The 144,179-nt window shown below is 35.2% G+C and overlaps 2 long non-coding RNA genes across 2 annotated transcripts; one reads left to right on the top strand and one right to left on the bottom strand.

Moving 5' to 3' along the window:
- Nucleotides 1-25,405: 25,405 nt before the first annotated feature.
- Nucleotides 25,406-87,368, top strand: LOC105489196 (uncharacterized). The gene is made up of 4 exons (XR_011609123.1): nucleotides 25,406-25,599; nucleotides 26,447-26,518; nucleotides 30,974-31,107; nucleotides 87,131-87,368. It is a non-coding gene; the product is annotated as an uncharacterized lncRNA (long non-coding RNA).
- Nucleotides 87,369-130,546: 43,178 nt separating this feature from the next.
- Nucleotides 130,547-132,801, bottom strand: LOC139356747 (uncharacterized). The gene is made up of 3 exons (XR_011609128.1): nucleotides 132,652-132,801; nucleotides 131,640-131,805; nucleotides 130,547-130,723 (listed from the first exon to the last, which is right to left on the bottom strand). It is a non-coding gene; the product is annotated as an uncharacterized lncRNA (long non-coding RNA).
- Between the last annotated feature and the right edge of the window lie 11,378 nt (nucleotides 132,802-144,179).

Here is a 144,179-nt window from a genome sequence, read left to right on the forward strand (position 1 = left end):
AACTTTGGAGAGACACACATTTTCAGACCACAGCATGAGTACTGACCTGGTCATTTTCTAGGTGCTCAGCAAGAAACCAAAGGTTCAGAAGAGACCCCAAGCTGTTGACCTGTGCTTATTTTACTCCACCTATCTTTCTAATCTCAACAGAGTCCAACTCATTGTTGAATTGCCCTTAATATTTGGTTTCAGGATTCAGTAAGCTTCACCAATGTTTGTTTGTCCATTTTTAATGACTTTATAACATATCATTAGCAAGAGAATGTATTGAGTGTCTTTTTTACATGAGACATAATGATTTTGAAATATAATTTAGGAAAGATTAAGGCTATAATGACTCAAATTCAAGGAAGGATGTGAACTGTGATATAGATGCAAAAGTATAGGGAGAACAAGGAAAAACTGAACAGAATTTGAAGTGCGCCCAGATTGTCTTTCAGTTTGAAACTGGACAACTTGTTATTCTTGTTTCTGTGTCCTATGTCTACTATTTAGTTATCCCTAAATTCTCTTCTCCTTTCCAGAAGACTTTGAAAGAAAGAAAGAAGAAAATCAATAAAAGAAAATAAAAAGGGAGGGGGAGAGAGAGAGAAAGAAAGAAAGAAAGAAAGAAAGAAAGAAAGAAAGAAAGAAAGAAAGAAAGAAAGAAAGAAAGAAAGAAAGAAAGAGAGAGAGAGAGAAAGAAAGAAAGAGAGAAAGAAAGAGATAGAAAGAAGGAAAGAGGAAGAGAAAGGAAGAAAGAGAGAGAGAAAGAGAGAAAGAAAAGAAAGGAAGAATGAACAAGAGAGAGAAAGAAAGAGAGAGAGAAAGAAAAAAGAGAAAGAAAAGAAAGAAAGAAAGAAAGAAGAAAGAAAGAAAGAAAGAAAGAAAGAAAGAAAGAAAGAAAGAAAGAAAGAAAGAAAGAAAGAAAGAAAGAAAGAAAAGAAAGGAAGGAAGAAAGGAAAAGAGAGAGAAAGAATTCTTTTTCATTTTACTTTCCCTGAATCCTTCCCCAGGTAGTAGTTATTTACGGTAACTACCTAAACATTACCAAAGTTTATTTTTATATTTCTCTTTTGGTATATTTTTTTCTACCGTGACTTATACTACTATGTGCTTTCATAGCATTTCTCACTTGACTGAAAGAGCAGTAGGATGTATCTGGATTTCACAATGCTTTTATATTGCAGGAATTCAATAAATAATACAAATGACTGTACACAGGCCAGAATGTTTGGATTCTGTTTAAAGTGATGAATAAAATTGAACTTTTGATAATAGAATATTTAATATTTATATATAGAATGGCTTTTAGGATGATTAGTAGGTTAACTATTTTGATTAAAATGATTTGTAATATTGTGGTAAATAGACACTTAAGTTAAAAAAGAATATTCATTAATTTACTCATGGATTCAATTATTCATAAATAGCTTAGTATGTACCCATCACTTTTATTATGTCTCCATCACTTTTTAGCTTACTATGTACCCAACACTTTTTAGGTTTCAGCTACCATGGTAAACCAGAGCAAGCCTTACGCTCATTCTAGTTGGAGACAATAATGTGAATTCTAACAAAACAAACTGTATATGAGTGCTAAGCTTCCAACTGAAGGATGTATTAAAAGCAAGGAAAAATAATAGTGACTGAACTGGAAGAAACATGGTTTCTAGATATCTCAGAAAGAAAAAAAAAAGAATATCAAAATAAGTGAAGTTAATTAACTGTATTCTAAGTGGAGAAGGTAGGAGGAATTGGGGAAAAAAGTCCCAGAACACTTTCTTGAAAGAAGAGTTAGTAAAGAAGATACTCGGGTGTTTGAAGAGATGTGGGAATTATTGTCTGCTGTGGGAAGATGAAAGTAAGGAGATGGAAATAAATCACTTTTTGGTTCAGTGGTAAGACACAGACAAAACCGAGTCACAGGATTCCTATGGTTAAGCCACATGAGTGTCTACTTAGAGTCTTCAGCTCCCTGTGAAGAGCTTCCCACTGGGTAAAGGGAAGGAAGACATCTAGGAAGTCTGTTCTAGGATTAAAGAAGTGGTCTTAAGCAAGACAATTAAGATCTGTCTTCTCAAAATGTAAGAAGAGTAGAAAAATGGAAGAGAAAGAAGTAATTTTCAGACAGCAAAGTGTATGTGAAATCTGGTGTGGGATTTGGGAGAGTCTGAGAAATACTGCTCAAAGAGTAGTGGCAGCTTTGTGTCATCTGAAAAGCTAGGAATAGTTAGCTTGCTATTCTCCTGAACACTTATTTTGTCCCCAGTATAATAAATATGCCATGGAGAAGTAATTTTTAAAAGAATTATTTCAAGAAAAATGAAGAACTATAAGAATCTGTGTGGTTAGATGTTGAGTGTTCTGTGGGATGGAGGGCTTCGATATATAGATGAAAGAACACATGAGAGATTTAAGCCTAACTTCAACAATGGCTAATTTAAGGATCATTGAAAACATTATTGGGTATTTGATATCATAATTGTATGAATGCTAATATTTGTTGCTTACCATGTGTCAAATCCTGCACTTTACATTAATAACTCAATCCATTTCTTTAAAGTTTTCATGTGATTTTTTTTTCCTTTTAGCAGTTGCTATACTAATGATCTAGAATGTTTACTCCATAAATTATGAATGGCTCTATTTCAACAATGGGGATATTCATTCATGGTAAGATTGGGAACTTTGATTTTGATTTTCTACTCTTTAATAGTTCTACCATTTACCTAGATAAAAGCATAAGGAACACAATCACAAGATTTTTAATTGATGTAGATCTGGGTGAAAGAGGTAATTCAGTGATTAAAGAGTAATCTTTAAGATAATCTACCCAGTCTATAATGGTGAATTTAAATTGATAAGTACAAAATTAAATACAATTTTATTATAATTTATCATTCTTTTTTACTTGGAGTTACAATGCCTAATTGTTTCCCCAGTTTTGTCACTTTCCACATTAAAGATGTTAATTTGGCATTTGTAACTGAGGAATCAAGAGACCACAGAAATTATATTTATGAAACTCCAAATTGAAGTGTCATACTAAGATGAATATTTTTAAAAGAAAAATTTGATTACATAATTATTAATTCTCATCTAAATCCAGGTTGTTAATAAATTAGGTTTTTAATAAATTATGTTGTTGGTAATTCAGAGAGATTGGAAAGATATATTTTAGAGAGAACTTTTGGTGAACTCTGAGTCCAAACATTCCCAAGAGCAAAAAGATATAGGTTCCTGACCCTTATCTCAAACTTAGCAGGACTGGCTTCATCAGGACTGTGTAGAGAGTTTGATATGCTGTGAATTTGGGGTAATAAAATGGACCTGTCTTTGTCCTGCTGGTAAATTCAAATAGGGAGAGGTGGGGTAGCTAGTTCTTCCACATCTGGGAGTAAATAGGTGACTTAATTAGGCTGAGACTGTGTTTCACAGAGTTTGACTGGACAAAGGATACAGATGTTTATAGAGACCAGCTCTCAGTCATGTGACTAAGACAGGTCGCCATAATGTATCTTGGATCATGTCCAAGAGGGCTTCCCATAGTCTGCAAACCTCAGCAAAGAGAAACCAAGGATAACAGTGGACCCTTTAAGATAGAAGAAATAGGCCATCTGCATCAAGACAAGCAAACATGACGGATAAGGGACAGTGTCTCTGAAGAGATCATAGGTGGTGCAATGTCTCAGTGAAATCTTGGAATCTCTTCCACATTCCTACATCCACACCCTGGTAACTCCTTCTCATGCTAACTCATAGTTGGTCATGTGATCTGTTTTTCCAGTGAGATAAAAGCAAACGGCATAAGCAGCAATTTGAAAAGCACTTTTGCATGGAGGGTAACCTCTCTTTTACTTTTAGCTTTTTGTACTTTTTCATGGGAAGAAGCTACAGTATTGAAAGATGAGACACATCGCCCAATCAAACCTGTTGTCTCTGATGACAGTCAACCCACCTCCAAACATGTACGGCTTTCTGAGGCTATTCAGCCCCAGTGGAGCCACCATCTGTCTTTTGACAGAACCCAGCCAAGATAAGTCTGGTCCAATCAGTAGAATTACACAGCTGACCTGTTGACTCATGGGATATAATAAAGAGCTGCTGTTTTAAGGTAGTAAGTGTTGAGATGGTTTGCTACACAGAACATATTACTGCTGCACCATAAAAGTCCCCTATAAGAGAAAGGTGGCTTTAAAGTCAGGTCTACAAAGCTTAGTCAGTTGCTGACAGTAGCAGTTAAGTAAGAACTTTGCTGCCCCTTCTCTTATCTCTTTACTCTCTTCAATATTCACTTCACTCCCAGAGTGTTCAGAAATACCAAATATGAGCTGAAAAAGGAGTAGAAAGACAAGGATTCATTCCTTCCACAAACTACAAGCCCGGGTGATAGAGGAAATATTTCATTTGAGATCAAATGGTAAGAACTTTGACGATTATATAGGAGTGAACAAAATAGCTTGACATTATGCTTGAAACTTATAGTGATCTTTGGATTAACATTATTTGTATTTAATCTAAGAATTATCTGAAAAGGCATGAAACTGCCTGTTTTTATCTAGTACCCAAGGAAGAACACCTCCAATGCAGTTTAGGAAATAATGTTGCTTTATGATTATATCCAATGACAGTTATTTTCTCAACATTCTGATTACTCATAGCATAAATTAGACATCTAGCAATTGTTTAATAGTTTTACTCTATGCATATAATGGGTAGAAACACAGTTTTAGAACTCTACGTCCCATGATTGTTAATTATTGGCAAAAGTTTTGAAAAATCTATCCTTTGAAATATAGCTTGTGAGCATAGATTCTTTTGTGTTCTGTTTTGAAATATACCCTTACCTTCACCTGCTCTGGAATGAGTGGTTCTCAGAATGCTTTCTTCTTTTGCAGATTCACTGTCATCTTCGTCTGATGTTACAACATAGTGACCACTCAACTACCCTCAATGGTATTTGACTACATGGATTCTGTAAATAGGTGAAGCTTAAGAACACTATTTTTTTTTTTTTTGGAGTGCAATATACTGTAGTGATAAAATGGATGGGCTCTTGTCCATATATCAATGTGAAATTTAGATAAAACAAGCAATGTGAAGAATACATAATCTCACATTTTGTATGTCACATTATGAATTCTACATCAGGATGTATGCCATTTTTGCCCTATTATTCTCTACCAAAGGGAAACAAATTAGGAGAGCTCACCACATTTGTTTATTTATTTAACATTTGAAAATCATAATCACAGAACTGAACTTCCTATTCCTTGGTGTGCTTCATGTAGCACACCCAAGTTATAGGTGAGTAGTGGCTTTTTTATTGGAAAAATTACAAAGTTTATTTTTCCTACATCTGAAATTTAAAAATGTGTACCTCTCTAAAAGATACAATTGCTTTGTCCTCACCTGTGTGATGAGGTTAGCTGTTGCCATTCTGTTAAAAGCAAAACTTCATTCCAGATGTATTTTGAATGAATTCTTGATTCACAATGGAAGTTGCTCCCAGCTAAAATGAAATATGTGTTGCCTTCTCTTCAGTTTGTTTTCTCGGATTTCTAAACACAAAGACAAAAAAGGACAGAAAACACTTTGTGTTTGCTATAACCTTGAGAATCAATCCTAAGAGTTGAATGTCAAATTGTTGAATTACTTGCTCTTATTATCCTCTAACTGTTCCATATTCTTTTAATTGACTCAGTCTTGTAAAGATAAACGCCTTGGGTTACGCGTAACACAACACAGCACAACATAATGCAATTTCATAAAGGATCTTCTGTAATTGCTTATCACACATGGCTGTGCATGACAGATAGAAACAATAAAGAAACAAACGGAAAATATTAGGCCAAACCTTATTACTGAGATAATATTTGAAATAATCTTGAAATACTTTTTGATACACATTGTCCATATGTAAGCCTTGAGAATGATTGGAGTTTCTCAAATCTATCTGGTTGTATATTGGAAATGGTGGGGAGTAACTAGTAAAGGGGCTAACTTTGGAAATAACTAAGAAGAATTCTGAGTGTTAACAAGAAGAAAAGCAACCGATTTAAAGTAAAAGTTGGTATCCAAGGAGTAAGAGCTCATGATATTGTCAGTAGCCCCATCATTGATGAAAAACAGCAAAGTATCAACGTTGACTCTGTGTTTAATATGAAGTATGACAAAATTTTGTGCATGAAGAGGATGCTGACCTTTCAAATCCAATCAAGTACACAGATAACTTAATATCATTTTGCTGCAGGAAAAGTTTCAGAAGAGAAGTGATAAAATATTCATTTAGTTTGATTTGAGAACCTGAAGTTTTCAGTTTTTCACTTATCAATTAAGTGTTTTCTCTAAAATAATCCCATAAAAAACCTGGGAATATTTTACTAATGTTTATTATTTCTCTCATTACATGTCAACTTCTGAGGATTTCCTGTCTTCAGAAATCATGTGAGGCATCTTAGTGATGACATAATTGATGTCTCTGAATTGACAAATGATGAAGGTGGGGACAGGATAGTAAAATGACTTATATGAAACTGATATAAGATGAATTCATGACAGCATCTGTATAGAACCAAGGGTATTGTCCTCTCCCGAGGTTTTCAAACGTTTCATAAAGATAAAAAGTTCTGAGGGCGTGCCTCCAGGGAATAGAGGGACATGATTTGAATAACATTTCTATGAGTTTAAAATTTCCTCCATATTTCTATTTGAAAACATACAAAATTATGAACACTTTATGTTCTAATTTATAGCAATGTTCATTTCTAAATAAAATTTTATTTAAATTCCCTTGAAGGATGCTCACACATACACAGTATTTTCTGTTTTATTACCTAGGTGGTCTGGTAATTAAATTATTTATGTCAGAACACTGAGTTAAACTGAAAAGAGGTGATACTGAATTTCAATTTCATATTTGGGGGAATCCATCTCCTCCTGCTCATAACGTTGCAAAATTAAAACATAAATAAGCATATAACATAGCACAATTCTTTTTCACTGCTTTATATATTATGTCAGTGTAATTTCTAATTAAAAATGAGCAGAATACTACCACCACACAAATTGTTGTTAAGCTATACTGTTGGTGGAAATTCAATAAATATATTTGATAAGAAAATAAACAATTTGTATCATATGGACATTCAAAATGGTAAGTGATTCTTTTTTCAATTTATTTTCTTGTTTCAGAAGAACATGCAACAAAGGATTATTCAACCAAAAAAACTATGTTCTTTATGTCATTGTAATTTAAACATGTGGATATACTCAGTTACAAAAACTTATTGATTAAATACTGTATTCTTAAAGACTGTTTTTTATAGCAGCTTTATGTTCACAGTAAAATTGAGGGGAAGGTACAAAAATTTCTTATTATACCTCCTTGCTCCCCCACACACATAGACTCTCCTGTTACCAACATCCTTCACCAGCCTGGCACATTCGTTACAAACAATGAAAGTACAATGACAGATCACTGTGCATCTCAAGGTGCATCATTTACATTAGGGCTCACTCTTTGTTGGTTGTCTTTTGTTGTTGTTGTTGTTTTTATTTCTGTTTTTGAGATGGAATCTCACTCTGTCACCTAGGCTGGAGTGCAGTGGCACTATCTCAGCTCACTGCAACCTCTGCCTCCCAGGTTCAAGTGACTCTCCTGCCTCAACCTCCCAAGTAGCTGGGATTACAGGCAGGTCCTACCTCACCCAGCTAATTTTTGTATTTTTAGTAGAGATGGGGTTTCACCATGTTGGCCAGGCTGGTCTCAAACTCCTGACCTCAAGTGATCTGCCTGCCTCAGTCTCCCATGGTGCTGCGATTACAGGTATGAGTCACAACGCCCAGCCAGGGCTCACTCTTGGTGTTCTATATTGTATGGATTTTGACAAATATATAGTAACACTTATCCACCATTATAATATCACATAGAGGTGTTTCACTCCCCTAAAAATTCTCTATTCTCTATTTAACCCTCCCTTTCCTCCAACCTCTGTCAACCACTGTTCATTTTGCTATCTCCATAGTTTTGCTTTTCCCAGAATGTCATATAATTGGAATCACAGTAAATATGTGGCCTTTCAAATTGGCTTCCATCACTCAGTAATATGAATTTATTAATAAGAGTATTCTATGTTTTTCATGGCTTATTAGCTCATTTCTATTAAATATTTGATAATATTTTACTTTCCAGAGGTACTACACTTTATTTATCCATTCAGCTACTGAAGGACATCTTGTTTGCTTCCAAGTTTTGGCAATTACTAATAAAATTACTATAAATATTTGTGTGCAGTTTTTTTTTTTTTTTTTTTTTTTTTTTTTTTTTTTTCACGAACATGCTTCAAACCCTTTGGGTAAATACTAAGAAGTGTGATGGTTGGACTGTACAGTATGAGTATGTTAATTTTGTAATAAAACTGCCAAACTGTCTTCCAAAGAGCCTGTACCATTTTCCATTTCCATAGCAATGAATGAGAATTCCTTTTTCTCTCCACATCCTTACCAACATTTGTGTTTTCAATGTTCTGGATATGGGCCATTCTGATAGATATGTAGCAGTAATGTAGTTTTTCATTATTTATGTCTAAGACATTTTCCTTGTATCTGTCCCTTTCTATTTGTAATATCACCACCTATTTTCAACACTTATATTCCTTGTGTGGCTATTACATTTAACATTTTATGTATCATTCACCAACATCACTGACTCTTTTTATAGAACACTATTATATGAGTATTCTCATCATAGCATTCCTATCCCTGCAAAGTAAATTTCAATTTCCTTGCACTGACATTCAGATGTTGCTCCCATGTGATTTGGTGTCCCAATATTTCTTGCATGGTATTCTTTACCAATATGTACGCTAAATTTTAAAACACCAATATCCTGGGAAAGCAAGTCTATTCTCTTCCCTTTTGTGATCTGCTATACCATTGTTCTTTGCCCTTTTACACATTATTACAATAAGCCCAGTTTCCACTTGTTTTCCAGAGATTTCCTTGGTTATTTCATTCATGAAACTCTTTTCCCCCGGAGAGACTTTATATATTCATCATGTACTAAAGGCCAAGTTCTGCCTTAGTCTTGGCAGCCCCTTCCTTCAGGATATATTTGGTTGAATGTGGGAAGCGCAATTAAATATATTATGGGAATACAGGCAATGGTAGAAATCTAAACTAGTTTTAGAGTATAATGGAGGAGCTGCTAACCTAACAATGTGAGAGAAGGAGTATCCTGGAGATAGGGACCTATTTTGACTCTTGAAAGACTGAGAGTTTGTCATGTATAAATAAGAAAGGTTTGCAGTGCTAAGGGAACATCACTGCCAAGGTTTGGAAGTACAGTCATGTACTGTGCATATTGTTTATTAGGCACTAAATATAGACACTTTTTATTTATTCAAGAAATATTTGTTGAGTACTTACAAATATCTGTTAGAAAACTTCTAGATATGGAAACAGGGAGTTCTCAGTGAACTTGAAGATCTTTTGTCACATAAAGTTTTTAAGGTCATGTACCTTTAAAATGGACTGATTTGGCAGGGTGCGGTGGCTCAAGCCTGTAATCCCAGCACTTTTGGAGGCCGAGACAGGCGTATCATGAGGTCAGGAGATCGAGACCATCCTGGCTAACACGGTGAAACCCCGTCTCTACTAAAAAATACAAAAAACTAGCCGGGCGAGGTGGCGGGCGCCTGTAGTCCCAGCTACTCGGGAGTCTGAGGCAGGAGAATGGCCTAAACCCAGGAGGCGGAGCTTGCAGTGAGCTGAGATCCGGCCACTGCACTCCAGCCTGGGCAACAGAGCGAGACTCCGTCTCAAAAAAAAAAAAAAAAGAAAAAAGAAATGGACTAATTTGGTAGCTTAATAATGTTAATCGACACCTGAATTTTTTACATCTTCTGGCCATGTGATCTCTACTTAGCTCCCCTAATGAACTCAGGAAGGATTCAGAAGCAGTACTGTTTCTTTTTATGCATCACATTTTAAGAGCAAGGAAAGCTTTCCTAGAAATTTCCAAGTAGACTTCCAAGTCTCATCAGACAGAACGTTTTGCATACCTGGCCTAAACCAATCATTTACAAAAGGAATTGGCTCATAACAATCAGCTTAAATCAGGCAAAAATCACTTCAGGAGTTGAAATGAGAAACAGAGTCACTGAGTCATACATGGGTATCATGCACACCTGAACCAAACGGGATCTGTCAATCAGAAAATGTGAGAAATGGGTGCCAGATAGGTGATTGTTCGTATCTGTAACAACTAATTGTTTACTAGTCACTGTGCTTGATGTTAGGAAGGCCATGGAGAGCAAAATACATAATTTCTGACCTCAGGGAGCTGAGGAAATGTTGAGTAAGGTATTAAATAATCACACAGGTAGTGAATAAACAACAATATCTTTAAAAAGAAACATGTGCAGGGAGAGAAGAAAGCATTTAATATGGTGAACTTTATTTACTATGGGGTGTCAAGGAAGATTTCTATGAGGAAATACATTTGAGCCATAGTCGGAAGTTAAGTCAGAATAAAGCAAGTAAAGGGTAGATAATTTAAGGGAAAGTATAATCTTGGTAAAGGGAACAGCATGTGCATAAGATATGACACTAGTTGTACCTTGAGAAATGAAAACAATTCTGTGATCAAAGAATAGAGAGAATGCAAAAATGGCATAGGAGAAAAAATTGGACAAGATAGAAGAGACTATCCTGTTTGCAATGTCCAGCTTATTCTTAAGAGAAAAGAGAAGACACAGAGAAATTGAAAGCAAGAGAATATCGTGATGTGGGATAAATGAGCCTTCTAGAATGCTGTAAAGCTGGCATAAAGATAATATTCAGGAAAACCCTGGAACTAGAAGTCAGTTGTTAACCCTAGAACTAGGAATCAGTTGTTAACTATGGGTAGGTTTCAAGAACCAGGAAGCTTGATATTTACAAATGAAATCTCAAAAATTATTAGTGAAAACATCCTAGAATGGTAATATAATTCTAAAATATGAAAAAACAAGGATAAGGAAGATAACAAACTTGCAGGATCTCCCAGAAGCTTATTTTGTCTGGGTAAACTGGATTATTAGTCTAATCTTTCAGTAGAGGAAAAAGCAGAGTATATGTGATCTCTTGAAGTTAAAACACAAAACTTTTGTCATGTTGCAGCCTTGATTTCTTCTCTTTGTTATACTTTTTTATTCCCATCAATTATTAAGTAATGTTAAACAACCATCCAAATGTTTCTTGAATTCACCCACATTTCTGTGGCTCAACTCACACTATGGTTATCTAAAAATATCCTTATCTAAAAATTGGACAATTGTATTGAATCTCTTTGCTGGTATTTGTTCCTGAATTCTTAGCTGTAAAAGAAAAGAAAGATCCTCCACTTATACCCCAAAGTGCAATGGCTCAAGCACAACAAAAGCATTGTATTATATTTATAAAAATCCAAGTTGAGTGTTCTTGGTTTGCAGGCAGTTATTTTTCATGCAGCAATTTGGGGGCCCAGCCTCCTTCCATATTGTGGCTCCACAATGGTATTTACCTCCAGCCAGCAAGAAGAGAAATAAATTAGATGCTTCTTAAATGTCTTGTCCCAGTAGCAGCTCATATAGTTTCCATTCACATTCCATTTGCAAAAAAAAGAAAATTGGTCACTTCCCTGAATCAAGTGAAGAAAGCCTGGAAAATATGATGTAGCACTGTTCTTAGAAGAAGGCTCTTCTGTTGTGTGTTATCAACTGATAAACTCTGCCACATTTGTTTCTAATCTTGCTGTAATCCAAATTGTTCTCCAAACTATAAATATGATAATTAAAGCAGTTTAATATTCTTTGTTTAAAGACTTAAAGGTATACACTGATTTTAGAACAAAGTTCACTCCTTTTCATGGATGCTTTTGTGTAATATTTATCTCAGCCCATTCTAAATTTACAACCCCATTTGTTGCTAGTTGTCTCTTAAGATTATATTGCAAAATTACTAAACTTCTATCTGTTGTCTAGAACATGCTGCATTATTTTGCCTTTAAATTCTGAAACTTCATCTTCTCTCTGCCAGTAACTCTATCTTTTTCATTCACTTCCCCAACTCATGCATACACTTAAAGTTGCTGTGTAAATTCCATAGGCCCAGAGTGCCCACCTCTGTCCCAGACCAAATGAGGCACCCCTACATTTATTAGTGTAATGTTTTGTAATTCCCTTTCATAAAATCTCATCATAATTAAATCAATGATTTATTTAATGTCTATTTCCTCAATAAATTTTTTATCTTTTAGGCAAAATTTGTCACTCTTGCACACTGCACATAGTGGTTGCTGAAGACTCATTTTTAATTATAGTAAGTTTTGTTATAATGCTAGTTTTAAAAATGAAAATTGGTTCTAGAACCAATCTTCCTTCCTTCCCTCCCTCCCTCCCTCCCTCTTTCTTTCTTTCTTTCTTTCTTTCTTTCTTTCTTTCTTTCTTTCTTTCTTTCTTTCTTTCTTTCTTTCTTTCTTTCTTTCTTTTTCTTTCTTTCTTTTCCTCCCTCCCTTCCTCCCTCTCCCTCCCTCCCTTCTTCCCTTCCTTCATTCCTTTCTCTTTTTCTCTTTCTTTCTTTCTTTTTTTTTTTTTTTTTGAGACAGAGTCTCCTACCTCTTGTTACCTAGGCTGAAGTGCAGTGGCATGACCTCAGCTCACTGTTGCCTCCGCCTCCTGGGTTCAAACGATTCTCCCCTTTCGGCCTCTTCAGTAGCTGGGAACGCATGCACGTACCACCATGTCTGACTAATTTTTGCGCTTTTAGTAGAGAGGGAGTTCCACCATGTTGGCCAGGTTGGTCTCAAACTCCTGACCTCAGGTGATCCACCCACCTTGGCCTCCCAAAGTACGGAGATTACAGGCATGAGCCACCATGCCCCAATTATTGCTACCATTTCTATTGGTTTGTTATCTTCTATTTATTTCTTACACTAGTTTGACTATTGTGTTCTGTTATAAACCAAATGTTTGTGCCACTCCCCCCATTTGTATGTCAAAATCTAGTACCTAACCTGATGTTATTTGGAGGTTGGGCCTCTGAGAGGTAATTACGTTGTGAGCTTTCATGAAGGGAATTAGAGTCTTTGGAAGAGGAGGTCAGAGAGTTAACTTACTCTCTTTCTACCCTCTGTGGACACAGCAAGAAGAAAACTATCTGTAAACCAGGAAAAGACCCCTGGTCAAGAAGCCAACACTTCTGGCACCCAGATCTCAGACTTTTAACCTCTAGAACCATAAGAAAGAAATATGTGTTGTTTAAGCCACCAGTCTATGATAATTCCTTATGTTGGCCCAAACTGACTAAGGCAAGCTCTTGATTCCATCTTTCCCCATATACCCTATTGTTTTTATTGTGTGATTTTGCATAACACAGTGATTTTTAGGGACTCATATGAAATGCTAAAGATAACTGACGATAAATGAAAGAGCGATTGTGTGAAGCTAATTAGGGATTTGTTTATGTTGGTCAAAGCATGAAATGACAGCAGTCTCCCATTCCAGATAGTACCTGAGCTCATAGGACTGCCAGATTATGCTACCCTCAGACATTCATAAGGCTGTTCTCTGAATTTTAGTGAAGAATCCAATCCTTTCTCATTATGTTCCAGTGTCAGGTCAAAGGGGGAAAGAAGCTATGGACCTGTGTGAGTGGAAAGCTCTTTCAAGATCACCAGTGTCATTGAAGGGAAAGGGAGTGAGTCTTTGTAAGTCTGTAACTAGGCACACTTCACATGAGTTCTGCTTCACGCAGTCTTTCAAATAACCGTCCTGAGAATATCCAGGCTCCTTGTAGCTTTTCTTTTCCATTTGAGATTTTTAGCCGTCATTTATTTCTTTTAAGATTTTATCCATCACTTCACTTCCATTAGCCTCAGTTTTCTTATCTACCAAAAGATATGATTGAAGCAGTTCATCAATAAGCTTTCCTTTTCTTAGAAAAGACTTTCATTTACATTATTACCCTCATTTTACCTGCACCATACCCAAGCATCAAAGTAAAAAGGAAATGGAAGTGTGAATTGAAAAGTTTCTGCTGGCAGCATATCAGACTCCTAACCATAAAGGTAATTATGCCTTATGCTGCTTGTCAGCCTTTCACTTACCCATAAGTACCTATAGATCTGTCTTTGGGGTAATCAATCCTTCTCAGAACATAAAATAGCACAAGATGTCTTTTAATCTCAGGAATGTAAGGAGTCAGATTCTAAAGCCCCCAAAACAAGTGGGAATAGGCCACATCTCTCAAAGTATTAGCTGGAGTGGTGAAGTAGTCAGAGCATTTCCTAGTGTTGGACAGTGGAATTGCTGTTTCCCACTGTGGATGTCATCAAATGTGAGTAAAAATAAAGGCATCACTGTGCTTTTGATCTAAAAGAAAGGAAGATAAAATGATCTCACAACTTACTGTCAAAACATTTAGTATAGATCACAGGGGTTACATTTTAAGGAAAAACAAGCCCTATTTGTAAAGAGAAAAACATATCTAATTTGAAAATGATGTAAAACTACTTGTATCACAAAACAGACATCTTACTGCAAACTTAATGAGGCCAAGGTCACATTGATATCTTTAAATGTAATATTATAAATATTGTAAAAATGTAATAAAATGTAATATTGTAAATATTGTAAAAATGTAATATCTTTAAATGTAATATTCCTGGTAGAAAGAAATCTGTGCAGATATTTTTAAAAATTGAATTATTTCTAGTGGTTTTGTTTTGTTTTCTGTTCGCTTAAATTTTGTCAGATTATGCATGAAGGCATTGAGTTCAAATGATGGTACAAATTTTTGTGTCAAGGTGTAAAATTTCAAATAATTTAAAAAAGAAATAGAAAGAAGCAAATGAACTCTTCCCTAGTGTTATTAAAAGTATACAGTAAAAGGAGAAAGAAAAGTAGAGAGATAAAGAATTAAAAAAATAAAATTCACAGATACAGCCACATAGTTGTCAAGCTTACTCCTGAAATGAGATCTGACATGTCAATATCAGTTGGGAAAGATAAAGGTAATTTCAGTGTCTCTAAACGCTTACAGGAACTACCAGAACAAAATCAGTGAGATCTATATCAACAATGTGGTTACAGCACTGGGAATGCATTGTGGGACTTTTTTTTTCAATAAGTTGATCTAAACGAGCCTGGCCAAGCTATTCACACTCTCTGTTACCTGAGTGTCACTTTGCAAAGTAGAACAGACACTTGGAAGTGTTAGTCTCCAAATACATATTACATGGGGATTATGATTTAAAATTTTGTTTCCTATGATCTAAAAAAAAGTGAATCATAATAGACTGTCAAAGAAAAAAATGAAGATGGAAATACACTATCATTCAGAAAGTAGTTACAGTCAAAATTTAGCCAGTTCCACTGTGAAAATTTGGTTTTTAAACTTTTCCTCCTTTTTTCATTATTAGTTTTAAATATAGGCTATGATCAGCTAACTCTGATTTCATTTTTTCCTCTTACTTTTTCTCAAGGGGCAGGAATACCTTCCAAGCAGGTCTATAGTTATCTTGGTCATTTTTAAACTTTCAGCATGTTTAAATGAATGTTTCACAAATCAAATTTCTGAAGCTCAAGGCTGCAACTTTCACTGTCTTTCTATGTAGCATTTGTAACAGTCATGGCACAAAGAAAAGAAGAAACAAGATGAAGGGTATAGAATAATTGATTTACAAAGGTTAGACATTAAGCAAGCATGGGAGTTGCTGGGACTGTTTTGGCTGACTAATGTTCCTGTGTCTAGTGTTGAATCTAAAGTCATTATAGCTTGGCCACACAGTAATTAAAATTAAGATCTGGATATGAAAAAGATTAGTAGCAAATTGGAACCCAAAAGGATGAAATATCTGTCTTGTCCCACCTCTTACTCTGAAGCTGTTGGAGACTTGTTCAGAAAGCTGCTGCTTTTCACCACAGAGCTATATGTGCACTTGGCTTAGGACTCAGAGACTTTGAAGAAGATTTGCAGGAGCTAAAGGTCCAGATGCTACAAGCAGCAAGGTGAGCTCTAGATCAGTGACAACAGCATTCTAAAGCTATTGTGGTACCATGCACAGGTTTCAGAGTATAAAAGTGTACAGCTGGTGATTCTCTTATGCCTTTTGAAAAGCATATAAATGTGTCTTGTAACAATACTAACAGAAAACTACACAATGAAGACAACTGGCGAAAACGTAGTCCTAGCTTAGCTAACCTGATAAAATATAAATTCACTAAAATCTACTCTTTGGCAAAATTTCACCCACACAGTTTTCTTTAAGCAAACGACTTCTAAATAAAGATAAGAACAAACCATGCTTTCGCCTAATATGCTGAAATGACTCCTCGAACAACTGAAAATGTGCCAACCATGCTCCCCAAAAGAGGTTGCTGCTTTTCAAAAATAAGTTATTCTTTTAAATTAGTCATATTGTTTGTATATTAAAACTTAAGCAATGAAATTATAAGAAAACCTACTATTAACACATACAATGTTATATGGCGGGGGAATAGGAGAGGAAAACACGTCGATGCATGTATACACAAACAATATCAAAGTGAAAAAGAAATGTTTATATTTATTGCAGTGCATATTTCTATAACTGATCATGGCCAAAGTTCTTCCACTAGTCATTCCATATTCCTTTGGATAGTCATGATTTCCTGTATGGTGTGTTTGGGACACAAAACTTCACTTCTAAATGGTCTGGGTCATTAGCAGTCTGTCTGATCAGATTAGCTGTCTGTTGACGCTAATCAGCAAGCATAAGAGCTCTAAGAGGCATTTCATGAGATCTCCTTCATTTCAGACTTGACTATTCTCACCCATGTTGTGCAGCAGCACCCCAATACCTCCTGAGAGTCACAATAAATTACCTGGCCCTAAGGTTCTTGTTTCCCCTGATGGTTCACTAGCATTAGGGCACAAAACATCTACATGAAATTTCAACTGTACGCTTAGTGAAACTGTTGGTTTATCTTCTGGAAGAATCCTTTTCCTTTAGAAACAGGAATAACAAGACCATCAGAATCCACAGTTGCAGGGATGTGAAGCAAACCTTTGCTAGTGGATCACAAGGGTGAGAAAGAAAGGACACTTCATTGTTCACTTTTTAATTTTTGGACTTGTGAATTCTGGCCATGGTAAAAACATTACCACAGAGTACTCAGTGATTTAAAGTTTACAGTTTAGCCTGAACAACATTACCACAGTGTCCCCACATAGACTTCAGTAGGACATTTTACTGTTCTGTCAGCAAAGCTATTTCAAGGTGATGAACAAAATGATAAGATAAGTGAATTCCATGAATATAAGCAAATTTCTTCCTTTCACTTGCTTTGAAGCGCTGTTTGATTATCGTGAATGAGGAACTGTGAACGTTCATAGATTTTGGCAAAAGCATCATGGACAAGAAAGGCAGATCCAGATACTAAGTGTCTGTCTCAGTGAGAAAAAAAGGTGTTGCTCCTTCCATGATAGAAATGGTCCAAGGCAATCAACATGACATATGGTGCCTTACTATTCTCTTTTAGGGAATGGAGCTGTAATGAGATCGCAATGTCGGTTTCTACTTTTGGCAAGTTGGCCACTTGGCAACAGTTATAGTGAGACAAGCTTTAGAAAATAGAAGACCATGGTGTTGAGCCATACTTAAGCTCCGTCTCAACTGGCATGAGCACTTTATTCAGTCATTCATTGGGAAATGACTGGGTTGGCTGGAGTAAGAAGCTAGCCTGGCAGCATCCACACACTGGGTTTCCTTGTTCACATACTTGTTAAAATTATCTTCTGGTAAGAGATTACTGTTTGATGATCATTCATGTGGGGCACAAACATCTTCATACTCTGTAACCATTCAGAGAGCTCTATTTACATATGTATATATATATATTCTCTAGTCATCCTTGTCATCAATTGTCAATTACCCTTCATTCAATCTTTGAACATTTAGCAAAGACGTTAGCCACTGCTTGCAAGTATATCTGGGGATCCATAACTCTCACAAAGATACATTCAAGACAAAATAATCAACCAAGCACATTTCTTGGAGTTCTGCCTATGGGAGGGATTCGCCATCATCACTACCCTTCAGAGCTATCATGCAGTTGTACCACAAGGCTGCCAACATCTATTTTTGCATAGCGTACATTTTTATCTATAAACTGGGGCTGAACATTTTTTTCCTCAGTCAAATGAAAATAGGAAAGTACATGCGAACCCACAGTGCAGGCTGAAAGGTAGAAGGCAATGTAGCAGTTCTGTAGACTCATTTCATATAGATTTATGCCCAAACTCCCCTGATGATTGACCTCCATAAGTTCTTACTATGACTGGTAAACCACAGTGAAATTTTTGATCTTTAGGAATTAATATCAGGGCAGATCCTGTGTTTGGTAATTATCCTAAATTGTGACAATTTCCCTACTCCAATGCAAAGACTCTGAGAAATGTCTTCAGAGGTCACATCAGGGAAAGTCAGGAGGAAGGATAAAGTATTTTGGCTTTGTAGCATTATCCATCCTCTAAGGGAACAAACCACCCTTTCATTCAAAGTGCTCTGGGCCAATGAAATGGCATAATCAGGGAACTGATTGAAGAACCAAACCTATCATGATAATTCAAGTCAGACTTCTGTTCACCAGGCCTAGAGCTATTCAACTAACACACATCAGAAATATCTTTAATAGGCCATCCATGTAGGGCAACATGACCCAATAGTCAATGCCGAATATGTCTTCAGATAAGACTTTTCAGATTACTGCAACTATGTGTCCATTAACAGCACCTATGTGTCTTTGATAATTTGAAGTCCTCACTTGGCTGTAGCCACCTTGAGATCTCATTATCTCTATTGCATAAAGGGACCTTTCCCACAATGGTGGCATTTCTCATTTTCATTTCTAGGTCACAGGGAACAAATATAACAATGTTCTTCAAGAATAAAGAGCTTTAACACAAATCTTCAAACCTCCCCTCATGAATGTTCTGATGACTTTTATGAAGGAGTATCTTCTCTAATAGACTCTTCAAGAGAATATATTGAGAGGACAGCAGGCAACTTTTACATAATAAATCCAGTCTTTCATTTAAACTTCCCTAAATCTTTGGACAACTTCCTCTATTGTGCACCCAGAAAGTTCTGGCATTTCAGTTTCCCTATGCAGACTTCATTTGGGCCCATACGCCAGTCAACAGTAAACTTTGGAACCTCTCCTTGCTATTTGAGCTAATAGATGCAAATGAGATTCTCATGTCAATAAATTCAACCTAATCAAATATTATTTTTTTTCCAACTGAAACCAATACCCTTAGGACCCATTTCCACATATTGTTCCCCAGGCTTCTGTCTATAGAAATTGGAAAAATAATGCAATTACTCTGGTGTGTATTAAAGTACCAATTGTTCATACTTTGTAATTCATCCTCTGGGGCCAATTGGTACATAAGTCTAGCTATAGGTTTAGAGGCTATGATCCTCCTGAGGAGGATAAACAGTCCCTTACAAATAGACATTTCAAGTTCTTCAAGCAAGGGAAGCCTAACTTCTAGGGAGAGGGAAAAAGGCTACTCCCACTATCAAATATGGTGCAATGGAATGTTTCAATTTAAGGTCCCCAGCTTCATGGAAATATGCCTCTATGTTCTCATCCCAATTCTCAGAAATTAAGTCCTTCCCTATCAATGCCCTATATCTAACTTAAGGAATCCTATGAACAGGAGAATTTGATTTGCATTAAAATTTAGCTATTTGCAGGAATAGACTTTGGGTTTATGAAATCTCAACCACGAAGCCATAAGAAATGAGAGTTTCTTATAGAAAATTCATAGAGGTTTTCTAATCCCTTGCACTTGAGTAGGTATGGATTTATCACCTGAGCATAACATTTTTCCCCATGATTTTTTTCACTGCACTTTATAAGCAATGAACCAACTCATTTTTAATGCTTATTTTTACAAAACTGTTTCATGGTAGCAACCACTTGTCGCGTCGTTTTTCTCTTTCTAGGTGCTTGAATACAAGTAGCTACAGGAAATAATTTTAAATGACTATGTCGTTCTGCTTGCCTGGAGTGCCAGCACAAACTTTACAAATAGAAAGAATACAAGATGAAAACTGAGGCAGGCATCGAGAATAATATATATTTGAAAAAAATAATATTTAACTGTTTTTATTCCTTTTAATAAGTGGACTACAAGGAGAAAAGGAGCTTTCTAAAGAGCAGAATACAACTGTTAAGTAAGATTACTTATCCCAATGAGCAATAGATTTATTTCTCATGAAAACAGGACACTCAGATAGACTATTGATTTGCTTCACGTGTTCTATCAACTATAGAAATCAATCTTCCAACACTAATTTTTGTACCAAAATTCTGTTTCATGTCTGAATTGTTTATGTTCTCTTGGTTTAAATGCATCAAGAAAAGGAGACTTCGTCTTATTCTCCAATTGATAATCAAAGGTGCTATCGAGTCCTAGCTGAATCTAACTAGAAAAAAGGTAATCAGGAAATTTCTAGGGCACATAATGTTAAGTAAAAATGTGGATTTCTATTTTTTTTAGTCACATAATAAGGACTTCTTTTTTTAAATATAGCATTTAGAGGGGCCACATGTTTTCAAAATTGGGGATAGTCACAAGCTAAGAGAGGGGAAAAGCAGTAACAACATTGACACCAGTCAAGAAAAGTCTTAAAAACAAACTGCTCTTTTGGCAGAAGTGTCTGTTTCATTGCTCTGAAATAAATTTGTGTCTATTTCTGGGATGCAAAGGAAACACTTCATTACCCCCACCATGAGCCCGGATTGAGTAACTAGGTGTGTGCACATGAATTGATGGGTGTAGTACATTGAGTATTGCTCTATTTACTGTTAAATTTCTAGGGAACATGTGAGACTTCAGTTAGGGAATCTCTGATGCAGTAAGCAGAGTAAGTGAGGATGGTTTAGGACACAGAGAAATTCTACTGCCTGTCATTATTCTCCACTGGTTCAGAACAGAGGAAATCTGTTAGAAGCCACAGAGAAAAACTGAAGTACTAAATTTCATTTGGTTTTAAAGTTGGAAGTAAAAATAATGTGTTAGTCATACAGAGAGGAAGATTATATAGAATCCAGAGTGGTCACACACACACACACACACACACACACACACACACACACAGACACACAATACTTGGGAGACTACCAAGGCTAATGGAGATGAAAACCACTAGGCACTGATAAAATAACATTTTTTTTCAAATTTTTAGAGATACACAATTCCAAGGGTTCTAAGACTGAAAAAAATTGTTTTATTCATATGTAGTCAAATTAAACGACTGGCTCAAAAAAGTTTATTTGATACAATATATTCCTCAAATATGTGGATAACAGAAATAACTGAAAAATATATATACATATATAAATTAGCATATTTATGTTATGTTATTACATATTATGTATTATTATATATTATATATTATATAAATTTTATATATAATATATAATATAAATTATATATGTTATATAATAAAATATCTTATATATGTTATATAATATAATATCTTATATATGTTATATATAATATAATATCTTATATATGTTATATATAATATAATATCTTATATATGTTATATATAATATAATATCTTATATATGTTATATATAATATAATATCTTATATATGTTATATATAATATAATATCTTATATATGTTATATATAATATAATATCTTATATATGTTATATATAATATAATATCTTATATATGTTATATATAATATAATATCTTATATATGTTATTATATATATGTTGCACAGGTACTCTGTCCAATATAGCAGCCACACATACTATGCGGCTATTGAGCACTTTTGATTGTGGTTAGTCCAACTGAGAAATAGCTAAGTGTAAAATATACATTCGATTTTAAAGACATTCCAAAAGAAATAATATTTTAAAAACTCAATAATTTTAAATATCTGTTACATGTTGAAATAATATTTTGATTATGTTGGGTTAAACAAAATGTTAAAATTAGCTACATCTTTTTAACTTTACTTTTTATGCAAATACTACTAAAGTTAAAATTAACTATATGGCTCTCATTATATTTCCACTGGACAACCCAGCCCTGGAGGATAAAAGGTATATTCTGATACCAATTATAATTTCCTTTTCACTTGGGATGTTTTTTCTTTTTTTTTTTTTTTTTTTTTGATATGGAGTCTGGCTCTGTCACCCAGGCTGGAGTGCATTGGCGCAATCTCAGCTCACTGCAAGCTCTGCCTCCTGGGTTCACGCCATTCTCCTGCCTCAGCCTCCTGAGTATCTGGGACTACAGGCGCCCACCACCACGTCCGGCTAATTTAATTTTTTTGTATTTTTAGTAGAGACAGGGTTTCACCATGTTAGCCAAGATGGTCGCGATGTCCTGACCTCGTGATCCACCCACCTCCGCCTCCCAAAGTGCTGAGATTACAGGCGTGAGCCACCGCGCCCGGCCTCACTTGGGACTTTAAAGTAACATAAACATTATACCTAAGAAGATAGATTTGATGTGTGATTCTTCAATTCTGTCTTTCTAACCTGAAAAATGTTTTCTTCAATCTTTCCTGCATTTTCATTAAATTTAAAACTTCAGTATGTTCTCTGTGAAATAGATAAAAAGGATTTTCTTTCTTTACATGAGTTCTTTCAAAGTCTAATTGACGATATAGGTCAGTTTCTACTGGAAGTAGAAGCTGAAATCCTACTCCTGAATTTCCCCCATTGGGAATACTCTGAAATGTTTAGACAATAATAGTGAAATTCCCCTTGGTAGATGAAACTTAGAAAGTCTTCCATATACTCTTCCCACAATCATTGTTACCACCAACACTAGCAATACTATCATTATTAATGTTTACTGTGTACAAAATAGTTTTCTGTTGTTGTTGTTATTGCTGTTGTTGTTTTTGAGATGGGGTCTCACTGGGTTGCCCAGGCTGGAATGCAGTGGCGTGATCACGGCTCACTGCAGCCTCAACCTCTCTGGTTTATGTGATTCTCCTGCCTCAGTCTCCCAAGTAGCGTGTGCTACCACATCTGGTTAATTTTTGTATTTTTTGTAGCGACAGGATTTCATCATGTTGCCCAGGCTGATTTTGAACTCCTGGACTCAAGCAATCTGTCTGCTTCAGCCTCTCAAAGTGTTGGGATTTGGACATGAGCCACAAGGCCTGGCCTCCATTAAATATTAAGATTTTATTGTGCCAAATACTTTAGGTCCATCATCTCCAAAGAATACTCTAGAATATGAGTTCTGTTTTAAGGAAAAATAAAAAGACAGCTTGAAGAATGTAAGTAATTTGTTCAAGGTTACTAACCGGTACGTAATATGGACAAGACCTTTCCATAAAACCTGTGTCTTTAGTGTCTTAAACAACTAATATCATTGTGGCAACAAAAATATCTGTGATACCAAACTCTATCTTTTGAGAATAAATAACCCAATTATCAATTATAATTCTATTTCTATTATTAATATATTATCTCACATCATATAAAACAATGTTATATTTTATTTCTGCTGTTCTATGGAATATTATTCTACTTGTTTACAATATATTTATGTAACTCTCCTACTTAATTCACTTATGCATACCAGCAGTTTGTTTTGAAGGAAGTGTTAGTAGCATCATGTTGGATACACAGAATTCATATACCAGGAACTGGATATTTGCCATTACAGTTCCCACTAAATTCCAACAGTGCCTCCCACTTACTATGAAAACCAAAAATTTTTCCATGAATTTTTAAATACCCTGGTGAAGGTGAAGTAAGAAACAGGATACATCTATGGCTGATTACCTTTGAGCATCTGATTCAAATGTTCATATTTAACTAAAGCCTTAAATTCACAGCCTCAGGTTGTAGCTTAACAGACATGCATGTGTATTCTTAGCTGACTTTCTTGATTTCCGTTTTGCAAAGTAAAGTAAATCACGTCCTCCTGATAACTTCCATTTATAATTTTAGCTTTTTATTTGTTGTACTTTTTGTTTTAAAACAATTAAAAACTTACAAAAGTATGTAAGAACAAGACATTTCTACTTTTTTCTGAACTATGTGTGGGTAAGTGGTCAACAAAATGCCTCGTTGACCATGAATATTTAAGTATGGACTTCCTACATATGAGGTCACTATCTAACAAAACCACAGCACCACTCTCAATATAATTATAATTACAAATGACACAAATTGTATTTTATTATGTTTTTTAAAATTATTTTAGATTCAGGGAGGACATGTGCAAGTTTGTTACATAGGTATATTGGCTAATTTTGGAGTGTGGGCTTCTATTGAACCCATCACTCAAATAGTAATTATAGTGCCCAATAAGTTGTTTTTTAACCCTTCCCCTCCCCCCCCACCTCCTTCCTCCCTTTTGCAGTCCCCATTATCTATTGTTTCATCTCTATGTGCATGTACACCCAGGATTTTTTTTTTTTTTTTTTTTTTTTTTTTTTTTTTTTTTTGAGAGGGAGTCTCACTCTCTCACCTAGCCTGGAGTGCAATGGCGCAATCTCGGCTCACTGCAAGCTCTGCCTCCCAGGTTCACGCCATTCTCCTGCCTCAACCTCCCCAGTAGCCGGAACTACAGGTGCCCACCACAATGCCTGGCTAATTTTTTTTGTATTTTTAGTAGAGATGGGATTTCACCGTGTTAGCCAGGATGGTCTCGATCTCCTGAACTAGTGATCCGCCCACCTCAGCCTCCCAAAGTGCTGGAATTACAGGCGTGAGCCACTGCGCCTGGCCATGTACACCCATTTTTTAACTCCTACTTAATAAGTGACAACAGGCAGTATTTGATTTACAGATTTTATTTTCTAAAAATAACTGCAACTCAATCTCTCTTCTGTCTTGCATGCTCTTATTACAAAGTGAGTTTCATCCTCCTCCTGTCAAATGTGTGGTTTTGACCTGGAAAAGGAAGGTGGGAAGGTCTTTAGTTCCTATTCTTGAATCTGGGAAGGCTCTGTGACTTATGAAGCTAAGGCATAAATAGTCATAGAACTTTAGCTGATTCTTCTAATACACTCGCTATTGGGATGCAGTCACCATGCTGTGAGGAAACCCATGAAACAATGTGGAGATTCTTAAGTGAGTTCTGGATTCTAAGCCAACAGCCTAAATACTTTAGGTCCATTATTGAGGTCCAAGTTCAACCACTAGACCTGTACTTCACAAGCCTGCAGAGGATTCCTGCTTTCAGCCAGCAAGTTTTTTTCAGCTGAAGCCCCCAATATCATGGAACAGAATCAGATTATTTCCACCAAGTCCTTTTCAAGTTCTTAACCCACAGAATTTATGAGCATTATGAAGTCATTATTCCTTTCTGCCACTAGACTGAGAGTGACCACATATACAGAAACAGAAAACTATTAATAGAAAAATATATTGCCAACATCTAATCCTCAAACCCCATTCAATTTTGCCAACTACCCTCCATCCTATCAAATATTCCTTATACCAAAAAGATTCAGTTTAAAAATAAGTGTTGCATTTATTTGTTAACCTCTTTTGATCTGGAATAGCTCCTCACACTGTCTTTCATGACTTTAATGCTTTAGAAGACTACAGGTCAGTTATTATACAAAATGTCTTTATATTTATATTTGCCTAAATGTTTGTATTACATTCAGACTAGGCATCTTTGTAAGGAATACTACAGGAGTGATGCTGTGTTCTCAAACATTCCTATCTGCTGGAGGCACAAATTCTACTGGTTCTATTACTTGGTAATATTCATTTTAATGCTAAGTTAAAGTGGTGTTTGATAGGCTTCTCTACTAATTTTTTTTTTTTTTTTTTTTTTTTTTTTTGAGACGGAGTCTCGCTCTGTCACTCAGGCTGGAGTGCAGTGGCCGGATCTCAGCTCACTGCAAGCTCCGCCTCCCGGGTTTACGCCATTCTCCGGCCTCAGCCTTCCGAGTAGCTGGGACTACAGGCGCCCGCCACCTCGCCCGGCTAGTTTTTTGTATTTCTTAATAGAGACGGGGTTTCACCGTGTTAGCCAGGATGGTCTCCATCTTCTGACCTCGTGATCCGCCCGTCTCGGCCTCCCAAAGTGCTGGGATTACAGGCTTGAGCCACCGCGCCCGGCCTAATTTTTTGAGTCTTATAATTAGTAAGTGCTAGTGGGGAGATATTTTGAAACTAGGTCAATGTCCCATGTCTTACAAATGATTTATTTGTTACCTTTTCACATAAGTATAGACTCATGCGTTCTTGCTTTATTCTATATCATAATTCATTACTCTGTATTTATTTTGATATCTAAATTGTCCCAGATTTAATGAAATGTAATCCCCTTTAAGCTAGGTGCTGTGCCCTTTTGATACCTACCTATGATTCTTTAAAACAGTATTCTTTATATCTGAAAAATAAATGCATTTCTACTTTCTGACTTAATATGATAAATGTTTAGGCTCATCTGAAATTTCCCTGCTGTTGCCTTGGAATCAACCATTTCTTCAGGGAGTCCTAGTTTCTTTTAGAGGTAAGTACTGTTTACAAAGCAATGTCTGGTCTGTAGGTATATTTGTGTATTATGCTAAATCACATGATAGTCTCTTTCCTGGCTTAGGCAGTTTCAGTGCCCTATACCTGGCCCCTAACTCATTTCTCTCAGGTTAAAAGAATAGATGTGTCTATTTGATGTATTTACTGTTTTCCCTCCTAGTAAATAAATAGTTTTGTAATAAGTGAACTTTTATAACATTTTCTCCCTATTCTGTTATTGGAAGAGAAATGTGCTGTTTTTTTGTGTGTTTGCTTGTTTGTTTTTGTTAATTTAAAGATAGTATAATTCTGTCTGGGCCAAATATGCACACACACACGTAAATGCACACACACATATTTTATACCATGGATCATTTCACTGGCAAACTAAAGTGGTATCTTTGGTTAACATTTTGAAAATTGAAATCCCATGAGAGTTAATTGTGCAAAACTGTTTTATGTGATAATTGACTACGTAAAACTTCAATTGAAACAGTATAGAATGGCTTGGAATTTTATTTAGATAGCCTTCAGTGTCAAACGAGAGAATTAGATTTATTACATTGAATGTTAATTTTCATATAAATACAAGTTCTTAACTAAGCCATGTTTTCTAACACATTCAAGATAGGGTTATGAATACATATAAACCTTGGTGAAAATAATTTAAATAGTCAAAGTTTTTGTTTTTTTGAGGAGAATTTGGTGTCAAAAATAGTGTAAGGTATTAGGGACACATATATTTAAAATATACTCCCTATATCAAGGAATTTACTGTCTAGTTGGGAAAGTAGCTATATAAACAAATATAATATGGTGCAAAGAGGATCTAGGGACAAAAAATTCCACCTTCATCCCCTTAGGGTTTCAGCTGGGTCTGAGAATTAAGTTGACATTATATAGATTAACAAGATAAAAGTGTAATACAAATTTTACAGGGCATGGAAGCTCTCATAAGGAAATAAAGACCCAAAGAAGAAGTTAGGGTCAGTTACTGAAACACTGAATTGGACAAAGAATAGTTGTGAAGAAGCAACTAAATTATGTAGGAGGCTTAAAAGACAAGAGCTATTTTAACAAGATCTTTACAGAATTTTTAGTTTTGACTTCTCATGCTTGAATACAAAGATTTTGCATCTTTCTGGTAAAGGGAGGGCATCTTTCACATGGGATTTTTATCTTCTGCTTTTGAGAAACAGCACAGAGGTCAAAGTGATCTTTTGCACATATTGTTCTTTAAACCACTTTAAATTTAAATAGCCGATATGCCAGATAGCATATTTAATTTTTTTATTTTTATTTTTTATTTTATTTTATTTTATTTTTTTGAGACAGAGTCTTGCTCTGTGGTCTGGGCTGGAGTGCAGTGGTCGGATCTCGGCTCACCGCAAGCTCCACCTCCCGGGTTCATGCCATTCTCCTGCCTCAGCCTCCCGAGTAGCTGGGACTACAGGCGCCCACCATCACGCCCGGTTAATTTTTTGTATTTTTAGTAGATTCAGAGTTTCACTGTGTTAGCCAGGATGGTCTCGATCTCCTGACCTTGTGATCCACCTGCCTCGGCCTCCCAAAGTACTGGGATTACAGGCTTGAGCCACCGCGCCCGGCCCAGAGTAGCATATTTTAACCTCTTCAAGGTCATATTTAAACCTCTTCAAGTATTTTAACCTCTTCAAGTGTTAAAAGCATATTTTAACACTCTTCAAGTGATGAGCACATAGTGGATTAATGCACAGAAGAGGCTTCTCTAAGAGTGAGTTGGAAAGGTATTTGGTAGGATAGGATTCTCATTTTGCTCCTTGAACCAGACCAAGCAAGGTGAAAAACTCTCTGCAGCACATACTTCTGCAAGCAACTTTTATGGGAGTTTTTTTGTTTGTTTGTTTGTTCGTTTGTTTTGTTTTTTTTTTAATTGTTGTTGTTGTTTGGTTTTGCTTTCTGTTTAACCCAATAGAACTGATATCAACACAGCCAAGTAGGGGAACCAGAAATATTTTTAAGAGCAGATAAGTTCATAGCAAGGAGAGTAATATCAATGTCTTAGCTAGTTTCTGAGATGTTGTTTCGTTATATTCAAAATCAGAGCTTTTTATTTTTATTTTTTTCAAATCAGTACCATGAATAAAACAGAGAGAAAGCAAAAATTATATAATTTTCTTAGCCTTAAAACAGAAGCTATGCTACAATATCTTACTCCTCTGCTAATCTGATACTTCAGATTGATTTACCTTAAATCTTCTTACTTTAAATCTTCAGATGGACCTTAAATCTTCAGGATGATTTAAGGTCAATTTACTTGCATTTTCTACACTAGCAGAGTATATGACATATTGTATTAATAAAAAATGTTAACTTTACTATGCTGACTCTCTACACTTAGGAGAATAACGTGAAGAATCATAATTAACCACTTTTCTATTGTTTCCACTTGGGCTTTTAAAAAATATACATTTTTTTTCTTTAAACTATGTGTAAATTACTCACAGCCCTAATTTCATATTTGTCTCTCGTTCAGGATTGTTTGCCATATTTAGACTGATTATGTTTTATTGCATTCTGAGATGTTAGGAAGCCATAATATCTTCTACATTGTGTTATTTAAGTCACAATTTTAAATGTAAGTAGAGTGAAGTCTGAAGATAACTATTTTTAAAAAATAGTTTTTGTTGTTTCATTATATTCACTCCTAGGACAGACACTGTGGGATAAATACACTGTAAATATTTATAGTACTTTAGAAGAATGGGGATCACAGACTAAATCCCTATATATTGCTCTAAATATTTACCCTCCTGTATTAGTAAAGTTACTCAAGGACATGGCCAATCATTCTCAGTGTTCACAAACAATAAGAAGGGTTGCTAAATTCAGAGGAGTAAGCATTTCATTCTTACAATGGGAGAATGCATAAGAAGTAAAGAAACTGTCTTATCAAGTTTGGCTCATATACATATAACTAATTATATATTAGTAAACGTATGTTATATAGATGATGTAAGATAGATAGATAGATAGATAGATAGATAGATAGATAGATAGATGATAGATAGAAAATACTCACACTTTAAAACAGCAAGTCCCTGAGGATATACATCAGTTTTAATTCTTGCTGGTGGTAAACAATGTGGTAAAATGGAAAGTCAAAATAAAGTCCTTATATAAATGAGAACAGACAGATTTAAGTCACTCTCAAAACGTAGCTCTTACTCTATGGAATATCCTGGTAGCAATGATAAATACTTTTTCCTTCTTCTTTTAATCAGATAGCTGATTAACATTGAAACAGAAAGTTTCATTCTCTCTCTATGATAATATTTTACCTTTCCTGGTCCTTTTGTTATTTTCCATATACATTACTAAAATACTCCTTTAATAAGTTCTCCATTCTTAATCCACTGATATATTTTTCCCCAATCTGCTTAGTACCACTAATTTTTACTTCTTTTTCTGTTTAGAGTAATCATTAAGGACTATTGCTTCAAATGTATCTTCATATTAATTGTCCACAATTTTGATAAATCAGTATAAAGCTGAACATGAACATAAACATGTGGGGGAAAAGTATTAGTTTCTGAAGACTCTGCATTTTATAATATAAACTGATATCATTTCTTTTTGATATATACTCAGTAGTGACATTGTTAGATTATATGGTAGTTATATTTTTTGTTTTCTGAGACCTTCTGTACTGTTTTCCATTACGGCTGTACTAATTTACATTCCCACCAATAGTGTAATAGGGGTCCCTTGTCTCCATATTCTGCCCAAAATTTGACATTTCATGACATTTCTACCTTAGCCAGCCTGAAGACCAATTGTAAGTTGGCCAAGATGTTTTATTACAAAGATTAGAATGATCAGTTTTATGTTTTTCTATTCATTGGTCCTTTAAAGGCATAAACTTTTTATTCATTTTGTTATGCCCATCACTGAGCATAATATAAGGAACATAGTAGGTCCTCAAGAAATGCTTACTGAATCAACCTTAATTGATAATCAAGTTGTTGTTGGTTCACTCTTCTCCATACTTTTTTTTTTTTTTTTTTTTTGAGATGGAGTCTCACTCTATCATCCAGGCTGGAGTGCAGTGGTGTGATATCAGTTCACTGCAGCCTCCACCTCCTAGGTTCAAGTGATTCTCCTGCATCAGCCTCCCAGGTGGCTGGGATTACAGGCATGTGCCACTATGCCCAGCTAATCTTTGCATTTTTAGTAGGGATGAGGTTTCATCATGTTGGCCAGGCTGGTCTCAAACTCCTGGCCTCAAGTGATCTGCTCACATCAGCCTCCCAAAGTGCTGGGATTACAGGCGTGAGCCACCCCGCCCAGCTCATATACCATTTTAAAATCAATATTATTTTGATATGAAATTGAATAAGATAAAATAACACACAGTACAGGTGTTATCATAGTAAATAATTAAATTTTCATTTATTTTCTACCATTGTTACAGTATAGCCACAAATTTCCACTGAGTGTTTATCTACTATAAAGCGGCAGGTGAAGTCTGCATTCAGGGATAAAGTGTTGACATCATCTTGAATCCATTCCTAAGGAGTTCACAAGTCCAGAGAGGACATAGAGTATGTGAGTAATTCTAACATAATGTTTTACAATCTGAGATGGAAGTACAGAAGCACAGAATTCAGTTCTGCAAAGGGAAGTAAAAGATTTCTAAAAGAGAATAATATCTAAAATAGACCGTCTTATCATTTTTATTCTTGAGGTTTAACAAAATGGCCAGTAATTTAAAAAAATAATGCCATGTTGAATCTAAAATAATATTTTAGCAGTATTATTTATATTTAATATGTTACATATCATTTAATATACATTTAATATTTAATATATTGTAATTTCACTATTGTATCCTTTGTTTTCCTGTATACTTAATTTTTGTAGTTTTAGTTGGCACAAGGTTTCACAGTTAAGTTCAAAATGGTATCTGTCCACTGACTATGAATTTTTTAAATGTTTAATGTACTTAAGATAATTCGTGAAGTAGAATAGAATGGATGAGATTTTTTTAAAAGGACATCTTAAAAATCACTAGAATAAAATTAACCCAAAATATCATCATATAGAAATTGTCTTTCAGAAAAGTTAACAAAAATATAAGTATGATGTAATTATTTTGTTAATTTCACAAATAAGGGAACTAATATTGAGAAATAACCCTGCCCTCTAGTGGTGATTAATACATTTTAAAATATACTGAAAACACCAGTTTGCTGTTACAGCAAAGTTCACATTGACATATATTTGAATAGAAACACTGAAACCATATATCCTGCATTAATAAACAGACGTGATTAAACTAACGGCCTTGAATGTCGTTTAGTAGATTCATCCCCCAAAGAAATTTAGTAAAACAAATTTTACTAAATGAGAAGTGTCACTGTGTTTCTCCTTGTGAATGGTATTACCAATGTTGAACTAGATTATTTGATGGAATCCTTTTTCCATTTGAATTTTGATTAGAAATCCACCATCTAGGGAAAAATTTACAAAGTCTCAAACTTGTTTTACTCACCCCCCTACCAATTTTCATCAATTCTCCACTGCCCTGATAAGCCCTCTTCATATACCATTTGTCTCTCATTAAATATTAGATAAGCCATTTCTCTCTTTTCTGACATAGGACCCGAAGGATCTATATAAAAAATGCAATGTATTGCATTTCACTTGATACATCTTTTTGAATCCTGAGATCTCTACATGCCTGATTATATGCTAGATATCATCTAAAATATATTTTATCCCATGTTTTTTCCTAAAAGGATAATATTTTTAGGCAAACGTAGTATGATTAATTATACAATTTATTCATGAAAGAAACTATACATATGTACTGAGATTTGTTTTAAATTCTGAGTTTTGTACTATCTGTATTTTAAAACTCAACATCTATTTTTACCTATGACTGTCATAAAAAATCAGAGGTAACCTCTAGTTATATAATCACAACATGAAGAATTGTTAGATATTTTTAAAATAACTAGATCAATCCCTCTACTACAATAAAGTAAATGTTCAAATGTGTCTATGCCTTAGCCAAGGTTTTGTAGTTGCTTGTCTCACTAAAAGTCAGAGCTAAATGGAAAACATTTTTTAGTTTTGCTTCCAATTTACGTCTGTACCTACAAATATAATATAATGTTTCCAAACTGTGTTATATCCATGTCCTAACTCTGAGAATCTCTGAATTCATTACAGTACATATCAAAAGTTAAGGACTTCAAAAGATTGTCCTGGTGGACTTAGGGTAATCACAATGATCCTTACAAGAGAAAGGCAGGAGGGTAAGAATCAGAGAAGGAGATGTGATGACAGAAGCAGGGATGACAGTGGAAAAGAGAGGGCATGAGAGTGTGTGTGTGTGTGTGTGTGTGTGTGTGTGTGTGTGTGTGAGAGAGAGAGAGAGAGAGAGAGAGAGAGAGAGAGAGAGAGAGAGAAAAGAGATATTAGAAGACACCGTGTTTTGAAAATCGGGTAATTAATGAACAAAAGAATGCAAGCAGCCACCATGCCTTCTACTGAAAAAAAAAAAAAAAAAAAAAAAAGCAAGGCAACAGTCTCCTCAAGAGCCTCCAGAAGGAACACTGTCCTGCCAACCCATTTTAGATTTCTGACATGCAGAACTGTAAAATAATAAATTTGTGTTTTAAAAATAAATAATAACTTAGGAACTTGTTAAAAATTCAAATTTCCTGGTACCAGCCCAGACAGACTAATTCATAGAAACAAGGGAAGGGGTTCAGAAATCTGCAGTTTAAGGAGCCCTCTAAGTAATGAATGCTGAGCCTGGGTGATATTGACTTACATAAAGTGTTTTCCTCACCTATTTCAGGGAAGATTACTGCAGGAGGTTATTTCTCATTGTGGTTTTGATTTGCATTTTCTTGATAATTAGTTTTATTGAGTGCTTTGAATTTTCCTGTTGGCCATTTCTATGTCTTCTTTGGAAAATGGAAAAATGTCTATTTGGATCCATTCATTGCTCAGTTTATGATGGGGTTATCTGGCTTTTGGCTATGGAGGTGTATGAGTTCCTTAAATATTTTTGATATTAACTCCTTATCAGGTATAAGGTTGGCAAATATTTTTCCTATTCCATAAGTTGACTTTCCATTTTGCTGTACACAAACTTTTTGTTCTTTCATCAATATTTTATAATTTTTAGTTCATCGCATTGACTATATTTACTCCTACGTATTTTATTCTTTTGATGATATTATAAAAGGGGTTGTTTTCTTAATTATTGAATAGTTCATTATTGGCTAATAAAATGCAACTATGTTTTATATATTGGTTATCCTGCAAATTGACTGGATTTGCTTATAAGTTCTAACAGGTGTTTGTGAAGTCTTTTTGGGTTTCTACATATAAAATTATGTCATCTACAAACAGGGATAATTTTACTTCTTCATTTCTGATGTATATTCCTTTTATGTATTTATTTCTCCCTTAATTGCTCTGGTTAGAACTTCCAGTACAAAGTTAACTAGAAGTAGCAAGATTGGGCGTCCTTCTCTCCTTCCTCATCTTAGAGGAGTAGCTTTCTACTTTTCACTACTGAATATAATATTAACTGTGGGTTTCTCATAGATGGCCTTTATTGTGTTGAGGTACACTCTTTCTAAACCTAAGTTGTTGAGAGTTTTTACCATAAAAGCATGTTGAATTTATCCAAATATTTTCTGCATATAGTGAAATGATTATGTAACTTTTGTTGTTCATTCTGTCATTGTGGTATATCATATTTATTAATTTGTATACATTAAATCTTCTTTGCATACCATGGATAAATTTCATTTGATCTTGACAAATGATTCTGTTGATGTGCTCTTGAATTTGGTTTGCTAGTATTTTGTTGAACATTTTTTCCACCCATGTTCATCAGAAATGTTAGCCTGGAATTTTCTTGTAGTGTTTTTATCTGGCTTTGGAGTCAGAGTGATGTTGGACTAATAAAATGAGTTTGGAATTATTCTGTGTTTAATTTTTTGAAGGAGTATGAAAAGGTTTGGTTAACTCTTCTGTACATGTGTGTTCGAATTTACCAGCTAACCATCAGGTCCTAGGATTTTCTTTGATACATATTTGATGCTACTTATTCAGTCTCCTTACTTACGGATCAGGGCAGATTTTCTATTTCTTTGTGATTCAGTCTCAGTAGATTAATGTTTTTAGGAATTTATCCATTTCTTATAAGCTATCTTATTTGTAGGTATACAATTTTCCCATTGTAGCCTCTTATGATCCTTTGTATTTCTATGGTATCAGTTGTAATATCTCCTTTTTATTTGTGATTTTATTTACTCAGTCTCTACTCTTTTTTTTTTCTTAGTCTGGCTAAAGGTTTGCCAATCTTGTTTATGTATTTTTTAAAATCCAACTTTTAATTTCATTGTTATTTTTCATTTTTCTCTAGTCTCAATTTTATTTTTTTTCTGCTTTGTTATTCATTATTTACTTTTGTCTACTAACTTTAGGCTTACTTGTTCTTTCTTTTCTAATTCCTTGAGAAAAAGTAGTGTTAGATTGTGCATGTGTTATTTTTATACAGGTATTTATTGTTATAAATTTATATCTCAGAATTGCTCTCGTAAACTCTATTATATTTTGTTTCCATTTTTGTTTGTCTCAAAGTATCTTTAAATTGCTTTTCTTTTTTGATAGATCATTTTTTCAGGAAATGCTGTTTAACTTACACATATTTGTAAATTTTCCATGTTCTTCTTGTTATTGATTTCTAATTTCATACCAGAGTCATAATGAAAAGATATTTGATTTGACTCCAATCTTCTTAAATTTGTTAGGCCATATTTTGTAGCCTAATACATGGTCTATCCTGGAGAATGTTCCATATGCACTTGAGGAGAATGTATGTACTGCTGTTGTTACATGAAATTTCCTGTATATGTCTGTTGGACCATTTGGTCAAGGTGTACTTTAAGTCCGAGGTTTTGTTGTTCAATTTCTTTCCAGATGACTTATCTTTTGTTTAAAGTAGGGTATTGAAGTACTCTGCTATTGTTTTACTGCTATTTCTCCCTTCACATCTATTAATATTTGCTTTATATGCTTAATTGTTTAAACATTGGAAGCATATATTTTTACAATTGTTACATCCTCTTGAGTTGAATTCTATTTTAATGTAATAACTAAGGGTTTTTGTCTTGTTTTACAGTTTTTTATTTAAAGTATATTTTATCTGATATGAGTATAGCTCTCTTTGGTTTCTATTTGCATGGATTTTTTTCTCTATCCATTTACTTTCTGCCTCTATGTGCTCTTAAAATAATTCTCTTGTAGCGAGCACAGCACTGGGTGTGACATTTCAAAATTGAGCTACTGGGTTTCTTTTGACTTACATTTAAACTAATAATTGATAGATAAAGACTTACTGTTTCAATTGTATTAATTGTTTTCTGTTTTGTACATCCTTTGTTCCTCTCACTAGATTATTTTGTGATTTGATAATTTTCTATGGTGTTATGCTTTAACTCCTTTCTATAACTTTTATGTATATATTATAGATTTTTTCTCTGTACTTACTGTGAGGCTTACCTGAAACATCTTATATTTTAAGTTGATAACAACCTAACTTTGATCACATAAAATAACTTTACAACTTGCTTCTCCATACATATTTTATATTTTTGATATTATTTACATTTTTATATTGTTTATTCATGAACAGATTATTGGCGCTATAGTTATTTTTAATATTTTTTTAGCTTTGTACTGAAGATATGTTATTTTCACACCGCTATTATAGTATTAGAGTCTTCACAATTTGAATACGTACTTAATTATAACAGTGTACCAGTGAGTTTTATGTTTTATATATGTTCATGTTACTAATAGCATCCTTTTAATTTAGCTCTAAGAACTGCCTTTAGTATTTCTTGCAAGACAGGTCTAGAGATGATGAATTCTCTCAGCTTTATCTCTCTCTGGGAAGGTCTTTATCTTTTATTTATTTTTCATGCACAGCTCTGCCCAGTAAAGACAGTATTATTAGTTGCATGCTTCCCCCCGCCCCCACCCCCCCCCCCCACCATTTTGAATATAGCATTCTTCTTTCTTCTGGCCTACAAAGTTTGTTGCTGAAAATTCCACTGACAGCCTTATGGGGATCTATTATATGTGAGAAAAAAAAATCATTTGTTTCTTTCAAGAGTCTCTGTTTATCTTTGGTTTTTGAAAATGTGATTATGGTATGTCTTGGTAAAGTCTTCTTGGGGTTGAACCTGTTCGGACCATTGAGATTCAGCTTCCAGGATGTATGTGTCTCTCCTTAGCTTTGGGAAGTTTTCAGCCATTGCTAAAAGCTCTTTGTCTCTTTTTCTCTCTCTTACCCTATCTGACTCCTATAACACAAATGTTAACTCTCTAGATGGTGTCCCATACATTCCACAGGCTTGCTTTATTGTCTTTTATTCTGTTTTTTTTCTTTTTTCTTTCAAATGCCTATGTTTGAATTCACAGAATGTTTCAGATTGCTGTTGATGTTGTCTAGTGATTTTTAAATTTTACTCATTATATTATTTAGCTCCAGAATTTCTGTTTGCTTCTTTTTATAATTTCTGTTTCTAAAATTTATCTTGTTTTTTGTGAATTGTTTTTCTGATTTCATTAAGTTGTGTATTTGTTGTCTTGTCACTCACTGAAATTTATCAAAACAATTATTTTGGGCCAGGTGAGATAGCTCACAGCTATAATACCAACATTTTGAGATATATAATTATATTTTACATATAATTATTTTACATATATTATAATTATATTACATATATAAACACTTTGTTTACATAATTATCATAGGTTTCTTGTATACCTACTTTATTAGAACTTTATTTTAAAGACATTGATGGCAGATTTTTTAAAACTATGCACACTCTCCCCTTTCATGAAAACAAAATGACAACTTTGTGGAAGAGAGAATGCAGAGAACTGTATGTCAATTATCAGTTTAAAAATATGAATATAGATAAAAAGTCACAGATGTTTTTTCAAGTTCAATAAATTAAGTTTTCTTTAAAAATATCAACAGTAATATTAAAACAATTATGTTGGTATGTGACATTTTTATTGTAAAATTTCTATGTAAAAATGCTTTCTATGATTATTACCTAGCTATGTTGTGAATAACTTCATATGTAATGCTCTAATAGATTTATAAAACTTGAATTTATTTAAGTTGATAGTTAAAAGGCCATGTAATTAATTTGTATATAAAAATAAATCATGATTTTAAAATTTAGGCTAAGGTAGTAAATGTGGATCTAAAGCATATTAAAATGTGTAGATTTATTATTTTTAAATCATGTGACAATAATTATGTCTATTTTTAATATATTTTTAAAAGCTTGGATATTTTGTAAAATAGTATTTATTTTAGATTTTAAAGTAACAAATACATTTATTAAGATGACGAATCTCTTTATCTTGAAACCTTCTATGGTCCTGATATGATTTGAATCTGTGTCCCCATCCAAATTTCATTTTGAATTGTAATCTCCAATGTTGGAAGTGGGCCTGGTGGGAGGTGACTGGATCATGGAGGTGGATTTTTCATGACATCCACTTAGTGTTATCCTCGTGCCAGTGAGTGAGTTCTCATGAGCTCTCACTGTGTAAAATTGTGTGGCACCTCCCCTATCCCTCGCTTGCACCTGCTCTGGCAATGTGATATGCCTGCTTCCCCTTTGCCTTCCACCATATTTGGAATCTTCCTGAGGCCTCCCCAGAAGCCAAGCAGAGCTTGCATCACGATTTCTATATAGCTTCAGAACTGTGGGCCAATTAAACCTCTTTTCTTTGTAAATTATTCAGTCTCAAGTATTTCTTTATAGCAATACAAGAATGGCCTAATACAGAAGTTTGGTACCAAGAAGTGGGGCATTGCTACAAAGATATCTGCAAATGTGGAAATGACTTTGAAACTGGGCAACAGATGGAGATTGGAAGAGTTTGGAAGGTTCAGAAAAAAGACAGGAAGATGAGGGAAAGTTTGGAACTTCTTGAAGAGTGATTAAATGGTTGTAACCAAAATGCTGATAGAAATACGGACAGGGAAGTACAGCCTGAGGATGGCTCAGATGAAAATGAAGAAGAACTGGAGCAAAAGGCACATGTGTATTTCTTAACAAATGAGTTGGCTGAATTGTGTCTATGACCTAGGGAATCTCTGGAGTTTGAACTAGAGAGTGATGATTTAGGGTACCTGGTGAAAAAAATTTCTAAGTAGCCAAGTGTTACATGTGTGTTGTGGCTGCTTCTAGCAACCTGTTCTCAGATGCATGAGTGAAAATTGACCTAAGTTTGAAACTTACATTTAAAGGGAAAGCAGAGCATTAAAGTTTAGAAAATTTGCAGTCTAGCCATATGGTAAAAAGAAAAGCCTAGTTTTAGAAGAGTTCAGTCAGGCTGTGGAGCAACTACTTATTAGAGATATTTGCATGACTAAGAGGAGTCCAAGTGGCGATAGCCAAAGCAATAAGGAAAAGGCCTCAAAGCCATTTCAGAGAACTCTGTGGCATCCCCTCCCACCACAGGCCCAGAAACTTAGAAGGGAAGAATGATTTCAAGGACCAGGCCCAGGGCCCCACTGCCCTGCACAGCCTTGGGACACTGTTCCTTGCATCCCAGCCACTCCATCTCTAGCTATGGCTCAAAGGAGCACAGGTACAACTGGGGCAGCTGCTTCAGAGGATGTAGGCCATAAGCCTTGGTGATTTCCTTATGATTTCCTTTTGGTATTAAGCTGGAGGGTGCACAGAGTGCAAGAGTTAAGGCTTGGGAACTTCCACCTAGATAGCCTGGGTGCCAGGCAGAAACCTGCTGCAAGGGTGGAGCCCTCACACACAAGCTCTGCTAGTATAGTGAAAATAGAAAATGTGGCATTGGAGACCCCACACAGAGTCCTCACTGTAGCACTGTCTAACGGAGCTACAAGCAGAAAGCCACCACCCTCCAGAACTCAGAATGCTATATTGTATATAATCATTGTATCCACTGGTGGCTTGCACACTGTGTGTAGAAAGACCAAAGGCATTTAGCTACAACCTGTGAGAGCACCTGCAGGGGCTGAACACTGCAAAACCACAAGGGCAGATCTTCTCAAGGCCTTGGGAGTGCACCCTTAGAACCAGTGTGCACTGGATGCAGCAAGTGGAGTCAAAAGAGATTATTTCAGAGCTTTAAGTTTTAATGAATGTTCTGCTAGGTTTTAGACTTGCATGGGACTGTAGTCCCTTTCTTTTGGCTGATTTATGCCTTTTGAAATGGTAATATTTGCCCAATTCTTGTATCTTTATTGTATCTTGAAAGTAAATAATTTTTTTTTAAATTTTATTGGCTCATAGATAAAAGGGACTTGCCTAGTTTCCGAAGAGACTTTGAACTTCAGATATTTAAGTTAATCTGGAATGAATTAGGACTTTGGGAAACTAGTAGGAAGGCATAATTGCATTTTTCAATGTGAGAATATGAGACATAAGAATGGTCCGGGTCGTAATGATATGATTTGGATCTGTGTCCCCAACCAAATTTCATGTTGAATTATAATACCCAGTGATGGAAGTGGGTCTGGTGAGAGGTGATTGAATCATGGGGGCTCATTTCTCACGAATGGTTTAGCACCATCCACTTTGTGTTATCCTCATGATAGTGAGTGGATTCTTTCAAGATCTCTTAGTTTTAAGTTTGTGGCACCTCCCCACTTCATCTCCTGCTCCTCCTCCCACTGTTTGACTCACCTGGTCCCCCCTTTGCCTTCTACCGTGATTGGAAGTTTCCTGAGGTCTCCCTAGAAGCAGACACCACTATGCTTCCTGTACCGCCTACAGAACCATGAGCCAATTAAACCGCTTTTCTTTTGAAATTCCCCAGTCTCAGGTATTTCCTTACAGCATCCTAATGTAAGAACGGCCTCATACAGGTCCTAAATATGTCTGACATGTATCAGTGTAGAAAAAATAACAGCATTAAAGAAAAATTAATTGGAATTATTGTGATTCATACTATACATATGTAATTTAAGAGTATTAATGTGTTAAGAGACTCTATTAATCACATATTAGTTTTGAAGATGACTTTGCTCATTATTTGGTTAAGTATAATAGATTTCCCCAGATAATATGAGTTATAAATGCTTTCATTTTTGTGCTTTGAAATCACTATAAGAAACTTCATTGTACTCTTCTTCTTTTGCTCTCAATCCAGTATCACATGTAAGTGAATTACTGTAATTAGAGTTATCTTGTCATTTCAGATTTTTGATAAAAGTTTAGAATTGGTATTTACACAATCACATCAACAAAGTTAAGTAACTTCTCTACATACCCTTTACTAATGCAGAGTGAAACATCCAGGAACATGAAATATATTCTGTACACCCAAAGGCCATAAAGGAAGTGGAATGTTGGATCAGAATAACGCCTAATGATTTAGTGACATTACAGTTTAATCTTCACATGAATATTTTGAGTTAGAGTATGTTGTTCATTAATTGGTTGATTATTTTATTCCAAAATATTTAACTGGCATGCTACTAGCTGCCATAAACTGTTTTAGGCACTAATTATACAGTGATAAACAAAACAATAATACCTGCCCTGATGTAATCTATATTACTATTATTGCTGCCACATAATGAAAAATCAACTGAGTTTAAAAAGTTATTTCACACAAGAAAATGTGAGAGCTGAGATTTTAATACAAAATTCCTTGACCTCAGAGTGAGTGCTCTTATCATACACACAACAACATATGGCCTCTCACAATAGGCTACCAAGTCATAGATTTGTTACATCCCCAACATTGAAAATTAATAGTGAATGGAGCTTTCTAATTTTAAAAATATGTTTTCTAGAGAATGCTATAAAACATTGAAAGAAATCAGGGTAAAAAATCATGAATTAAACTATGTCTCTAACAAACTCTGTAGCCCTTTCTGTTTCCTTTCTATGCCTGATCATTTACTTGAATTATCTTTGAATCTAAAGGGACAACACAAAAGAATACTAGAGTATTTAAAATATTTAGACAATAAATATTGTTCTGTATATAACTTTTATTATTCCTTAAATTATTTTGGAGCAATCAAGATATCTCAATTACCTATATTAATCAATTAATTAATCAATATCATTTACATCTGAAGAAAGAGGAAAACTTATGAGTTATATACATATTGCATGTGTGATTGTGAGACAATTCAATTTCAGCAATAAATTTTCAAATTCTAAACTTTTTTGAGTTCGAATAGGCAAGATATATATTTTAAGATTGTAAGAATTTTGATAAGTATTTTCATTAAAGTATTTGTTTAGTATTTTCTGTGATTAACCATATTTTCTATGAAAGCAAAAACCTTCTTCTTGTTCACTGATGTGTCATCATGGCTTATTGCACTTTATATGTGCTCTGTAAATGACTTAAATAAATGAAGGGCTGAATGCTTATACAACAGTCTTATCACATTCTTGCCATCAAGCATTATTATTTTATTTATGTATTTATTTATTTAAGCAGACAGAGCCTCACTCTGCTGCCCAGGCTGGAGTGCAGTGGTGTGAATTCAGCTCAGCTCACTGCAGCCTCCACCTCCCAGGTTCAAACGATTCTCTGATCTCAGCCTCTCAAGTAGCTGGGACTACAGGTGTGTGCCAACACACCCACCTAATCTAATTTTTCTATTTTTAGTAGAGTCAGGGTTTTATAATGTTGGCCAGGCTTGTCTCAAACTCCTGACCTCAAGTGATCTGCCCGCCTCGGCCTCTCAGTGATGGGATTACAGACGTGAGCCACAGCACCTGGCCATCAAGTACTATTAATAATAATACTCAGTAGTAATTTAAGTTAATTAATTTATTAGGTGGGAGATTAACCTAACTATAATTATTTGGTTAATGGTGAGGATAAACACATTTTCTTCTGTTTACGTTCTTCTTGTTAAATTATTCATCTTAAATTGTTCATACGCATTTATATCTATTGAGATTTTACTTCATTTTTATGTTTTAGTTTAATTGATTCTTGTATGTAACAAGAAAATTGGCTACTTATATATTCTGGGCAGTAAGCTGTCCCTTAATAGAGTATAAGATCTATCTCTTTTAAAGTGTTTTCAGTAAATCACTGTTACTGTCTGCCGGGCACACGGACTTGGAAGAAGTTAAACAAGGCTGAGTTTAGGAAGACGAATACCTGAAAACTAAGTGGATAAGTAAGGCTTCCCCCACCCAGATTCCAAAAATTGGGCAAGTAATTGACTCTTTTATTTGTCAATTAGTCTAATGATCAATGCAATAAATATAAAACTGGCAATGTGAAACCTATTTAGCAAATATCAGGATTTCTACTAGAATATTTGAATCCAAAAAAGTGAAAACCAAAAGCATTCTTTTACAGTCAGATAAAATCCCTTCAGAAAGATCAAATAAACATCAGGAAAAAAAATTGTGTATTTTAATTACTTGGATTCTGTGAAACAAAGAAAGAGAGCTCCACTTGAGAAAGTCAGCTGATATTTTACAGAATATAGACAAGTAATGCAATTCACACTTCAATAAATATGATTGAAGACTGCTTAGAACTCAAATATGAAATGAAATAGATGCTATTTGGAAGAGAGGATAATTCAGGAAAGTCTTTTGCAACAGTTAGGAGATATTATTTCTTATTTCTTAAGATACAATTTTATTAGGAAAGCGAAATTCACCTTGAATTAACATGTTCAAAATGGTGGGAACTACTGAGGAGAATGAAAAACAGATATAAACCATCTGAGCATAGAGATTTTCTAAATGATTTTATCCATAATAGTAGTCACTAAGTAATTGTATTTGTCTTTATCTTAATCATATCTTCAAAAATTCTCTGTGAAGAATTTAGTCAGAATAGATTCAATTTCATGAGTTCTTCTGTTTCTCTTCACAAAAAAAGAGACATTTATCCCCAAGTAAAGAAAATAGGAAAAAGCCACAAAAGTTAATTCGGTCCATTTTTCAGTATTTTTCCATATGTATGCTTAAGAGCTTATGAGAACCTGTCAAGTACTGTGATGGTTGGGGAATTAAGATTTATTCTAAGTGACAATTCAGCACAATTTTCTGGAAAGAAAAACAGGGAAAGGAAGACATTTAACTGGAATTTTGGTAGTGAAAGAGAAAGCAGCAAATAAGAAATAAGCTAATTACATAGGACTGACACACATCACACAATATATTCTAGGTTGGGAAGTTTGTGACCAGTTCACTCCTTGACTAAGCTGTTTCTGCTGACTTGTTGAGTGATGCCAATCTTTGTCCTTCTTGGTGTCTAATTCATTCAATAATTATGATTATATCAGCCATTAATTATGGGGCTTTATTGTATCAAGTATCAGAGAAAGTGAAAATTAGGCAATTATATTCAGATACTCATCTTTTTGACCCAAAGCAATTTACCTAATTCTTTAAATCTTCTCTTTACTCATGTGTGAAATGAGAAAAATTTTATCTTCCTTATAGGATTGCTGAAAGGACTTAATGAAATAATGCATGTAAAACAGTACAGTACCAGACATATGGTAATAAATAAATAAATAATTTTAGATTATGATGATGATGAAGTGCTTGAAAATTGAAAATAAACAATTTATTTGACTTTTTTGTAGTCTGTGATTTGTCTATTCATTCTCTTAATAATATGTATTGAAAACTGGATATATAATATTTTTAAGAGATAACTTATCAGTATATTCTTCTATGGATCCTGCTTTTGGTATCATATTTAAAATATTCTTCACCTAACCCAAAGTCACAAATATTTTCTCCTATGTTTTGTTCCTACATGGAGTATACTTTTAGACATTACATTTAGGTCTATGATCTTTTATGAGTTAATTATTGTATATGATTCAAGGTTGGTCTAAGTTCATTTTTAAACATGAATATTCAATCATTCCATCCACATTTGCTGAAAGGACTGCTTATTTTTTTTAATTGCTAGATTGTCTCACACATTTGTTGAAAACTAGTTGTCGATATATGATTAAGACTACTTATATACTCTTTATTCTGTCCCATTATTCAAATTGTCCATCTTATGCCAGTAACACAAATTTAGTTAAGATTAACGTAAATCTTGAAATCAGATAGGGTTAGTGCTCCTTTTTCAAATTAATTTTTGACTATTCTAAGTTCTTATAATTTACATTCGTATTTGAGAATCAGTTTGTCAGTTTCCACCAATAGAAAAATAGCATGTTAGTGCCTTTATCAAAATATTTCATGTACCTCATAAATATATACATCTAATATGTAACTATAAAAATTGAAAAATAACAAAATTTAATTTTAAAATATATGCTGGGAGTCTCTTAATAGACATTCATTTTTATTTTTAATAGACTTCATTTTTCAGAGAAGTTTTAGATTCACAGAAAACCTCAGTGGATGGTACAGAGATTTACCATATACCCTGTTTCCATGCATGCATAGCCTCTGCCATTATCAATATCCCTTACCACAGTAGTACTTTTGTTATGATTGGTGAACATATGTTGACAAATCATGCCACCCAGAGTTAGGGTTCACTCTTGACATTGTACATTCTGTTTGTTTGCACAAATTTTTATGCTGCATATCCACCACTACAGTTTCATACAAGTAGCTTCATCACCCTAAAAATCCTCTGTACTATGCCTACGTATCCCTCTCCTTCTCAAACCCTAGCAATCACTGATTTTATTTTATTATTAATACTCTCTCCATACTTGTCTTTTCTAAGATGTCATATAATTGTAATCCTTTTTTGATTGTTTATTTCATTTAATAATATACATTTATGATTTCTCCATTTTTTTTTTTTTTGTGGCTGGGTAGCTCATGTTTTTTGTGCTGGATAATACCGCATTATGAGGATGTAACAATTTATTTACACATTCACTTATGGAAGGACATCTGGTTGTTTCCAAGTTTTGGTAATTATGAATAAAGCTACTACAAACATCTATGTGCAGATTTTTATATGGACATAAACTTTTTAACACTTTTGAGAAAATGCCAAGAAACACAATTCCGGGATTATGTGTTATGAGTATGTTTAGTTTTGTAAGAAACTGCTAAACTGTCTTCTAAAAGTGACTATATCATTCTGCATTCCCCTCAGCAATATGAGTTCTTGTTGCTCCGTATCTTCACCAACATTTAGTGATGCTGGTGTTCTGGATTTGGCCATTCTAAGAGTGGTGATCCTGTTTGTAATGCTATCTCATTGCTATTTTAATTTATACATTCCTAATGACATATTTGATGTGAAGCATCTTTTATATCCTTATTTGCCGTTTGTATATCTTTTTGCTGAGATATCCGTTAAGATTTTTGGCTCAGTTTGTAATCAAGTTGTCCATTTTATTATGTTTGAGTTTTAAATGTTCTTTACATACATTGGGTTACAGTTCTTTGTCAGATATGCCCTTTGAAAAATATTTTCTCTCAGCCTGTAGCTTGTCCTCTCATTCTTTTGACAGTATCTTTTATAGAGCAGATAATTTTAAATTTAATGTACTTCAGCTTATCAATTATTTGTTTCATATCTTTGGTGTTACTAATATCTCTAAAAGTCATCACCAAAATGAAGGTCCTCTAGATTTTTTTCATATGTTATATTATAGGAGATTTTTTAGTTTTAAGCTTTACATTTTGGTCTACAATCTATTTTGAGTTATTTTTTGTGAAACATACAAAGTCTGGGTCTGAATTCATTTTTTAAAATTATTTTAAAATACATTTTATAGATTCCATCAGATTTGGTACATAGACAATTTTGTCATTAAATAAAGAATTTTTTCCTTCTTCCCTTCCAATCTGGGCATTGTCCTCCCCCACTTTCTCTCTGTGTCTCTCTGCTTTCTCTCCATCTCTTTTTGTGTCCTTCTCCATCTCTCTGTCTCTGTCATCATTACTATCTCCGCCAAACCCACTGTCTTGGTTTTGCCTTATTGGAATGGATAGACTCTTTAGTAAATTCTTGGCTAGAAATGGGAAGTGCTAAAAGTGGATGTGGACATTATTTATCTTATTTCTGATCTTATGAGAAAGGCAGTACATACTTTCCTTTATGAATAGTATCAGTTGTAGGATTTTTATGGGTTCCATTTATCAGGCTAAAAGAGTTTCCTTTTGTTCTCAACTTGCCGAGAATTTTTGCCAAAAATAATGTTAGATGTCATCCCATACTGTTTCTGCATCAATATCTTCTCTCTTGCATTCTTTATTTATTTTCTTTCTTTCTTTTGTAAGGCCTTTGGTTTTGACATCAGGTAAGTTTGACTTTATAGAATGAGTTGTGAAGTGTTTCTTCCCTTTCAAACTCTGGAGTATTCTGTGTAAAATCAATATTACTTCTTTCTTATATATCTAATATAATTCACTAGTGAAGCAATCAGAGCCTGGAGTTTGTGGTGTAAAAGAAAGAGAAATTGTGTTGGGAGTTTGGGAGTGAATAGAGAAGAGTAAATAAGAAAAAGGGATAGTCTTTAAGATTGATATGTGTATAAAAAAATGTTCTCAGCTGATCAGTGTTCTCCTGGTTGAAATATTGACTAACAGAACTTGCCATGGGGTCACTGCCAATCTTTGTCTCTTCTAGTGTCCAATTCTATTATTTCATCCTTATTATTATAACAGCCATTAGTTGTGGGGTTAGTGTAATAATAACATTACATTGTGAGTATTTTTGGTTAAATTATCATCCTTCAAAGACTATTTTTAATTAATTTGCACATATATTTATATTTTAAATAATAAAATAATGTCATACACTTACATATGCAATTATTTCAAATAATGTTCATTAATTTTTACAGATCTAAATTTCCTACAGGTCTCTTTTTCTATGTGTAAAGGACATTTTAAAAGCATTTCTTATATTGAATTACTGTATATAATAATTTTTCCCAGCTTTTGTATGAATGAAAGGGTACTTTACCTTAATTTTCATAAGATTATTTTGCCGATGTGGAATTCTACAGTGAAACTCTTTATAAAACAAGTTTTGGCTGTGCTAAGTGGTTCACCCATGTAATCCCAAAAATTTGGGAAGCCTAGGTAGGTGGATCACAAGGTCAGGAGTTCAAGACCAATCCGGCCAAGATGGTGAAACTCTGTCTCTACTAAAAATACAAAAATTAGCTGGGCACAGTGGTGGGCCAGCTACTCGGGAGGCTGAAGCAGGAGAATCGCTTGAACCTGGGAGGCAGAGGTTGCAGTGAGCCGAGATCGCACCACTGCACTCCAGCCTGGGTGACAGAATGAGACTCCATCTCAAAAAAAATAAAAACATAAAAAATAAAAATAAAACAAGTTTCAAGATATCTACTGTCTTTATTTCATTGTTTCCAGTGATAAATCTTCTGCTACTGTCACATTTTCTTCCCCTCTTTATATAACATTGTATTTTATATCTGCTACATTTATGATGTTCTCTTATCAATGATACTGAGAAAATTGATGATGATGTAGTTCTTATAGTTATTTTCATGTTTCTAGTGTTTGGGGTTTGTTGAGCTTCTCAGATCTGTGGCTTTACAGTTTGCATAAAATATTACAAATAATTCACCAATTATTTTTTCAAACATACTTTTTTTCTTCTTTTCCTCTTTCCTTTTCTTCGGATCTCTCAATATATTCATGTAGTTGGCTCCTTGACATCTTTCTACCACTTAGTGATGCTCTCTTCCTTTTTTCCCCTCTATTCTCTTAGTGCCTTATTTAACTACTTTATATTCCTGTATTCTGAATGTAATATTGTTTTTCTGCAATATTTATTAAGTTCTTAATCTCATCTAGTATATCTCAGACATTGTAGTTCTCAGCTATAGAAAATCAATTTAAAATTTTCATTTTCCATTTTCCCTGCCCCTACTTTACATTATGTATATACAATACAGAAACAAAAATTGTTTTAATTTTCTTGCCTGCTATTTCTAGCTTCCCTCCATTTCAGTTCTGAGTAATTTTTTATTGGTTTATCTCGTTATTTTGAATTACATTTTCTTGATTCTGTGCACATCTGGAATTTTTTTAAAAATAGCTAAAATTCAATAACAAATATTGTGAATTTTACCTTGTTATGGGCTGGGTAATTTTGTGTCTTTATAAATATTCACAGAATTTGTTCTAATCTGCAGTTGTTAACTGAAAATGGTTTGATCCTGTTGGCTCTTGCTTTAACAAATTTTTTTAGGCAGGGTGATAGAAGTGTTCATTCTATAATAGTAGTTTTTAATACAGGCAATTTTTTTTTTACCCTTTGAAGACATTTGGCAATGTCTGGATTTTGTAATCAATTTTTTTTCTCTCTCTCTCTTTTTTTATTTCTATTTTTATTTTTTTTTGATGGAGTCTCGCACTGTCACCCAGGCTGGAGTGCAGTGGCGTGATCTCGGCTCACTGCAAGCTCCACCTCCCAGGTTCAGGCTATTCTCCTGCCTCAGCCTCCCGAGTAGCTGGGACTACAGGTGCCCACCACCACGCACAGCTAATTTTTTGTATTTTTGGTAGAGATGGGGTTTCACCGTGTTGGCCAGGATGATCTCGATCTCCTGACCTCATGATCCGCCCGCCTCGGCCTCCCAGAGTGCTGGGATTACAGATGTGAGCCACCACGCCCCGCCTGTAATCAATTTTGTAATCAAAATTGATTGTCAAAAGTTAGGGATGAACGCAACTGACATCTAGGGGTTAGATTCCATGGATGCTGCTGAACATTTCATAATGTTTAGGGCAGGCCACCAACCACAAATAATCATAGCCTAAAATATTAAAATTTTTGAATTTACACTCAAATATTTGAATTTTTCAAAAAAGTTGAATTTGAGAAACTTGACTTAGAGCTAGTTATTCCACAAACCTAAGGCAGGACCTTTTTGTATGTTCTACTCAATGTCTTGAGCAACGTGAATTTCTTCAGTATAGTCTGTAAGACCAGTACTAGGTTTGGATCTCTGTACCAGCCAGGTGCTATCATATCTTATCTTTACTTGTGTGTCTATGCTGTGCCACAAACACTTTTGTCAAAAGCGTGAGGAGGTGCTGATCAATACTCAGAATTGGAGGAGTTCCTCTGCGGATCTCTGAAGCCCTGTCTTCCAACAGCTTTCTCATCTCCAGTGTTCTGTTATGTAAATTCCAGCTCTTTTGTCTCTCCTGCTGTTCCTCTCTGTAGAGCAATATCTAAAAAAAAAAAGGATACTTATTTTCTCCAAACAGTAGTTTTGCACATTGACTTTATTTTTAGAGTTTTAGGATGCTTGCTTGTCTTTAAAGTGTATCTGTAATTCACTTTCTCTTATTGTCAGCTCTGGAAATATTTATGAAACATTATTAAACTCAACATGTCTCAAACCAGCTAAAATGTGCTTATGAATAGAGCATGAAAAAGAAATTCTGCAAAGGCACAGTGCGATTATGTAAGGTGTTTCTATACAATATTAAATAATCACACTTCTGTAATCTTTTTATATTTTCATCATATTTTCATTCACTACTGTAGTTCACTGATGCTCCTTTATTGGTTAAAATCTTAACATTGTACCCATTAACTAAAAAAAATAAAATAAAAAAAGAAACCAAATAGTCATGTCAATGGAATAGATGTGATTAATATCACAAAACCATATATTTTTGGAATTATTAAAAACTTGCCATGCTGAGGAAAAGCATTAGGATCACCAGTTTTGACTGCCATAAGGTGGCTTTGGTATTTGGAAATTTAAGTGATAATTTGTTTAAGCAGCTTAGTTGAATATTTTAACTAAAAATACTCTAACATGAGTAATATTTTAGAAAATGAATGAGCATTGGAATCTCATTTAATTTAATATTTCTCAGTACAGCTCTTTTTACTATGGCAGATCTCTAACAGTTGTAATATTGATCTTAAAGTGGTTATTTCTCTGGGTAGGAATAGGGTGTTTGTATCTGTGTATCTGTGTGTGAGTGTGTGTGTGTGCGTGTGCACACACGTGTATTTCCATGACCATTATGCATAATCATGATGCTATTCTGTTTATAAATACAAGAAAATAAAACAAAATAACAACCATGTTATATATTCTCTTTGAGATTTTTAACTCAGAGTAACTTCATCCGAAAGTGTGGAGGTACTAATTATTATAGACAGCCAAATACGTAAGGATTTAACTAGCAAAGTTAACTTTATGTTTCTAGATGTAAAAAGTCTATCAAAGTTGGTTAACAACTGTCCATGACCTTTCCTGAGGCTGGGGTTATTAGTGTTACATAGAAATGTGCGTGCGTGTGTGTGTGTGTGTGTGTGTGTGACAGAGAGAGAGAGAGAGTGTTGATTTTACAGAATTTTTTTAGTAATAATACTTATTGTATAAATGAGTTAAGAGTGGAAGTTGGTCAAAAATATCCATTGTTGGAATAAATTTAGTAGTGTAAACTGTGGTTTAGTTCACAGTAGCTATAACCTATAATAATTTCTTATGATCACGAAAGTAAAGTAGTAGTTAAATGCATTTCCTTGTAGAGAAGAGAGAAACAGTGGTTAGAGTATTTGTTTAAACTTAAGTATCATATGGAGTAGATCCATTACACAAACCCAGATATATTTAAGAAATGCCTTTTGACCATGATGTCAATGATAATCGCTTGAAAACAAGTAAGAAACAAATAAAAAATAAATCTTAAATAGTATTTGCTCTAAAGCACATCTTTCAAATAATACACGTTTTATTTGGTACCATTCCCGACAGCCCAAATGCAGGCTTCAAAGAAGACCATTTTTTTTTCCACTGGCAAAGATTTTCTAATAGCAATGTTGATTCTAGTATTTTATTTGAAGTGGTTATTGCTAGTGAAGATGGACAATAATTTCAAAATAGAAGCATAATGTTTTCATGGGATATCTACCATCAATGTCTTTCCTGACTGTTTTTTGCACTACGGCACTCAAAATGTTTTCAGCTAAATATTTTTGACAAAATGTACTGTATTAAATTTTCCTTGGCTTCTGTCTTAGTCTGTATTGTGCTGCTGTAACAGAATACTACGCATTAGGTAGTTTATAATGAATAGAAATGCATTGGCTTACAATTAAGGGAGCTGGGACATCCATGACCGAGGGGCTGGAATCTGTCAAGAGTCTTCTTGCTGCATCATCTTATGGCAAAAGGGCCAAGAGAGGGCAAGAATCGGGGGAAGGGAACTCTCCCTTTTTATAAGGAACCCGCTCCCTTGGTGAGAAAGCCAGCCCCGTGATAACAACATTAATCTATTCACAAGGGCAAGCAAAAAGACACCACATCTTAATATTAGCACAATTTTGATTGAATTTTTAACACATAACTGTAAGGGGACACATTCAAACCATAGCAGCTACTATACAATATAGTTACTGATAATAATCTGAAGCTTCGGCTCTACCCTATCACCAGATGAATTCCCTTCAATTAGATATTTTATCAGGAGATTCAGTCCCAATAGCTGTTCTGATGTTCAGCTCATCTTGTGGCCCTTAATTTACTAACTGTTGTGGCTGAAGTGAGTGCTGTTGTCGGCTTCTCACCTCTACTGGGGATGGTCTAATTCATATTCCTGAGCTTCCACTTAAGTGTTATATTTAACTTTTCTGGTACACTTTTTACATTTAATAAGTGAACAGGGGAAGCAATCTCCACATGTCTTAGTGCAGAATGAAGAGCATCTCCTTTCCACATTTAGAGAGGAGGATAGCTAAGGGGTAAAGTAGCCACATTCTCAGTATGGGGCTGAGAGTTTGTGATTCAAGATATGCAATATTCTGCCAAATCTAGAAAAAAATCTAAAATATAAAGAATGAACATGCAACACACAAATATTTCATTTAAAAAGAAGCCCACAAGAGTTTATGAGCTAAAGCTAAATTTCTCATTATCAAATATCCCCTTAAGGGAGGAGTGCTGAACAATTTTAAAGGGAATCAATATGGGGCAGACACCAGGTGCCATGTAGACCTGGAGCCAGACTGTTAATACCATTATACATGGTGGAGTTACAATTCAATTAAACAAAATGCTCATTACACTAATATTTAATAAATTAACTTTTTTAAAATAGGATTTTTTAAAGCTTTTTTTCTTTTTTTTTATTATACTTTAAGTTCTAGGGTACATGTGCACAACGTGCAGGTTTATTACATATGTATACATGTGCCATGTTGGTGTGCTGCACCCATCAACTCATCAGCACCCATGAACTCATCATTTACATCAGTTATAACTCCCAATGCCATCCCTCCCCCAGCCCCACTCCCCATAATAGGCCTCAGTGTGTGATGTTCCCCTTCCCATGGCCAAGTGATATCATTGTTCAATTCCTACCTATGAGTGAGAACATGTGGTGTTTGGCTTTCTGTTCTTGAGATAGTTTGCTGAGGATGATGGCTTCTAGCTGCATCCATGTCCCTACAAAGGACATGAACTCATCCTTAAAAATAGAATTTTCTTACAAATTTGAAAGGTATAAAGAGAATAATCACTATGATTCTTCATTGTACTTTTCAAAATTCACAATGTTTTTGTTTGTTTGTTTTAGATTTAAAATAATAAGTAGTTTATATTAATTGTAACCACACAGGCAATATACAAATAAAGCATTTTTAAAAGTAAAATTAAATACTATAGCCAAAGATACATATTCGATTATGTAGGATGTTATAGTTCTTTAACAATGTAAACTCTTTTATTGCTCTTCTTGACTATTAGATTAAAAACACTGTGTAAAAAAAATAGTGAGCATATAAGTAAGGACTTCAGTTTCTCTTATTAAAAGTGAAATTTTTTAATTTAGAATATTTCTGTGCCTAAACATTTTAGGCTTTGAATATTATGTAGTTAACTTTAAGAATAAGCTGATTTTTGGCCCTATCTCCTCTCATGTGGACACTTGAGTATATCTTTTTTTTAAAAAAAAATTGTTAATAATTAACAAGATTTATTGTCCATCATGTTCTATTTTTTTTCTGAAATTTTCTGTGTGCTTTTAGTTTACACATATTTTTCTTCACTACAAGACAACATCCACCAGTAATTTAGTTAAATACATTTATGTTCTATCTATTGGGGATTCCAATTGTTATTTCATCAGATGCTTTTTCCTATCTTCTATAAGATACAGCATTTTGTGAATTGATATGATCACTTTGTGCTTTTTCTCTTTGACTTACAGTTAATTGAAGACTTTTCTTGTATCAAGTAAAACGTAAAATTTCACTTGCGTCTTTTGCCTTTGTTTTAGTTTATTATTTATATTTTAGTTGACATTGATATTCTTGTTGTTAACTTGTTCCTTCAGTTTTGCTATTTCTATTTTAATCTCATTCCGTTGTTTGAATATATGGTCTCTCAGCTATCCCTTTCTTATTAAATTTATAATCATATTAAGTTCTTCTGTGTTATGAAATTAACACTACAGAATGTTCTCCTATTTCTTAAATTATATATTCTTCCATGCCACACTTTTCTACCTAAGTTCTAAATGTTATATTCATTTTCTTTTCTTTTTTAATTCCCCCTTTTTTTCTTTTTTGACAGAGTCTCACTCTGTCACCAAGGCTGGAGTGCAGTGGCATGATCTCAGCTCACTGAAACTTCTGCCTCTTGGGTTCAAGCAGTTCTCCTCCTGCCTCAGCCTCCTGAGTAGCTGGGACTACAGGTGTGTGGCATCACACCTGGCTAATTTTCATACTTTTTAGAGGCAGGGTTTCACCCATTTTCTTTAAAATATTTATGGTTGTCTTATGCTATTGCCTCTTTTAGGTCATATGTTTTTGTTATGTCTATGGAGACTTCTATTCAGATCATCTATTGGCTTTAGTCTATGGATGGATTTTTCTTCTTGCACTGTCTGCTTTATTTGAGACCTGATTGTCTTCAGTTTTTAGCCACAGTTTTAAGATTTGCATTGTCCTCTAAATGAAAACTATTAATAGAAAGGGAAACAGCTTGGCTAGAGCTAATTGCAGACCATCTTTGTCTTCTCTCTTGAGATTTTGTTAAATATCCATCCTGGCTTTATTCTGCTTTATATAATCACAGTTCTGGTAAGTGGGTAGTGAATTAAAGTTTTCACTACTCTGTATTAGAAGCTGATATGGTTTGGATGTGTGTCCTTGCCCAAATCTCACGTCTAATTGTAATCTTGAATGTTGGAGGTGAGCCTGCTGGAAGGTGGTTGGATTTCATGGGGGTTGTTTCTCATGGTTTAACACCATCCCTCTTGGTGGTGTCATGGTGAGAGTGAGTTATCACAAACCTAGTTGTTTAAAAGTGTGTAGCACCTTCCCCTTCTCTATCTTCCTCTTGTCCCAGCCATGTAAGACATCCCTGCTTCTCCTTTACCTTCCAACATGATTGTAAGCTTCCTGAGGCCTCCGCAGAAGCTGATGCCACCATGCTTCTTGTACAGTCTGCAGAGTTGTGTGGCAATTAAACCTCTTTTTTTAAATAAATTACTCAGTCTCAGGTATTTATTTGTAGTAGTGTGAGAATGAATTTATAGGGAAGCTTTCATATCTTTCACTTGGACTTTTGCTGCTTAGAGATCATGGCATGAGGTTGAAGCATTTTTTATTTGTTCGATTAGTAGAAGTGGAGATTTTTCCTTTCATTTACTTATTTTTCATGCTTGAGTTGTTTAAGTATACATGCTGTGTAGCAAATCTAGAACTATGCTTCTCACTATCATTTTTACTTGGTAATCAATATGCCTAATTCTTAACAAAAATTTGTAAATGTTAGATTACATATGGAAAAATACTGGTCATTATTTTCTTATTGAAAGATACTATTTTTGTCAGCTGCCTAGTAATGGTTTATACAGATCTTATGTTTAATATATAACCTACTATTTTTAGAATTTAAAATATGTCATATTTCACTTATAAAATTATGAATCCCTGGATTAAAAAATGTATGTCAGAAGAGTTCTTTCTGAAAAATTCACTGAGTCATACACATTGACTGATTAATACATTATGCTTCATTTTAAAAGACAAGAAGGAAAATTAGAAAGAAAAGACAAAGGCCAGGCATGGTGGTTCATGCCTGTAATCCCTGCACTTTGGGAGGCCGAGGCAGGTGGATCACCTGAGGTCAGGAATTCGAGATCTGCCTGGTCAACATGATGAAACCCCATCTCTACTAAAAATACAAAAAAGTAGCAGGCCCTGGTGGTGGATGCCTGTAATCCCAGCTATTCAGGAGGCTGAAGCAGGAGAATCCCTTGAACCAGGGAGGCGGAGGTTACAGTGAGACGAGATCACACCACTGCACTCCAGCCTGGGCAACAAGAGTGAAACTCTGTCTCAAAAAACAAAACAAAACAAAAAAACCCCAAAACAAATAAAAATAAAAGAAGGAAAAGAAAAAAAAAGACAGATAATTTATAATTTTCACCAAGCAAAATTTGAAAAAGATCTAATTGGGACAGAGACTTCTGATTCATTTTCAGTATTCATTGTCTCTTTTTTCACTGGAAAGATATCAACCCATTTCTCCAACATGTTTTAGGACAAGATGACTGCACAAGGAAAGCTGCATTTTCCAATATTTTTTAATAGATAGATAGAGCTACGTGGCTAAGTTCCCAATGGGATGTTTGTGCAACTTCAATTTAATCTCATTTAAAAACTAAAATTTCTTCTCTTCACTTTCTATTTCTGTCTTCCTACTAGAAAGACAGAAGTGGAATAGCCAACATTAATCCAGGAAATAAAGCCTCATGTCAAGGATGACAGGGTTGCCTCCACAGCCATGGAAGGCTTATCTCTGGTCTTTCCCATGTGAGACAAATTTCTGGCTTATTGAACTCAGTTATTTGGAGTATACTTGTTAGGGGAGTTTAGTCTAGACCCTAAATATAATACTTCATGGTTTTTTTTAATAATAATAAAGAGTAGGAGGAATCCACAAAATAACGTCATTAAAACAAAAAAATATTAGAAAAGAAAAACATGATTAGAAAAGTATCCAGGTTATCATAGAAAGAGGAAAAAAGATAAGATCTTTCATTGCATCCTTTCTTCTTCTCTATTTTCTTTTTCTAATAGGGATAAATTTTACAGAATCATAAAGGCTATGGTAGGGAATGCGTTACAAGTAAAATGAGAGACTTTAACACATTTGAGGTGGAATCATCAATAACTATATATAGTAGTAAAGAACCACTATATAGTCGTAGTGAAGAACACAATAAGTTGATTAATTTATTATTTATACTGGAGGTAAGATTTAGAGGGCTAATGGGAAAGAGGTGTCTCAATTGTATGAATTGTGCATCAGGTATATGGGGATGTAAGTCCCATGAAGGCTGAGTTTTGTTTTGCTTACAGCTATCATGTAGTGCCTAACACAATGTTTGTCACATAAAAGGCACTAAATTAATACTTGTATAGTGAGTGAAATATGAAATACCCCTTACTGAGATAATGACAACTATGGGTTGAGGGGTACATGTGGAATATTACAAGTTCAGATTTGAACACGTTAATTTGTAAATGATTGCTTGTCTTCAAAATAGAGATATTGATTAATAACTAGTCAAGAAAGGGAAGGAAAGAGAAGTATTTTGATGATTAATTTTATGTGTGAACTTAACTGGGTTAAGGGATACCCAGATAGCTTGTAAAATATTATATTTAAGTGTTTCTATAAGGGAGTTTCTGGAAGAAATTAACATTTGCATTTATAAACTGAGTAAAGAAGATCATTCCTTACCAGAGTGGGCAGGTATCAATTAATCCACTAATGGCCATGATAGAACAAAAAAAGTGGCAAAAATGTGTATTAACTCTCTCTCTCTGAGAACTGGCCTATTTATCTACTGCCCTCAGAAATCAGAGTTTCAGGTTCTTGGGCATTCAGACTCCAGAAATTACATCAGCAGGCTCCCTGGTTCTCCAGCCTTTGGCCTCAGACTGAGAGTTACACCACTGCATCCCCTGGGCCTTGAACTGAATTACATCACCAGCCTTCCTGGTTCTCCAGCTGGAAAATAGCATTTCATGGGACTTCTCAGCTTCTCTGATTGCCTGAGTCAATTCCTATAATAAATTCCCTCTTATATATCTATAAATACCCTATTGGTTCTGTTCCTCTAGTGAGCTCTAATACAAGCAGTCTGGACAGGAGATATACATTTAGAATCTTTATTGTATAGATGGAACATGGCATCCATTAACTTTAGAGTGGCAGGAAACCAGAAAAAGGCAAACAGAAGGAAACTATGAATTTTCTTTTTTCTGAGTTTTGATTTGATGGTGTTTCCTGAAAAAAGTAATAGGGTATCTGAACACACACAAATAGTATCTAGGGTTTTAATCAAATACAATATATATCAAAATTATCTAGCATATTTAATAATGTGACTAATCCTTATTGTGCCTTATAATGATAAGGCACAATGCTAAGCAGCTTGCATAAATGAATGTAATTATCATGGTGTTTAAATAGCTGAACTCAATTTTTTTAATCAATTGAAGAGTAGAGAGGCAAAAACATGGAAAGAAGCATGCTTCTTTGAGATCTCTTCTAAAGCACTTAGTAAGTAACCTAGTAGTAGTATTCTTTTGATAGAGTAATCAAGCCCCTCGATCAAAATCCTTGCTAATTGCCTTCCAAGAAAAGCCAGTAAAAAGCAGTATCTGAGTTTAATTTCCTTGAAGTTTGTCATCTCATTGATAAAGGTGCTCCAAAGATGAGAAGAAAATTGTTTAGTAAAAGAACAAACTCGTAAGTTAGGCCAAGGTAGTCTTACAAAAAGTCAAAGTTAAAATTGTATATTATAATAAAGTAAATGTTAGGTTGAGCAAGCAAGATCAGAAGAGAAAGTCATAAACAACTTTATTTATTTTCTGTCTTTAATACTGCATAGTAGTACACAAACACACTCAGAGATAGATAGATGCAGATATAGACACATCTCACAGTTGACAGCAGCATGATTTGTAGTAGCCAGCAGTTGGAAGTAATGCAAGTATCTACTGATTAATGAATAGATACACAAATTATGGTATATACATACAATGGAATATTATTCATACTTCAAAATAAAGGAAATGCTGACCCATGCTATGGTTACAACATGGATAAAACCTGAGGACATTAGACTAAGTGAAATAAGCTAGTCATAAAATTACAACAATTATATGACTTAACTTATAAGAAATATCTGCAGTAGTCAAATTCATAGAGACAGAAAGTAGAATAGTAGTTGGGAGATGGGTGTGAATGAGGAATTGTTTAATTGTTTCATTGGTTTAAAGCTTCAGTTCTGCAAGCTGAGAAACATCTCATTGGTTGCACAACAGTGTGAATGTTCTTAACCCTATTGAATTGCACCTTTAAAAAAGTCAACATGACAAATTTTAATGTGTAAAAATTTAAATGAATACATATATACATACATACATCCCAATATATAAGATGAAGCAAAAAAGTCTCAATTAATTTTAAAATTGCAAATCATAAAATATATACTCTGACAAAGATGAAATTAAATTTCAAATAAATAATTGGAGTATTTCAGAAATATCTCTCATGTATTTACAAACAAAACAACACAATTCTGAATAACTGTGGGTCAAAGAAAATCTTATAAATCAAAAGTATTTTAATTGAGTAAAAATATACAACTTATCAAATTTGAGAAGTGTGGCTTAAGCAGTGTTTAAAATTAAATAAATAGCACAAACCCATGTACTAGAAATCTCTGTACTCCCATGTTTTTTGCAGCACTTTTATACATTTGATGCAAATGTTGAGTATTCCTTTAAGTAAATGATTGAAGTGTCTATCAAGAGACAAATGGATAAATAAAATATGGAGCTTATACACAATGGAATGCTAGTTAGCCATGAAAAAGAAAAAAAATTGTCATTTGGAACTACATGTTTAGAATTGGAGAATACTATGCTAAGTGAAATAAGCCATGCTCAGAAAGACAGATATTATATGTTCTCACTTGTGTGTGAAATCTAAAACAATCAACGTCATAGGAGCAGGAAGCATAGTCTGGAGGTTGGAGGAAATGAGAAGATAATGGTCACAAGTTACAAAGTTCAGTTCAATAGGAAGAATACATTTATTTTTGAGATCTTGCACAGACTGGTAAATGTAAACAATAGTGTATTGTCTATTTCAAAATTGTTGAGAGTAAATTTCAAATGTTCTTACTATAAACAGTTATAAGTATTTGAGGTGATGATATATTAATTAGCTTAGCATAATTATTCTTTATTTTTTTCATAAATCATAACATCACTTTTTCCCATAACTGTATACAACTGTAATTTGTCATTTTACAATAAAAATAAATAGAGAAGCAAATAATCTCAGCTTTGACCTTTGAATATTAAAAAAAGTAACAAATTAATCCAAACTAAGTAATAAAAATTAGAGTTAAAATTAATGAATTAAAAAATATAAAAATAGAGAAAGTTAGTAAAAGTAAATGCTATATCATTGAGTTTAGTAAAATTGATGTCTTTAGCCAGAGTCATCATGAATAAAGAGTAAAATCATAAATTATTGATATCAGTAATGAGAAAGGTAACTTTATTAATGATATACACCCTTACTATATCTTAAAAATATGTAGAATGCTATATAAAAAGTACTTTATGTAAATATACTTACCACCTTAGATACAATAAGTAAAATTCCTGGAAAGATACCAACTGTAAAGTTCACTGAAAAGGAAATTACATGGATAGCCTTATATTTATACATGTATTCAAAAATTAAATTCATTGTTAAAAATGCTCTAACAGAGAAAACTCCAATGCCAGTTGACTTTACTTGTTAATTATAGCCACTATCCTAGTAATAGATAGTATAAAATTAACAAGAAGATATGCAAATGGCAAATAAAATTAAATGAGGAACAAATTTAAAGAAGATTAAAGGATGACACATAAGAACACTAAAACATTCTCCACATTATTAGCCGTGAGGGATATGCAAACTATAACACCAAAACAAAATATTACTGCAAACCTATAAGAAACTCTAAAACTAGAAGCACTAAAATTGGCAAGCACTGCTGAGGATGTGGACCAACTGAAAGTTTCATTACACTGCTCTGGTGGAACAGTAAACATGTTGACAGTTTTCAAAAAGTGAAACACATTCCAACTCTATTATTCAATTTTTCCACTCCTTAATATTTTCCAGAGAGAAGATAAAGCAGATATTCATACAAAGACTTGTATGTGAATGTTCATAGCAACTTTATTTGTGATAGCCAAAACCTGAAAGCAGCCCAAATGTATATTAAGAAGCAAATGGATAAATAAATTGTGGCATATGCTTGCAATGGAATATCCAGCAATAAAAAGGAATGAACTATTTAAGTATGCAACAAAGTGGATAAATCTCAAAATAACTATGCTGAGTTGAAGATGTTAGATAAGTAGAGTACATATTGTATGGTTCTATTTATATGAAATTATAGAAAACACAAACTAATTTAAAGCAACTGAAAGCTTATCAATGCTTGCCAGTGATCAGAACGGGTGGAGAGAGGCAGTAGAGAGGGATATGACAAATTTTGGAGTGATTAATTATAAAAATGAAGACACAACTACGTGCTGTCTAAAATAAGTTCATATTAATTATAAAAAATAGGTTAAAGTTAAAATATGTAAAAATATAACTTAAAAACATTTAATTTTTAAAAGGCTGAAGTGGCTATATTACTATCGGGAAAAGTAGATTATAGAACATGGCCTATTAAAAAGTGGCCAAATTTGTATTTGTTGTTTCTACAGATTCTAGTAATTAAAATGAATGGTATGTTTCTGAGGTTTAAGACAGTTATACTTCCAGATATTTTTTCTGCCTAATAACATATGCCTAATATATAGCTCACTCCAACAGAAATCCCTGGTTCTTAAACAGACAAGCTCTGCTAATGAGTTATAGTTCCCACTTCTCCTCTCTCAGATGTGGCTATTGATAAACTGTGCAAAATAGGTTGTTTCAGAGAATAGAAAAAGAAGTAACCATATATGGAATCCAGAATGTACGCCATTGCCAGGTCTGGGAGAAGTCAATTCCCCACATCAGGTAGACATGGGATTTACTACAAAACCCCAAACATTGTGTGCTGTGTCTCTTTTTTCACTGTCAAGTTATATTTGTTACTATAATTATCCTGCCCTTTTGTTTGTTGCTGTTTTTGCTGGCCTTTCACTATAATCGTATGTTGGAGGTGTTATGTGTGGTTAAATTTATTGTTTAGCTCAGAATTTCTGGACCATGATAAATTACAACCACACCTGAGTTGAAGACATCATATTGAGCATCCTAGATTCAGAGAACCACTGCCCCATGACATCAACTTGGAGTTATGCAGAAGATGAGACAGTTGTCTGTCTTTGGGCATTGGAGAGGCCATTTTTATCGCATGTAAAATTATTATATTAATAATTATATTAATAGCAACAGTTATACTGAATACTTACTATTTGTCAGGCCCGATAGTAGCCTTTCAAGTCGAATCATTTTATTTAATCCTTCAGATAATTCTGAGGTAGAAATCAAGTCCTCTGATAGATTCAAAAAATAAATAAAAATAAACAGAAGTCCAGGTGCGGTGGCTCACGCCTGTAATCCCAGCACTTTGGGAGACCGAAGCGGGTGGATAACCTGAGGTCAGGAGTTTGAGACCAGCCTGGCTAACATGGTGAAACCCCATCTCTACAAAAAATAACAAAAATTAGCTGGGCATGGTGGTGGATGCCTGTAGTCTCAGCTACTTGGGAGGCTGAGGCAGGAGAATTGCTGGAACCTGGGGAGGTGGAAGTTGCAGTGAGCCAAGATCACACCATTGCACTCCAGCCTGGGCAATGGAGTGAGACCCCATCTCAAAACAAAACAAAACAAAACAAAAAACACACACAAACCTGGCCAGGGTCTCACAGCTAGGAAAATAATATACATGGAATATGAAACCAAGCAATTCCACTATTACCTAATATGCTAAATATAAATTAGGCATGTATGTTCTTGTTTGTGTATGCTTGGAAAAAAAGATTGTGTGTGTGTGTGTCTGTGTGTGTGTGTGTTTGTGTTACAGCCAACTTCTTAACTTGTAGCAAAAGCTGTCTAATTATTCCAGAGACAGGGGTGGACAATGAAATGTAAGTCTTTAGATTCATCTGTGCCTAAATCCTGATTAATTCTTTGCTTTTCCTTAATATTAATCAGGTAAGTTCATTTCTTGCTCCAATTTCATTGAGTTTTTTAATACCACAGAGAAATGTCAAAACAAGAGCTTTTTGTTGACATGATGCTTTCATATGGTTCTGAAGACTGTAAAAAAATCTTTCATTTATAAATATTTGATTTCTTGTACATTTATTATTGTATGTTTTTATCATCTTTCTTATATTGTTATGCAAAAATACAGTTTTAATCTCTTTTATCTCTTTGAGAAAATTGAACACTCTTAGAGGGCAGCATCTCTTTTATTTTCTGTTTTGTACTCTAAAATATCTTTGACTTTTTCTACATAATTAGCAGAAGTTTTGCTCAAGTAAATAGTGTTAAGTAGATGTAAGACTTTTTCACTTAAGTTATCCTCTACAAGGTAATTAATGTGTAAAGTCTTCACTTCTTTCCTAACAGCAATGAAAATACTATATGGCATATTAATTAATTTATCGATTTATTCAGCACATGTATGATTAGAATCCCTTTCTGCTAAACTAAGGTATTATAGATTTAATAAGGTGAAATAGATTTTAGCTCCACTCTCAAGTCTTATGTAGAGTGGAAAATTTTAATAAAGATTCAATAAATGTTTGTTGAATAAATAAATTATAAACTCAGTGTTTCTAAGGCAAAAAATGTTGAAACACAGTTGGATATGTGGTTTTAAGCTTTGTTTGTGTGCAATAAACACTAGAAGTATGCTAAAAATTTATAAACATAAGTCTAAAAACATTATTATTTTGTGTTCTCATTTGTAGTCCAAAAGCTGACACAGAGAAATACTATTTTAAATGAAATTTGACTTTCTAAATTTAGGACAACAGTCAAATAGATGAGCAAAGAAGCTTTTGAAGCCAAATGTGGCCCAGATTCTTTCTTTTAAGACTCTTTCTTTTTTTCTTTCTTCTTCTTCTTTTTTTGACCCGACTTAAAACTCACAGCTTCAACATCCACATCCAAAATAGATAAAATGAATTAGAAGGAAATAGGCATTTACCTATGAAACAGCTATCTCCTCACAAGTCACGATTAACCTCAAGTCCAGATTTTGTTTCTAAGTTTTGCCCTTTCTTTCCTGTGCACAATCAAAATGAACATTTCTGAAATGCCATTCACTGAGGGCTTAAATTTTGTACTATTTCGAAATAAGTATCAGTTGGCCTGATTTTTCAGGATATATAAAATTCACACAAGTTATTCTCTGGATGCATATGTAAAGTCACACTGTTTAAACCACTAAGTTCATTTATTTGCATCCTATTTCATCACCTGAGATGACCTGAAATGATCAAGCAGTCAGACAAATGCTGGGGTTATTCCTTATTTCTTGATTGCTTATTATTAAGCACCTATTAGACATGTAACATGATTTGTGGTTGCAAAAGGAACATGAGGCATAGGCCCCAGCTTTTATGAGCTTGAATTATAAGTGGAGACTAGACACACGTAGTGTGTGAATATTGCGAAAACAATGATAGACAAAGAAATATATCTGAAATAAAATGAGATTAGCACTGGTGAATAGAAGAAGGAAAGTGCAACTATGAAACTAGAATTTCTGATTGTAGAGTGAAATGTGTCACAGAAAGTTATTTAGCTGTAGTGTATAAAGGTAAAAAACAATGTTTACATTTTAATGTTTTTTGTATCTTCAGAACCATCATATCCATCATTGTCTTCATAACCATTTATTGAGCATTTTGAATGTTCTATGCACTGCTACAAAAACTGTATGCATGCTAATTAATTAATCCTCACCAAAACCCTGAGTTAAGTATAATCACTGTTCTATTTTAGAGATAAGGAAGCTGAAAAAGAGTGAAAATAAAGAAACTTCTACAAAGCCACACATGTAGTAAGTCACAGAGCTGGGTTTATAATTATAATGGCAGCCATGCAGACTGCTGAGCTTACACCTTAACACTTTTCTGAATAATGCTGCCTATCTTAAGAATTTACTGATACTGTATCCACTGCCATTGAAAATACTTTTCTGTTCTTTTTACCTTCCTCTTAAAAGTACTAATAAAATGTAATTCATAATAAATAGGAATAAATATAATTATTAATTTCAGCTTAATTTAAATGTATTAAGCATCTGCTATGTTCAATGTGCAGTGGTAGGCTCTATGTAAAATATAATATACAGTTCAAATATTAAAAATGTTATAATCTGTATTTCTGTGTACCTTAACCATTCTGAGATGCTTACCATTCCACAATGACATAAAGCACTTTTTGATTTTGTACTTGACCACTTTCTAGTTAAAAGAAGTTAATTCAACATTTTGTTACTCAGGAAATATTCAGATAATACCATTCCATACTTCATAGGGTCTTGAGAAGCAAGTAAGTTTTTGTAAATAAAGTTCTTAGAATGATGTGTAGCACCTGGTAAATGCTCAATGAAGGATGGTTAATATTACTCTACATAGGTAAATTCCTTTGCTGATGTCTTAATGAATATTTGTTTGTATTTTGAGACCCAGATCAAATAATGGACACTTTGAAGAGCTTTCTAATTCACTGGAAAGATAAATTTTTAGAAAATTTTATACCTCTTACAACCATAATTCACTTATAGAAGCAACTGTATTGATCAATTGGCCTGATGAAGTGCCAGTTGAATTTTTCTCTAGCATTAGATGCACTTTCTGGCACATTTCTGGTTATAAAAATATGATACTCTTTATGCCATGTGAAGAATTAGATGAAGCCATACACAGTATAATTCTTTATCATTTTGGTATACCCGATTTTCAGTCTTTAAAACCTTATCAAAACAACTTGTACATATAGAACCCACTGATTATTTCACTTCCCTTCACTACTTCTCTATCTTTTCATGTCTTTTTATTTTTATCAAAGGAACTATTTATTCAAGAGAGAAGAGAAATTGTGACTAAACCATAATATATTATTTATTTTGATTTATTATTTTACATAGATCTAAAATAATGCTGTGAGGCTTATATAGCACACAATATTCCCCAAAATACACATAAAGAATAGCCCTCAGAATGAAAACTAGCTAGGAACATGAATAAACTATACATGAAAAATTGTATAAATGAGTTACATTTGGAAATATTTAGAAAATGTCCGTTAGACATCCGGTATATGCAAAAAGCAAAACAAAGTAAACAAGTAATAGTTTATAATTTATTGTGGAGATTCAAATAGTATCGAGAAAATAAATGGGAACTAAATGAGAAGAACACATGGACACATAAACGGAGATAATACCCACTAGGGCCTTTTGGAGGGTGCAGGGTGGGAGGAAGGCGAGGATAAGAAAAAATAACTAATGGGTACTGGACTTAATACCTGAATGATGAAATAAGCTGTACAACAAACACCCAAGAAAAACATTTACCTATATAACAAACCTGCACATGTACCCCTGAACTTAAAATAAATGGTAAGAAAAGAGACACAAACTCAAGATCAAATATCTCAGCTAACCAGAAGATTTTCAACGCAGAGAGACTATGCAGAAGATATGAGTAAACACAACTCAATACGGAGACAGGATTCAGCATTTGTAGCACATGTCAGATATCAATATTATTCATAGGATGAATAAATAATACCACCAAAAATAGAAAATAAACAATAATTGTGATTGAGACAATGCTGATTTCAAATGAGTATATACTTAACTAACATATACTTGTAAATTTGCACTTCAGAAAAATGAGACATAGATGTCTCCACTGACTATAAGCCTATTTGAGAAGGCTGGTTACAGGGACTTCTTTTAAATCTCACGTTAGATTAATGCTTATTGTAAATTTTTGCTTGAGCATATTTTACACCAGAAAACTGAACATTAGGCTATTGTATTCCATCTTAGAAAAGAAATTGGCTTATTGTCACAAAAGGTACTTCACATTTGTATTTGAAAAACATAGATTTTTTTTTTTTTTAAAGTAGAGAAATTGAATTCTCGCATAGAGGATATCTCCACCTTCACCTTTCTTCTGTCTGTGATACTTCGTAAAGTGGAAAGAAGTGAGATATACATCAAATAAGTACAGGCAGAGGACTTTATCCTCAAATTCATGTCTGTGTGGACACTAATGTATGTACACACACATAGCCCTATTTAACCTAGAGGAATAGAGACATCTAAGTAGGAACTTCAATATGGGTTTTGTTTCCCCCACTAGTTTAAGATAACTACATCTTCACAGACCAGCGTTTCTGAAGAGAAACAAGTCTACAGCTCCCCAGTCTCATTGGAAACAGAGGTAGATGCACCAAAGGGAACCTAGCACTTTATGTTTTTTAATTTCAGTTGTTATTTTAAATAGAGGGAGCACATGTGTAGGATTATTGCATGAGGATATTGGACCCAAGTAGTGAGCCTAGTACCCAGTAGGTAATATTTCAACATACCCCCTCCTTTCTTCCCCACCAGTAGTCTTCAGTGTCTATTGTTCCCATGTATATGTCCATGTGTGTTCAGTATATAGCTCCCACTTACATCTGAGAGCATGTAGCACTTGACTTTTTGTTTCTGCATTAATTTGCTTAGAATTATCATTTCCGGCTCCATCCATGTTGCTGCAAAGAACATGATTTCATTCTTTTTAGCTGCATAGTATTTCATGGTGTGTATGAACTACATTTTATTTATCCAATCCACTATTTATGGGCACCTAGGTTGATTCCATGTTTTTGCTATTGTGAATAGTGTGGTAATCAACATACAAGTGCATGTGTATTTTTGGTATAATGATTTATAGTTCTTTGAGTATATATCCAATAGTGACATTACTGGGTCAAATGATAGCTCTGTTTTAAGTTTTTGTTGTTGTTGTTGTTTTCTTTTTTTTTTTTTTTTTTTTTTGGAGAAAACTGCAGACTGCTTTCTACAGTGGCTAAACTATTTTACAATCCTGCCAATAGTGTAATAGTGTATAAGCACCCCCTTTTGTCCACAGCCTCAGAAACATTGTTGTTTTTTAATATTTTAATAATAGCCATTCTGTCTGGTGTGAGATGGTTTCTCATTGTGGTTTTGATTTGCATTTCTCTGATGATGAGCATTTTTTCCATTTGTTTGTTGGCAGCTTTTATATACTCTTATAAAGAGTGTCTGTTGATGTATTTTACCATTCTTTAATGGGGCTATGTGGTTTTTGCTAAGTGATTAGTTTAAGTACCTTATAGATTCTGAATATTAAGCTTCTGTCAGATGCATAGATTGTGAATATTTTCTTCATTTCTGAAGGTTGTCTGTTTAACCTGCTGATAGTTTCATTTGCTATGCAGAAGCTCTTTAGTTTAATTAGGTCCCACTTGCCAACTTTTGTTTTTATTAAAATCACTTTTGAAAACTTGGCCATAAATTATTTGCCAAAGTTGATGTCATTAAGGGTATCTCCTGAGTTTTCTTCTACAATTTTTTTTATAGTTTGAGGTTTTACATTTAGAGCTTTACTCCATCTCGAATTAATTTTTGTATATGGTAAAATGTAAGTGTCTAGTTTCAGTCTTCTGTATGTAGCTATGTAGTTATTCCAGCATCCTTTATTGAATAGAGAGTTCTTTTTCTATTGCTTGCTTTTGTCAGAATAGACAAAAATCAGGTGGCTATAGGTGTGCAGCTTTATTTCTGAGTTTTCTATTCTGTTCCACTGGTTGATGTGTGTGGTTTTCTGGGGTGTTGTGTTTTGTTTTGTTTATTCAACCAATACCTTGCTGTTTTACTTATTGTAGCCTTATAGTATAGTTTTAAATTGGGTAATGTGATGCCTTCAGCTTTCTTTTTGGTTAGGATCACTTTAGATATTCAGGCTGTATTTTGATTTCGTATGTATTTTATAATAGGTTTTTCCAATTCTGCAAAAAATGACATTGGTACTTATATCATCAAAGCACTAAATTGACAAGGAACCTCTGGACTTAATTTTGACACTTGACTAATTGGACTTACTTTTCATATGCACATAGGACATATTTTTAGGTTTACTACATTCTAGGTCCTAACGCAAATCTCAATAAATTTTAAAAAATGAAATTATACCAAGTACACTCTTGGACCACAATGCAATAAATATGGAAGCCAATATCAAGAATATCTCTCAAAAGTACACACATACATGGAAATTAAACAACTTTGTCTTGAATAACTCCTGAGTGAACATTGAAATAAAAGATTAATAAAAAAATTTAAACTAATAAAAATTGGGACAGAAATTACCAAAATCTTTGGGATGCAACCAAAGCAGTGCTAAGAGGAAAGTTTATAGCCTTAAAAGACCTTCTTCAAGAAGTTAGAAAGATCTGAAACTGATAATCTAACTTTGCACATAAAAGAACTAGAAAGAAAAGAATGAACAAACCCACATCTTAACTAGCAGAGGAAAATAAATAAATCAGAGAATTTTTTGATTAAATTAAGATCTACAAATCTATACAAAAGCTTGATAAAACTAGGACTTTGTTCTTTGAAAAAATAAATCATATTGATAGACCACTAGCTAGGTTAACGAAGGTAAAAGGAATATATTGAAATAGGTGCAATCAGAAATGACAAAGAAGACACTACAACTGATCCTATAAAAATATTAAAAAAGCCGGGCGCAGTGGCTCAAGCCTGTAATCCCGGCACTTTGGGAGGCCGAGACGGGCGGATCACGAGGTCAGGAGATCAAGACCATCCTGGTTAATACGGTGAAACCCCGTCTCTACTAAAAAGTACAAAAAACTAGCCGGGCGAGGTGGCGGGCGCCTGTAGTCCCAGCTACTTGGGAGGCTGAGGCAGGAGAATGGCGTGAACCTGGGAGGCGGAGCTTGCAGTGAGCTGAGATCCGGCCACTGCACTCCAGCCTGGGCGACAGAGCGAGACTCCGTCTCAAAAAAAAAAAAAAAAAAAAAAAATCCCCGGAGAATATTATGAATAACTGTATGCACACAAATTAGAAAATCTAGAGGAAAGGGATACATTTATGGAAGCACACAGTTCCTGAAGATCAAATCAGGATGATACTGAAACCCTGAATCGACCAATATTGAACTCTGAAATTGAATCAGTAATAAAACAAAACAAAAACTCAACCAAAAAAAAAAAAAAAAAACACCAAACCAAACCAAACCAAAACAAAATAAAACAAAAAACGCTGGGCCAGACAGATACACAGCTAAATTCTACCATATATACGAAGAATAATTGTACCATACATACAAAGAATACTGTTTGTGGCTAATTCTACCATACACACAAAGAATAATATGAAAATATTCCAAGAAAAATCACAGAATAGGATCTTCTTCCCATATCATTCTTTGAAGCCAACATGAGCCTAATGCCAAAATCTGGCAAAGATACAATGAAGAAAGAAAACATCAGGTAAATATCCTGAATAAACATAGACCCAAAAATCCCCAACAAAATATAAGCAAATAGAATCCAGCAACACATCAAAAAGTTACTTCCACATGATCAAGTAGGCTTTATTCCTAAAATATAAGGTTGACTCAACATAGTTACAAGGTGAATAACTGTGATTCACCACATAAGCAAAATTAGAAACCAAAAACATACTATCATCTCAATGGATGCAGAAAAAACTTTTGATAAAAATCTAACATCTCTTCAGGATAAACACCATCGACAGACCAAGCATTGAAGGAAATTGCCACATTGCCTTGGTGATTAACATTTGGCTCCTCATTACTAAATTTCTTCATCAGGCTTTAATTTATCCCCAGAAAATGGGGTTTTATTTTTTATCACATTATCAGGCTGCAAATTTTCCGAACTATTATGCTCTGCTTTCTCTTGATCACTTTGCTGCTTTGAAGTTTCTTCCACCAGATACCCTAAATCATCTCTCTCAAGTTCAAAGTTTCACATGTCTTCAGGGTAGTCAAAAAATGTTGCCAGTCTCTTTGTATAGCAAGAGTGACCTTTACTCTAATTCCCATAAAGTTCCTCATCTCCATCTAGGGCCACCTCAGCCTGGACTTTGTCATTCATATCACTATCAGCATTGTGGTCAAAGTCATTTACCAAGTCTCTAGGAAGTTCCAAACTTTCCCACATCTTCCTATCTTCTGAACCCTCCAAGTCCCTAGGAAGTTCAAATTTTCCCATGTTCCTGTCTTCTGAGCCCTCGAAGTCTCTAGGTTAAAGTTCAAAATTTCCCCATGTTCCTCTCTTTTAAGCCCTCCAGGTCCCTAGGAAGTTCCAAATTTCCCCATGTTCCTGTCCTCTGAGCCCTCCGATTCTCTAGGAAATTCCAAATTTCCCCATCCTCCTGTCTTCTTAGCCCTCCAAGTCTGTAGGAAGTTCCAAACTTTCCCACATCTTCTTGTCTTCTAGTACTCCAAGTCTCTAGGAAGTTCCAAATGTTCCCACATTTTCCTGTCTTCTTCTGAGCTTTCCAAATGGTTGCAATATCTGCCTGTTACCCAGTTCCAACCTCACGTCCACATTTTCAGGTATCTTTACAGCCTGAGGTAAAAATTGACTGTATTAGTCTCTTCTCATCCTGCTAGTAAAGACATACCCAAGAATGGGTGATTTATAAAGGAAAGAGGTTTAATTGACTCACGGTTCAGCATGGCTGGGGAGGCCTCAGGAAACTTACAATTATAGCAAAAGGGGAAGCAAACATGTCCTTCTTCATTTCAGGAAGAAGTGCCAAGTAAAAGTGGAGAAAGCCCCTTATAAAATCATCAGATATTGTGAGAAATCACTCACTATTATGAGAACAGTATGAGAGTAACCACCCTCATGATTAAATAACCTCCCACCTGGCTCCTCCCACGACACATAGGGTTTACGGGAACTACAATTCAAGATGAGATTTGGGTGAGGAGACAGCCAAACCATATCAATGGTCATGATTTATTTTATTTCTAAAAACAGACCTTTTTTTTTTTTTTTTTTTGCTAATGTCAACATTGGAAGAAGTGTAGGGTTTTACCTATAATTAATACACATCCAAGAATATGCTTATTTGCATTATATTTATTCATGTAAGTAATTATGTGTATGTTTTTGTTGTGTTTTTGTCAATATTCTATATGACCTGCTGCCTCCCTATCTCTAGATTCAACTTGGGCTGCTCTCCATTCACTAACTATTCTTCAGGTGTATCTTTCAATGTCCCTTTCACAGTAAGTGCTTGATGTATGATAGACTTTTTCTGGTACACTCCACATTACTTTGTCAAAAAGTCCATTCTCAGACTTCCCAAAATACATACAATCTTCGTTAAGAAATCTTTAAGTAAAGTTCTAGATCATGAAAGTTTCTGGTGATGTATCTCTTAACTAATCACAAATAAATATATTTGTGTAATTTTTTATTAACTTACATATTTTTCCCTGTCTCTTCCAGTAGATTGTGAGTTCCAGTAGGACAGATTTTATGTCTTTCTTATTGAGAAGGAATTTCCTAGAATCATATCAGTGTCTAGCCTCTTGATAAGCATTTTTTAAGTGAATAAATTGACTGACACATCTTAATTTTGTTTTTGAACTCCCTAATACATAAATAGTATATTTAAAAATGTGTTATACTATTTATTCTGAGAATGCCTCAAAATGAAATTAAAATAGAGTTGATTTATAAAGATGAAAGTGTTACTGAATTACTGAATGAACATTCTAGCAAATTTTGATTCAGATGGAAAGAGTCTAGTATCTATATTTGACAGGCTTCTGCCCTGAACACATACGAACTTCATTAGCCACACACACACACACAAATATATTAATTTATATGTTTCAGTATATTTAGTATATTTCAATACAGAATATTCAGTATATTTAAATTCAATATACTTCAAACTCTATCAGCTCAATATGTGTATGTATAATTTCAGTATATTCAGTATATTTCATTATACTGAAACATAATCTTTGCCTACAAAAAGCCAGATATTTTTATGCTGTAAATTAAACTCATCACATATTTGTAAAGAATTAATTTCCTGTAGAAATTAGGTATTAAAATTGGGTATCCCAAATGATTATTAGTTAGAATTGTCTAGTGTCTCTGACGTGTTTAGCTGTATAATAAATACACATGATATATAATCTGTAAACACTGTGCATGTCTATTTTTAATTTTAAGAATTCTAACAATGTTATTTTACGAAGTGGAATACATTTCAGAGAAATTTGCTCAGATAGTGCAACACATTAACTTTCGGTCTAGGTAGTTGGGAGATTTGGAAATCAAAGGTTATATTTCATCTTCTTGTGAAAAGACAAATAATTTCAAGGCTAAACCAAACATTCTGTTTCTCTAAAAAGGAATGTTGAATCCTGAGACTGTTTTGTTAGCCAATGTTTTTACTTTTCATTTTGTTGTTTAAGCTTGTTTCACACATGCACCATTTGGTCTTTAGAGTTTTAAATTATTTTCTGTTGCCAGGACTCTGTGTCCACCACCTGAATGACTATCAATCCTGAATACCCCCAAAGAGTGTGCCTTTATAATTCTGCTTTGAATTTTACCATTCTATAAATTGGAAAGATGATTCTGTTTGTTTATTTATTTATTTAAGACAACATAGCACACTGAAACTTGGCACTGTAGAGAAGTTAGTACCTTTCTTGCAGGAAACGCCTCTTCATTAACTGCCATCATATGAGCCATCCACAAGACACTACACAGAAAAATATCTCAACCCTTCTATAGTTCCCCAACTTGGAAAAATACGATCTGTTTGTGTAGAAGAATATTAGCTTAGCTAAGAGTTTTATTCTAGTGTCTTGCAAATTGATCTCAAATCCACAATATTTTTAAAAATATGTCAAATTCATGGCAAATGAATGCATAGAATCATACTGTTTATGCTATTTAAATCACGTAGGAGCTTATACAAACTACTATTGAAAAGAAGCTAAAATATATTCAGGTTAAGAGAACTTGCTGTTCATTTTCTTTATCAGCATTGGTAAAGTAATAATGGCCAAGATGCTAGTGAGGATCTTTAGTCAAAACTGGTTCCACATTATGGACAGTCACCTAATAAGATATGATATTTCCTCAAGCAAAAATGTGAGAAAAGGCTGTCTGACTTTTTGCTCTCTCAAAGTTTTCAAAATAATCCAGAATCCTATCTTTCCTGTTACAACGCAATTGAGACTTTCTTGTCATTTTAATCCTTAACCAGAGTGAAGGATGAAACTGCAAAATGCTACCTTATCCATCAGACTTATGCATTTTTTTCTATCTTATTTTGCTTTTAAATGTATTACAATAAAAATCCATACTGCTAAGAGTGAGAATACTATTTTAATTTGGTCAAACTTCTATGATTTCCTGTTAGTCTATTCTCGAATTTTTTTTTTTTTAAATCTAGAATTCTCTAAGTTTATACCAAGGAAGTAGGACACTTTTCTAGTAGATATGCCTGTAGCTTTGGAACACTTTTACAGCCATTTGAATTTATTTTCTTACAAAAATGTATTAAAAATTAGGCTATTTATTCTTACTGATAAATTTTAGATAAATGGTTAATCTTAGATCAGGCCCATGCCAGTTTTATAATTATATTCTGTAATTTACATTATCTTTAGGAAGAAAAAAATAATTCCTCCTCCTAAATGTGATATGGAAGGCCTCAGGCCTTAGATTGCTGTATTAATCTGCTCTCACACTGCTATGAAGAAATACCTGAGACTGAGTAACTTACAAAGGAAATAGGTTTAATTGACTCACAGTTCCACATGGCTGGGGCAGTCTCAGGAACCTTACAATCATGGTGGAAGCGGAAGCAAACACATCCTTTTTCACATGGCTTCAGTAGACAGAAGTGCCAAGCAAAGGGAGAAGTCCCTTATAAAATGATCAGATCTTGTGAGAACTCATTCACTATCATGAAAACATCATAGGGGAAACTGTCCACATGATTCAATTATCTCCACCTGGTCCCGCCTTTGACATGTGGGGATTATTACAATTCAAAATGAGATTTGGGTGGGGACACAGACAAACCATATCATTTCATCCCTGGCCCCTTCCAAGTCTCAAGTTCTCACATTTCAAAACACAATTATACGCTTCCCACCGTCCCTTGAATTCTTAAATCATTCCAGCATTAACTTAAAAGTTCGAGTTCAAAGTCTCATCTGAGAGAAGGCAAGTCCTTTTCATCTATCAACCTGCTAAATCTAAAGCAAGTTAGTCACTTCCTAGATACAATTGGGTTACAGGCAATTGGTAAATACACCCATTCCAAATGGGAGAAATTGGTCAAAACAAAAGGGACACAGGCCCCATGCAAGTTCAAAATCTAGTAGAGCAGTAACTAAACCTTGAAGTTCCAAAATGATCTCCTTTGACTGCATTGTTCATGCAAGAGGTGGGCTTCCATGGCCTTGGGCAGCTCCATATCTGTGACTTTGCAGGGTGCAGTGCCCATTCCCTCTGCTTTCACAGCTGGCATTGGGTGTCTGTGACTTTTCCAGACACACAGTTCAAGCTGTAGGTGGATCTACAATTCTGGGTCTGGAGGTTGGTTACCCTCTTCTCACAGCTCCACCAGGCAGTGCCTCAGTGCGGAGAATCTGTAGGAGCTCAATCCCCACATTTTCCTTCCGCACTGCTCTAGCAGAGGTTCTCCATGAGGGCTCCATCACTGCAGCAAAATTCTGCCCATACATCCAGGTGTTTACATACATCTTTTGAAATTTAGGCAGAGGTTCCAAAACCTCAATTCTTGTCTTCTGTGTGCCCACAGGCTCAACACTATGTGGAAGTTGCCAGTCACCAAGGCTGGCACTGCACTCTCTGAGGCAATGGCCCAAGTAGTATCTTGGTCCCTTTTAGCAACAGCTAGAGCTGAAGCAACTGGGATGCAGTGCACGATGTCCAGAAGCTACACAGAGCAGGGTGGCCCTGGTCCCAGACCAGGAAATCATTTTTCCCTCCAAGGCCTCTGGGCTTATGTTGGAAGGGGCTGCTATGAAGGTCTGTGATATGCCCTGGAGTCATTTTCCCCATTGATTTGGAGATTAATGTTTAGTTCCTCTTTTTTTTTTTTTTTTGAGGGGGAGTCTCACTCTGTTGCCCAGGTTGGAGTGCAGAGGCACGATCTCTGCTCACTGCAAACTCCACCTCCCAGGTTCACACCATTCTCCTGCCTCAGCCTCCCAAGTAGCTGGGACTACAGGTGCCCACCACCATGCCCAGCTAATTTTTTTGTATTTTTAGTAGAGACAGGGTTTCACTGTGTTAGCCAGGATGGTCTCGATCTCCTGACTTCGTGATCTGCCCACCTTGGCCTCCCAAAGTGCTGGGATTACAGGCGTGAGCCACCATGCCCGGCCCTAGCTCCTCTTTAGTTATGCAAATTTCTTCATCGGGCTTAAATTTATTACCAGAAACTGAGGTGTTCTTTTCTACTGCATCCTCAGGTGCAAAATTTCCAGACTTTTATGTTCTGTTTCCTCTTGAATGCTTTGATACTTAGAAATTTCTTCTGCTAGATACCCTAAATCATCTCTCTCTAGTTCAAAGTTCCACAGACCTCCCATGTCAGAGGTGAAATGCTGCCAGTCTCCCTGCTAATGCATAGCAAGAGTCACCTTTGCTCTAGTTCTCAATAAGTTTTTCATCTCTATCTGAGACCACATCAGCCTGGACTTCATTGTTCATGTCACTATCAGCATTTTGGTCAAAGCCATTCGACAAGTCTCTAGGAAGTTCCAAACTTTCCCACATCTTCCTGTTTTCTTCTGAGCCCCCAAACTGTTCCATCCTCTACCTGTTACCCAGTTCCCAATTCGCTGCCACACTTTCAGATATCTTTATAGAAGCACCTCACCCTTTTAGTTCCAATTTACTGTATTAGTCTGTTCTCATGCTGGTATGAAGAAATACCTGAGACTGGGTAATTTATAAGGGAAATCATTTTAATTGACTCACAGTTCCACATTGCTGGGGAGGCTTCATGAAACTTACAATAATGGTGGAAAGGAAAGCAAACACATCCTTCTTCTCATGGAGGCAGGAGACAGAAGTGCTGAGTGGTGGAGGAGGTCCCATATAAAATCATCAGATCTTGTGAGAACTCACTATCCTGAGAACAGCATGTGGGAAACTGTCCCTATGATTCAGTTATATCCACTTAGTCCCACCCTTGACACGTGGGGATTATTACAATTTAAGGTGAGATTTGGGTGGGGACACAGAGCTAAACCATATCAGCTACCAAATCACAATGACTATTCTGGGATGTGACTGATTATTCTATCACAATCTGGATTACCCCAGTCTATAAGTCCTAGACTTTCTTAAATCTGTCTTTCCTAGTAATACCAGAAAAGTCATTTGTCATGTTGGACATAGTAGGCCACTGGACCATATCTGTGAACAAAACATGAGGAATCTTGTTATCTTAGTTCATTTTCTTTTTTTTTTTTTTTTTTTTTTTTTTTTTTTGAAACGGAGTCTCGCTCTGTAGCCCAGGCTGGAGTGCAGTGGCCGGATCTCAGTTCACTGCAAGCTCCGCCTCCCGGGCTTACGCCATTCTCCTGCCTCAGCCTCCCGAGTAGCTGGGACTGCAGGCGCCCGCCACCTCACCCGGCTAGGTTTTTTTTTGTATTTTGCAGTAGAGACGGGGTTTCACCGTGTTAGCCAGGATGGTCTCGATCTCCTGACCTCGTGATCCACCCGTCTTGGCCTCCCAAAGTGCTGGGATTACAGGCTTGAGCCACCGCACCCGGCCCCTAGTTCATTTTCTTTACAACATGTAATGCCACGTGAGGCCTTAATTTTCATAGTCCTCTTGGGACTTTCAGGGATTGACACCCCTTGGAATGGAAAATTTACCGAAGTACACACTTCCATGCATCATTCACCAAAAGTTTGGTCATGCCTTAGTTGTAGACACTCTCAAGTCTTAATGATATAAAGCAACAATATTGTATTTTTTTCTTATGCTGCATGTCCATTGAAAGTCAATAGTGAGTGGGAAGGGGCAGCGTCCTAATAAGGTTCCAATAACAAAACTGATGGAGAAGGCTCAATCAAATATTATTAGTGCCATTCCTGAGGATGTTATTCCTAATGTTTGACCTGTCAAGCAAATGTCTGATGTGGAAATATTATGTATCACTTGTGATTTCATCTCATTGGCCACAACTACTCAAATGTTCCCACATAATCACAAGCAGGACCAGAAATAAAATTATAGTATTTTCTTCAAAACGGAAAGGAAATAAAAATGTTGTAAACAGCACAAATGACTACTAAAGTTCTCCTTTCTGGCTATCAAAAACCTCATTTACACTCCTTCCCACACTCAAAACCCATTTTCCCACTCTTTATGAGAAACAAACAGAAGTCTCATCCAGTTCCTTTACTATTAAGCCGTATTATCTGGCGTCAGGGTGATAATCCTATTCTTTAAATTAATTCTAGGAATAACTTCATGCCCAAAAGGTTGGTCCAAGGGATGTTTTACATTCTAAAATGTCACAAACTGTTTTAATCCATATTGATGGATTCTTTGGCACTTACACATACTTAGCTTCCTACTTTTAAACTTTAATGAGTTTTATGTGCCAATAATTTCACATAGACTTTTGGATATTTTGTTGTGATTTTGGCTTATTGTTTGGAGACATGCCTCTTCATATCTTTGAAAAAATTATGACGTGTTAGCCCTATCAGTCTTAAGAAGGAAAGCTATAAATCTTTCATCTGAAAGAATTACTGGACATCACCTCAGACAATTAAGGTGTTTCTGCAATGAGTATACAAGTGTAATTACTATACTTTTTATTTTATTTATGCAGAATAGTAAGTTCTAAGCAGAAGTTTTTGCTCAAAACCTTCTTAATTGTATATTTTACACATTGGAGACAAGAAGTAGTTGTGTTTTCCAACACATCTGGTTGCCAAATTTTGGCTTCTCTTTCTTTTTATTCCTTTTTATAATGACAGCCAATTATTTCATATGTTAATTTCTTCCTTGTAGTATCTTGTGAAGTGTAGCCAATCATGAGAAGCAAAGGCTGGTAACATTCTATTTTCTAACTTCTTCTGTTCTCTATTACTCCATTGCTACATTATTTGCTTATAACACTATTGTAGCTCACAATTTACCAAATGTTTTGTCACTACATTATACAAATTTCATTTTTCAATCATTCAATTATAGCTTTTGATCTGCTTGCCAAATAATAAGCAATTGATTATTTTATAGAAGCATTGCCTATCTGTATACCAATTTCTACATCCTCAAGGATAAGCTGAGTTATGCTGTAGTAATAAAACATTCAAAATCTTAGTGACTTGTAGCAGTAAAAATGTATTTTTTTGTTTATACTCAACTAATCAAAGATAAAGAGAAAAATTTTTCAGGGTGATGGAGTAAGCATAGTCTTAAATACTGCCAATTGGGATGGCAAAATATAAACAAAGTAAATTCTAAAACAGCTTAACAAATTAAATGCTAAATCTGAAAGGAACTTTCACATTAGTAACAGCTTCATAAATAATCACATAGTTACAATAATCCATAAGAGATTCAGAAGATGTAAGTCTAACATTTGACTAAAAGAGCAAAGAATTGGCAATATTTGGCAAATAACCACAATCATCTGTAGAGGGTACTTCTCAAAATGACCTTAAGTGGATGCTGGTGGAAATGTGGAAAAGTGAATTATAAGGTGTTTGAGAAATTTAAAGTGGAAAATATTCAGGATATTTTAGATATTTTCAATATTGTTAGAATACATGTATCTGAAGTATGTAGAGAAAGACTTGGCTGAAAATAAAGAATTGAGAATCTTTATATGTGAGTAAGAGTATTTCCCAAGTAGGATATGTTCAGGTAGAGGAGGAAAAGCCAAGGGCAGAAATCTTAGAACCTCAACACAGAATGGCCAAGATGAACTTATTTGGTCACATTAAATTACTGACAATATTCATGTGTATACCTGGTAAATCACAATTCCTTCTTAAAATAATACTCAATTTACATAAAACGAATAACAATTATAAACATATGTGAGGTTTATGATGTATATATGTTAAAATATTAAGCATATTAACATGCATTTACAGAAACAACAAACATATTGAAGTATTCTTGTTGCATGGATTAATAAAGACATTAATGTGATTTATGCATTGCATAATGAGAACAAATGCAATTGTTCTGACAAGATGAAAGGTTATATTCAAATATTTTAAATATTTTTTCTTAGCAACTATTAAACTAAACAGCCATGTGATTTTCATTTAAAATAATTGTTTTATTTGAAATAATCAGGCAATATAAAATAACTTAGAAAAACATTTAATACTCTCTATAATATATAATCATATATCAAAAGTCGTGAATGAAATTGCATATAAACCAATACATATGCAAGGCAAATTTAATTTTTACTCAATGTATAATTGACATTACTTCATAATCATTGCTTTCTAGAAGAAAGGATTTTATAATTCAATAAAATTTCATTATATGGAAGAAGTATGTTATTTGTCATCATTCAGTTGGGAAATTCCAATGAAAACCGTAAGTCAGTATTTTAAAATCTATTCTAACTTTCAGCAAGAGTTAGCAGCATAATGTTATTGATTCATTATAACTTTGACTTTAACTTCAAATTTATGTACTTAAACTATGTATTTTGTATTTATGCTATATAATTGCCACCAAACTGACTCAAGTTTACTTCTTATCTGTCATACTTTTCAAAAACATTGCTAGAAAAAATAATAATAAATTATCTCTATACTATTCATAAAATGTTTTTAAAATATTTGTTTTTTTTCTAGTGTTATCTCTGACCACTAGGAATATATGTGTACATGATCATTACATGAATTAGTGGTACACTATTTGCTCTTATAACAAATATATGCTATAATTCCATGCATTTATCAAAGTTTCACCTCTTGAAGTAGAGTTAATGCTATGTGCCAGTCTAATGCAAATATAGACATCTGGAAAGGGTTGTAGCAGTCTTATTTCAAAGAACTAGAGTTCAAAAAAATTATACTATTTAGTTTATAAGTTACTTGGCAATAAAGTCTTTTCCAATTTTCAGGTAATTTTCTCTTATTTTGCTCCTTGGGTTTTGCAAGTGCTTTAAAAAATAGTCATAGTCATGTAGTTCAAAGAAAATTACTAAACCAGTCATGAAAATGACTTCTGGCTTTATGAGTTCAATAAATTCTTGAATGTCAAATGTCACATTATTGTGCATTGAAATTCCTGGGTATATGCTTGCTCTTGTTTCCTTAGTCAGAAATTTCAAAACTGGGTTAAATTCTCAATAAAGATTTGATTTTTCTAGGACATCTTTGGGCTATTAGAACCTTTGTGCACAAATGGATAACTCAATATTTAACAAATTGGAATCAAATCATGATTTCCTACACAAATGTGGTTTAGTTTTTGTAATGATGAGGTAAGAATCATTATCTGGAAAACTTGAAAGTCTTCTTTAGTCATAGTTCAATACTCAATTCAATCCAGTTTATGTAAATATACATTTATTTCATCGTTTAATTGATAATATTATTTGTCTCACTTTCAATCTATGGGACTTAATCCGTAGCTAATACAAGAAAAGGAAAAGTGGCTGTAGTCACTGTTAGTTTCCTCAGGACTTAGAAAGGAAATTATTATAATTATTTGTTTTTTCAAGTACATACACAATTAGTGAAAATCCTTGTCTTATTTTTGCCAAACGATTAGGTATATGTATCTAAAAAACTAGATTCTAGAGTTTTATTAGCCATTTCTTTCTTTTGGCCAAAAAATAAGCTCCTGTAATAAAGTAATAAAAGTCAAGCTTGATTAATCATATCACATCAAGGACTGAGTAAATAGGCTAATGTATTATCATTTTATATGTCTTCCTAAGATCCCCACAAACCTACTGACACATCTACACAAACACGCTCTTTTATGTGAATGCCCTGCATCTGTTTTAAAATGCCAGCTTGTTACTTTACACACAAACAACACCAGGAGGTATTTCCTTTTTATGTGTCATGACTTTAGGTAAGATACCTCTGTGAGATTTTGGAACGACTACTTCTATCCTAAACATCTTGAATCCTGAGTTTTTACAGAAAACAATTGCACAGTGAATTGTCAACAAAACTTTTACTATAACAGCATGAACTCATATTTTTTCTTTTCATGTTTCATATAAATACTTGTCATTTATACTGATTATAGTTTATCTTATAAGCATAACCAAATTTATTCATTTTATCATTCATTCACTGAATGGCTATTGAACTCCTTGTATGAACTCACACATCATACTAAGTTCAGTGCACAGAACTTTAACTAAATCTATCATGTTTCTTGGCACAATTTTAAATGTGATGGGGAAGGCAGAAATACATAAAATATAAATAAGGCATTTAGTTAGTCTTTGCCTTCCATTTAGAGACAACATCAGGGAATAATGGGGATTTAGGCTACTCATATATTTTTTTTATAAACAACAGAACTTAAACTTAACAATTAGGCTCTGTATAAATCAATATGTATCACTACATTACGTCTATATATATATGTGTGTGTGTGTGTGTATGTGTGTGTGTGTGTGTATGTGTGTGTGTGTGTGTGTGTGTGTATATATATTTTTTTTTTTTTTTTTTTTTTTTTTTGAGACGGAGTCTCGCTCTGCACCCAGGCTGGAGCGAGTGGCGCCATCTCTGCTCACTGCAAGCTCCGCCTCCCGGGTTCACCCCATTCTCCTGCCTCAGCCTCTGGACTCGCTGGGACCGCAGGCGCCCGCCATCTCGCCCGGCTAATTTTTTTTTGTATTTTTAGTAGAGATGGGGTTTCACTGTGTTTGCCAGGATGGTCTCGATCTTCTGACCTCGTGATCCGCCCGCCTCGGCCTCCTAAAGTGCTGGGATTACAGGCCTGAGCCACAGCGCCCAGCCCCATGTCTATACATTTTATTCATTATTTTGTTTTAAGTAATGTGATGTAATATATATATATATACAGGACTACATGTGAATCAAACTAAATGACACTATCTTCATTTTTATCTGTTTTCAACCTCATTATGAGAAGCTATGAATTTCATTCATATTTTCAGTGATTCTGCTTAAAATATTTAATACTCATTTTGAGGAATTTAAGGTGTTTCTATATCATTTTTCTTTTAGTCATAGTAGGATTGCACATTGTTTTAGTGTGTTCACTGAGATGATTTCAGAAATTTACAGTTTAAAATGTTTGTATAATTATATGGTTGGGAATATCATCTTAATCTTGCAAAATTATTGATTTTAATTTTGCTTTTTTAGTGAATAAACATATTGGAATGAACAAATTATATTGGACAAGATCTCAATCTGAAGATCACTGTCTTAGTTCCACACTACTGAGAGCTAAAAAGACAAATAATTGTCATGATGTCTAAGCATCTGTCTGAGAGGAATGACAATTTAAAGGCTAATTGAAAAAGACTGGCATTTTGAGTACAGATGAATATGAATAATGTTGGAGAATAAGAGGAAAGTGGAGTGATGCCTTTTCAAGGACAGCTGAATTGACCCTCAATGTGAGAGATACTTATGGACTCAAAGACATAGACAGCAGTTATCAAAGAGCAGTAGAGCACTGTAGCTGAGGCATGATGAAATAACCTCATGATACAGGTTGAGAAAGGCAAATGCTGCAAAAAAGATAACAAACAATAGTTTAAAATAGGCCCTGAGATTTATGCTACCCAGTCCAAAACGGTGTTGTTGCAATATTGTTGGATGAAATAACATACAGAAATTGAACATTAATTATCTATTTATATACACATATAATTGTATACACCACACGTACCAAAATTGTGTAGAAAGAAAATGAGGCAAACCAATTTCTTCCCTTAATAGAATATAACTTCCATAAGAAAAAAAATATTCCTACATCGTTTATCTCTAAAAAGTCTCTAAGACTAAATAAATGAACATATATAGTGAGGATGGCAACTTTGCATCCTTTTACAGAAACTGGCTTTCAAGAAAGACCATAGCTTCAATTAATTATTTTAACTGCTCAGCCAACCAGAATTCCACTTCATAAACACATATTGTACACATTAAACATATACTGCATACTTACATTACATACCTGTTAGAAGAAGAGTATCATTATATAATCCCGATAACATTACATTGATACAGTATGTATTGGTACTGTATACTTTAATTAAGGGAAATGTTTCTTCATTATAATATTTTAAAAATATTGCTATGTATAATTTTTTTGTAAATCTATAAACATAATTACAAACACCAAATATTGGGCAACCTTATAGTTAGAGGCTATGGCCAAAATATATTAATTTAACAGCCAAAGCTTTTCATATTATCGTGAAAATGTTACATTCTTTTCAGTAAAAATTATTAATGAGTTCATAGCAGCATATTTACTTTAACCAATTTCCATTTGGTTTTATTTCCAAAAGTAGTTGTATCAAGGGCAGTTTTTGTCATTTCCATGTCTGCTTGTGGTTTCATCACTTGGCAATTTGTATGGATTACCCTGCCTTTCCCCAAAGAACAGTGAGGCTTGAATATAAATTAGGTCCTACTGCATTCTCTTTCAAGTGCAGGATCACTGGGTTAATCTCTACATGAAACGGCCTGGTTGCAGAATGGAAGATCTTCCATGTGGACTAAGGCTGGCAAAGTCAATATATTTTAGTGGATTTATCATGACACCGTCTTCAAAAGTTTCTCCCTAAGAACTCTGTGTGGTCTCTGTTAATCTAGTGACTTTGATTTTCTTTGATATTTAATTTAAACACAGCTTTATCTTGTATCCTTGTGTTTTCTGGCAAACAAAGAACTAAAGAAACTGATCCCTTTGGGCCACTGCTTTTGGCAATAGACAGATTAGACTCAAAGCATGCACACCAGTTCCTTTTAGTGATTATTAGGCAATTATTGAAAGATGACGAAATATGTGATATTAGGATTGCAGCAGATTCCAGGTTAACAGCAATGGTTAGACATTTTTCAAATAATACCATTTCTAAAAATACCTGATGAATGATGTGTGATACATAAACTCATCCTTTTGATATTTCTACTTCTCTGTTGGTCAGAGGATACAAAATTTCAGTTTGACAGAAGGAATAAATTCAAGAGACCCAACAAGGTGACTATAGTTAAGAACAATGTATTACAATTCAATACATATTTAAAAGTTGCTAAGAAAGTAGATTTTAAGAGTTCTTACCACACACATACAAAAAAAGTCTGTGAGGTAATGGAAAGGTAATTAGCTTGATTTAGCCATTCTGCAATGTATACATATGTCAAAATATGCTTCATACTATAAACACATATAATTTTTAGTTTTTAGAAAAGTAAATGCTGCACACTGGTAGACATTAAAAAATTCTCTCCTGATATGTTTTTTTTTAAAAAAAACAAAAGAATTATACAGAACATACACAAAACAATAGGATGTTTTCTGAGAACATAGTGATATACTCCAAACTCTCTGTGTAAACTAAATACTAGTTTTCCCTGTTCATATTGGTAATATTGTTTACAGAAAGTACTAATTGTTACATAATTTAATACTGCTAGTAGTCTTTTAATATTAATAGGTAAAGACAATATCTAATGATGGCTTTTAAAAATGATTTGAAATAGAGTAGTAAAGCAGCTTTGGCCTGGATTTTTATCTAACACTCAAATTATTACTTCTTTGCCTATTACCATTGCGATCTATAGAACAATACCTGCCCCTGGCATTCACCCAGAGGAGATTCTCTAAGAATTAAATAATTAAAAATATAGTGTCTGAGACAGTTTCAGCAATGGTTTAAAGGTAAATTCAGAACACAAAGGGAAATTTTAAGAAAAAATCAGTTGGAAGAACAGGCTTTAGAAAGCCATTTTATGTGATAATGAACTTACCTTTCTAAATCTTCAAAAGGTTTTCTACCCCTTTTTCTTCTATTGTACTTGTATATTTATTTTCTGATAAATTGATATGTTTTCTTCAGTCTTTCTGCTCCTCTTTCTCTTTTGTGAGTGTGTGTGTGCCTTTTTTTATTATTATTATACTTTATGTTCTAGGGTATGTGTGCACAATGTGCAGGTTTGTTACATATGTATACATGTGCCATGTTGATGTGCTGCACCCATTAACTTGTCATTTACATTAGATATATCTCCTAATGCTATCCCTCCCCCTCCCCCCACCCCACGACAGGCCCCGGTGTGTGATATTCCCCTTCCTGTGCCCAAGTGTTCTCATTGTGCAATTCCTACCTATGAGTGAGAACATGTGGTGTTTGGTTTTCTGTTCTCGCAATAGTTTGCTGAGAATGATGGTTTCCAGCTACATCCACGTCCCTACAAAGGACGTGAACTCATCTATTTTTATGGCTGTATAGTATTCCATGGTGTATATGTGCCACAATTTCTTAATCCAGTCTGTCATTGGTGGACATTTGGGTTGGTTCCAAGTCTTTGCCATTGTGAATAGTGCTGCAATAAACATACGTGTGCATGTGTCTTTATAGCAGCATGATTTATAATCCTTTGGGTATATACCCAGCAAAGGGATGGCTGGGTCAAATATTTCTAGTACTAGATCCTTGAGGAATCGCCACACTGTCTTCCCCAATGGTTGAACTAGTTTACAGTCCCACCAACAGTGTAAAAGTGTTCCTATTTCTCCACATCCTCTCCGGCACCTGTTGTTTCCTGATTTTTTAATGATCGCCATTCTAACTGGTGTGAGATGGTATCTCATTGTGGTTTTGATTTGCATTTCTCTGATGACTAGTGATGATGAGCAGAGTGTGTGTATGTCTTTATAATTGCAGCTGGCTATGGGATATACAGAAAGACTCAATTGTTTTTGTGTTAAATTATATATCTAAGTCTATTTCTTGGTAAAAGTAATTAATTTAAAGCTTAATATTTTGAAAATAATTATTTTTAGTTTTTTTTCTTTTTAGGTTTTGTCAGTGAAATATAGAACAAAAACCAAAAATGTTTTCACTCTGTACCAAATCACAGTATTATTATTTAATGGAATTTATACACTAATTTTTTCATGATTAAAAACTACTCAGTATGGTTTTCACAAATATGTTTCAAAAAAAATCTTTATTAATATCGAATAATGTTAAGCTATCTTAGAATATTACTATGTGAAATAGCATACAATACATGAAGAGAATAGTCATAAATTTAAATAATGTTTATACAGTGAATATGATAAACCTTACTACTGGATTATTCACTCATGTCAATACATGAATCTAATTATAATCTGATAGCTTAAAGAAGGGATATTACACATTATTATTATATAAAATTAACTGTTTTCCCAGAGATGCAAACCATCACAAGCTACACCAGAGGCATGGAACAGATTCTCCATCACAGCTCTCAAAAGGAGTCAACCCAGCAGACGTGAATCTCAGACATCTGGCTTCTAGAACTGAGAGGCAATGCATTTCTGTTGTTTAAGCCATCCAGTTTGTGGCACCTTGTAAGGGCATCCCAAGCAAACTAATGCAATCATTTATATGTCTCTTTAAATTGTTAAATAAGATGCACATTATTGTACAGAGCAAAAATAATAGCAGAAATCCTGTTTTATTTCTGATCTTAAATGAAATTGGATGTGCCTGCTTTACTTCCATTAATTGAACTTTGTTATAATGTAAGGATCTATCATCCTCTTTTAAGAAAATTCAATCTGAATTAAATTTTGAAAATGTTTAAAGTTTTGCTATAAATATTGAAATTTATATTTATATTCTTCCTTCTTTAGTCCTTTGATATGATCATGTTAATGTTACACACACAACAGCAGCAACAACATGCCTCATTCACATAACCATTTTGCAATATCTAGGATAAACCTTGCCTGATCACAATACAAAAATTTAAAATGTATACATAAATATTTTAAAATTTATACTGATAAATAAAATAAGATTTTTACTTTTCATCCTGGTACTGTGTTTGCCTGGTTGTAGTGTCAAGGCTATATAATTACGATATACAATGAATAGTTGACTCGACTGATTTTTTTAAATTTTATTGGGACAAATTTACTTGAACATTTGATATAGCTCACCTTTACAATCATCTTAGACTAGGCTGATTGTAGATATTTACCCTTTTTAGGCATTTTAAAGTTTTCTCTTTCCTTTTATGCTATTTTGGCAGTTTATATTTTTCAGGAATATTTCCCTTATTATCTGTGCCTTCAAATGTATTGAAACATAATTGTTGTAAAAGTATTTTATAATTATTTGATTTTCCTTTTACATAATTCTTGGGATTTCCCTGTTTTCAATCTGAGTTACCTAAATTAACTTTTACTGTATATAACACTCTCCCAAAATTTGGTGACTTAAAACAAGCACCGTTTATTTTTTCACAATTTAGTTGGTCAGTTATCAGTTCTAATGTATCTGTTAGCTAGAGAGATGGGTCTTCTGATAGTTCACACATCACTTATCAATTGGTAGGTTAATTGAGGTTGGATAATGTGGGGAAAAGAAAGAGAGATCAGACTGTTACTGTGTCTAGGTAGAAAGAAGTAGACATAAGAGACTCCATTTTGTTCTGTATTTGAGATGCTGTTAATCTGTGACCCTACCCCCAACCTTGTCCTTGCAAGAGACATGTGCTGTGGTGACTCAAGGTTTAGTGTGTTTTGGGCTGTGCAGGGTGTGCTTTGTTAAACAAGTGCCTGAAGGCAGTATGCTTGTGAAAAGTCATCACCATTCTCTTAATCTCAAGTACCCAGGGGCAGGTACACTGCCAAAGGTCGCAGGGACCTCTGCCTAGGAAAGCTAGGTATTGTCCAAGGTGTCTCTCCATGTGATAGTCTGAAATATGGCCTCGTGGGAAGGGAAAGATCTAATCGTCCCCCAACCTGACACCCGTGAAGGGTCTATGCTGAGGAGGATTAATATAAGAGGAAAGAAGGCCTCTTGGAAGTTGAGATAGAGAAAAGCATCTGTCTCCTGCCCGTCCCTGGGCAATGGAATATCTCGGTGTAAAACCCGATTGTATGTTCTATTTACTAAGATGGGAGAAATCCGCCTTAGGGCGAAAGGTGGGACTTGCTAGTGCAATGCTGCTCTTTATGCACTAAAAAGATTTATAGAGACGTTTACATATGCATATCAAGGCACAGCACTTTTCCTTAAACTTATTCATGTCACAGAGATCTTTATTCATATGTCTTACTGCTGACCTTTGTCCTACGATGATCCTGTTATCCTGCCACTTACCTTTTTCTAAGATGGTAAAGATAATGATCAATAAATACTGAGGGAACTCAGAGACTGGTGCTGGTGTGGGTCCTCTGTATGCTGAGTGCCGGTCCCCTGGGCCCACTTTTTCTTTCTCTATACTTTGTCTCTGTGTCTCATTTCTTTTCTCAAGTCTCTCATTCCACCTAACGAGAAACGCCCACAGGTGTGGAGGGGCAAGTCACCCTTCAGGATAATCTGAAATAATCTCATTCATATATTTGGAGTTTAGTGGCTGTCATCTAAGTAACTTTGTTGGCCTCCACATAGTCCCTGATTCTCCACTAGCTTATTCAAAGAGCAGGAAAGAGGCATATTATAACGTACAAGGGCTTTTGTGTGTGTGTGTTTTATTACTTTTAAATGTGTTAAAATACACGTAACATAAAACTTACTATATTACCCATCTTAAGGGTAATGTTCAGTGGCATTAAGTATATTCACTTTGTTATGCAACCAATGTGCAAGCATTTTTAAAGTTTATATTTGAGCTATGTTTGCTATCACCCGATTGGCCAAAGCAAGTCTTGTCAACACCAGAATCAGTGAGGAAGGGCACTAATCAAGAAGGTCAATAGAAGGAAGGCATTACTGTAGGCATTTTCAATATTATCTATCAAATTTTCATTTTTTTTTTGATTAGGAGTGAATGGTTTTATATATTTTTAGTATTTTCATTAATAACCAATAGCTCTTAAAATCCTAGGAAAAATATTACAGTATTGCTAAGTAAACTAATGTAATGTTAATGTGGTTGAAATTTAGTTTTTCTTCTTGGTCAGAATTATGGTCAATTGTAAAACACTCTCTTCTCTCTCTCTCTCTGTCTTTCCCTCTCTCTCTCTCTATATATATATCTCACAATAGGCCATCTGCAATACTATTTATATATTATTTATATATAATATACCTATTATATATGTGAGAGAGTTAGAGATAGAATACATATAAATATAAAATAGATATACAGATATATGGTAAATATTTATATATCTCTATGTATTAGAACTTATAACAACATATATTTCATATACTATTTGTATTGATATCTGTAACACATAGTATTATACACCAAATGTTGTGTATGTATGAAATATATATGTTATATGCCACATAGTTTTATATTAGGCTTATGTATTAGTCAGGGATCACTAGAGGGAAAGAACTAGTAAGATATATGTATATTCGAAAGGGAGTTTATTAAGGATAATTGACTCACACGATCACAAGGTGAAGTCCCACGATAGGCTGTCTGTAAGCTGAGGAGCAGGGAAGCCGGAAGTGGCTCAGTCTAAGTCTCAAATCCTCAAAAGTAGGGAAGCCAACAGTGCAGCCTTCAGTCTGTGGCAGAAGGCCCAAGAGAGTTTGGCAAACCACTGGTGTAAGTCCAAGAGACCAAAAACCAAAGAACCTGGATTCTGATGTTCAAGGGTCAGAAGCATCCAACATGGGAGAAAGATGAAGGTCAGAAGACTCAGCAAGTCGGCTCCTTCCACCTTCTTCCACCTGCTTTTTGTAACTGTGCTGGCAGCTAATTAGACGGCACCCATCCTGATTGAGGGTGAGTTTGCCTCTCCCAGTCCACTGATTGGAATGTTAATTTCCTTTAGCAACACACTCACAGACACATCCAGGAACAACACTTTGCATCCTGCAATCCAATCAAGTTGACTCTTAATATTAACCATTACAGTGTGTAAGAAGTTATGAGAACTAGTGGAGGAAGCAAAGAATAACAAAACTTTTTATGCACAATATATTGTACTATTATCTGTTAATATTACTATGTGTTTTTTTGTTTATTCCAACAGTTTCCATAAAGAATTTATCAAAACTTCAAAATAAATATTTGGAAACACTTTTTCTTTTGAGAAAATCGATAGGGCAAGAAGTAAAGATGCAGAGTAGGGAAGATATAGATATATACATATTTGATATCACAGTCTTGTCAATTATCACTTTACATATTATAATGTTAATGCATGATCATAAACATTATATCTTCTTTATCTGCTTCTCCATTAGCCTTATATATTAGCTTACTGGGACTACAACAAAGTATCATAAATTAGGTGACTTAAAACAACAGATGTGTATTGTTTCCCCCTTCTAGATACTAGATATCTGAAATCATAGTGCTGGCAGGACAACGCTTCCTCTAAGAGTCTAAGTAAAATTCCCCCTTTCTTTATTTCTGGTTCCTGGTGGTGTCTCATCAAACCTTGGTATTCTTTGACTTAAAGTTGTATCACACAAATCTTTGTTTCTGTTTTCACGTGGTATTCTCCCTGTGTGTTTTTGTCTTTACATCACCTTCTTATAAAAACATCTGTCATATTGGATTAGGGTATGTCCTACTAACCTCATATTAACTGGATTTCATCATCAAAGACCCTATTTCCAAATAAGGTTACATTATGAGATACTGGGAATGAGGATTTCAACAAATAATTTTGGAGAACACAATGTGACATATAGTACTCTAATATGGTGTCTAAACCTCAGCACAATTGACATTTTGATTGAAATAAGTCTTTGCTTTGCAAGCTATTCTGAGCATTGTAGGAGATTTAACAGAATTCTTTTCCTCAATCTACCAGAGGTCAGAAACATGACTCTGCTTCCCACTGTGATGATCAAAGATGTCTCAAAATGTTACCAAATATTTCCTGTGGAATAAAATTTTACCTGGCTGAATATATATATAGCTTTTCCCTTATTTTTGTTTTACTGCCTAAAATTTTGATCTGATATAAAAAGTTTATATAAGCTGTCTTAAGATTCATGTTTAATTATTATATTTTTTCTGTCCTTCAGTTTCAGCCTGAACAGAATTAGCTATACTTATGTAAAATAAAATGGACATTAAATAACAACCTATAAGAAAAGATAAGAAGGGATCTATTCAGCAAGATGATATAACAATTGTAAATATACATGTACTCTGAAGGACTTATATATATATAAAGAAAATGTTATTAGATATAAAGAAATAGACTGCAGTACAATAATAATTGGGAATTTTATCATTCCACTTTTAGCAATTAACAGATCATCCAGACAGAAAATCAACCAGAAAAATTGGACTTAAACTATACTCTAGACCAAAAAAATTTAACAAGCGTTGATAGAAGTATTTATCCAATAGCTCCAGAATACACAGTCTTCTTAACTACACATGGAACATTCTCCAGAATAGATCATATGTTATGACACAAAACAAATATTAACAAATTTAAGAAAATAGAGACCATATCAAGTATCTTTTCTGGTCACAATGTTCAGAAATCAATAACAAGAGGAACTACAGAAAATACACACACACATGGATATTAAAAAACATGCTCCTGAATAACAAGTAGGTCAATACAAAGTTAAAAGGCAAGTTAAAAAATGGAAATAGATAAAAATAATAAGCAAAACATACTAAAACCTATTGGTTATGGCAAAGGTAGTTGTAATAGGAAAGTTTATAGCAATAAATGCCTACATCAACAAAGAAAAGCAATTTTTAAAAAACAACCTAACATTGCATCTCATGGAACTAGAAAAAGGAGAACAAACAAAACCCTGAATTAGTGGAAGAAAGAAAATAATAATGAACAGAGCAAAAATAATTAAAATAGAGACTAAAAATAACACAAAAAAATCATAGAGAGCTTTTTTCTTAAAAATAGACAAAGTTGGCAAACCACTAGTAAAACTAAGAAAAAAGGGTTAAAGAAGTGAAATCAGAGATAAAAAAGGAGTCATTACCATTAATTCCACAAAAATACAAAGGATCATGACTGAACTCTTATGGACAATGCTATGAACACAAATTGGATAACTTAGAAAAAAAGTGGTAAAATTCTGGACATATATAACCTACCAAAAATGAACTGTAGAGAAATGAAAAATCTGAAGAGACCAATAATGAGTGAAAATATGTAATCAGTAACAAAAAGTCTCCCATGAAAGAAAAATCTGATGGCTTAACTGCCAAACACTTAAGAACCAAATGTAATTCTTCTGAAACTGTTTCAGAAAATTGAAGAAGAGGGAATACTTTCAAACTCATTTTATGGGGTCAGTATGATTCTAATACTAAAAACACACAAGGAAACAACAAAAAGGAAAACTACAGGTCAATATGACTGATGAACATAGATGCAAAAATCTTTAACAAAATACCAGCAAACCAAGTTTAACAATCCACTATAAAAGTCATTCATTAGGATCAAGTGGAATTTATCGCAGGAATGTAAGGATGGTTCAGTATACACAAATCAATAAACATAATGCAGGGCGTTGACAGAAAGAAGAATAATACAATCTGATTATTTCAAAATATGCAGAAGAAACATTTGACAAAATTTAACCTCACTTCATGTTAAAAACTGCAATAAATTAGACTTAATAGGTATGTAACTCAACACAATAAAGGTCACATAAAAAAACACACAGATGACATAGGAAAAGGAAAAAGTTGAAAGCTTTCCCTCTAAGATCTAGAGCAAGACAAAAATGCCCACTTTCACTACTTATATTCAACATAGTACTGGAAAACCTTTCCAGAGCAATTCAGCAAGAGAAAGAAATGAAAAACATCCAGATTGGAAAAGAGGAAGTCAAATCGTCCCTGTTTGCAGATGACATGAGCTTACATATAGCAAATTCCAAAAATGATGTCAAATACCTCTTGTAACTCATAAACACAATCAGTAATTTTGCAGGATACAAAATTAACATTCAAAAATTGATATCTTTTATATATACAGGTAGTAAACTATCTGAAAATAGAAGTTGCAAAAAAATCAGTTTTAAGTAAATACAGAAAAAGGAAAAAATTTAACCAAGGAGATGAAAGATCTCTGCTCTGAAATCTATAAAATACTGATGAAAGAGATTGAAGAGGATAAAAATAAATGAAAAGATATCCCATATTTATGAACTGGAAAAATTAATATTGTTAAAATGGCCATGCACCCACAAAGCTATCTATGGATTCAATATAATCTCTATCACAATACCAATGACATTCTACACAGAAATAAAAAATTAAGGCCAGGTACAGTGGCTCATGACTGTAATTCCAACCCTTTGGGAGGCCAACGCAGGTACATTACCTGAGGTCAGGAGTTCGAGAGGAGCCTGGCCAACATGGAGAAACCATGTCTCTACTAAAAATATAAAAATTAGTTGGGCAAGGTGGTGTGTGCCTGTAATCCCAGCTACTTCAGGGGGTTGAGACAGCAGGAGAATTGCTTGATCCCGACAGGCACAGATTGCAGTGAGCTGAGATCAGGTCACTGCACTCCAGCCTGGGCAACAGAGTAAGACTCTGTCTCAAAAAACCAAACAAATAAAAAATAAATAAAATGTTTATGGGTCTACAAAAGTCTATAAACAGCCAAAGCAAAAAGACCAAACCTGGAGGAATCACACTACCTGATATTAAAATATCCTGTAATGCTATTGAGAGGTGAAGTCAGCTGGACTTCCTGGGTTGAGTGGGGACTTGGAGAACTTTTCTGTCTTGTTAGAGGATTGTAAATGCACCAATCAGCACTCTGTGTCTAGCTAAAGCATTGTAAATGCACCAATCAGTGCTCTATAAAATGGACCAATCAGCAGGATGTGGGTGGGGTCAAATAAGGGAATAAAAGCTGGCCACCCACACCAGCAACAGCAACCCACTTAGGTCCCCTTCCACCTGTGGAAGCTTTGTTGTTTCACTCTTCACAATAAATTTGCTGCTGCTCACTCTTTGGGTCCACACTACCTTTATAAGCTGTAACACTCACTGCGAGGGTCTGCAGCTTCATTCCGAAGTTAGGGAAACCACGAATCCACCAGGAGGAACAAACAACTCTGGACAGGCCACCTTTAAGAGCTGTAACATTCACTGCAGTCTGCGGCTTCACTCCTGAGGTCAGCGAGACCATGAACCCACTGGAAGGAGGAAACTCCCGAAGGAACAAACTCCAGATGCACCATCTTTAAGAGCTGTATCACTCACCGCAAATGTCCACGGATTCATTCTAGAAGTCAGCGAGACCAAGAACCCACCAGAAAGGATAAATTCTGGACACGTTATAGTAACCAAATCAACATGAAATTGGCATGAAACTAGACACAATGATCTCTGAAAAAGAATAGAGAATTCAAAAATAAATCTACACATCTACAGTCTACTGATTATTTGCAAAGGCGCCTTTTCAAAAATGTGCCGTATTGTGGAAAAAACAGCTTCCTCAATAACTGGTACCTAAAAAACTGGATATGCACATGTAGAAAAATAAAGCTGGACCCCTATCTTTCACCACGTACAAAAATCAGCTCAAAGTGAATTATGAACTTAAATATAAGACTTGCAAATATGAAACTACTAAAAGAAAATGTAGGGGAAATGTTTCATGTCTTTGAACTACACAAGAATTTTTGGTATAAGATCTCAAAAGTATAAGCAACAAAAGCAAAACTGGACAAGAATGATTTTAACTAACTAAAAAGCTTCTGTACAGCAATGGAAACGATTACTAAAATGAAGCAACCTGCAGAATGGGACAATATTTGCAAACTATACATCTGAGAAGGGGTAAATATCCAGAATAAATAAGAAACCCAAACATCTCAATAGCAAAAGCACATAATTATTTTAAAAATGGGCAAAAGTCCTTAACAGATATTTATCAAAAGAAGACATAAAAATTTCCAATACTTATATGAAAAAATGTTCTTTAATAATTATCAGGGAAATGAAAATCAAAATCACAGCGAGATACCACCTCACTATGTACATATGTGTGAGAATTTTGAATGCTCCCACCACAAAGAAATGATAAATATTTGAGGTGAAAGATATAATTATACTGATTTTATCCTTGCACAATGTATGCACGTATCCACACACTACACTCTACCCCATAACTATATACGATGTTATGTGTCAATTAAAAATATGAATAAAATAAATTAATGTACTGCAACATATAGCAGAATATGTCTGCCAGAAATTGGAGGAAGGTGTGTAGCTAAGAAAGAAGAAATGGAAAACGGGACACAGAAGCGTTTTAGGGTGATAGAAATGTAATATATCTTGTTTCGATGCTTGATAATACAGGTATTTTGAAGCAGGTTCACCATGCACTAAGTATCAATCCATTTATAGGAAACAAAACATCACATGACAAATTAAGCGAAGCAAATTTCTTACTCACAGATAGGAAGCAAGGGACAAGAGAAGCCTAGAATTCCGGGTGAGCCAGTTTTCCAAGGCTCAGGAAAGCCATCTACAGAAAATAGAATCTCACCTGTGCATGTTCCTCATTGCACTGCTGCTGAAGGATCCCAGAAAGCACTCCCTTCTGGGTTATATACCCTGGGGATAATTGGCATTGTTGGGCTAAAGTTTGGCAGGACATCCTGTTCCAGAAGAAGAAGAACAGAGTCCAGCCAGCCTGCTCTGGAGAGTTCCTATTTGTCTCAGGATGCTTCATTCATAGCACATGCTACAATTATTCTGAGAACTACAAGCAAGAAAGACGAGGGAGAACTGGGTCAGCTAAGGTAATCTAGGGACCTGTCCTGCAGGTATATATGACTGTCAAAACATTGATATAAACATTCAAGGTATATGCATTTTATTGTAAAATAAATACATGCTATTTATTGCACATCTGTTAATGTTATTTTATATGTATTGCATATTATAGTATATTTTTATCAAAGTCATGGCCAACTTCACAAAAACTAAGCATTATTTTAGGTCCAGCTCAAAATCCAGTTGTTCTTCAAAATATTCTCCAAATATTTGGCCTGCACTGGTCTCTTTCCCTTCTATAAACCCCTATCTATGCCATACATTTTAACACAATATTTTATTTATTTTTATGTTATCAGCATAACTTTTGGGAGAATATAATACTTCACATTTTGTATAGCATTACATTAAGAGCTACATTTAAATTTGTGTCATTTTAATTTATAAGATTTATTAAAATATTAAGTGATTAATAAAATTAAGTTTTTTAAAAGTGATCTACATAAATTTTAAAACTTACACCTTCATAAGTTTCTTTTGAATTTTTTTTCCAAATATTATCAGGTATACTATATCATTTAGAGTTAACAGGTAATCCACCTAAAATTTTACTCCGTGAGTTTTGTTTGTGGTATAATCATTTTCTAGTTTCGAAGTTAATTTTTCACTGTGGAAATTTAGATGTGCTTTGACATTAAATGCAATCAATCTTTTGTTCATGTTAAGCTTGGATATTAGTATAACTCTGAAATTAACACCCAGAAATCCATGAGTGACCATACTTGCCAACTATCTCTTGATACTACAGTCCTTGATTTGTGCAACATGAAAATATTTAGCAGTAATAACTAGTAAAACTAATTTTCTCCCAAAGTTCCACTGAGCTTATACTAAGTAATTTTTCTTTTATAGCCCAGGTCTGTTCCTATGTGTGGATTAATTGACATCATCAATATTTAGGCGCTGAAAATATATCATGTTGCAGAGCAGGTACACAGGAATAATAGATTACCATATTGGAAATATTTTATGTTGATTAAAATACTACTGCAAATAAAAGGGAGGTGATAAAAACATTTTTAAATGTTTCCATTGAAGAGATTTTCAAGAAATGAAATCTGTATCATACAGCCAAGATCTCTTTACCTTTCACATTTTAAATAAATGCACATTAACACATTTACTAATTGTTTAAACATTTATTTTCACATACTTCATTTTCTCCAAACCTATCAGTCTTCGTATTTTGATATGACATTGTTGTCACAGTGTTAAAATTCTGGCATCACAGCAGATGGAATCAGTTTAGTGTCACCTGCTTCTAATATTTAATTCAGTGAATATTCAAGGAATAAGGATGCAAGAAGATAACTTTGACTTTGCTTAAAAGTATAAGCTTAATTTACTTTAATAAAATATGAAAAGTATAATTATAAGAAATTCTAACAAATTAATTAAATTGTGAAGATTTTACACTGTTGTCATATCTTTCTGTGGCTAAAATCAAAATCTGTTTGTCCAATTCCAGAGTCAGATTACAACTTGGAAAGTATGTGCTGATCTGCAAGAAACTGTTGCAGAAATAAGATACTCTTGTTCTGATTCTATGCTAAAAATGAACATTATTTTAAAAAAATAGCACAGATATAAACAGAAGTCAGGAAAACAATTTGATACTTAAGCAAAAATTGTATTCAATAATTGTTTCACTAAATAAATATTGATTTTTTAAAGTTTTTGACAAGAACAAGCATAGCACACCAAAAATATTCTAAAATTGTATTGAAAAAAGAGAGTGAACATAAGCAAAATGAAAAATTCAAAGATAAAAAAATATTTTTCCATGTGTTGTTTTATAGAGTAATGTTCATAAACGGTTGTAGAAGAAGAATATAGAGAATATATGGAGGCACAAGAAACTAATTTACAGATTATTAATCAACATAATCTCACTCTTTTCAATACACATTTAAACACCTGCTCTGTAACAGATTCTGGGATTGGCTTTGAGAAAAAAGGAGTCCAATAAATGCTCTCAAGGAATTTACCTTCTAGTTGGGGTGAGCAATACAATATGCATATTAAAGAAGACTAAAAAAAGCCCTGGTAGAGGCATGCATGAGGATATTTTCGACATTTAGCAGAGGAAACTCTACTTTTGCTATAATAAAAGAGCAATCAAGACATGCATATGGAGGTGATTCCAATGAACAGTAGATGTCTAATGAGAAAAGAACAAATGAGTCCAGGTAGTGAGAAGTGCACCACAAAACGATGCAGCCATAAAAAGGAATGAGATCGTGTCCTTTCCAGGGACATAGATGGAGCTGGAAGCCATTATGCTCAGCAAACTAACACAGGAACAGAAAACCAAACATAGCACATTCTCACTTATAAGTAAGAGCTGAACAATGAGAATACATGGACACAAGGTGGGGAACAGCACACTGGGGCCTGCTGGGTGGTGGGAGTAGGGAGAGCATCAGGAAGAATAGCTAATGGACGCTGGGCTTAATACCTAGGTGATGGGTTGATCTGTGCAGCAAGCCACCATAACACATGCTTTTCTATGAGAAAAAAAAGTACATCCTGCGCATGTGCCCCAGAACTTAAGATAAATGTTGAAGAAAATAATGTAGAGGTGGTAGTATTATTATGCATTTGGAAAAATTCAAGGGCTATTATATGCTCCGGTGAAGTGAATATAAAGCAAGAGTGAAAGATACACTAGAGAGGTAGGCAGGATTGAGATGATTAAATGCCTTATGTGCAAAGCCAATGTATTTGTACTTACTAAGGTAAAATTTATTTTTAAAAGATTTAAGTCAAAAATTGAAATACTGTTTTCTTGTTTTAGAAATATATTTCTGGCAACAATGGAGAAGAATGATAGGAAGAGAATCATATTGGAATAGTATAATCCATTGGAAGTTTGTTGTAATGAAGGCAAGAAGAAAAATGACCTTGAAGTTAATCATAATGATAGAAAGGAGAGATGAGTTTACCAAATATAATATCAGAATTGTTCTATAAATTTCATTTCTGCTTTAGCAGCCATAAGGGGCACCATTTATTACAGTAGGAACAGAGGCAACAGTTACATGGGTGGATGGCGGGGATAGAAAAGATTTTCGCTTTGATACATTGAATTTGACATGCTTGTTGAAAATCTTCAGATGGTGATGTACAGTAAGTTGTTGAATCTTTATTTTCCAAACATCTACACATACACAGCACACACACATACACACAAATACATGTTCATTTAAAGCTCACCACATTTGTAATCTTTAAAAATTTATATTTCTTAAGTACTGCTCTGATCAGATCAGGGCTTAAGTGGGAGAAATCAAAACTAAAAGGAGATGATCTACTATAGTACTAAACTTTACATGAAAAGTATTCACATTATGATGTAAGATGTAGAAGTTCATGGCAAGCCAGCACTCTTAATGCAACTGCTACAAAAGACAAATAAATAAACTGTATAACTATATATTTTTAAAACTTTGAAGAACTATTAGATAAATCAGGAAAAGATAAACTTAAGCTCTTGCAGCATTTGCCCTTTTTTAGTATTGGCAGAAGCCAGGTTTTGCCTAGGCATAGAGCCTTTATGGTCAGAAAAACACAACAAAACAGTAATAATCTGATAGGTGGGCAGGGCTGGTATGAAAGATTGGAACTATTCAGAACTCCAAGTTCATAATTGGTTCTCACCACTAAACATTTGCCGATTTCTGAGGACAGATGAGAATGCTAATAGGCAGAGCTGGCAAAGTGAAGGAAAGTCTCCCACAGTCTCATATTACTTGGAAAACAAAGTTCCATTAAAAAGAAGAAGATGGCTCTCAACAAACTAGTAATAGGAAAATGGTGTATAGGAGGCAGGGCTAAATTGCAACTTCCACTTAGACAGAGAGTAGCTTGTGTAGATTCACACTGTGAACTTTTGCTCCAAGAACTACTGCAGGAACATGCCAGGAAAGACAAGAGAATCCACAGGCCCTTTGAAGGAAGCAGATTGCTCCTGCAGGGCCTGGGAGACAGCCCAAACACTGTGAGTGCTCAAAGTGTGAAAGTGGGAAAAGGGGCTCTTCCACCCCCAAATACACATCCTCACTGGGGAAACTGAAGGTCCAGATCATGGGAGAAAAATTTGACCTTACCTAGAGCTGAGATAATTTAGAGAGCAAAACAAAATACAGGATTAGCGAAAGCAGCAGGAAGAGCCCTATGGGCTCTCCTGGTGCCCAAGGAAGGCATTTCTGACGTTGTTTCACAGGGGTCCTTAGGCAGAGGTGCTAGAGGAACTGGAAAAAGGCCACAGGGAGAAGGAATGCTCCAGCTGAACTTGGTAACAATTCCAACTGAACATGAAGTTTCTTGGACAGAACTCTGGGGAGGGAGCAAATCTGGTGTGCAGACACGGGCAGGCAGGGAGACACAGAAGCTCACAGGTGTGCTTGACCACTGCCTGGAAACAAACGCAGTGCAGTTAGGGGTGGGGTATGGTGGGAGTGAGAACAGCCTTTTGGATTGCATGGGAGCTGGGTGAGGCTTGTAACTGCTGGCTTTACCCCACTTTTTTGGTGACCCGCTTGACACAGCAGAGGCAGCCATAATCCTCTTGGGAACATAACTTCATTGACCTGAGACCACAAACCCCATCCTCCACAGCAGACACAGTAAGGCCCTCCCAAGGAGAATCTGAGCTCAGACACACCTAACATTTTTCCCACCTGATGGTTTTTCTCTACCCACCCTGGTAGTATATTTCTACCTAACCTGGTAGCTGAAGACAAAGGTCATATTCTCTTGGGAGTTCTAGGGTCTTGCCCACTGCCTGATCCTCTCTGTACTACCACAGCTGATACTAACTTTAAAGCATTGCCTCTTGGTAGGAGGCCAATAAGCACAAAACTAGTGCAATAAACAACAATAATACAACTAATTACACCCACAGAGTCCATTTTACTCCCCTGCCACCTCTACTGGAGCAGGTGCTGCGATCCGTGACTGAGAGACCAGAAGATGGTTTACGTTACAGGACTCTGTGCAGACAAACACCAGTACCAGCTTGGAACCTGGTAGCCCCACTGGGTGGCTAGATCCAGAAGAGAAATAGTGATCATTACAGTTTGGCTCTCAGGAAGCCATGTTCCTAGTAAAAGGGGGAGAGTACTGCATCAAGGAAACACCCAATAGGACAAAAGGATCTGAACATCATCCCTTGAGCCCGAGGTCTTCCCTCTGACACAGGCTACCCAAAGGAAGAAGAACCAGAAAATTCTAGTAATATGACAAAACAACCTTCTTTCTCACTCTCAAAAAATCTTACTAATTTACTAGCAATGGATCCAAACCAAGAAGAAATTCCTGATTTGCTAGAAAAATAATTCAGAAGGTCAATGATTAAGCTAATGAAGGAGGCACCAGAGAAAGGTGAAGTCCGATTGAAATAAATCCAAAAAATGGTACAAGTTATGAGGGGAGACATCTTCAGTGAAATAGGTAGCAAAAATGAAAAAAAAATCACAACTTCTGGAAATCAAAGACTCACTTAGAGAAATGCAAAGTGCACTGAAAAGTCTCAGCAATAGAATCAAACAAGCAGAAGAAAGAACTTCAGAGCACAAAGACAAGCTTTTTGTAATAACCCAATACAACAAAGACAAAGAATTTTAAAAAATTAAAAGAGCCTCCAAGAAGTTTGGGATTATGCTAAATGAGCAAACCTGGCAATAATTGATGTTCCTGAGGAAGAAGAGAAACCTAAAAGCTTGGAAAATATATTTGGGGGAGATAATCAAGGAAAAGTTTTGCAACCTTGCAAAAAACTTCAAATACAAGAAGACATAGACATTCAAATGCAAGAAGCTCAAAGAACACCTGGGAAATTCATTGCAAACAGATCATTCCCTAAGCACATAGTCATCAAGTTATCTAAAAAAAGAACATTAAGAGTTGTGAGGAAAAAGCACAAGGTAACCTATTAAGGAAAACCTATTAGATTAACAGCAGATTTCTCAGCAGAAGCCCTACAAGCTAGAAGGAATTGGAGCCTTATCTGCAGCCTCATAAACAAAACAATTATCAGCCAAGAAGTTTGTATCCAGTGAAACTAGGCCTCATAAATGAAGAAATGATACAGTGTTTTTCAGAAAAGTAAATAATGAATTTGCCACTAACAAGCCAGCACTACCAGAACTACTAAAAGAAGCTCTAAATATTGAAACAAATCCTCAAAATATATCAAAACAAAACCTCCTTAAAGCATAAATCTCACAGAACCTACGTAACAACACAATAAAAAAAGAAAGGAAAAATATGGTATTCAGGCAAGAAAGAGCATGTTTAATAGAATAGTACCACACATCTCAATACTAACATTGAATGTAAATAGCCTAAATGCTCCACTTAAAAGAACAGAATGGCGGAATGAATAGTAATTCAACAACCAAGTATCTGCTGCCTCCAAGAGACTCACCTAACAAACAAGGACTCACATAAACTTAAGGTAAAGGGGTGGAAAAAGACATTCCATTCAGATGGACACCAAAAGTGAGCAGGATTAGCTATTCTTATGTCATACAAAACAAACTTTAAAACAATAGTGGTTAAAAAAGACAAAGAGGGACATTATATAATGATATCAGGATCCTGTCCAACAGGAAAGTATCACAATCCTAAATATATATGCACTAATACTGGAGCTTCCAAACTTATAAAACAATTACTACTAGACCTAAGAAATGAGATAGCAACACAGTAATAGTGGGGGACTTTAATGCTCCACTGACAGCACTAGGCAGGTCATCAAGTCAGAAAGTCAACAAAGAAACAATGGATTTAAACTATACCCTAGAACAAATGAACATAACAGATATTTACAGAACATACTATCCAATAACCACAGAATATACATTCTGTTCAGCAGAGCATGGAACATCCTACAACACAGACCATATGATAGGCTACAAAACAAGTCTCAATAAATTTAAGAAAATTGTAATTATATCAAGTACTCTTGCTGAACACAGTGGAATAAAATTGGATATCAACTCCAAAAGGAACCTTCGAAACTATGCAAATATATGGAAATTAAATAACCTGCTCCTAATGATCATTAGGTTAATACTAAAATCAAGATGGAAATTAAAAAAAAAAATTGAATTGAATGGTAGTAGTGACACAATCCATCAAAACCTCTGGGACACAGCAAAAGCAGTGCTAAGGGGAAAGTTCATAGCCTTAAATGCATACATCAAATGTTTGAAAGAGCACAAATAGGCAATCTAAGGTCACACCTCAAGGAACCTAGAAAAACAAGGACAAACCAAACCCAAAACCAGCAGAAAAGAAATAACAAGATTAAATCAGAACTAAATGAAACTAAATAAAACAAACAAAAGTTACAAAAGATAAATGAAACAAAAAGCTGGTTCTTTGAAAAGATAAATAAAATTGACAGATCGTTGGCAAGATTAACCAAGAAAAGAGAGAAGATCCAAATAAACGTGATTAGAAATTAAATGGGAGATATTTTAACTGACACCACAGAAATACAAATGATCATTCAAGGCTACTATGAACACCTTTACACACACAAACTAGCAAACTTCAGGGAGATTTATAAGTTCCTGGAAATATACAACCCTCCTAGCTTAAATCAGGAAGAATTAGAAATCCTGAACAGACCAATAAAAGTGACAAGATTTAAATGGTAATAAAATTGCCACCATAAAACAGTTCAGGACCAGAAAGATATACAACTGAATTATATCAGACATTCATAAAAGAATTGGTACAAATCCTGATCACACTATTCCACAAGACAGAGAAAGAGAGAATCCTACCTAAATTATTCTATGAGGTTGGCATCACCCTAATATCAAAACCAGAGAAGGACATAACAAAAAAAGAAAACTACAGACCAATATGCCTGATGAAAGTATATGCAAAAATACTCAAAAAAAACACTAGCTAACCGAATTCAACAGCATATCAAAAAAGATAATCCACCATGATCAAGTGGGTTTCATACCATGGATGCAGGGATGGTTTAACATCCACAAGTTAATAAATGTGATACACCCCACAAACAGAATTAAAAGCAAAAATAACATATCATCTCAATAGATGCAGAAAAACACTTGACAAAATCCAGAATCCTTTATGATTAAAACCCTCCGCAAAATCAGCATAGAAGGGACATTACATAATAAAAGACATTTATGACAAACCCACAGCCAACATACTACTGAATGGAGAAAAGTTGAAAGCATTCCCTCTGAGATTTGGAACAAGACAAGTATTCTCACTCTTACCACTTCTATTCAACACAATACTGGAAGTCCTAGCCAGAATAAGCAGACAAGAGAAAGAAATACAGGGCATCTAAATTAGTAAAGAGGAATTCAAAATGTCACTTGACATGTTGATATGATTTTATACCTAGAAAACACTAAATACTCCTCCAGAAAGCTCCTAGAACTAATAAATGGATTCAGCAAAGTTTCAGATTAAAAAATTAATGCACACAAATCAGTAGCTCTGCTATACACCAACAGTGACCAAGCTGATAATCAAATCAAGAACTCAAACCTTTTAATAATAGTGGCCCAAAAAAACATATTAGACATATACCTAACCAAGAAGTTGAAAGACCTTTAGAAGGAAAACTACAAAACACTGCTGAAAGAAATCACAGACAACACAAACAAATAGAAATACATCCTGTGCTCATTGATGGGTAGAATCAGTATGGTGAAAATGATCATACTGCCAGAAGCAATCTATAAATTCAATGCAATTCTCATCAAAATACCACCATCATTCTTCATAGAATTAGAAATGACAATCTGAAAATTTATATGCAACCAAAAAAGAGCCCGCATAGCCAAAGCAAAGCTAAGCAAAAAGAACAAATCTGGACGCAGCACATTACCTTACTTCAAACTGTACTATAAGGCCATAGTCACCAAAACAGCATGGTACTGGTAAAAAAAAACAGGCACATAAACCAATGGAACAAAATAGAAAACCCAGAAATAAAACCAAATACAGCCAACTGATCCTCAACAAAACAAGCAAAAACATTAAGTGGGGAAAGGACATCCTATTCAACACATGGTGCTGGGATAATTGGCAAGCCACATGTAAAAGAATAAAAGTGGATCCTCATCTCTCACCTTATACAAAATTCAGCCCCAGATGGCTCAAGGACTTAAATATAAGACCTGAAACCCTACAAATTCTCTCACCTTATACAAAATTCAGTCTCAGATGGCTCAAGGACTTAAATCTAAGACCTGAAATCATACAAATTCTAGAAGATTTTCTGGGAAAATCCTTCTGCCATTAGCTCAGATGCAGACTTCATGACCAAGAACCCCAAAATAAATGCAGCAAAAACAATGATAAATAGGTGGGACTTAATTAAACTAAAACGTTTCTGCATAGCAAAAGAAACAATCAGCAGAGTAAACAGACAACACACAGTGTTGTAAAAAATCTTCACAATCTATACATCTGACAAAGGACTAATATCTAGAATCTACAAGGAACTCAAAGAAATTAGCAAGAAAAGCCCAAACAATCTCATCAAAAAATGGACTAAGGACATGAACAGACAATTTTCAAAATAAGATATATAAATTGCTATGAAACATATCAAAATGCTCAGCATCACCAATCATTAGAAAATCAAAACCACAATGTGATGTCAACTTACTCCTGCAAGAATGGCCATAATTTTAAAAAATAGATGTTGGCAGGGATGCAGTGAAAAGAGAGAACTGTGACAGCGCTGGTGGAAATGTAAATTAGTACAACAACTGTGGAAAACAGTGTGTATATTCCTTAAAGAACTAAGAACTGAAAGCAGAACTACCTTTTGATCCAACAATTCCACTACTGGGTATCTACCCAGAGGAAAAGAAGTCATTATCCAAAAAAGATACTTGCACATGCATGTTTATAGCAGCACCATAACCAATTGCAAAAATGTGTAACCAACTCAAATGTCCATCAATCAATGATAAATTGTGATGTGTATATAAATCACTATATATATTTTTATAGTGTGTGTATATATAGTGTGTGTGCATATATGTAGATATCACTATATATTTATATTGTGTATATATGTATACACATATACATGGATTCACATGTATACATGTATGTGTGCATACACACACACACACACAAACACACATACACACACCCACCATGAACTACTCTTCAGCCACAAAAAGGAATGGAATAATGGCATATCAGCAACCTAGATGGAATTGGAGACCATTATTCTAAGTGAAGTAACTCAGGAATGGAAAACCAAACATTGTATATTCTCACTCGTAAGTGAGAGGTAAGCTATGAGGATGCAAAAGCATAAGAATGATACGATGGACTTTGAGGACTTGGGGGACAGGGTGGGAGGTGGATGAGGGATTAAAAAAACTATGAATTGGGTACAGTGTATACTGCTCAGGGATGGGTGCACCAAAATCTCACATATCGCTACTAAAGAGATTATTCATGTAAACAAACTCCACCTGTTCCCCAAAAACCTATGGAAAAAAATAAATAATAAACAAACAAACAAAAAACACTAACAATAGAAGGAAATTACTTCCACATAATAACAGCCGTATATGAAAAGTCTAAAGCTAATGTCATACCTAACAGTAAAAAACTGAAAGCTTCCCCTAAGGTCAGGAACAGGCAAGAATGTCCACTCTAACTTCTATGTAGCATAATACAAGCCCTAGGCAAAGCAATTAAAAATAAATAAATAAATAGAATCTAAATCAGAAAAGTAGAAGTTAAATGACATGTTTGTAGATTCCATAATATTTTATGTAGAAAACTAAGCACCCAATTAAAAAAAAACTCTAAGAACTAATAAATAAATTTGCAAATTTGCAAGATATAAAATCAAAATTTAAATCATTTCTACACATTAAAAACAAACTATCCAAGAGGGAAATTGAAAAAACTGTATTTACAGTAGTATCAAAAATAGCCTTCCATTCCACTAGAAGAAATGGAATATTTAGCAACAAACTTAACCAAGTAGGTGGAAGACATACACTGAAATTTGAAGCACGTTGTTGAAAGAAATTAAAGAAGCCACAAATAAATGGAAAGGCATCCTGCATCCAGTATTCATGGATTGGAAGACTAAATAGTATCAAATATCATCATACTATCAAAAATTATCTAAAGATTCAATGCAATTTTTATCAAAGTCCCAAATGCAGTTTTTACAGAATTTGAAAATAAAAATACCATTAAGGGAGGAGACCACCCCTCATATCATTCTTATGCCCAATTTCTGTCTCCAAAGAAAGAAGAAGCAAAAGCTAAAAGGCAGAAATGAAATCCACATGCAGACAGCCCAGCACCACACCCTGGGCCTGGTAGTTAAAGATCGACCCCTGACCTAATTGGTTATGTTATCTACAGATTACAGACATTGTATAGAAATGCACTGTGAAAATCCCTATCTTGTTTTGTTCTGATCTAACAAGGGTGCATGGGTGCATGCATCCCCCAGTCATGTACCCCCTGCTTGCTCAATCAATCACGACCCTCTCACATGCACCCCCTTAGAGTTGTGAGCCCTTAAAAGGGACAGGAATTGCTCACTCGGGAAGCTCATCTCTTGAGACAGGAGTCTTGCCAATGCCCCTAGCTGAATAAACCCCTTCCTTCTTTAACTTTGTGTCTGAGGAGTTTTGTCTGCCGCTCGTCTTGACACACCACGATTTATACAAAACTGCAAAAAAGTCCCAAATAGACAAAAAAAAAAAAAAAAAAAGAGTAAGAAGAACAAACCTGGAGGCATCACATTTCCTGATTTCAAAATATATTACAAAATCACATTAAATAAAACCGTTTGGTACTGGCATAGAGGCAAACCTATAGACCAATGGAAAACATTAGAGAACCCTGAGATAAAACCATATATAAATGTAGTAAACCAACATTTAATAGGTGTGCTAGGAATACACAATTGGTAAAAGATAGTTTTTTTTGTTTTTTTTTTTTCAACAAATGATGTTGGGAAAACTGGCTATCTCTCAGACACACACACACACACATTCACACACAGAAATTTGATCCTTATTCCATACTCACACACACACACACACACACACCTCAAAATGGTTTAAAACATTAAATATAACACCCAAAACTGTAAAATTTCTTGAAGAAAACATAGGAAAACATTAATGTTGGCAGTAATTTCATGGCTATGACACCAAGAGCACAGGCAACAAAAGCAAAAATGGGCAGCGGAACTTACGGAACTACATCAAACTGTAAAGCCTCTGCACAGCAAAGGAAACAATAAACAAAAGGCTACCTATTGAATGAGAGAACATATTTGAAAACCATATATCTTATAAATGATTAATATATAAAACATATTAAAAAATCTCATACAACCCAACAGCAATAAAAAACCAAATAACTAAATTTTAAAAGGGACCCATATCTAAAAATAGCTATGTCTTTAAGAAAGAAAAGCAAATGGCCAAAAAAATTTTAAAAATTATATTCAATATCACTAATTACCAGGGAAATACAAATCAAGACACATTTATAACTATCATACATATGTTAGTATGACTGTATTTTAAAAAAACAAAAAACAAACAAACAGACAAAAACAACAAAAAACAGATAACTAGTGTTAGGGAAGATGTGAAGAAATTAGAACCCTGGTACACTGTTTCTGGGAAGGTCAAATGGTGACGTTGCTATGAAAAACAGTATGGAGGTTTATTAAAAAATTAAAAATAGAATTACTATATGAACTAGCAATTTTACTTCTGGATATTTGTCTAAAATAACTGAAATCAGGATCTTGAAGAGATATTTACACTCCCATGTTAACTTACAGTATTGTTTACAATTGTCAATGTATGCGAACAACCTAAATGACCATGGATGACTCAGTCTTAAAAAGAAAAAGAAAATCCAGGCAGATTCCACAACATGGGTGAACCTGGAAAATGTTATTCTAAGGGAAATAAACCAGTCACAGAAAGACAAACAATGTATGATCTCACTGATAAGTATATTCTAAATTAATCAAACTTACAGAAGCAAAGAGTAAAATGGTGGCTGTCAGGGGCTGGAGGAGGGGAAAATGGGGAATTATTCAATGCGTAAAGTTTCAGCATGAAAGATGAATAAGTTCCAGAGATCTTCTGCATAACATTGTTCCTAGGTTAGCAGTACTGTACTGTGCACATAAAAATGTGTCATGAGGGTAAATCTCATATTGTGTGCTTACCACAAAAAATAAAAGAAGCATGGGGTTTGCCATAAAAGTAAATTTCTCCTTAATAATTTCTATCACATTTTGAATCTGTATGGAGAAGGAAGGTAAAAAGTTAAACATGCAATCTCTACGTGCAGAACTTAAATACCTGCTCTTTCTCAGATCAGAAGTATAAGACACCTACCGGGGCCTCAGCTGAAAATTTCAGGAGAGCCACCCTGAGGAGCAAGGTGAACTAAATCTTACTCTGATTAACTTGAAAGAAGCAGATCCTTAGCCTATTTCCCAAACAAGTCAAAGGAGAAGTCTCTTTGGCAGAGGATAACATTTGCAGTCTCTATAGTTCTTTGTCTGGTCATGTAATTAAAAAAAATCTTGATATATGTGAAGCGTTAGAAAAATATAACCAAAAATCAAAGAAAAGCTTAAAAGAAAGAAAATTTATACATAATCCAAAAATTTGAGTTAGCGGAAAGGGATTTTTAAAAAATATCTGTGATTGATAAGCTAAATAAAACAGAGGATGAGAGACGAGAACAAACTGATGAATACAGAGAAATTCAAGAGGGAATTAAAATGGCTGAAAATAACTAAATGGATATTTTAAAAGTATAAAATTTAATTAAGTACTTGCTGGATGAATTTAACTGCAGGATTAATAAACATAAAGGCAGTTCATCACAAAAATGTATAAACGGAAGGACTGAGAGGAAGAAAATGGGGCAAAAAGAACAACTAATTCTAATCTATGGAGAAAGAAGATGGAATAATGCTTAACCCTGGAGGCATACTGATAAGATTGACAAAAAGGGCCTCGTGTTGTGTTGGAAATGTTCTATATTTCAGTCTTGGTGGTTATTCCATGTGTGTAAACATATGTAAGATTAATGAATAATATATGTAAATATTTTGCACTTTATGTATAAGTGTGTTTAGTTGTGAACATTCATTGTTTTTACACTTCTATGTTTACTTTTTATTTTATATATATATATATATATATATAAAAACAATAGTATAAAGTGCTCAAAAAAATTTTGTTTTGAGACAGTCTCACTGTCGCTCAGGCTGGAATGCAGTGGCACAATCTCTGCACTCAGCTCAGTTCAGTCTCCAGCTCCCAGGTTCAAGCGATTCTCCTGCCTCAGGCTCCCGAATAGCTGGGATTACAAGCATGAGCCACCACCCTGGTTAATTTTTCTATTTTTAGTAGAGAGGGGCTTTCATCATGTTGGCCAAGGTGGTCTCAAACTCCTGATCTCAGATGATCCACCTGCCTCAGTCTCCCAAAGTGCTGGAATTACAGGCATGAGCCACTGCACCTGGCCCAAAATATATTTTGAGTAAATTGTATTTATTTATAATACCAGTATTGGTAGGTAAGATTGATTCAATCAAAAAACTCTTGAGTATCTCTAGTGTTATAATTGTAGTCAGGTAAATTCATTAATAGATTTAAAATCTTATGTGGGAAAGATATGTGATGGAATCAAATACAATAATATAATAATTTGTTTAACTATTGTAGATGCAGTGATGTGGAGGCAAAAAAGAGAAGATTATTGATTAAAAGAAGATGAATTTACTTTGCCTGCAAGGTTTCAGAAATTATTCTTAATCAGAATTGACTCAGACACACAGTCTTTTTTCTAAGGCTTTGTGGTTGTATTTTAATAAATTATTACATGTAATATATACTCTATGGTAGTTCCTTCCAAGTATTTAACAGCTGCTTTGTAACAGCACTTTGAATCATTCATTTAAAATATATAGAAAAATGTTAGTACATAAACAATTTTCACTGTCACTCTGGATCTTTCAGCATACCCTCTCAGCCTGCAGCTCTACAGGGAATGAGGTGACAGGTTCAGTCTGTCAGCACTATCTGATATTCAGGGAGGAAGACAGCTTCTGAGAATGACAAAATGAAGGTTTTGAAGTGTGATAGGCCACTTTATAACATGGCTTCATGACTGACTGTGACTGCTACTTTTATATCACTTTCTGACATACTTTAAAAGAACAGTTGTTGGAAATGCTAATAATTCAGTCCAATTGAGAGTGTTTCTTTTCAATGAAGTACTACAAAGACTATATTCAGGCACAAAAAAATGTATACCCTGAAGGAGATACCTGGTAGGATAATCAAATTTTCTTTAAATGACTGCTTCATATATTACTTATGAAGAGGAGAGTAAAATATTAACTCAGTACATAAGATAACACAAAAATAAGTAAATTTAAAATATTCAAGGGTAGAATAGACAAATGTTTGTGTTGTTTTTTTTACTCAGTATTTGTTCTATAATCTTTTTAACAAACTACTTTTGTATTTAGATATAGAGTAGATAACTGGCCATATATTGGTGATTTATGTTTTTTAAGAAATGCATATTTACAAATATATGTACTAGACATACTGCCAATTAATCATTCTATGTTAAGTTCTAATATTTGCATTGTAGTCTTTGAGGTGGGATCACAGCTTTATTTTGCACCCAATAGTCTGTATCTCCTTAATTCCCACTTTTTTTTTAACAGACTATCCTTCCTCTTTAAGATGAATGTTCTGAGTCCCCTTTTCACACTGGAAGCTTATCTGAAAGCCGAGCAAGGTCAGGAAACACAGGACAAATATCTAGTTAGGGGGTAACTAAGACTTTGTGCTTATTTTGTGATTGATTTTGTTGTGGGACTTTTTCTTAGTTCAGCTAAAGGCACACGGACACAAAAATTTAGGCTCACAGAACATTTGAAGGCTGAGAAAGGCACGGTTTTATTGGGTGAAAAGGGGAAAGAAAGTGAAACAGTGACCCTCCACAGAAACAGAGCATGTACAGGGAAACTACTGTTTTTAAAACCATAAGATCACATGAGACTTATTTACTATCACACAAATAGCATGGGAAAGACTTGCTCCCATTATTCAGTTACCTCCTATCAGGTCCCTCCCACAACTCCTCACATTTCAAAACCAATCATGCCTTCCCAACAGTCCCCCTAAGTCTTCACTCATTTCTGCATTAACTCAAAAGTCTACAGTCCAAAGTCTCATCCGAGAAGAGGCAAGTCCCTTCCGCCTGTGAGCCTATAAAATCAAGAGCATGTTAGTTACTTCTTAGTTACAATGGGGGTACAGGCATTGGGTAAATACAGCCATTCCAAATGGGAGAAATTGGCCAAAACAAGGGGCTATAAGCCCAACACAAGTCTGAAATCCAGCAGGGCAGTCAAATCTTAAATCTCCAAAATGATCTCCTTTGATTCCATGTCTCACATCCAGGTCACACTGATACAAGAGGTGGGTTCCCATTTTCTTGGGCAGCTCTGCTCCTGTGGCTTTGCAGGGCACAACCTCCCTCCTGGTTGCCTTCATGGGCTGGTGTTGAGTGTCTGTGACTTTTCCAGGTGCACAATGAAAACTGTCAGTGGATCTACCATTTTGGAGTCTGGAGAATGGTGACACTCTTCTCACAGCTCCACAAGACAGTACCCCAGTAGGGACTCTGTGTGGGGGCTCCAAGCCCACATTTCACTTCTGCACAGCCCTAGCAGAGGTTCTCCATGAGGGCCCCACCCCTGCAGCAAACTTCTGACTGAGCATCCAGATGTTTCCATAAATCCTCTGAAATCTAGGTGGAGGTTCCCAAACCCCAATTCTTGACTTCTGTGCACTTACAGGCTTAACACCACATGGAAGTTGCCAAGGCTTGGGGCTTGCACCCTTAAAAGCATCGCCTGAGATCTGTGTTTGCCCTTTTTAGCCATGATTGGAGTGGCTGGGATGCAGAGCATCAAGTCCCTAGGCTGCACACCTCACCAGGACCCTTGACCTGGTCCAGGAAAACATTTTTTTTTTTTTTTTTCTCCAAGGCCTTCAGGCCTGTGATGAGAGGGGCTACCTTGAAGACCTCTGACATGCCCTGGAAACATTTTCCCCATTGTCCTGGGGATTAACCTTTGGACCCTCATTACTTACTCAAATTTCTGAAGCCAGCTTGAATTTCTCCTCAGAAAATAGGATTCTCTTTTCTATCACATTGGCAGGCTACAAATTTTTCAAACTTTTATGCTCTGTTTCCCTTTTAAAACTGAATGCCTTTAATAGCACCCAAGTCACCTTTTGAATGCTTTGCTGCTTAGAAATTTCTTTGACCACATACACTAAATCATCTCTCTCAAGTTTAAAGTTTCACAAATCTCTAGGGCAGGGGCAAAATTCCACCAGTCTCTCTACTAAAACATAACAAGATCACATTTGCTGAATTTCCCAACAAATTCCTCATCTCTATCTGATACCACATTAGCCTAGATTTCATTGTCCATATCGCTATTAGCATTGTGGGCAAAGCCATTCAACAAGTCTCTGGGAAGTTTCAAACTTTCCCATTTTCCTGTCTTCTTCTGAGCCCCTCCAAACTGTTCCAACCTTTGCCTGCTACCCAGTTTCAAAGTCACTACCACATTTTCGGTTATCTACAGCAGCACCCTACTGTACTGGTAAAAATTTACTATATTAGTCCATTTTCATGCTGCTGGTAATGACATACCCAAGACTGGGAGACTGGGCAATTTATAAAAAAAAAAAAAAAGAGGGTTAATGGACTCATAGTTCCATCTGCCTGAGGAGGCCTCAAAATCATGGTAGAAGGCAAGGAGGAGCAAGTCACATCTTACATGGATAGCGGCAGGCAAAACGAGAGCTTGTACAGGGAAACTTGTTTTTAAAACCATCAGATCTCATGAGACTTATTTATTATCACAAGAACAGCATGGGAAAGACCTGCCATCATGATTCAGTTACCTCCCACTCAGTCCCTCCTACAACACATGGAAATTCAAGATGAGATTTGGGTGGGAACACAGTCAAACCATATTAGCTATCAATTAGAAAAGCAAAAATGGCATCATTTGCCACAGGTGATTGTTATGCAATTGATTGATCTCTCTTTTTTTTTTTTTTTTTGAGACAGAGTGTTGCTCAGTCACCTAGGCTGGAGTGCAGTGGCCGGATCTCAGCTCACTGCAAGCTCCCCCTCCTGGGTTCATGCCATTCTCCTGCCTCAGCCTCCCGAGTAGCTGGGACTACAGGCACCCGCCACCACACCCAGCTAGTTTTTTGTATTTTTAGTAGAGACGGGGTTTCACCGTGTTAACCAGGATGGTCTCGATCTCCTGACCTCGTGATCCACCCATCTCGGCCTCCCAAAGCGCTGGGATTACAGGCTTGAGCCACCGTGCCCGGCCGATTGATCTATTTTTTTTTTAGCGAATTTAAATATATGTGTAAATAAATAGATAATACATTGGAAGGAGTAGATAAGAAATGTTAAAAGTAGAAACAGCCACAGACAAGGGAAGAAAGAGTCATCAGTGGGGGTTACTAGGTCAAAATATAATAGACATCTAATTCAAAGGCAATGGCAATATTACTAGTATACCATATCTATTGTCTGGGTCATTAAAATTGCTTATGGGTCACTAGGGATACTTTTATGTTCTGAATGATGATAAATGATTTTCCAGTGCTCTTTGATATCTTGCCCTTTTTATAGAGGGTTGATTTTCTCTTTCCCTGAGTTCTCTGTGTTCTCTAAAAATAAACACTACCACCTGAGCAACATGAGAATACCTGGGCCCCTTGAAAACTAAAAGCACAAATACAGAGGCATGATATGATTTATAATTACAATCATTACACAAATTATTCATTCAATGAATATGTATTGACTTCTCATTAGATGCCTAATATTATATTTGTCTCTGGTGATAAGGGATAAATTACAAAGCCTTTGCATCCAAAGAAGTTAATGCAACTATAGGAGAAAGACAATATGCGGGAATACATATAAATAAGTAAAATACTCTTCTGGTAGTGTCAGAGGCATTTGAACCACAGCAACTCCATTTTGAGTGAGGAAAAGGAAGAGGAGGCTGAGACTTGTTGGGCTGCATTCCCAGAAAATTAGGCATTCCTAGCTTCTAGATGTTTATGGTTAAGGGAACAAATTAATAATGTCTTCTAAGACACAGACTGAGAGTGTTCAGATATTCTGATATCTAGAGAACAAAGTCATTCCTAATTTTGCTTTAAAGATAATAATATTGATTCTTGCAAAACATAGTACTTAAGAAAATGAATTCTTTATCACAAAACCTTGTAGCAGAACACATCTCCCATATATACAAACATTGTACCTAGGGTGAATATGTTGCTTCTCTTACTTTCAGGAACATCCTACTCTGTCTATGGAGTAGCTGTCCTTTTACCACTTTACTTTCTTAATAAACTTGCTTTTTCTTTGCACTGTGGACACTAAATTCTTTCTTGCATAAGATCAAAGAACCCTTTCTTGGGGTCCAGACTGGAAATACTTTCCAGTAACAGTAGGAGTGATGTTGGTGATGACAATGATAATGCACATTATCATGTAGTGAGAAAGTTCTTAAGCACTTTTATGTTATCAATATATTAATCTCCATTTTATCATAGATGCAATGTGTTCAATGTACAGATGAGAAAATGAGACACTGATAAAACTTTAAAAAAATAAATAAACATGGTAAGGAAATTTTCAGTGAATGCTGGAATATCCACTGATACACAATTGTGTGAAAGAGAAAAAAGCAATAAAAATAAAAATAAAAAAAAGACCAGTGAATAAAAAGAAGAATGTAAGAGGATAGGTCCCACAGTTATGCAGTGATAGATTATGTAAAACTTTTTAGGCCATGATAAGAGGTTTAATTTTGTACTAAAATCAGTGGGAAGTTATAAATGCATTTAGAACTAGGACTACTGTGATTAAACTTTAAAAAAAATCAATCTGCACTGCTTTGTAGAAAATAGAGCTTAAAGGTATCAAACTGGAAGCAAGAAAATCAGTTAAATATTATGGTAGTGCTACCAAGCAATGGTGTGGGTAGGTGGCAAAAATAAATAAATAAATAAATAAATGGAAGTAATCAAATTCAGAATGTATTTTGAAGACAGTCTTAAAAAGTACTGAAAGTTGACCAACCTGAGCCTTTTATATAAGGGGCTACAGTTCAGACATGCACAATTGGCTGTAATTACACCATCCAGAGCTAAAAAGACTAAAAAGACTTCTGAAAAGGCATGGCAATCCTTGGAAAATATCATGCCCCTTTTATAACTGCATCTGCTAAGGGATTAGAATGTAGGCTGAAGCTGCTGGAAGCTAAATATACAATATAAAGAAAGAACCTTCCTGAGAATGGAGCACGAAGGAATTAGCATCAAGACAGAGAGAGACACTGCGGTGCAATTTTTTTTTTTTTTTTTTTTTTTTGACTAACTGAATCCAACTCTATGTGAAACCAATTCTGCTTTTCAGATGTTTTAAATGGGTTAGAACAGGGATTTTTGTCACTTGCAAGTGAAATTTTCCACACTATTTTGTAGCAGGTTAGAAAATACTGATAATTTATGATCTAGCTTCTATTATTAAACAAATGAAGTAAGTGGTATAAACTTGCTATGCCAAAGTTTCCTTCTATGTAAAATGGGAATGATGATACTATCAACATCCTATGGTCGGTTTAAGAACTAAAGGGTATAATATGCCCTTCAATCCATAACTGGCACAAAGACAGGAGAGTAAAAAATGACAATGAGTCTTATTTCTCCTTTCATGTTTTAATCATTAGCCTACATAGAACAACAATTCAATTTTGGGGAGTTACTTTGTATATTCCTGACTCTATGCCTTTATTATGCTGTACCTAACAGCATTATTTCATGTAAGAAACATTTAATATGGTTGTGTGTATTGAGTATTGTATATTGTTAAGCATACAAAAATGAAAATATGTAATTCTTGCTCTTGACATATCCAAATTAAGTTGAAATGCATTATGACATTTATTGAATAGTATTTGTATAAGTGTGTGTGCGTGTACATGTGTATATGTTAATTATAAATGTCAATAAAAAGGAAGAATGAAGAAATATAACATGAAAGCAAAGCAGAGGAAAATGAGGGACTGGGCAATGAAACGGAGGGGAGTGGATGGAGAGTGAAGTTGAGGTACCCAGATTTCTTTGGATTTGCCCTGATTATCTCTATTCCTCTTGTGCAACTATTAAAATACTTTTGGCAAACAATTATGCCATAGACCATTTGTTAAAATTTATCCTAATAATTATGAAGACAAAAATATACTTATATGTTACAAAGAAGGAAGAAGGCAACTGTGAGGAATTTGGGAGGCCGAGGCGGGTGGATCACGAGGTCAGGAGATCGAGACCATTCTAGCTAACACAGTGAAACCCCGTCTCTACTAAAAAACACACAAGAAATTAGCCGGGCGTGGTGGTGGGCGCCTGTAGTCCCAGCTACTCGGGAGGCTGAGGCAGGAGAATGGCATGAACCCAGGAGGCAGAAATTACAGTGAGCCAAGATGGCGCCACTGCACTCCAGCCTGGGTGACAGAGCGAGACTCCGTCTCAAAAAAAAAAAAAAAAAAAAAAAAAAAAAAAAAATATATATATATATATATATATATATGTATATATATACACACACACACACACACACACACACAAATCTCCCATTTGCTATTTTATTGGTCAACACCCATCATCCTGAGATTGTGCATAATGAATTACATATTATGAAATAGTAAATAGTTCTTCTTTTTCTGTGCATATTTTTGTAATTTTTAGATTGACCCTTGATTTGGATGTCCAAAAACCATAGATGCAATAGAAGAATGGAACAAATTTGTACACTTTGTCAATAAAAACTTTATCTTCAGCTCCAAACTTTAGACACCTATATGAAGCTTCCAGGGATTGCTTTTGCCAGTTTCTCTTCCTGAAATACTCTCTCTTGAATATTTGAAATGGTCACTCACTCTCCTAAAATATTTCTCCTCATAGATAATTTCATCATCATAATCTTATCAAAAATGGCACCATCTGGCAATATCTGATCCTTTATCTCACTTTATTTTCTTGTAAAGCTGTTATCAAAACCTCTTCACTGACTTGTTTTCTCTCTCCTAATATGTAAGATACTTGAAAAAAGACATTTTGATTTTTTTCCACAATTTTAACACCAAAGTTCAAACACCATATTCTTATTAGATACTTGAGCCATCTGTGGGCAACATAGTAGCTGCCAGGAAAAAAAATGATGAATAAAAATAAAGTAAAAAAAAAAAAATCCTTAAAATATTTTATTTTGAGACAGTTGTGGATTCACATGCAGTTTTAAGAAATAATTGAAAAAAAAAATTTTTACGCTAAACACCAGATAACCCAAATGTTTTCCCATTTTATAAGGTAGTCAGTTTTCGTAGTCAGCTAGTCTCTTCACCCTTTAAAACTACTGGAAAAAGAGCATTACCATTCAATCAAGCTGAATCTACTGTTTATTTATTCTTATGTCACATTCCCCACCCTTCATGTGTTTGCTCAATCAAATCAACTTAACACAATTATAGAAAAAATAAATCACACTCCAGATCATAAACAGAAAAATGAACAGTATCTTCTATTCTTGCACATTTACGTGGACATATTTTGTAAAGATACAAAGAAAATGGTCCAGGTGAGGTGGTTCCTGCTTGTAATCCCAGCACTTTGGGAGGCCAAGGCGGGCGGATCACTTGAGGTCAGGAGTTTGAGACCAACCTGGTCACCATGGTGAAACCCCATCTCTACTAAAAATACAAAAATTAGCCTGGTGTGGTGGCATGCGCCTGTAATCCCAGCTACTCAGGAGGCCGAGGCAGGATAATCGCTTGAACTCGGGAGGTGGAGGTTGCCATGAGCCAAGATCACGCCATTGCACACTAGTTGGGGGACAGAGCAAGACTCCATCTCAAATAAATAAATAAATAAATAAATAAATTTATTAATAAAGCACGAATGTTACATGATGTCAGTTCATTTTCAGATTTCTTTCTCAGTAGATGATTATCATAGACATTTTATTACAATGCAAAGAACAGAAAAAGAAATGACTTACAGAAATAGAAGATACATAGTATTTTTCACCAAAACTCTCAAAATATACATTATAAGGATATAATTTGTTTAAAACAAAACTTTATTGCCTAATGATTCAATTAGTTTATTTTTGGAATCATTCATTTATTGATTCATTAAATATCCATGCAACATGTTTATATTGAACACTTAGAATGTGCCAGGCACTATATAGGGGTTGTATGCTTCAGAGAACAAAATATCTTGTTTTCATGAATTCTAAGCTCTAACTGGAGCATACACACACACACACACACACACACACGTGTGTGTGTGTATACCCACAGAGACAAAGCAATAAAATATGTAGTCTAGTGGTGATACATCTATGCAGGAAAATAAAGCAGTGAAGAGAGTAGAGAAGCATAGGGCACTGGGGAGTGAGCAGCTGTAATTTTAAATAGTAAAGTAGAATGGCGAGAGAAAGCCTCCTTTGAAGTGATTTTTGTTTAAAGATGTGAAGAAAGTAATCAGAGAATCACATTCTGTCCTTGGGAAAAAAAAAACTGGCCAAGCAGTAGGAACAGCAAGAACAATGAACATGGGGCAGTTATGTGCCTACTATGAAAGAGCAGAGTGGGTAGAGAAGCAGGAGGCTTGGTCAGAGAGGAAATAGGAGCTGCATAATTTAGGGCTTTGAAAGCCAGTGTGACACCTTTGGCTTTTGCCCTGAATGTGATGAAAGGGACCTGTATATTTAGAGCAGGGAGTATCATCCTTTTACTTTTGCTTCTTTGGATCACTCTAGCTGCCAATAGAGAGGCAAGGGCAAAAGCAAGGAGACCATTAGAAGTTGTAAATTGCAAAGAATTCTTAAGCCATTATCAATCTGTAAGAGTTGAGAAATGAAAATATAAAAGCTTCCCATTCATATATATATATATATATATATTCACATATATATATATATATATATATATATGGAGAGAACAGTTAATATCTCTGAAGGCTTTCAATAAGTATTAAGTAGCTGAAAAAATTTCCCTGGAAGAAAGCTCCAGGCTGCCCCTTTCATCATTGCCCTAACTCATTCACTATACAAAACTTCACACATACTCTCCTTATCTATGTGTAAAACACTGATATTTCTTTCTCTCCATTGTGTTCACTTTTTTGGTTTAAGGAAATGTAAGTGTTAAGCTTCAGTTATCCTTTTTTCATCTTTTAAGGCTTTGTGCATTAAGCATAACCCATACTTTGAATCATACATCAAAACAATTAATGTACGTACTGAATTATAGAGTTGAATATAAAAAGGAACTTCATCTCCACTTGATGTACAATATATGTGAAATTTCCACTTGAATTAATGGAATTCATACACAGGCTCTGTGAAGAAATACTTTTTAGGAGCTTTTAGAAGATTTATCCGACTATGTGTATAGCTCAATTTTTTCCATATATCTATTGACTTTTTTGCTTAATTGGTTAATAAGAGTGCTTAAAAATTGACCTGACCACAAAACTCTTAATATTTTAATATAAAACAGAGTATCTTCAAAATTATATCTGTAAGACTAATTGCTAAATGGCTGACTTATGCATACACGAATTCCGTTCCTGTGAAATTATTTTTCTAATCTTCCACTTAGTGATCACCATCCTCAAATGCTTACTTTTTCTAATGCTGTTTAATTTCAATGCCCTCTTTCTAATGCCAGCCAATTTTAGATGGTTGTCTGCATGTAAGGAAACTTACTAGCTATTATGGAGCCATAAAAAGTGATAGAGAATCCCTACCCTGAAGGAATTTGTAATTGGTTATTTTAATGCAAATTTGAGTATAGTAACTGTTATACTCAAGGTGTGAGTTTAGAATTTTTTCTATACCAGATAACAACTGAACTAGACCAGAAGAAAGAATAAGAGTTCAATAATCAGAGATGAGATGTACTAATCACCTGCACCTTAAAGATAACCTATCACTTTTGTGGCTTTGTTTGAAATAGTTTTTAAACAATCACTAGCATTTTTATATTTGTAATTCTGTAAACACCTCCGCATAAACCAATATTATGTATTTAACATATATTTTTGGAATGCTAAGTATATACCAGGTGCTACTTAAGAATATAACATATCTCCACTCATTAAATACTTATAACGATTTTCCGAAGTAGGTACTATCTTTATCCAACTTTACAAATTAGTATCTTGTACACTTATTCCCCTACAGTCCTTTATTTCACACAGCAGCAAGCCACTCAGAGCACACACCTCCCTGCTCTAAACTCTCCAATAGATGCCCAAACTACCTAAAGAAAGATCAGAATTTCTGATTGAAGTCTATAAAATATTACATAATCTGGCCCCTGTCTAATTCTCTGTTAGTTTCTTCTACAATTCTCTCTATCACTGTACCCCAGCCACATAAGCCTTCTTCTGGTTCCTGCATACAGTTAACCGATCTCATTCCCCTCTTAGGTTTTGTGCTTATTCTTTCCTCTGCTTGCAATGTTGTGCCCACATATCGTCCTATAGCTTGTTCTTCTTTCTCATAACCAAGATCTTAATAAAATATCAAATTACCAGAGAGACACAGCTCACATATTCTAAGTATTTGTCACTTTCTATTTTACTATTTTTCTATTTTACTCTCCTATATCAAATTCTTTATGCTCTTAAGAAAATAAGTGTTTTCCATTTCAATTTTTGTTTCTGAGATCCTAGTCTGTGTCCCCCACTTTTGAGATTTAAGCTTATTGAAGGCAGAGAGACCTTGTTTATTTTACAACACAGAATTCTTGCGGCTATAAAAGCACTATGGCCAAAAGTACTCTTGGTAAATAGCTGCTGAATGAATAAATGGTTACATAAAGTAACTTCAAATCTATTTTTAAGACTTTAGGTTTCTATACAACTTTTCATACTTCCCAATCTATGCTCTTAATTGGAAAATGTTCAAATTAGCAGACAACGCATCTGCCAATGACTTAATCTTAAATTTCCAAGCTTTCAGAACTGTGAGAGATAAAATTTTGTTATTTGTAAGCCATCCAGCCTAGAATACTTAGTTATGGATGCCTGAACAAACTGAGACAAAGAGCTAAATTATTGTCTAATAGAACATAGTCAAATAAACTGAACTGATGGTATTTTAGCACATTCCATCTGGTTTTTGAGCTAATAATCTAGATGACCCTGATATACCTTTTTGTGTGTAAACATTTACTATCAAGATTTCCCATAATTACTTGCTTTTATACTTGGCATTCGTATTGTAGGGAAAGAGCCTTAAATATAAAGCATGTCGTTGGGTGGAGGTGATATATATCGCCACACCGAGGGCATTACCAGGAGGGGTTTCCCATCATATCTCCCTTATTTTCCTATTAGGGCCTACGAGGTCATGTGTTTCAGATGGAATAGCTTCCAGAGGGAGGACAGCTATAAAGCTACATCTGGCTTTATACTAGGAAGAAAAATAAGCCTAAATTTTGTTGTGTGTCTGTAATCTGTAAGTTAATTTATCACAAAAATGCAGCATAGTCTAGTTTATCTTAATAACATGAGCAAATTATAGTTTTGAAAACTATGCAAGTATTTTCTGAAATTTGTAATGTCTGTCTAATAAAACTGCATGATAATATAAACAGACTATAGTTTTTGAAAATATGTTATTATTTTCTGAAACCTATGTAATGCCTGCCTAATAGAGCCACATATAAGTGGACAAATTAATTAGCAAGCAACATGATACATTTCCATTCCTTCCACTCACAGTCTCTTGGCCGCAAGTGAAATATGAAGGAGCACACTGAATATGTGATGGTGAGCTCTCACTGTCTAAACCAGAGTGTTATATTATCAGAGGAGATACTACGACACAAACATTGACCCTAATCATATTTAAGTAGGTACAAAAGATTCAAGTATAAATTCTAAAATATTTTTTAAATTAGCTACTACAAAAAGGATTTCAGGTAATAATCCACCTTGAATTTGTTATAGCTAGAAATTATCCTTAGACCAACAGATATTTTAGCTTTCAGAAATAAAAATACACAAGACCTGGATAATGAATGAAATGTTAATATACATACTTAAGTTATACCTTTGCTGCTAGAACTCACTGGAAATTTGCAGTGTAATGGTATTTATAATTACACAGTAGCCATTGTAAAGTCAACTTGCCATGGAATCCACACGTCTAAAAATGTAATTCTCTGAATGTAATTATTACCAAATGAAGGGATTCTAAATTGTCATGCCTTCTTGAAACGACATTTATACCAATGTAAATCAGTTTATCTAAATTTTGGTATTTTTGTGGCTATTTAATATATATTATGTGGCTACAATGTGCAGGTCTTAAAAACTGAACATTCTAAACTTCTTTGATGGTATTGCAGACTCTTTTTGTTAAAATTAAGAAATTGTTCAATGGAGTAAGACAATTTAGAAAACATTTAAAAAGAATATACGTGATTCAGAAATATGGCATTTATTCTTCCTTTTTCAAAATAATTATTTTCGAGAACAATTTTTAAAAATAGTTATCAGTGAGTCAGAGGTAAGACAATATGCCTTTCTTGTTTTGACTCTAGTCAGGCTCCTATAAGACCTCTAGACCCGGACCTTTGTGTCAGTCATTGTAATGCCTACATTTCTTAATTTTGGTAAGGAATTTACTAAGTTAGTTTAGGGAGAATCTCTCATCCTTCATATATGATCCCCTAAATATCTGATCAAGTTCCACAACCTCACATTCCCCCACGTGATATCTGATCACCCTGATTTAAGTTCAGCAAGAATCCTGTTAGGTCTTTATAACCAGAATCTCCCTCAATGCCTGATATTTCTTCTTAGTAATTTTTCCATCCACTGATCCACACCCTGATTCTTGGCAATAAATCCTCACTTGCCCATCCTATATTGGGAATTCAGCCCAACTCTATGCTGAGATCTCTTTCCCTCCACTGCAATAGTTCCTGAATAAAATCTGTTTTTTTGTTGTTTGTTTGTTTGTTTTTTAATTTGTTTCTTTGTTTTTTAACTGTCCAACTGTGGTTTCCTTCAACAGTTAGCAACCATAAATACAGAAATCCTTTCACCAATAAAAAATGATAATTAAAATGCCAAGTGGGTAATAGAAAAATAAGTGCTAATTTGGTAAATTAGAGTTAATTTATTTAGATGAAGGAAGCTAAATATGAAATTGTAGCAGTGGAGAAAAGAATTGTTTTTCAGGACACAGAGAGTACAACATCAATATAAATGCGGAGATAAAACAGAAATGATATATTCAGGTGAACATTAAAGGACTGATTTAGCTGATACTGCGGTTTTCATAATAGGCATAATCCTATTAGTTTTAATACAAGTTAAAATGTATTGAGCGTACTGTTCTAAGTGCTTTGCAGGTGCTTTGTCTTTTAATCCTTATAAGCACTTTATGAGGTAGGGACTATTGTTATCCTCATTTTAGATATAGTTTTAAAAAGTAAAACTCACACCAAAATGGAAAATAAAACATGAATGCTCATAAACCAAATACCTTGTGAAAGTCAGGATTGGGAGGAGGCCTGGAGAGAAAAAGAAACCATGGTTTTAGGAGGCAAGCACGTGCAGAGGCGATGCATGCCAATAGAGTTGTAACTTCTGTGATCAAATCCCTTTCAAAACCTCTCATTATTAGCTTGTCTAGCTTGCTTAAGTCAGTTCTTTTTAAATAATCAGTGTTCACCTGTTGTTTTTCATCTCATTATTTAATCTTATTTCCTGTAACCACACTTCCCTATGGCCCTAGTGGTGGTGACAGCCTCTTTGTTACTACCAGCAGGATAGCCATATCCTTTGGTATTTCAAAAGTTTTCCTGCACCCTAAAAATAGTTTTATAAATAGCCCCTCTGTAGTCTGGCAGGGAGACCACATTAAGGTTAGGAAGAGGGACATCCCGTTTCCTAAGCCTTTGGACACTCTTCTACAGTGTGCCAGGAAAGTTCCAAATTTTACCTCATTCAACCATAGGCCATATTGAGTCTAGGCCTTAATTAACTAACACAGCACAGGAATTACTTCTCTCCAAGGTGTTCAACTCAATTCACTAAATTTTAAATACTGTTGCAAGAAATGTGTCCCATTAAGCCTTCTATTTTGTCCAACTTGCTCAATCATTCTTCTGCTCTCCACATATACACCATACGCTCCTGCAGAAATAGATTTGTGAGACTTTATCTTTTCTCAATGGTTGTCTCCTCTTACAGGCCTTTACATCTTATGAGAGATGGTGCTGGAGTGAACCTCTTTAATGACTTGCAGCCATAAGAATGTCAATGGTAGTTCTGAGGTAACTAAGCTTCAACTTTTTAGGCAATTTCTCCAGATGAAGTTACAGAAAGACTTCTATGCAGAGGAGGAACTGGCTTCTTCAAAAAGGGGAAGGAGGTCTGCCTCCAGTGGCAAGTGAGGTTTAGGGAAACTTGGAAATTCAAAATTCTTGGCCTTATCTATACCTGCCAAAATGTCCTTGTGTTCTAAGGTCCTATTTATTCCTTACCAGTGTGCTTACTTTAACATAAGAGTTGTAGAGTGTGAAACATTTGACAATCTATGTATCTCTTAATCTTAGATTCAGTCTGAAACTCCCAATTATTACAGGAGACAAGGGATATTTAAAAATTCCCATGGAAGTGCTTAATTGTATGTCAATCACTTTTAATTTCTCTTTTCTTCATATATACACTTCAACACCTTTCTAAGAAGCCAGGTGACTCTATAAATGTAATAAATACTATTTCTAACACAACAGTGGCATAGTCACTTGTACTCTCAGCATATTGATCTGAACCTATACCATATTCCATACAACCAGTTGATTGATTAGTCATAATCATATTGCTTACCATGGATATCTTATGTTCCATTTTCCCCCAGCTTGGTGGTTATCTCTGAGCTCCTTTAATAGGTGAACAGCCCAATCCAAGAATTCCATTGGGAGGGTTTGTTTCCTAGAAACAATTTCAGTACCAAGTACTGTATTAAATGAGTTAAATCACAGATCAGATACACTCTGTCAAATTAGGATAATTTGAGGGTTTAATGAAGTATGAGCAGAAAATAGAGAAAACATAGAAAATTATGCAACATACTGAGATTAAAAACTATAGAATTACAAACACTCAAGACCCAAAATGTTTAGGAAAGGAAGCACTATCCAAAACTTGAAAAACAATAATAATATAAAAGTATTGTACTGGGTGGCAGAGATTACAATGATCCAAGATTGCACCAGTGCACTTCAGCCTGGGAGACAGAGCGAGACTCCATCTCAAAAAAAAAAAAAAAAAAAAAAAATGAAAGAAAAAAGAAAAAAAGGTTACCCCGAGAACAGGAGATACTTTCATTTAATGAGCACCTAAAGCTGGATATGACCCTAGTGGGAGTAGAAATAATAAGTACCCATAATTACTCTACTTCTTCCTTCTCTTTTCCCTCTGGGTCTTCCAACTGGCTAAACTAAAAGAAAAACAGAATTCCATTGTATATATATACTACATTTAAAAAAATTCCATTTGGTCACAAAAAAAGAATGAAATCATGCCATTTACAGCAATGTGGATGGAACTGGAGGTCATTATTTTAAATTAAATGGGCCAGGAAGAGAATGACAAGAATCATATGTTCTCACTCATATGTGGGAGCTAAAAAATTTGTTCACATGGATGTAGAGTGGAAAAATAGAGAAGAGAGACTAGGAAGAGTGAGTAAGGAGAAGTGGGAGGATGAAGAGAAGTTTCTTAATGAGTACAAACATACAGTTCAATAGAAGGAATAAATCCAATGTTTGATAGCAGAGTAGGGGGACTGTAGTTGACAAAATTGTATTGTACTTGAGTGATGGACGCCTTAAGTACTCTGACTTGATCACTATCCATTATATACATGTAGCAAGATTCCACATGTACCATATATTTGTACAAATATACAGTGGAAAAGAGAGAGAGAAAAAAAAGGAAGTTTGGGCACAGAACAAATTGGAAAAGCATGGAAAGCCAATCTGGAGGGGCAAGTGAGTGATATCTCACAAATAATACATATGATGACCTTTCTCTCCTTAATATCTCTGCTCAGGTATCTAACGGGTTTTTCAAGCTTATCAGGCGAAGTCTAAAATCTGCCCCTCCTGGGTTCTTCCTAAATCAGAAAAAATATCCTCACTGAATCATGTGTTTAGACAAGCAAACTCAGTGTCATCTTTGACTCTTCAAACCCTATCATATATTGTATCAGCAAAATATACTCAACTTACCATCTGAATCCAGAAATACAGGCTGACTTTGACTAGTTCGTGCTTTCTCTGCTGTGACTACTCTAGTCAAAATGACCACTGAAATAACCTTCTTGATATTCTTTCTGCTTTCTAACCTTAAACACTTGTAGAATATTTTATAATTACTGTGATCCTATAAAAATAGGCCATTTCATCTTTCCCATGTTTAAAACATTAAGAAGACTTCCCATTGTATTTAAAATAAAATCCAAAGTCCATATTATGGCTGATAAGGCTCTAAAATCTATAAAATTTAGATATCTTTATATCCATATTTTCTATATCTTTTTGTCTCAGGCGTTCTACTTTAGTCACCCTGACCTGCTCCAATTTCCTTGATCACTACCAAGCAAATTCCTGCCACAGGGCCCTTGTCGATCCTCTACCTGGAATTCTTTCATTCCACATATTCAGAGGCTTTCTAAATTCATATGTATCTCTGCCGAAATATCACTTTCTCAGATAGCTCATCCCAAATTACCCTATATAAAAGTATATGTATGTATATGTGTATGTGTATATATGTCAATAGATACTAAGATAGTATGATGTGGCCAAATGATCTCAATAGTGATTCTCAAATGTTTATTTGTTTATTACAATGTAATTAAATTATAAAATATAGTTTTATAAAAATACTTTAATTGAAACATGTAAATATAAAGCACATTCTTCTCTTACAGCAAATTTTAAAACTATTAACATAAATGAAAGTGTGTATAAATTGTAAGGTATTGACAGATTGAAAATAATTTTATAAAACATATTTTACTTATATCCTAATGACTTTTTCTTTAATACTAACTCACCCCTAATTTTGAGGTGGAATTTCAGCCATTTTTGTTTCTTTGAAACTTTTTTAGTAGCTAAAATTTACACTGGAGCGGAGGTGGAAGAACTTGCTCAATGGCATTAAATTATGTCCAGTATTTTTCTTTGGCTAAATGCTTCCTATGACACCTTAAAGTTGTGTGAGAACATTAAAGAGAAAATCTTGCTTTATGCTCTCAACTTTCCTATTTTAGGGTTTACAGTTTGTTTGTTTGACATGCAGAAAATAAACAAAAGGAAATACAATAATAATTCTGCATATCATTATTTACAGGAGTACATATTGTGACAACTTTCTAGATGTTTTAAAAATATGTATACTCTCAATTGCTATGAACTTTGATTCTGCATGTAAATTCTATTACAAAATATGTAATACCTAGAGAAGGTTTTCTGAGACATATACTTTTACAATTGGTCAGGAGCGGTGCCTCACGCCTGTAATCCCAGCACTTTGTGGGGTCAAGGAGGGCAGATCACCTGAGGTCAGGAGTTTGAGACCAGCCTGGCAAACATGATGAAACCCTTTCTCTACGAAAAATACAAAAATTATCTGGGCTTGGTGGCAGGCACCTGTAGTCCCAGCTATTCAGGAGGCTGAGGTGGGAAAAATCACTTGAACACAGGAGGTGGAGGTTGCAGTGAGCCGAGATTGTGCCACTGCACCCCAGCCTGGATGACAGAGAGATACTCCATTTCGAAAAAAATAATAATAATAATACAATTTAGGAATCTGTCAATTCAAGACTGCTTTAGAAATAAAATATATTTTAAAAAATCTCTTTTTTGTGAGCATGCATTGTTTTAAAATAAAGGGGGGATGGTAAATTATATATAATCGAGATTTCTTAACACAGAAGCTTTAATTGGTTTCATCATAGTTGCAAACTTACTTTTCCTATGTAGTGATCATTAGAGAAAATAATGGCATTTTTCTCAGCGGAAAATTGATTTCCGAATTTAGAAACTAGGTGTAATTTGACATTTTACTAACACCGTTGCTATTTACATGACGGTGATATAGATGTTGAATTATATTTTACCCTGAAGGCAGCAAATGGAAACTAATAGTTTCAGGTAAAAAGTTAGCAGAAGCTCGCAGTTTCACAGATGCCCATGTCTTCTTTCTCTTGCTCTCATTATGGAACAACAAATATCAAGTAGAACTGAGATTTTGCCTGAGTGGTCGTGGTGACTCAGCCTTGACTTGTGAATGTGAAATAGGCTTCAGTTCAGAGACTTTTCTGCATCACATTGTGTGCTATTTGGTGCTCTGACTCACAATATCTTTTTGTAAGAGTGAAAAAAAGGCAGTTGTACTCACAGTTCTCATCATCTCTAATTTCACAAGCCTTCATAGTATTTGCTTTGTTCCTTACTAGTATGAAATATCAGGCCTCCATACTATTTACAAAGACAAAAATAGAAATGTACACAGGTGAATTCAGAAAGAAGCTGATTTAGCAAAAATATGCAATGGGAGATAATTCAAACAGAAAACAATATTCTTACCTCTGTTCCTTTAGTGATTTGCAAACAAGTTGGGAGACTTGAAAGACCTGTGACCTATGTAAAAAGCAATTTTCACATGACTGTTTTATTCATTAGCTGCCTCACTTCTGGTTGTTTCCTTTTGTAGATGAAACAGAAAATATTCTCTTAGACTGATATGTTTAGAGGTTTATTTTTATTTTCAAACCTGAAATGTATTTAAAAGAAAACTTTCAAATTACAAATTTTAATGCTTAGAATGTATTTAATGTAGTATATAAGAATCTCTTATGTATAATGTTCATAATATTCTTCAAATTTAAACTTTTTAACTTATTGCACTCATTGCATTCATTGCACTTGTCAAAAACTATTTTGCCTAAAATCTGAATGGATTTTAATTTTTAAGTTAATATTTGATAGAGTTTGGATATTTGTCCCTGCTAACATCTCATGTTGAATTGTAATTCCCAATGCTGGAGGTGGGGCCTGGTTGTGAAGCAGGATTTTACCCTGACCCCTACGTGGGACTCCAATAGGGTGCCTTTGCTGCTCAGCCCACTGCTCTCCATTTCTTGTGGGAGGCAGCACATAAGCAAGGACTGGAGTGCTGGAGTGCTGGAATCAGCTGGCTGCTTCAGTGCTAGCGCGATCAAGCTCCACTCATTCTGATCTGCTGCATTCCACCCTTCTCAGGAGGGAGCACACAGGTGAGTGGATGCAGGAGCCACAGCAAGTGCTTTTGAGTGCTGGTGGGAGTGAACTCCACGCGGGCCCTGTGGCAGCGTCCAGGCGGGGCGCCTGAGACTCACAAAGCCCCGGGGTGCATGTTACAGTGCTCTCTCAGCTCTGCCCCCCGCGGATGGCTTAAGTGTTTACAGCTCAGTGGGCCCTCCACCATTTCCATGAGGCAGCTGTCCTTCACCATCAAGGGCAAAGAGACAGTATAACAGCCTTTTGTATTTGTACTCATGGCTCCTGAGCTCTCGTGCGGTGTCCAGGAAAAATGAGGTCATAAGAACGAATTAAAGAATGATAAATGCAGAACATTTTATTGCCTCTGAAAGTGGCTGTCAATGGGTAGAAGAGCTAAAACAGGGATGAGGTAGGTAAACAATGTGCACCTGGAGTCTGGCCATCTCAGGCGAGATTTGTCTCTGAAGTTACGCCATCAAGCTGTTCCTCTGAAGTCAAGCTGCTCCTCTAAAGTCAAGCTGCTTCTCTGCAACATCCAGCCATAGTCTCTGACACCCAGCTGCTTCGCTCCTCTCTGTCGGCTGACTCTGGGGTCTTTATAGGCACAGAATGGGGGTGGGATGGGCCATGAGTAGCTTAGAAAAAGGCAACATTCTAGCTGGAAAACAGGGATAGAATTTCTCACTTTGGGCCACGGTTTCAGGCCTCTCTGCTTGACGGTGGGGTTGTGTCAGGGACTTGCCCTTTTCTGCCTAAAATTTCTCTGCCCTGTGTCCCTATCATTTCCTCACTATGAAGAGGCACATCCAACTGCCGTTAGAATATGGATAATGACTGATCTTAGCTACTTTCTGCTGATAGGGGGGCATTGTTTTGGGGAGAATGACATTCAGATTTCTCCCAGATGTCTACTTAAGGGTCCCTGGCAAAAGAGAGCCATCATCTGAGGCTCCAGTTGTCTGACTCTTTGGAGTTTGATGGCCTCTAGGCAAGAAGAAACAAGCTTTACAAGTTTAAGTATGCATGGATTAAATATGCGTATTGCACAATAAGGGGTTAAAAAGAGAGAATCTAGTACCAAAGATTTTAGAAAGAAGAAATGAAATATGATAATCATTCTGAAAATGACATAGAACAGAACAAAGGTAAGAACAGCAAGCATAGACAAGACTATAAAGAGGAAACTCATGGGAGGTTAATTATTAATACTTCCTTTTGTGATTTTTAGCTTGAGGTCCCTGATCTCTTCACATTGGTACTTTGAGTGTTCTTCTGGGTTGACAGAAGTAACTTTGTCAGCTTCCCAGGCCTTTATTCAGTTACGATAAATCCAACAATCTATTATAGTGACTTCACTGCCATAAGAGTAGAAGGAAGTAGAGTATAAGGTCCCTCCCAATCTGGACTTATAGAGGGAGAAAGGGAAGAAAGTACCTTTACCATTACTAGGTCTCCTGGGTTAAATGGAGGTGGCCCTAGTTCAAGGGATTGGGCCTTTGGCAGTTGTGTCAGTTCCTGTTGGAAATGGGCCAAATAAGTTATATGTTTAATCAAATCACAGGTTTCTTGATCTAACAATAAGCCATTTTGGAGAAGAGGCCATCCGTACATTATTTCAAAGGGACTCAAACCTATCTTTAAGGGTTGTTTCTAATATGTAGTCGGGCTATGGGGATAAGGGTTGTCCAGGGGAGATGAGACTCCTGAGACCGTTTTCTGATGTGCTTTTTGATAATATCATCTGTGTTTTCTACCTTTCCTGAGGATTGTGGTCTCCAAGCTCAATGACAATGGTACTGTATCCTTAGTGCCTTTGAGACCCCCCTGGGTGACAGCCACCTTGAAAGGAGACCATTAATGCTCTGGAGCTACTTAGGGGGTGCAAAGCAAGTACTCATCTCATTAATTAGTACTTTTATCACCTCAGAGAATTTCTCTGTCTGACATGGAAATGCTTCTACCCTGTTAGTGAAGGTATTCATCCATACTTACAGGTACTGGATGCCCCTTGCCTTTGGCATATGGGTAAAATCCTCTTGCCAGTCTTTCACTGAGTAGCCTCCTGTCCTTTCAGATCTGGGGAAAGAAGCTGTCACTTAAGGGGATTATTTTTAAGGCAAATCTTATAAGCATTAACTACCTGTTTAACCATTTGTATCAGGTTTTTTACCTGCGAACAATCTCTGGGCCGCTTGACAGGTTTCATTTTTACCTGGGTAGAAGACCTGATGAAGGCTTTTAAGAACTTTCCATTGCTTGGCAGCCAGTAGAGGAAGCTTGCTGTCTTCCGATTATAGCCATCCTAAGGACTGAAAGATGTATCCTCAAGAGGTGGCCCATTCTACTTCCTCAGGAGAATTTTGAGGTTTTATTTCTCTTATGGGGCCCTCCCAGGTCAGTGGGGCTTCGAGTGGATGAGAAATCTGGGAACTTCTCACTGCTGATTTAGCTGCTTGGTTCACCAATCTATTTCCCTCAGCTACTTCATCCATCCTTTTTTGATGGCCTTTACAATGTATTACTGCCATTTCCTGTGGAAGGAAAACCAAGGATAATAATCTATTAATTTCCTGATGGTATTTAATGGGAGATCCATTAGCTGTAAGGAAGTTTCTTTCTTTCCAAAGAGTGGCATGGACATGGAGGACTAGGAAAGTGTACTCAGAATCAATTTAAATGCTAACTGCTTTCCCTTTGCTTAATTCAAGCACCCTTATGAGGGCAATTTGCTCGGCTAGTTAAGCATTTGTACCTGAGGAGAGAGACATGCTCTCAACAATATCATTCAGAGTAACTATCATATACCCTGCTTTATGGATCCCTTGTTCTACGAAAGAACTTCTGTATGCAAAGAGAATCCAGTCTGGGTTCTCTAGGGGGGTTTCCTGGAGGCCCTCTCTGACCCCATAGGTTTGTACTACTACCGGTTCACAGTAACGTTCAAGCTCCCCACCTTCCTCTGGGAGGAAGGTGGCTGGATTTGAGAAGAGACAGGTTCTTAATTGGACTGAAGATCCCTCTAATAGCAGAGCTTGACACCTGAGGAGGTAGTTGTCCATTAGCCAGAGACCGCCCCCAAGAAGACAGCGGTCCTGCCACATTATGTGTGATTCGGGTGGGTTCCTCATGATGCCTGGGCAATCCTTCCTAAAATGCTCTGGCTTACCGCATCTGTAGCAGTGAACAGGTGCACCTTGGGAATTGTGAAGTTTGTGGGCTTGCATGATGGCCATTAAAGCCTTTGCCTCTTTCCTGTGTTGCCTTTTTCTCTCCTGGGCCTCCTTATATCTATTATAAAATACCAAGGTGGCCACTTCCAGCAGGTACTCTAAAATACTGTCTGGTCCCAGTGCCTATTTCTGCAGGTGAAAGGACACAAAGATGTGTACCCACCCCCCCCTGCTACACCCTATTGCTGAACCCTTTGCTCTGCTCTCTAATCTTTGCACATACCAGAGATTTCGTAAGTTCTGTGAGTACCTGTTTTTCTGCACGTACCAGAGATTTTATAAGTTCTGAGGCAGGGTCACAAGACGTGTTTAAGTAAGATAAACTCTTGCTGCCATAAACCGGTTGTGCAACCTGACGCAATATAATTAACTGCCTTTGTGTAAAACTGCTCTCCCGCCTCAAAGGTTGAACCGAAATATCAGAAATGGCGGGAACCAATCATAGTTAGCCAAATCGCCTTGTTCAAACACTAGCCAATCATACATCTGATTTGTATAATAATTCTATGCCCACTTTTCTTAGACTATATAACGCTGTTCGGGGCTCAGTGGGGGAGCTCTCTCCTGCCCGTCTCGTTTCGCGAGCGAGTGAGAGTTCCAGGTTCGAACCTGTAATAAAGATCCTTGCTGCTTAGCTTTGACTCTGGACTCTGGTGGTCTTCTTTGGGGAATAAACGGTCTGGGCATAACACAGGTTCTTCCTGATATCAGGGGCTCCCTGCATAATAAATTTATCCTTTAGGATAAGTTGTCCCTCTACTGAATCAGGAGATAGAAAGGTGTGTTTTACTAAGGCCCCTCTTAGGCATTCCAGGAAGGCAGTGGGGTTCTCATCCAACCCCTGGTCTATTATGGATAGCTTGGTATATTTGAGAGGGTTAGTTCTAGTCCTACATAATCCTCCATTATGCACGCCTGAAAGTGTCTCCTCTTCCATTCTCCCATGTCATCGCTGGGATCCCATTTAAGGTCATCCAGGTATACTGTTTCTCTTCCAGTTGGATAAAATTCAGGCCCTTTCTTGACACTATATGTAATACGAATCTCATCCCCAAATCTCTCTGCCACCTGCAGGGTGGCCTGCTTCTCAGTGTTAGTCAGGATTTGATTCAAAAATAACATAACATCTTTCCAGGAGATTTCAATACTTGGGTTAAATTCTGGAAAGCCTCTATATATCTGTCAAGATCATCTGAAAACTTGTCAAGATCCCCCTTAATTTGCCTTAACTCCTGTAGAGAGAATGGGACCTGGACCTTACTGGAGCCAAGTTCACCAGGCACCTGTTGGAGGGGTAAGAGGAAGACTGGGGCTTGTCTTCGGTGAGGATTTCTAGGAGTGGGCAAGTGAGAGAGAGAAACTCGATAGGGAGGATGGGGTGGACCTGGAGGGGCAGGGCCGGAGGGAGTTGGCTCCCCTGCTGGAGGTGCCACTCAGTTTCATTTCTTTAGTTTCTTGGAATTGTCCCTTGTAGCCTCTCCTGAGATGGCAAACAGGAGGGCTGGATCAATCCTACACTGTGAGCAAAGGTCTGGACTACCCTTCAAGGTAAAGAAATGCTGCACATATGGGGCCTCAGACCATTTGCCCTCAGGTTTACAGAATACGTCTAACTGCAGAATGCTATCAAACTTAATGGTTCCTTCCTGAGGCCAAGACAATCCTTCCTGTAGATCATTATTTGGCCAAATCTCTTTACAGAGGGCTAAAGGCATTTTTTTTTCTTTAAAGTCTGAGGGCCAAAGCAGTCCCAGTGATCCAGGATACCCTACAGATGAATATAGACTGAAGATGATGAAGACAGTTGATTGCCCATTCTGAAAGGAAGGGAATCATGTCCCTTCCCTCTTTCAGCAAAAACTTAGGATGTGAGGAGAAAGAAAATGGGCATTCCCATTTATCTCTTTTGTCTTTTTTTCCCCCTGAGTCCTGGTACTCTTAGATGGATGCCACCCATGGGTGCCATTGTGATCTGCACCCATGAAGCAGGGAGGGCCTAGAGAATAGGAATTATCCACACTCACCTACACCTCCATGTTCCCTACTGTTGGCAACGTTTGGGCTCCCTGGCCCTTATCTCTGCCATGGAGCATGGCCTCCTTCCATGAAGTGGGACCTTCATTGCCAGAAATTAGTCCCACCCCTTTACATTGTGCCTGTTGCCTGGATCCCTCAGATCTGACTTTCCTTTTTAGGGCTTCAACCCAAAGTTTAGAATTGAATTTGGACCAAACTTGTTTATCAGGGAGTACATAGATTGATTGAGATTAAGTCCCAATGGGGCCCTGTCAAATTACAGCTATTAGCCAGTGGGGTCATTCCTCCACTGCTTCCCTATGATAAGCAGAATGCTGAAGTAGGGAAGAAAAGCCCCTTTGCATAAAAAACATAAAATTAAAAAACAAAACAAAACAGCTTAAGTGTGGGGAAAAAACCACTTGTTCTATGAAAATGGGTTCCTTTAATTATTGTATCATTCCTCTGGCTCAAACCAAGCTGGATCCCTTGGTCAGGGGAGAAAAGACCTTATGAGCCCATAGCAGGAGGGGACAGTGTGCAAGAAACACTGGCCAACTGCATGGAGCCCCTGGCCCCCAGCGTTTCCCTGGGGCCCTGGTGGCAGCCACTGTTCTTTCCTGCCCCATGTAGCTGTTGGGCACTTGCAGGCTGCAGACCCTTCCAAGCACCCCAGCTGGGATGGGAGGGGGTGAGCAGGAAAGCTGCTGTGCACCACACATGCTTGCAGCTGTCGGGATTGGGGTGGTGGTCGTACATCTAAGGACAAATGGAAATCTTATTGTTCTGAATTGCATATCTGGTGGCTGGGCCAAACACTCATTCTAATTAGTAATATTTTTTCAGTTTGTAGCTAAACACTTATCATTATAGGAGAAAAAATAGAAGCCATTTCAAACTGTGAAAGAAGAAAGAGAAAGATATCATAGAAAAGTCTGGGTGTCGTGATTGACACTCTAATGGGCAGTCAGGGACAAAGCCAGTCTAGGGGCCTTCTGGCAGCACCAAGGAGTGGCCTCATCCAGATGCTTTTAGTTGCCCCAGGACTTTATTTTGGTCCCACACAATGGCTAGATATCTATGTAGGGAAACAGAGCCAAAATTCCTTCTACCCAAAGAAAGAGATAGGTGGCAGGGTTGCAACCTGTCCTCTGCAAATGGCACAGCTCAGGGAAAAATCTGAGGACAAGAAGTTTTGAAAAAAAGTGAATCCACATTTACTCACCCTTCTTACAAATTCCAGATGAGCTCCCTTATGAAGCAGGATATTTCCCTGACCCCTTCATGGGACTTGCAACAACGGTGCCTCAGTTAGTCAGTCTGCCGCTCTCAATGCCTCATGGGAGTGAGTACATGAGTGAATGAGCTGGAAAGTGGAGTGCATGAGCTCGAGAATCACCCAGACACTTCAGCGCCGGTGGGATCAAACTCCGTTCACTCAGATCTGGTGCATTACACTGCTCACAGGAGGGAGCACACAGGGGAGTGGGTGCAGTAGCTGGAGCGAGTGGTTTTTGGTACTGGCAGGAGTAAACTCTATGCAGTCCCCAAGGTAGCATCCAGGCGGGGTGCTGGAGACTTCTGAAGTCCCAGGGAGCATGTTACAGTGTTCTTTTAGCTCTGCTGTCTGAGGAAGGCTTAAGTGATAATAGCTCAGTGGGTCCTCCACCCTCTCACATGAGGCAGATGCTCTTGGCTAGTCAGAGCAAAGGGTCAGTGTGACTGCCTTTTGTATCCACACTTGTGGTTCCTGAGCTCTTGTCCAGTATCCAGGAATAATGAGATTACATGAACAAACTGAAGGATGGTAAATGCAGAGGATTTTATTGACGATGAAAGTGGCTCTCAGCCAGAAGAGGATCTAAAAAGGGGATTGGGTAGGTAGGTAATTTTCCCCTGGAGTTCAACCCTCTCCAGCCAGATTCTTCTCCACAGTTACACTGTCAAACTGTCCCTCTAAAGTCAAGCCACAAGTACATTTTATGCTTCTCTTCAACATCCAGCCATAGTCTCTGACATTCTGCTGATTCTCTCCTTTCTTCTGGCTGAGGGTAGGGTCTTTATAAGCAAGGGATGGGGGAAGGTGTGGGCCATGGGTAGTTTAGGAAAAGGCAACATTTGTGCAAAAAAACAGGAACAAAATTTCTCACTTTGGGCCACAGTATCAGGTCTTTTGTCTTGAGGGTAGGGTTTTGTCCTTTTTTGCCCAGAATTTCTTTGTCCCCAAACTTATCACTTCGAGGTGATTGGATCATGGGGGTGAATCTCTCAGGAACGGCTGGGGCCATCCCCTTGGTGATAAGTGAGCTCTTACTCTGAGCTCACACAAGATTTGGTGGTTTAAAAATGCATGACACCTCCTCACTCACTCTCTCTCTTTTGCTTACTCATGCTTCATCTATGTGAACTGCCTGCTCCTGCTTTGTCTTCCAACTTGACTGTAAGCTTCCTGAGGCCTCCCTGCAACCTGACACCAGAACCATGAGCCAATTAAATCTCTCCTTTTTTAAATAAATTACTCACTGTCAGGTATTTCTTTATAGCAATGAAAGAAAGGCCTAATAAAATAATGTTAATAATCTGAGTCACCCATATTTTTTGGTAAATTGGTTAAAAGACCATATAGTTTTACAAAGTAATAATTCAGTGTTTTTTTACACTATAATCCCATAGTGTCTGTTTAAACATCAGACCATCCTTTAAACTAGTCTTCTGAAAGTCCTTTTTTGCAGCCATTTCAGTAGTTGTTCATATTTATTACTTGTATATGAAATAATAGAATGATATTTAAATGATACTCTGGGCCATGAATACATTTCTCAGAAAGTTTTTTTTGTTGAAATTTAACATAGTCAAATTACATTGATTAAATTATTTATGGTAAAAATTCCATCTACCACTAGGAAAAACTTAACTCTGCATTTTTCAAAGTGTAGTTATTTCCCAAATAAATAAAATATGGCAAAAAACTGTGCATTTTGTGGGTCAACATATATGCTATGTTTTCTACAGCTGTTGTCTTCTGAATTACTTTAGGACAAACCATCCTGTTTCATACATAAGTATCTAAAATATGTAAATTTTTTCTCTGAATACGTGATTAGTTTCTTTCTAGTCAAAGGAGATTTCCCCCATGATCAAATTCAATCATCTTTCTATATTTTGGAATTCTGCTTGAAATATGCTTATTTTTATTTATGAAAAATGTGCCAGAATATCTGCAAGTGCAATTTTGTAACACTTATTGTAGCATATTTTCCAATTTAAAATCGAGTTTACAGCTAGAAATAGCAGAACAAATGAAAGAAATATCATTATGAATTTTTAAATGCTGTGAATTCAATAGCATGGCTAAGAAAACTAATAACAATGCTTTGGCAATATTTTTATTTTAAGATCATAGTAAGAGTGGACAGAACATGTTTAATAAATGAAACTGATATAAATCTAGAATATATCATTTTAAAGGTTTTTCACTCAGCACACAATAGTTCATATTAAAAAAAACATTTAAAACTGAATTTGGATAAACTGCACATATTGATATGGTCCCATGGTCTTTCATTTTTAGATGTTTTCAATGCTGTTCCCGTTATTGATTTATTGTCTCTAATGTATAAATTTCCCCTTTTTACCTGCTCTGTGAAAATAAATCAACCCTTCTAAACATTTTTCTGTTAACATTTTACACTGAAGCTTTGTCAATAAGCAGTGGTGAAGAAACATTGAAGAATATAAAGTTTTGTTTTCTGCTCTTCTTGCGTTCATTTGGTATGTTCCTGCACTGTACTTGGCTTTTCCTGGCACTAGGCTCCTGTAGTGCCTACAGCTTCACCACTGCCTTCCTCCTGCTATGCATGGAGGCCAGCAGCATTTAGCAACCAGTTGCTCTCCTCTGGTACCACTTTTGGCTGGTTTTGTAGAAAACTGCCCCTGGTGAGACACACCCCCATGAATTACTTTCACCACACCTTGGAGAACATTTTTCTGGCAAGTCCACCATAGCCATTTCTCTGCTCTTCAGTGAGTCACAGCTGTGTATTCTCCAAGAAAATTTTGTAAGACACATATGTGTCTTTGGAGAAGGGGGTGTTATTTCTTGTATGTCCTGTCTCAGCCATGGAGTAATAATTCTTATTTTGAACTTTTTTTCTATAGTCAGTGAATTTACTAGAGATTCTGGGGTATGTTAGCTTATGCAGGTAGATATATCTCCATTCACAAATTGTTTGGTTGTCTGAAACTTGGACTCAGCCGTAGACTAAAGTTAATGAGACTGAATTGCCAGATCATCTGTGGCATAATTCAGAGCAGGAGATGTAAAGGATTAGGGAGGTGGAGCAAATGAACTGAATTTATTATCCACTTTTCATTTGTAGTTTTGATGCTTTTATTGGAACAAATTACCATAACCACTGTTTAAGTTTCTTGTGCTTTAAATTTACCAAAAACTTTGTGACTGAAAACCTCATACATGTATCATCTTACAGTTCTGGCAATCAGAAATCCAAAATAAACCTTAGTAAGCTAACATCAAGGTATTTGAAGTGCTCAGGTCTTTCTACAAATTTTAGTGGAGAATTTGTTTTGTTAGTTTTTCAGCTTTTAGTGGTCACCTATACTTCTTGGTTTGTGGTCTCTTTTCATGTTCAAAGCCAGTAGTATTGAAGCTTCTCTCCTAATTGAATTCTACATCTGACAGCACATCTTTTATTTATGATTCTGACCCTTCTTCCTCCCTCATACAAATACCTTTGTGTTTATATTGGGAGTCTCTGGATAATTCAGGATAATCTTCCATTGTGAAGATCCTTAATTTAATGAATGTACAATGTACTTTTGCCATGTAAGGTAACATGCTCATAGGTTCTGACATTAAGACTTGGGCATCTTAGGGAGACTGTATTTAGTTTATCAAACTCTCCATTACTGGTATGAAGCTGTTGATCTGATTAATTCCTTATTCTCCATACTAATCTGCAAGTGGTTTGCTTTTACCCGGTAGGCCCAACAGTGTAGTTCTAGAATGTTGTTTCAGGGCTTTTCCAATTCTTTTCCCTGTCATAATATAGTCAATAGGGAGATTGATCATCTTGACAATTCGAGAAACATCTAAGTGGTCTACTAAGCTAATGACATTCTACTGATTAAACCTGATAAGGAGGAAGTCACAAGTACATTTTATGAAAAAGAAGGTGGAAAATGTACCCAACACAGTTTCATAAACCTGCCCTCCCAGTGTAGATTTTGTTATTTCAGTGGTCTGGAGTATGTCAAGATAGCTTCTCCAAAGAGAAAGGCAAGTTGTCATACTTCTCATTATCTACTATGAGCAAAGTATGCAATACTTAGCAGTCTATTTTGGAATTTTCAAGTATTGTGTACTACATTTTAGTGTACTACTTTGGCTCATCTACAGAATTGTACACAAGAAGTCCATTTATAAGTGAGTACAAGAGGAAAAGAAGATGACTCCACAGCAAATTCAGATTCAGTCTGTAATATAAGGCATTCTAATACTTGGGCCTTGTAATTCAACAGATTTATTAATATTTACAATGTATGCAGCATATAGGAATGCTATATGAGTCTCTAGTGAGCAGAAATAGAAAAATTGCAGAGAAAATCTCCAGGATTTTGAATAAAATCTGTGCCATGTTTAGCATATGATACTATTCTCTTTCTGAGAAACAGAATCTGACTTGCTACTGGGTCTTGGTAGAGAATGAAAGCCCAACCATGGTGGAACCTCAGATGATCAACATACCTTAGCTTTGTGTCACTTGTCACAACATTAGGCATGATCAGGAATTCATTTCAGACCAAATAAAGTGCTGAAATAAACTTGTATTCGTGTAATGAATTTGTTTTACCACATATTTCATCACCTGAAGAAGCTGGTCTATTTGAAAGATACACTGGCATATTGAAGACTCATTTTGACACCAGTTGAGAAAGAGATGCCTAAAAGGATAAAATGTATTCAGAATACAGTATGTTTTAAATAAAAATTCCTTATATAGTATGGTTTTCCACACAGCCAGAATGCTTGAGTCTGAAAAAAATAAATGTGAAAATGGGAGTACCTCCTACCATAATATACCTAAAAATCTACCCAATTGCAGAATAATTGTTTCCTACGTGGTAAGCTTGAGCTCAGTTTCTTTGGAGATATTAATTCTCAAAGTGGAATGAATCTAGAAAGAAAACTGAATTAATGGTTTCGCTAAATTGAAAGAGGAGACTACCTCCTGGACTTTTGGGGCTCCCTATGCCATTAAACTAATGGGAAAAAAGGAGAATTAATCTACTGGATGGAGTGATTCACTTTAATTTTTAAGTGAAAATGTATTCCTTCTACATAATGAAGTCAAAGTAGACTATATGTACATCCCAGGAGATTCTCTGGTGCACTTTCCAAGTATATTCACTCTCAACTGTAAACATTGATAGAAAATTGCAGCAATCAGAAAAAACAACAAACAAACAAACAAACAAACAAACAAAAAACATCCTGAGGGTTTCAGACTTTCTGAGAATGACGATTTAGGTCAGTGCAGAAAAGAATCTTGACCAGAGGAGGTGAACTCAAGGGCAGGGAAATGCTGAAATGGTAGTTAAAGAATGAAGCCGTAGATGTCAATTAAGGCCTTGAGAACAATTACAGAAATCAAGATTGGTAACTTTGGATGTTTTCTATTTTTCTCATCACATATGTGTATTTATTTGTATATATTAATCATCGTTTCCTTTATTCTTTACATTTTCATTTTTTATACAGCAGCAGAATGTCTGCATTAGAAACCTCTACATGAAGGGCTTTCCTCAACACCATGTGGCAAATTCCAGAGGAATGATTTTTAGGAAATTTCAGCAGTGCATCTCTACAGTGACTGCTCTGTCATTCAGCAAGCAATAGTCTTGACATCTCCAAGATGAATCTTCAGTCTTATATCTTTGAACTGCAGGCAAAGGCTCTCCTATAGCTCAGTCCTATGGGAAATGACTATGACTGTTACTTCAATAAGTTTTGGAGGTATGTTTACTTCTTACTAACCAACTTATTATAACTTCGACTCCTGTTGTAGTTAACAGTTTTTTTTTACAGTAAACTGTTCAAATACTGTGTGGTTACTATCTCTGGATTGGTCATATATAGATATATATAATAAATTACATTGGTTCTATAATATTGAACTGATCTTAAATATCTGGTGTTAACCTCACTTGGTTATTTTGCATGTATTTATTATACTATTCAATTTTCTAAATTTATGTTACCTATTTTTGCATCTATATTTACTTTGGATATTAGTTGGGGTTTTTAACCAATCAACGTTAGTTAACACACGTTATATCTACCAAATTGGCTTACAAATAAAAGAACACTCATAAATTAAGTAAAAAATCCAAGAATTATCATGTTCACATGACTTAAGTAAGCCTTTAATAAGCAAGCTGACTTTAAAATTATTGATAAAATAAAAATGAAATATCCTCAGAATTGTCAGCATACACTTTTGTCTGGGTTTTATATTTGTCTTTGCTAGATATTTTGAGATATCAGTGTTTGTCACAGAAAGTTCTGGAACCATAAATCTAGTCACAACAAAACAATTTTTGAGTGAATTTTTTGATAAGTGAAACTGATTTAATATTGCCGATTTAATGAAAACTGCTGAATATTCTGGTGAAATAATTTCACTGGTGAAAATGTCCATG

The sequence above is a fragment of the Macaca nemestrina genome, chromosome 1, assembly GCF_043159975.1.
Source record: "Macaca nemestrina isolate mMacNem1 chromosome 1, mMacNem.hap1, whole genome shotgun sequence".
NCBI lineage: Eukaryota > Metazoa > Chordata > Mammalia > Primates > Cercopithecidae > Macaca > Macaca nemestrina.